At 46.9% G+C, this 144,179-nt stretch overlaps 2 protein-coding genes across 2 annotated transcripts; both read right to left on the bottom strand.

The window, feature by feature from the left end:
- Positions 1-24,350: 24,350 nt before the first annotated feature.
- Positions 24,351-95,890, bottom strand: PTPN9 (protein tyrosine phosphatase non-receptor type 9; the record flags this gene model as incomplete). The annotated part of the gene is made up of 13 exons (XM_084240355.1): positions 24,351-24,690; positions 25,402-25,609; positions 25,966-26,116; positions 27,455-27,533; positions 33,653-33,719; positions 37,380-37,473; positions 41,928-42,256; positions 44,472-44,582; positions 55,935-56,040; positions 59,816-59,940; positions 60,599-60,688; positions 62,864-63,007; positions 95,828-95,890. The coding sequence occupies 13 exons, from the start codon at positions 95,888-95,890 to the stop codon at positions 24,476-24,478; spliced, it is 1,782 nt and encodes a 593-aa protein (XP_084096481.1). The 3' UTR covers positions 24,351-24,475.
- Positions 95,891-107,829: 11,939 nt separating this feature from the next.
- Positions 107,830-129,013, bottom strand: SNUPN (snurportin 1; the record flags this gene model as incomplete). The annotated part of the gene is made up of 8 exons (XM_084240974.1): positions 128,758-129,013; positions 124,810-124,957; positions 118,724-118,828; positions 118,403-118,499; positions 116,011-116,108; positions 112,278-112,355; positions 109,762-109,842; positions 107,830-108,153 (listed from the first exon to the last, which is right to left on the bottom strand). Exons 1-8 carry the CDS (start codon positions 128,949-128,951, stop codon positions 107,830-107,832), a joined length of 1,125 nt encoding a protein of 374 aa, XP_084097100.1. The 5' UTR covers positions 128,952-129,013.
- Positions 129,014-144,179: the final 15,166 nt, after the last annotated feature.

Here is a 144,179-nt window from a genome sequence, read left to right as displayed (position 1 = left end):
TCACCAGGCCATGTGTTTTAATAAAAAGTGGGAAATAGATGCAAATCATGCCAAGGAATCTAATTCCCAAATAAAGCAAGCAGAACAGGACTACGCCAATACTGTAGGGCAGTCCTCTAGAGCAGGGTGAAACAACCCGGGAGCAAAAGTTACACATTTCTGACAAATGCCAGAAGGGCAAAAGCAAAGGCTAATTGCCCCCCCGCCCCGCCCCCTACAGAACAAGAAAAATAAAAACCAATTTCCTAGTTCCACAATCTAAAACATCTTTAATCACAAACTAGTGTTGGCACCCTAGAATTCCAGACACTTCGTGAAAACAAAAATCCAAATGGAAAATCCATCCTCAGAGAATCTTTTCTTCTCACTTAAATTCCACAAATTGGCTTAAATGGATACAAGAGAATTATTTCAGTCAACACAAACTCAAAATACCAGACAGTATGTATGCAACAAACTGCCAGACTGAGGCTAAGTAAATACTCGATATTTTCTATTTAAAAAGCACTTAACTTATGGCTGATCTTTAGTATCTTAACTTTCTATTGCTATAGTCATGAATAACATCAACTCTTCAGTTCCTCTATTTATATAATTTTTTTTTTAATTTTCTGAAATTATTCTATCTTACGGGTGGTCAGCATATTACACTGTGTGCTGGTCCATTTACTTCAGTGAACACCCTAAAAAATGGGAAGTTTCGGGCCTCCCTGGTGGCACAAGGGGTTAAGACACAACCTATGAAGCTATCAGCAGCCACTGCAGCATGAGTTTGAGCCCCGGCCAGGGAGTTACCCACATGGCTCAGCAGACCTCTCCTGACTCACCCGCTGCTCCCCTCAGCAGTGTATTTCAGTCAGTCTGCCTGTTCTGCTCCCCACTGTCTCTGGTGAATCCTCTCACCCCCCCCCCACACCTCTGGCCTGTACCCCAGTTCTTGAATGCATAAATAAATCTTTTTTTAAAAAAGGGAAGTTTCTCTTCAAAAGCAAGGAAGTTTTTATGAAAGCATTGAGTATAATTACTTCAACCTGGTATAACTGCCCATCAACTCTACTTCAAAAGCTGTACAAAAATCTACTTCTGGATTTAAATCTTCTAGAGAATGAAAACTATTCTAGGATAAATGAAAAGGGCAATCTGTTTGATTTCCCTTATTACTAAGAAATAGAGCTCAACAAAATTTAGTAACACATTCTCCCCTCTAAATACCACAAGCTCTAACAGCCAAGCCTCTCCTGAACTGTTTTACATTCATCTAATGAAGTGGTCCTCAACTAGGGGAGATTGTGCACCCTATCCCTTCCCATGGGAGCCCCCCCTCAATACTTTTGGCAATGTTGGTAGGCATTCTGGTTTGTCACAATTTGGGTAGAGGGGCACTACTGACACTTTATGGATAGAGGCAATGATGGTGCCAAACGTCCTATAATACACACGATGGTCCCCCACAACAAGCAATCATTTGGACCAAATTATTAACTGTGCCAAGGCTGAGAAACCGCTATCTGATGCAATGATAACCCTATTGTCACCTATCTTTTGTGAGCTCTGGTGAAATTATGTCATGCAGTGATTCAGCAATTGTTACCAAGGTGGGTCAGGACCACCACCTTGGTTGTACAGAAGTTATCACTACACTATGATAACCTTCAACATGCTAGAAAAACTTATTTAATATTTGGGTGAAAAAACACTCTATTAGAAATTTTAGTAAAAACTTAAACAGAGCAATGCAAACTTTTATTTCATATTTTCCTTTGTTTGAAAACATAAATCCCCAAGATAGGTGATATCCTTTAAAAGGCAAATGATTAGTCATGAGCCATCACGGTGAACTTGGAATACAGTCATTCTGTACCACTGATTACAGATTTCAGGCTCATCTTTAAAAAAGTTGTAGGGGCCTCCCTGGTGGTGTAAGGATTAAAGTCTCAGTGCTATCACCGCTACTGCCCGAGTTCCATCTCCAGCCAGGTAGCTGACCCACATGGCACAGCAGACCTCTCCTGTTTTGCCCACTATTCCCCGCAGCAGTGTATTTTGGTAGATCCACCTGTTCTGCTCCCCACTCCATCTCTGGTGAATCCTCTCACCCTCTGCAACTCTGGCCTGCACCCCAGTTCTTCTATGCAAAATAAAATAAATCTTTAAAAAAAAAATGAAAGAAAAAAGTTCTAGCCATTCTTCACACTTGAGTTCCCCCCCCCCCCTTGTATCATCAAACACAAAATTTTCAACACTTAGTTTTGATTTTTGGTGGAGAGGACGATCATCTTCTTTGCCCCTAACTGAAAGCATTCTCGGTTTTAGACTAATAATAACCACCATTCAATCCAAAATTTACCTTCAGTTCTATAAAATGTTTCCTTCCAATGACTTCTGTACACGCTTCTGCCTTCAGCATCTGTCTGCTTATAAGCTTAGTCAGGTGTAGTATACAAACACCCTAAAAGGTACAAGAATACCACTACTGTACATTCTTTAGTAAATTGGGATGATTTTGATTCTTGTCAAAAAACGCTGGATTCTGAAGTCCTTCCTGGGGAAAGACTTCAATGACATGGATCAGGGTCTTGTATTTCTTTTTTCTCCCCCCCCCAAAAAATATATTATATACTCAAATTATTCAGCTTTATAAAATTCACCTAGGATACTGTCATCTGAACACTCAGTCTGCAACTGGGCTTATACAGTCAATTCTATCAGCATCATTACAGCCTAAGGTGCTGCTATGCATTGCACTGCATTCATCTACCAGTTCTCTAACCTGTGAAATGTAGTCCTCTGGCAGTTCTCCCTTGCCGTTATATGAGGAAAATGCTAAATTATGGATTATCAGTTATGTTCAATGAAAGCTTCAAAAAGCTGTAAACATAAAGTATTGTCCTGTACCCTATATACAGATTACGCAAATGTTAACATCTTAAATAGTCTTTTAAGATGGTATCTCCCAACCTCTTTTATAGTAATACTTTCTAGAAAGAGGGGGAAAAAATGTAGGAAAAAGGGCCTCCCTGGTAGCGCAAGGGGCTAAGCAGCATTATCAAGCTATCCACAGCCACAGCAACACCAGTTCCATCCCCAGCCAGCGAGCTAACCCACATGGCGCAGCAGACCTCTCCTGACTTGCCCGCTGCTCCCCTCAGCAGTGGATTTCAGTCTCCCTGTTCTGTTCCTCTCTCTGTCTCTGGTGAATCCTCTCACTCCCCGCACCTCTGGCCTGCACCCCAGTTCTTGTATGCATAAATAAATGTTTAAAAAATAAAAAATTAAAAAAGTAGATTAAAAAAAAATGTAGGAAAAAACCTAAAGTGTAATATGATAGTTTATTTCACTACTAATATCATCCTAGGCAATTCCATCATTCTTCCATTTTCCCATTAGTCTTTTTTAGCACAGTTGGAAATAACTGATGATTGATGATGAAATAATTCCTAGAATGATGAAATACCTAAATGCTTCAAAATATAGGAAAACTACAATCAAGATCCCATAGTATAATTCAGATGTATAAATGGAAATTGCTAAATTGAATTTATCCCATTACAAATATTAAGCAAATTTTTCTTTGTTCTTTTGAAGACTTGTAATAAGGAATAAGTCATGAAATAGAAATCTTCAATAATTAGTACTGCTCAGAAATAAACTAAAAAATGAAAATTGAGTCCAACTGACATTAATGCTACCTACACACTTCCTATTGTTTTAAGTAGAAAATGAACAGGAAACTACTGAGTTCAATTTAAAACGTGTTAAGAATTGTATCAATATTTTCTTTCTTTTTTAAAAAAAACATTTATTCATTTATGCATACAAGAGCTGGGGTACAGGCCAGAGGTACAGTGGGGGGGGGGGGGTGAGAGGATTCACCAGAGACAGAGTGGGGAGCAGAACTGGCAGATCTTCTGAAATACACGGCTGAGGGGAGCAGCAGGCAAGACAGGAGAGGTCTGCTGCACCATGTGGGTCACCTCCCTGGCTGGGGATCAAACTCGTGCTGCAGTGGCTGCTGATAGCTTCATTATGCTGAGACTCAACTCCTTGCCACTATGGTTTTATAAGGTGCACTTGGAGTATTGGGGTGAAAGTTCTGTGACAATTCTTTGTATTATTTCTGCAACTTTTTTAACATCTAAAATTATTTCAGGGCCTCCCCTGGTGGCACAGGCAGTTGAGCGCCTGTGAAGCTGTCCGCAGCCTCTGCAGCACCGGTTCGATCCTGGCTGGCTGGCGAGGGTCCCACATGGCGTAGCAGACCTCTCCTGTCACGCCCGCTGCTCCCTTCAGCAGTGTATTTCGTCAGTCTGCCTGTTCTGTTCCCTGCTCTGTCTCTGGTGAATCCTCTCACCCTCCCGCGCATCTGGCCCATACCCCGATTCTTGTATAAATAAATCTAAAAAAAAAAAATAAAATTATTTCAAGGGGCCTCCCTGGTGGCACAAAGGGTTAAGACGCAACCTATGAAGCTATGTGCAGGCCAGGGAGCTACCCAAATGGCGCAGCAGACCTCTCCTGACTCACCTGCTGCTCCCCACAGCAGTGTATTTCAGTCAGTCTGCCTGTTCTGCTCCCTACTCTCTCTGGTGAATCCTCTCATCTCCCCACCTCTGACCTATACCCCAGTTCTTATATGCATAAGTAAATAAATCTTTAGTAAAAAAATAAAATAATTTCAAAGTGAGAAAGTTAAAAAACAAGTATTAATAATAGGGGAGTAGGTAGAGAAGGAAATGATAGTGTCTTCCTAGTCTCATGGAATTTAGTAAAGATGACAAGATTTCCATAAATTAACTGAGACTAGACTAAGTGTAACTGGAAATATGCTAGCTACAGCTATAAAGAAAGCACTACAAAGAAGGAATTGAGATGGTTCTCAAGGGGACAAGTCAGTACTGTCAATCACATCACACTGCCTTATCCTATTAGTTTTATTTCTGCCCCCCACAGACATGGGCACATATGATTTTACCACCTTTGTATCCTCCAGTATGCTTACCACATTGTCTTGTATGTGGTAGAAACCAAATCATTTATTCATGCATGCATGTATCCTCTTAATATTTACTGAGCACATACTATATATGCCAGGCATTGTCCTAGAAGCTGGGACTATATAGCAAAAAAAAACAAAAACAAAGTCTCTTCCCTCATGAAATTTACACCATAGTGGGAAAAATAGAGAATAAGCAAAATGCTCAGAATATTAGCCAGTGATGAGAGCTAAAAAGAAAGCGCAAAGAAGGGTTTTTGAAATTTAGATAAGAGCAACCAAAGACTACTCAAGGAAAAGGTAATTGTGAGAAAGGGAAAAAATTAGCCCTGTGGAAACCAATGGGGGAAGATTATGGGCAGAGGACACAGCAAATGCAAAAATCCTGAGGCCCATTATAAGCTTGGTGTTTTCTAAGAACAGAAAAAGGTTGGTGTAGCTGGAGTAGAAGAGGGGGAAGAGAGACTAGTAGGCAATGAAGTCAGAGAGGGTATGGAATAGGGATAGTAGGTGAGAAGCAAATCATGTTTGTTCTAATCATAAAACGATTCAGACCTCATACTGCCACTGAAATGGGAAGCCAATGACTGGGTTAGAAAGATATAAGCAGATGTGACATGGTCTGACTTAAGTTTTAAAAGAATCACTTGGGTTTGCTACATAACAAATGATTGGTGTCCTTTTCTGGACAATGACCTGGTTTGTGGCAACATGGCCAAATGCACCAAGATTAAACTGTTGGTAAATACAGGACCAGTTACGATGCCTCCCTCAGAAAGATGGTGAAGTAAAATGAAATCTACCAACACACCAAGTACACTTTCTTTTCCTGAGGCAAAACCGAGACAAAGAGATGAGCTATGACGATCTGGCACTGTGGTCCCTGCATGAAAATGGTAGCCTGGTGGTACCTGTACCTAATAGCATCACTGCTGCAGTCACACCATTAGAAAACAGAAGGGCCACCCTGATGGCGCTGGGGGTTGAGTGCAGCGCTGCGAAGCTGTCCGCGGCCTCTGCAGCCCGGGTTTGATTCCCGGCCAGCCAAGGAGATACCCACATGGCGAGGCAGACCTCTCCTGTCTCGCCCGCTGCTTCCCCTCAGCAGTGTTTTCGGTCTGTCTGTCTTGTTCTGCTCCCTGCTCTGTCTCTGGTGAATCCTCTCACCCCCCCACACCTCTGGCCTATACCCCAGCTCTTGTATAAAATAAATAAATCTCAAAAAAAAAAAAAAAAAAGAAGATGGAAGGAGCGGAAAGACCAGTAGATGCACCACCCTGTAAAATACTGCTAGGCTGTAATAAATGAATTAATTTATGCAACCAAGAAAAAAAATGACTGAAGAGGAGCAAAGAAAATAATTTGGGGCTGTTGAAATAATCCAAGCTAGAGAGATGTTAGTGGCGTGGACTGTTTTCAGGGAAAAGGGGGCCCTAAGAGGTCAAATTCCGGATCACATTTTGGATACACAACAAATGGGATTTGCTGATAGACCATATGTGAAAAAAGACAAATAGAGACGCTGAGGATGACCATGAGCTCTGCAAGAGTAAAGTTAGAGTGGGCCACTAGACATGATAGTCTAGAGCACAGGAGAGGGATCCCCAGTTAAGAGACATTTAAGTTAGCAGCAGTGTTTAGATTTTGGAAAGGTATATAGGGTAGCTCTCTGTAACCAAGCACATTCAATTCACATTTCTACACCAAGTGGGACTGCCCAACAAATTAGTTATGGAACTACACTTACCAAAAAAAGAATAAAAGCTCTTGCATTTCACGGCTGCAGATAGGGATTGAGGACTTGCCTATCCTGCAACAGCCTGTAAGGCAGCAAGTCTAGCCCTGAAGGATACCTGCAGGACCGAGGAAGCATCCACCATGAAGATTCTGGTAAATACAAATAACATGCAGACACACAAGACAGAAAGGGGACAGGAATGCAAAAGCAAAAGAAACAGGACAAAAGAATGGAGGAGCAAAAAAGAGGTATCAGTTAGAAACTGCCACTAATAAATGACTAACTTCAAAGCCAACTGCAACTAAACAGAGCTAGTCTCTAGCTAACAAACTTTAAAATGCCATTAGGGTTCAGCCTATAAATTATAACCTACAGTGTACCAGTATTTGGCACTGAAGCTATCAAGAAAGTTAAGGGGGCCTCCCTGATGGCCCAATGGGTTAAGTCTCAGCACTGAAGCAGCCACTGCAGCACAAGTTTGATCCTCAGCCAGGGAGCTGACCCACATGGTGCAGCAGACCTCTTCTGTCATGCCCACTGCTCCCTCAGCAGCGTATTTCAGTACAGCTGCCTGTTCTGCTCCCCACTCTGTCTCTGGTAAATCCACTCACACTACACACACACTACACACACACACACACACACACACACACACTTCTGGCCTGCACCCCAGTTCTTCTATGTATAAATAAATAAACCCTAAAAAAAAAAAAAAAAAAGAAAAAAGAAAGAAACGAGTAAGTTAAGTCCCAATCTAGATGTACTGTGAGTCACTGGTGTAGCAACTCCTCAGGAAAGCAAATATTAGGTAGCTGTCCTACAATAAATGTATGAGAACAAAACCTTTTATGTATTTGGTTGTAACTGACAAATTGCAGTTGGGTGTGTCTTTTTAAAAAAGACCACACCCCCACCCAAAAAGTTCATAACTAAAGGAAGTCAAGGTTCTTTTTAAATGTGTTGTTAAAATACTGTTAGATAATTGTAAAAAGACAATTCGAACTCATATCTGAAAAGAAAAATGCCTATTAGGAAAACAGAATTGCTTGAAATAACTTGGAGAGAATGTAATGGCAGAACCCTGATCCAAAGACTATCCCAGCAAGCTGCAGGATGGGTTTCATTCGTTGACATTAGCCTCAACAAAAACAAGTTGACAGAACTGTTTAAACTGTAACAAAGAAAAGGTGAAAAATAAAAATACTGCTATTACTTCTACCCTCACAAGATGAAACAGGAAGGCATGTGATGGATAAGAGGTATCAGGAAGTAAGAGCGGACCCTATTCACAATGTACCTTGAGACTGACAGGTAACCAGTAACACATACAAGCCCATCATTTCAACACTGCGATTCTTAAATACTTTCCAAAGCGGAAGGAAATCAAGTCTGCAAACTGAAGAGAACAGGATTCAAATTCTCCAGGAGAGATTGCAATTCACATGCCAATCACTAATGCTATCCCCTCTAACATTCCTCAGCATTCTTGGGGGGAGGGGGTCTCACTCAACGAACAATGATTCCTTCGCTCCCTCCTATTTCATCTGGTGCTCCTCACACCTGAGGTGGGCTCTCCCTCCCCTGAATCCTTAGGGCTCTGTGTACCTGAACTCTTTCAGCATTCAATCAATGCACTGGAGTGAAATCATGTGTATTGGCCTCTCCTTCCAAGACAGTAAACTCTTTGGGACAAAGACTTCCGTGTCAGCCTGAGAAATTTAAGGTGGTGGTTAGTAAATGGGTGCTGACTCAATTAACCTGTAGAATCCAAGTGCCAATCTATTCCTTTAAACCTGTTTTCAGAAACACATTGTTGGTTCCATAAAAAATTACCATCTGATCCAGCAATTCTACTCTGGGTATAAAACCAAAAATTCTAAGCAAATATCTACTTGAAGGGATATTTGTACACCCACGTTCATAGCAACAATATTCATCATGGCCAAAGGTGGAAACAACCTAAATATCCACTGACAGGTAAATAAAATGCCATAAGTAACAGATTAGTCTTAAATAATACGTTAATTCTGATACATGCTGCAAGAGGGATGAACCTTGCAGACATTATTCTAAGTGAAATAAGCCAGACACAAAGGATAATTTCTGTTTGATCCCAAATTCCGAGAAAGTGACATGGTGGTTGCCGGGGGAAGGCTCAGGGAGCAGTTCTTGCTCAAGGGGTACAGCGTTTCAGTCTGGGGAGATGAAGAAGTTGTGGAGAAGGGCAGCTGGTGAGAGCGGCGCGGCAACGCGCATGGAATGAACGGCGCTGGACGGTAAACCCGAGAAGGCTGAAGTACCCTGTGTTGTGCACAGAGACGCATCTCACCACAGTTAGACACACGATCGCTGCTGCTTCCCGGCTTTAGGTCGCGGGCAGCCTGGAGAGCGTGGACTCCTGACCCGGGTTCAGAGTCTGACCTCCCCGCCCGCGCCCCGCCGTCCGCCCAGCGCGGCCCTCCCCGCCCGCCGCGCGGAGCCGGGCGGCCCGACGGACCAGCGCGCGCCAGCGCTCCAGGACACGAGGGGAAGCGCGTGCCATCATTTTTATAACGTTTTACAAAAAAAAAAAATAAAGCTGAACAAACTTCGGCGGCGGAGCTGCTAGGAAGACCGAGGCGGCCTCTGAGAGCACCGGCTGCCGCGCCGGGCCACGGCCGGTGGACTCCACGGCAACTCCCGCGGCGGCCCCGCGCGCGGCCGCCGAGCACTGAGGCGAGCCCGCCGGCCCCGGCCCCAGGACACGCTGCTCCCTCGGGAGAGAAAACCCGCTCTCCGGGCGGACCGCGGGGAGAGCACGCCGCGGGGTAGGGGCGCCCGCGCGACCCCCGGGAGGAAGGGCGCGGCCGGCAGCTGTCCCGGCGGTCCGGCCCGGCTCCCCCTCGGGCCTTCGGGCCACCGGAGCCCCGGCCTGGCGCCGTGGGGAGCACACGCGCCCCGGGCGGGAGCCCCGCGGGGGTCGGCGCGCGGCTCGCGGGGCCGCGGGAAACCCGGGCTCCCAGCTCGCCCCGACGCCGCGCGCCGCCTCCGGGGACCCGGGACGCCCCGCGGCCTCGCTCAGCGGGAGGCGGGGGCGCCCCACAGCGGGCGGCCCGCCCGGGGGTCCCGGCCGCGCCGCCCGGCCGACCCGCGAGGAGCAGAGGCCGCGGGGCGAGGTCCACACCGTCACCCCACGGCCGGGCGGCGCCGCGCCCGAAGTTCCCCACTCCGCCGGCCCGGCCCCGAGCTCGGGCCGCCGCGTCCAAGCCCGCAGCGCTGCAGCCCCGCAGGCCCAGGGGAGCGGCCGAACCGGGCCCCGCCCCCGCCCCAGGAGGCCCGGCCCGGCCGCGGGACGGGGGCGCGGGGGGCTCCAGCCCCGGCCGGCGGGAGGCGGGAGGCGGCGGCCGCGCCACGGTGCGGGCTGCGCGGCGCCCACGGCCGGCCGGAGGAGTCCCGCCCCTCGCGGGCCAGGGCGAGGCCGAGCCGGCGCCGCGACTCCCGGCCAGACCGGACCGCGGGCTCGCCGGCCCCGCCTCGCCCGCCGCGGCGGCGGCAACCGGGCAGGGCGGCCGGGGGAGGGGCCGCCGGGCCTCACGCCCCCCGGCCGCGCCCGCCGCGCGCGGGCCCCTCCCCCACCCACGCGGCGGCTGGCCCCGCCCCCGCGGGCGCCCCGCCCCCGCCGCACGCGCGCCCCGCCCCCGGCGAGCGCCGCCCCTCCGCGCACCGGACGACGCGCCTCCCCCCGCGCCGCTCCGCCCCCCACCCCCCACAGCCACACACCTCCCGCCCGGCGCTCTACGGGAAGCCGCGGAGGTCAGCCCCCCTAAAAATACACACCCTCGGCCCGGCGCCGCCCGCCGCCCGGCCCCCCGCGCGGCCCGGCCGGCGTGCGCTCACCGCGAAGCCGCTCCGGCCGCTCCTCGCTGCGCGTCCCCTCGGCGGGAGCCTCGGGCTCGGCACCGAGGCCCCGAGAGCGGCGCGGGGCACAGGCCCGCCGGAGCGCACTGGCAGCCTCCTCCCCGCCGACGAAGGGGCCGCCGGCCCCGGTGTCCGGGCGAGGAAGGAGGGAGGGAGGGAGGGAGGGAAACTCCGAGGGGGGAAGGGGAGGGGGGAAGATGGAGAAACCGTCTCCGCCGCCTCTACCGCCGCGGCCGCTTCTCTGTTACCCGGGAAATCCCGCCCACTCCCCTGGCCCGCCCCGCAGAGGGAAGATTCGACTTCGCTCCGCCACAGGCCGCACTGCCCGCCCGTCAAAGGCTCAGCCAATCGCCGGCCCCTGCCTGCCAACTGCCCGCCCCTTCCCCCTCGGCCGGGAGGGGAGGGGGAGCCGCTCACCTTCTCCACGCCCCTATTGGCGGGGAGCGTCCCTCACCCAGCCCCGCCTATTGGAGACAAACTGCTGAATCCCACCCCCAGGGCGGGACGCTATTGGAGGAAGAGGAGACGCTCTTCACGTCCCATTGGACGGCGCCGCACGTCCCGCCCCGCCCGGGCTCAGCCACAGGCCCGGCCGAGTGGCTCCCGCCCTCGCGGCCGCCGCGTCGGAAGGCTCTCCCGGCTCCGCGGCCCAGGAAGGTAAGGAGCGCCGCGGGGAAGATGTCCGTAAGCGGCCAGGCCCCGCCCCACAGCGCCGGGCCGGCCCCGCCCCGCCCCGCGGATTGGCGGCCGCCGCGCCGGCGAAGGCTCCACTGGTGGCGCCGCGCGTCTGGGCGCGGACCCCGCCCCGCGCGGGGAGGCAGGACCCGCCGCCTTTTGTGGAATGTTTACACTGGAGACGCCGGGCCGGGCGGCGGGCGGCGGCGGGGGCGGCCGTGAGGGGCCCGGCCTCGCGCGCCCGCACTCCGCGCGCCGCAGGGGGCCCGGCGCCAGGTGCCGCGCGCGCCCCGAGCCCCGACCCCGCCGCGGCCGGCCCCGGAGGCGGAGCGCGCGGGGCGACCTCCAGGACGGGCGTCCTCGCGCGGGGGCTGCGGGGCCGGGGGAGGCCGAGCCGGGCGGGCCCCGCGACCCTCCCCGCGCGCCGCGCCGGGGGAGGCAGGGCCCGAGGCGGCGACGGGGGCCGCGGGGCGCGGAGCCGGTGACAGCCCCGGGGCCCGCGCGCGGGCGCGCCCGGACGGCGCTCGCAGACCGGGAAGCCCTCGCCGCTCAAGGAAGCCGCGGAGACGCGGTCCGGGCTTCGGGGGGCGCTCTCGGGGCGCGGGGACAGAAGGGGGCGGGACCGCGCTTTTCCCGCTCTCCGGCGGGCGGCTCCGCGGCGCGGTCCCTGCCCGTCCCTGCCCGGCGGCGCGGAGCCGCGGCAACAGGTGGGCCGGCCCGCGCGGGCTCCGCGAGCGCGGCCGGCGGGGGCCTCGCGAGGAGCGCCGGCCGCCGGAGCCCGGACGGCCGAGCCGCCCCCCAAAGGCGGCCCGGCCGGACCCGCGGGGCGCGGCGCTCCGCAGGCTGACGGGCGCCCGCGTGCCGGCGCCCCCTCCGGCTCCAGGCCCGGCCGGGCCGCCCGACACCCGGGCCCGCCCGCGGAGGCCCCCGGGCCGCTCGCGAAGCCCGGTGGAGCCGCCCAGCGCAGCGGCCGCCGGCCTCCCGCCGGGCGCCGCGTCCCCAGGGCGAGCTCCGGGCGGCGCGGGAGGGAAGGCGCCGGGGAGCAGCCGGCCTCGGCGGCGAGACTCGGGCCCGCGGGGGACGCGCCGCGCCGCGCCCCGCCCCGTCCCGCAGTTCAGCCCCGAGTCCACCGCGCCTCGCCGCCCCGAGCGGCACCGCCCAGGCGGCCCGGGCGCGAGCGCCGCGAGAATCTTTGTGCGCCGCCTCGGGCTCCCTCCCCCCGCGCGCGGACGCCCGGCCCGGGACTTCCGGGCGGGAGGGCAGCCGGGGCGGCGGGGCGGGGCGGCCTCCATGTGCGGGGCGCGCACTCCAGCCGGGGGGCGGGGACGGGGCCGCTTCCCCCGCGGCGCGCTCCGCCGGGGGCGGGGCCAGCCGCCCTCCAATCAGGGGGAGAGGCGGGACTTCGCGCCGCACGTAGCCGCGGGAGCCCTCCCTCCGCCCTTCACGGAAAAAAATCCTAGCAACTTGAAACTCCAGCCCGGCCTCGGATAGGCGGAGCTCGGGAGAATGTCAGCCAATCAGAGACCGAGAAGGGAAAAAGGGTCTCTCGGCCAGCCAGTGGAAGACAAGAGAAGGCGGGCCCCCGGGGCCCGAGGTGGGCGGAGGCGAGGTCGAGGCCCCGCCCCCGGGCCCGCGCGGGCGGGTGGCACGAGCGGCGCCGGAAGAGATAGTAAACAGGCCGGGCCGGGGCGGCCGGGGCCGCGGCCGGGAGCCCCGCGCCGCCCTCCCGGCGTCCCCCCGGCGCCGCGCCGCGCCCCGCCCCCGCCCGCGGCGCCCCCCCCGACTGACAGGCGCGCCCCTCGCGCCCCTCCCGCCGCTGATGCATTTCCTTTTCCCGGCGCGGGGACGGTCTCCCCAGTTTCCGACCTTCACGGCCCCTCCAGCCGCCCGCGCCCCCGGCGGGGAGGCGCCGCCGCTCCCGCTCGCCGGGGCCGCCGACCCCTGGGCTGTCCGCACCCGGCCGGGCTCGCGCGGGGCGCCGGCGGCCGCGACCCGGAGCTCGGGGAGCCGGCGCGGGTGGGGGCGCGGCTGGGGGCTCTGCCCGGCGCCCCCCGAGCGCGCCCCCGCCCCAGAGTCCGCGGCCGGCGCCGCCCCCCGAGCGCGCCCGCCGCCCTCCGGCAAGTTCGCGGCAGGAACAAAACCCCGGCGGCCGCCCGCGCGCGGGGCTGCGGGGAAGCCCGGGCCCGGCGAACTCGGCTCCGGGCAACTCCGGGCGCCGCGGGGCTCGCGCCGCCGCCCCCCGCAGAGCCGCGCCGCGGAGCGACACCCCCTCTCTCGCGGCCGTCTTCCCGGGGGAGCCGCCTCCGGCCCGACCCGCCGGGGCCGCCGCTCGGAGGATGAACTGGCGGCCCCGCCGCGGTCCCGCGGGCTCGCACGCGCCGCCCTGCCCGCCCTGCCCGGCCGCGCGCCCCGGGCCCGCCCCGCGCGCCCCGGGCCCGCGGCTCACGCCGTGGCGGACCGGCCAGCGCCGGCGGCCGCCGAGCTAGCCCCCCAAACGCCCGAGATTGGGGAGACCAAATTAAAAGCAGCTGTTTAACATACCTTCCGAGCCAGGCGAGGAGTCCTGAATGGGGGGGAACGCCCCCCGCGGGCCATTGGCTCCGGGGCGCTCGCGTCAGCGCCCGGCCCGCCCCCGCCGCGCCCGCCTCTTCCCCTCGGGCGGCGCCCCCCCCCCCGGAAAATAAAAAGAAACTCCCCGCGAGTGGGAGGCGCGTCCGTGGAGGAGGACCTGGTCCCCCGGCCCCGCCGCCCGGAGCTTCGGGGGCCCTAGGGCCGGGGAGCCCCCTGTCCCTCGGAGGCCGCGGCGCGGACCCGCGGAGGAGCTGGCGGCGCTCCGGGCCCCCACTTCCTTCGCTCGCGCACCCCCGTTCCGGGCTGGGCAGAGCCGCGGAGGGACGCCCTTGCCACGGCTAGAGCTGTCTCCGCTTCCCCGGCCGTGCAGCCCAGCCCTGCCCACCCCATTCTGCCGGCGACTGGAAACGGGAGGTGCCAGCGGGGGCCCCGCGTCCGGGCAACAGGCGCTCGCCCGAGCGGACACCGTGGTGCCGCACCTGCTGCTGGGTGCGCTTGCAGAGGACCGACGCGGTGCTCGCCCTGCGCCCTCCCAGGGCTGCAGAGGAGAGGAGATGCTCCAGAAAGAACTAAGGCAAAGCAGAAGCGTGTGATTACAGAGGTTCAGAAGAGGGAAGTTCTTTCTAGCTGCGGAAAACTGGGTAAGGCTTCATGGAGGAGGTTGCATTCAAGTTGTGTCTGATTTCGTCAACAGAATTAGCAGTCCAGTGCTTCTCTGCCAAGGGCACAAAGGGGTAGGTGGGAAACATTGTAGAAATCTCCAAGTGTGGCTGTAGTGATCAAAACCAGGGCTGGAAAGAGAGCCGAATAGCAGGCTTTAATACTTGGTTAAAATTCTTAAATTTGCACGGAATTTTGGGCATGCAGCATGGTTACAGGACAGGTCCTGAGGAATGGTTTAAAATGTGAAATCCTAGCAGCTGGCTGTTTTGAGGATGAGTTGAATGAGGGTCGCCTGTCGGCAGCAAAGGAACAGAGAGGCTGTGGTGATTCCGGAGGCCACAGAGGCACATCTTGGTGTGGGAAGGCTAGGGAGGGAGAGCCAAGAGGCCCCTTCTTTCTCCCAACCACCCAGTCCAGAAACTTATCTCTATCTTCAGCAGCCCTCAGGTCAAAGCTCTGCCTCAGACTCTTCCTGTATCACTTGCGGTATAACTTTCGTCCAAAAGGAGTGTCTGGGGGGGCAGAGGTTACACCCATGTGACTGTGCTCACCGGCCTGAGCCCGGGCCCAGGGCACATGAGTGAGAAAGATCTGTTGATTGAGGCATCCAGGAAAGGGGGTTGGTGTGGGTGCTGCGGGATGCTGAACGTAAAGGGTCTTAGAGTCCCCTGGGCAGAACGGGGCCTGCTGCCAGTTAGACTGTCCAACCGTTCAGGTGAGTTGTACTGAGGACCTGACTGGGGCCGTGGCATTAGGTAACCAAGAATGAAACGGAGAGATGTTTGAGAACGGCTCGACAGTGCAGGTAACAGAGGGACAGTCGTCAGTGTCCTGGGATGTGTAGAGAAGAGATTTGAGGCCAGTGGTTGGGTAATCTGGCTTCTAGGCCAGGGACAAGTTCCTTCTTCCCCAAGCCTGTCTCCCCACTGTGAAATGAGGATAGACACTGGAGCAGAAAGGCAGGTTCTAAGGACCCTTTACTCAGTCTGTGAGCGGGTGGGAGGGCAGGGCATGGGGAACCTGCCACTAGGCATACAGGTGGGAATGTTGATTTGGCAAGTGCAGCGGGACACCCAGGCTAGAACGGGGACTAGAATTTGGGTGGTAGTTCAGATGGGATCACCTCGGGAAAGAGTGTAGCAGAGAAGGCCAGGAGGTGAGGACGGCGTGGTCAGTGGGAAGCCAGCACCCGGGCGGGCCACGGAGGTCAAGGTTCATTATCAGATTGGAGGTTCCCTGGGTGAAAACCAAGGTTTTCTCTATCAAAACAGAGATCCCCTGAAGTCTGGATTCCCGTCTCAGATTCCTGCTGCATGTCCCAGGGGGCTCTGCCTCGATGAAGGCAGAAGATTCTGCGTGAATGTGAAATGAGCAGAGCGGCAGGGCAGCAAGAACATTAAGCCTGCAAGCTGAGTCCCACGGTTCCCATCCAGTCCCTTCCTGTCTGTGGCTCAGTCTCCTGTCTGGGACGAGAGGATAACATAGCAATCCTTGCCCTGCTATGAAGATCAAATGTAGTATTAAAATGTGCCTGAATAAACCTAGTGGGATTCTGAGCTTCCATGGCAGTCAGGTATTTAACTGTAAGCCTGGATAGCAAGTGGGATACTGTGGATGAAGTCACTTAGGTAGCACTGGTAACCAGAACAGTCACTCCCACTCACAGAACTAGACTTTGCTGACATTCCCTACCCTCCGATATTCCCTGGTGGGAATCCCCTGCTGAACACATCCTAGAATGAGGTCCTTTAGGCTAGTCACCCTAATTCACCTCTGAACCCCCAGTACCCAAGGCGGTCAGGACCAGGAAGGAATGCAGCGTTTTTTTCTGACTCGGTGCACTGATGTCCGCCTAGCCCAGCCATTCCCATGCTCTTTGGGCTAGGATTTGATTCGGGGACACTGCCCCTCCAGCTGCACTGAGGGTTGCCTCCACTCACCTCCTCTGACCCTGTCGGGGAGGACAGATTAGTGAATGGATCCGGGTGAGGGTCTTCCTTAGAAGGCCAGGTTCTGATACTAGGAGGGCGCTTTTGTGTAGTATGGAGTATCACCATCCTTTATAGCTGACCAGCCTGAGTTTTAGCACAGTGGAGTGACTAGCCCGTGTCAAGTAGCCAAGGCAAGTCTGTCTGGCCCACAGCCTGAACTGCCCCACCTCTCCCAGGCGGTCTCTCTACATAGGGCCCTGATCTAGAATGGGGCTGCTGGAGAGAGTCTCCACTCTTGCTCCACCCTTCTACCTCCCTAACACCAAGTGCAGTTTGCCTCTAGATAGTTGGACACATCTAACCCTTTCTAAAAATATCCTTGAAAAAACAAGATTTGTTTTTCAACCACATACATGCACACATCCTCAACTCACAACACGTACACTCTCACTTTCCTGACACCTGTCTCCCAGGCACCAGTCGCACCCTCACTCACAGAGGGCTCATTCTCAGTTCTTTAGTGTGCTTACGGTAGGTCACAATTGAGAGACAATTGGTGCCTGTTCTTCAGCGACTGCCAAAAAGATCAGTGCCAATGCCCTGCTAATAGAACCTCTGCCAGCTATAGAAGACAACCACACTCGCTCAGGAATATCCTTGAGAGGGGTACGGGAGACTTGTTCCCTGACCCAATCCAGAGTGCCCTTATAGGTTCAAGGTGTTAAGCTCAGGCTACTGGTTAGAATCCTAGTTGAGTCACTTCCTAGCTGTATATTTTTGGCAAATCATTTTTTTTGTTAAAGATTTTTTATTTATACAATAGCTGGAGTACCGGCCAGAGGCACGGGAAGGTGAAAGGATTCACCAGAGACAGATTGGGGAGCAGAACAGGCAGATGTACCGAAATACACAGCTGAGGGGCGAGACAGGAGAGGTCTGTCGGTAACCCATGTGGGCCACTTCCTGGCTGGGGATCGAACTCAAGCTGCAGTGGCTGGAGACAGCTTGATAGCACTGAGACAACCCCTGAGCCACCAGGGAGGCCCAAGTTTGAAATTCTTTACAGGGGTTCTAAAACTACCACTCACTGCCCTGAAATGTCTTGCCCTTGCTGAGCATTAATTTGTCCTCCTGGGCCATTTCCAATACAAATCTGAAAACTGGATAAAACAGCATGTTACCTGGTTTTGTCAGGCCTCATATTTTCTAAGTGTTTCATTTTGTCTTTCAGTTGCTTGGTAATTTTTTCTGCAAGCAGTTGTTTCCTTTATTCCAGTGAAATCCTACTCAGAGAACCAAAAGATGAAGGAAGGTAGGTCTTGCTTTGGTTGAAGGAGACACACTGGAGAACATTGCAGCTTCTTCCTTTACCTCCCATTCAGCCTTCTCCCTGACAGCGACTACCCCAAGCAGTGAACCTCCATTTCCAAACCCTAATGCTTCAGCCCAACCACTCCCCATATTTCCCGAGTCTCTGGGAACACAGGCTGGCCTTGTCCTAAGCTACACCTCTGCCTATTGATCAGAATCTTTCAGTCTTTTCTTCCTTTATCCTCCCCTAAATGTTGGTGGCCCCCACAAACCTCACCTCTCTTCTTGCCCTCCTGCTGCTTCTCTGCTTTTACCAACTTCCAAGGCCCCTAGCTTCTAACTAAACTAAATCCCAAATTGAAATCTCCAGGCCAGTGTCTGCCCTGAATATCAGACTCCAAACTTCCACTGCCTGCTGGCCACAGAATAAAGTATTCATTAAAGGTCAAAGAAATGAGACCCCCACGGAATGAAAAAGCTGGCCTCAGCTTAGGTGTGCATCTGGCTAGTCCTGGGGTTTAAGACAACTCCATGAGCTTAGAGAAGTAGCCTGGTAGGGGTGAGCCTGCAGTCAGGGAGAGGGCATTGTAATCCTTTTTGACTATCTTCTCTCTCCATCTCACTTTTTTTTTCTTTTTTAAGATTTATTGATTTCGGGGCTCCGTGGTGGCGTAGCAGTTGAGTGCTGGGCCACGAAGCTGCCCACGGCCTCTGCAGCACCGGTTCGATCCCCGGCCACCGGTGAGGGTCCCACATGGCACACAGATCTCTCCTGCCACCCGCTGCTCCCCTCAGCAGTGTATTTCGTCAGTCTGCCTGTTCTGCTCCCCGCTTTGGCTCTGGTGAATTCTCTCACCCTCCCGCGCTTCTGACTGTACCCAGTGCTTGTATAAATAAATAAATCTTTAATTAAAAAAAAAGATTTATTTATTTAATCATACAAGAACTGGGGTGTAAGCCAGATGTGTGTAGGGGGTGGGGGGTTGAGAGGATTCACCAGCATGGGGAGCAGAACAGGCAGATGTACTGAAATACACTGCTGAGGGGAGCAGGGGTTGAACAGGAGAGACCTGCTGTGCCACATGGGTAGCTCCCTGGCCGGGGTCGAACTCATGCTACAAAACTCGTGCTGCAGTGGCTGGCGATAGCTTAATAGCACTGTCTTTAACCCCTGCACCACCAGGGAGGCCCCATCCATCTCACTTTTTTTTTTTTTTAAAGATTTATTTATTTCATTTATACAAGCACTGGGTACAGTCAGAAGCGCGGGAGGGTGAGAGAATTCACCAGAGCCAGAGCGGGGAGCAGAGCAGGCAGAAGGACCGAAGGACACTGCTGAGGGGAGCAGCGGGCGGCAGGAGAGGTCTGCGCGCCATGTAGGACCCTCCTCCGGTGGCGGGGAGCAGCCGGGGATCGAACCGGCGCTGCAGAGGCTGCGGGCACCCTCACTTTTTTTTTTTTTTAATACAAGAAGCGGGATACAGGCCAGAGATGCGGGGGGTGAGCGGACTCACCAGAAACAGAGTGGGGAGCAGAACAGGCAGACTGACTGAAATACACTGCTGAGGGGAACAGCGGGTGAGACAGGAGAGGTCTGCTGTGCCATGTGGGTAGCTCCCTGACCTGGGTCGAACCCCTGCTGCAGTGGCTGCGGACAGTTTCATAGTTCTGAGCCTTAACCCCTTGCACCACCGGGGAGGCCCCTCCATCTCACTTTCTTGTCGTCTTCCTCATAGTCCTAATAACCATCATGAATACGTTACTCTCAAGTGTTGAAAAGGCATCACTGCTCCCAGCCGCCACTCAGTATCCCAACTCCCAGTTAAGGTCCTGGTATAGTTAGCAATATCTACTTTGGCCTTAGCCAGGAAAATTGGGTAATTAAGACCACAGTATGCCAGATTTAGCTGAAACGGAAGGATTTTATAAAAGCTGTGGTGAAGGATGTAGGGAGATTAGACACTGCAACAGATTTTTGAGAGTGCTAGAGATCTATAATTAGAGAAGACCCCTACCTTCTATGGTTAGCTAAGAGCTGCGCCACCCAAAATGCTTGATATCCTCAACTGCTGTATGATGGGCAGTACCACCCAAGAGAAAGGCTGGCTGCCAAGCTCGTGGGAGTTTTAGCCCCTGCCCTTGATGGGCCAATAATGGCCTTTTTAATTTATTTTTAATTTTTTTTAAGCATGGAAGAACTGGGGTGTAGGCCAGAGGTGTGGGGGCACGGAGGTGAAAGGATTCCACAGAGACAGAATGGGGAATAGAACACACACTGCTGAGGGGAGCAGTGGGCGAGACAGAAGAGGTCTGCGCCGTATGTGGGTCTGCTCCCTGGCCAAACCCTGGGGATAGAACCCAGGCCTTAGCGGTGATAGCACTGGGACTTAACCCGTAGGCCACCAGGGGGTTCCCTAATAGTGGTCTCGGAGGCAAGTCTAACAGCTCACCTAGGAACTCTAGGACCGTGGTCAGTCCCTGCCTTGGCGCGGAGTCACACTGTCTGCCCCTCTTGGAGCAGCACAGAAGCCTTGAAGGCCTGTGGACTGGTCTTGCAAATTATAAGACAAATGACCTACTTTACAAGTTGGGGGTCGAGTGGGAAAGAAACTGAGGAATCTAGGGAAGCGAGAGCAGGTTGAGAGAGACTGTGAGAGTAAGCCGAAACTAAGGACTGTATGAGGGAGCTCATCCAAGCTGAGAAGGCCCTGATGCGTCCTCTTAAGGGCGTCACACCGTCCTACAGAGAACCAGGCCCTGGCAACGGGAGCACCTCCAGCAGGGTCAGCTGCTATAGCCCCTTTTCCCAGAACCAGCTAGCTCTTGCCTTGGGTTGAAGAGAGACCCGAAAGAGCTCAGTCTCTCTAGAAAAGCTTTTCCACCTCCCCTCCTCCCTCTAGGTCTGGGGGTGTGTGTCTCTCTCCTCCTCCCCCCACCCCACCCCCCCGCCAAGGGATCATGGGCCTTTCAGGGCAAGACTTCCATCTGCCCAGTCCCCAAGGAGTCAGCCCCATTCTGTCATTACCTGCACTTTGTCACATGCACCCCGGCCTCAACGGGCCCCTTAGGCTGAAGATGCGGCGTCCCTTCATCTCAGGAGTCCTGTCGTAGGCGAAGGGATAGGCGGGATGAAGGGAGCAACAGAACGAGAGAGAGAGAGAGAGAGAGAGAGAGAGAGAGAGAGAGAGAGAGTGGGGTCACTTCCGTGCTGGAAGAATTAGCTATCATGGGAAAGCCAGCGGGAATAAGTGAAAAAATAGCCATCAAATCAGCAGCAGATAGGTGACTTAGCCCGTGTCCCCCACTGAGCATCTTTTCCCCTCATGTTCTCCACTGTACAATCTAGTATTTGATTTTAGGTTCTCGTTAGATCTTCTGGATGAGGTCCTTGGTATTCTGAACAAATTCTGGGTTCCTACTCCATGTCCTCCTCTACCTCCTTCAACCTCTGCCACAGGGCGGGTCACATGAAGTATCTGCTGTCTCCAACACTAGAGCTACCAGCCAACTATGGTGGGGCGGGAGGGTGACGGGCAGCCTTGAGCTCTCTCTTCCAGAGGTACTGAAGGCTTAGACATCAATGTGCTAACCTTCCAGAGTAAGGGACAGGAACTACATCAGTGATTCTCAAACCTGCCCATCCTACCACCCAGCCAACAGCCTTGCAGGAGGGACCGAAAATTCGCACTTCTATGGGGCGCTGCAGTCGATCACCTCACCCGTCCTCAGCTATGCAGTGGGGGACTCACACATACCTTCTAAACTGACAAGGCAGCTGGTTGCAGTAGCTTCAAATAAATGAGAGTTCAGGGCTACCTCCTCCATGTTTTTTTATCCTTAATCTTATTTTTTTACATATTTCACCAAACCCCTAATCTCTCTGATTGGCCAGATTTCAAGAATCTCTGTTCACCTTTAGGGTGGCTTGTCCCGAAAGAATGGCAGACTCTGTGCTGCACTTTGGCTCTTCGTTAAGGTAAGAAACTCAAGGAAAATGTGGTGGTAGATCAGGAGATGGGTTTCTAAGAGGGAGTCTCCTGTAAGAGTGAGGAACAGAACAAGTACTCCGCAGTCAGATGGTCCAGGTTCTTGGTGGTGGCAAATTGCTTTTCCTATGGTTCAATCTTCTGTCAACACCTACTTTAAAAGATTGTTTAAGGATGAATAACACCTAGAAAACACTTTGAACAGTACCTGGAACAGAGTTAAGTACCCAGTAAATCTTAGCTGCCATGACTTTCATTAATTACACCCAAATATTTGCATACTCTCCAGGTTAGAACTATACCAGCTGGAGAGACCGTCACAAGGCAACACAGAGTAGCTACCTGGTGTGGGGACTGACGCTGCAGGGACAAAGCTTCTGGTTCCATTCTAAGGGGGAGATGCAAATGACTCAAGTTCTTCCCGCAAAGACCAGTGTGCCCTCGTGTGTGGAATTCCCTGGGAGACGGACCCTTTGAATATGCTGTAGACCCAAGGCCCCTACTGAGGGGAACCAGTCACTGACCCTTTACTATATGTAACATGAGCTAAATACCAACAAACTGGAATTATGACTGTCTAGACTTTGAAAGGAGAGCTTTAAAAAAAAAAAAAAAAAAAAAAAAGATCCCCAAAGACAAAACACTGTCTTTAAGAGCCAACAGACCGGTGAAGAGACCAAGGCTTTATAAGCAGCCTGACCTGAGCTCCAGTTCTAGAGCGAAGCACTGTATCCCTCTGGGCTTTACCTTCCTGATCTATTCAGAAACAGAAGGAAGAATAATGCCTTACTGGGATTTTCCTGAGAATGGGCTGTGACGTGTGAATGAGATCATGGAGGGAAAGCTTCAAGCACGGAGACTGGCCCCCAGCAAGCATTCAACAGTGCTGGTTCCCTCTGTCTGCCCAGGGCTAGGACCATGACCTGTGGATGAGGTGGGTGGCTCTAGAAATGAAAGTCTCAGCTACTGAGGCCTTGAGTCCCCCCTGCCTCCCCAACCCTCCCAGATCAGCTCCTGGACCCCCTTCTTGGCTTCCCAACCCCAGACTGCCACTAAATTGATGAAGCTAAAAGGGTTTGATCATGTCGGTATATTTGTATGTAAATACAAAACTGTAGCACTGTAAGATATTGAATATGAATTATTTACAATTATTTTCTGAATCTGACTCAGTCCATTGACGTTAAATACAAAATGAAGAGATTGTAAAAATAAGAATATATACATTCAAAGAGCTTATTACAGTATAAAATTATCGAGGTTTGATCAGCTGCCAACCTCATCTGTGATGGGGGGAAGAAGGTTTAGGGTTCCTGGGATTTTCTTGGAATGTGAAGTATGGGGGACTGTTGATTCCACCCCTGGCACATGAGGCTGGGTCGGCCAGGAGCAGACGGGGACGGTTCAGATGAAGAGAGAACACACTGTGACTGCAGGGGGCCGCCTCCCCCCGGCCGTGTTTGAGTTTTTTAGTGACGCAGAACCTACCCAGGGCCTGGCAGACTGGAAGGCAGGGAGACACGGGTATCTGAGCGGACAGGGTGAAGGCGCATGAGGAAAGGAAGCTTCTGGCAACAACAGCAAAAGGCCAGGGGCCCGGGCCCCGCTCATTCTCCCAGGGAGGGTTCTCACAGCAGTTTCCCTTTTCACACACCCGGGTTCCCTCTCTCTCTTTCACCGTTGCTGCTGGCTCTGGCTGCCCTGTAAGTTCATCTCTTCCCTCAGACCCCCATCCCTGAGGGGCAGGGAGAGGAAGGGGGAGCTCTGGAATCACAGTGGAGGTCTGTTCCCCAAATCCACAAAGCAAGCAGAGAAAGAGGATCGGGTGAGGACAGTCCATCCTGAATTACACCAGTGTCGCCACAAAGCGGTGTCCTCGGCTCCGACAGGCAGCAGCCCGGCAGGAGAGAGACGGTCCCCCGGGATGGGACCCGGGGCGGGAACGCGGCCGGGACGGGGTGTGCCCTCTTCCACAGGCTGCGTTCCGACAGCGGGAGCCACGGTCCCCGCCCCGAGTGGTTTTGGATAAACAGTAGGGTCCGAGGAGCCGGGAGACCTAAACTGCAACACGGAACCCCAGGAAATTCTACAAAGGAGCGTCTCTGTGTATATGTCTTTATAGAATACGACCATAGCATCACGTACAGGATATATTATATACACACGTACACATGGACCCAGACACGTACGTGCACATACACGCGCGCACACACACAGTGACAGGAGACCGGGATACACGCCCTACGTATAACCGTGCTTGGCACTCGGGACGTTCCTCGAACTATGTAACTTGGTCAAGCTCTCCGGGAAGGAAGGTGGGTGCGCACCAAACCTCCCCGGCAAATCCTAAAAAGGGGAAGGAGTCGGAAAGAGACCCGAGAAAGAGAATGGCGTCGGGAAAGGGTGAGGGAGGATCCTTCCCCCCTTACCTCGGGCCCTGGCAAAAATGGATAGCCACAATTTGGTTTTAATAAGGCACAGTTCAATAGCAGGTGCTGGGAGTTCAGAACACATTGCTGCTGGCCCTTTCTAGTGGCAACGTCACCACATCTGTCTAGCCAAAGGGAAAGGCTGCCTTGCGTGCACACGTGCGCCGGGAGACACAATAAAGAGGTTGGTCCATGGCTTCAACATAACTGAGGGCGACCTACAGGCTCAGCGCTGTCCGCGGTGGAGAAGGCTGGCCAGCAGGTAGGAGGCCTGTGGACAGTTACTGACTCTCCATGGCCAGGAGGTCGTGGCTGGAGGGCACCATGCCCTCTCTCTCTGCGAACTCCAGGATTGCCTTGTAGCAAAAATAGTACTGCTCAGGGGTCTGGATGCTGAAGGCCCTCTGGGTCCTCATGCGAGACACCGTCTGGAACACGTTAAGGGTGCCAAGCTCCTCCAGCTGTGCCAGGCAGATGTCCAGGGAGCAGAAGGTACCTGAGGAGAGGAAGGGTGTGGTCACACTTGGCCCGTCTCTCCTCTCTCACCTTCACCAAGTAGCCCAGGCGTGACTGCACACAAGAACCCAAAGGCAGATGCCTACTGGCAGGACATCCGGTGACTTAAGGCCCGAGAGGATGCGAGGAGGCGGTCAGAGGGAGTGTCGGAGGCCAGAGAAATGCCAGCTGTATATAGATGGACAACAGACAGAGGAGGAGAGAAGTGCCTGTTGCGATCCCAGACGGACATGTCACAGGACTTCCACTTCCCAGACCTGATTTTCAGAGCCACCGCCACTTCTCCACAGAAACGTAACGCGAACATTCTTCCTGACTTTTCCCCAAAGGCACCCACCTCAGTTGAAAGGCCAGTAGTCCCTGCAGTGCATAGCCCCTTCGGACACAGACTGCTTGCGGGCTCCAGGATGGAAAACACAGCTGGGGGTGGGGGATGGGATGTGGCGGCAGCCTAGCTCAGCAACCTGGGCTACCCAGGTGAGAGTGAGCATGCAGATGGGACACACGAAAGGGCTTGGCTTGTCGGGCATATACTCTGGCCAGCACACCTAGCACTGGGGCCACTCAAAGAGGAAGTTTTCATGGCAGTTCACCATCAGTGGATCAAATTCTCAAAAAACGACACTAAGCTTCATATTCGTCTCCACCTTCAAGGCCTATCAATGTTGCGAGGTCACATCAGGTACATTACCTGTCCTGCCAATGCCGGCACTGCAGTGGACCACAATGGGGGGCTCAGGGCACTGCCCCCTGGAGCGTGAGCCCACGCTGCTGACGGCCAGCCTCTGCTGGCTCCTGACCACTCTCAAGAAGTCAATGAGGGAAGCTGCCGAGGTAGGGACACCATAATCTGGCCAGCTCAGGAACTGAAAGTGGGTCACCTGGCGTTTCTGCCGTTCCTTGAACGAATAAAGAAGCAAAAGTGAACGAGGTCATTTCTGCTTGCCCCTGACTAAGCTTTTTTCAGATTGGCAACCCCGGGATCCTCCCACCACCAAGATTCCAGCCTACCCCCCTTAACCCACTATGGACCCAAAGGAGAGGTTAAATGTCCAGAGAGGGCACAGAATTCCTATACTATGGGGTCCAGATTTCTTGGCAGTCTCATTCCTAAGCAATGTCACTGCTGCGCTGAGACCATCTGGCTACACTGGCTCTAGGATGACCATCCTGCCTGTTCCCTTCGGAGGTTTTCTTTCCGGTAAAGGTTCTCCCCCACATTCAAAAAAGTAAGAAAAGAGAATCCTGGATTTACCTCTATGTTGTGAATTTCTAGCGTTGTTTTCTTATAATGGTTCATGTTCTCCACGCCTAGATTGGTCACTGTGAGGAAGCCAAATCGGATCCGAGAGTCTTTTTCTAAAGGCCAGTACTGGCCACACTTTCTCCTGCCGCCCTCCTCAAAGCTGGAGACAACAGAGCAAGTAAGTCCTCTATCCTTCCTCTCCACAGCAGAGACCCTGCTCCCCCGAGCCAGCAATATCCTGTCTTACATTGCTCCTAGTGTAGACCTTAGCTTCCTGGTGAAAAAGCCAGGAAGCCTTTTGATTCTAAATGTGTAAAAACAGCTAAAGTTGGGCCTCCCTGGTGGCGCAAGGGATTAAGAAGCAACCTATGAAGCTATCCACAGCCACTGCAGCACAAGTTCGATCCCTGGCCAGGGAGTTACCCACATGGCACAACAGACCTCTCCCGACTCGCCCGCTGCTCCCCTCAGCAGTGTATTAGTCAGTCTGCCTCTTCTGTTCCCCACTCTGTCTCTGGTGAATCCTCTCACCCCTGCACCTCTGGCCTGTACCCCAGTTCTTGTATGCATAAATAAATAAATAAATCTTAAAAAAAAAAAAAAAAAACCAGCTACAGTTTCTGCATGTATTCATTTAGCAGACATTTCTTTTTATCATTTGAACTCCCAGCCCTTAATCTCAACACTGTTCATTCTCTCCCCCCAAGGGCCCGTGGGTGACAGGCAAGTGAGAAAGACACAACTCCCGTGGAGCCAGCAGATTTGTGTCAAGATCTAAAGTTCACCTCACCCCTTCAGGGGCTCCGAAGTCCTCCAAGCTGGTTCTCTCCCACTAGCTCTCCCAATCACAGGCGGTTTGAATAGTGCCCTCAGGAAGGGAACTGAGCAAATATTCTCATTAACTGGTTTTCTCCTCTTCTGAAGTAGGTTATAGCTATCATAAAGATGATGATGATGATGATACTAATGAAATGGGTTAATTCCTGAAGTTTGGGCAGATTTGATTTGTAAACCAACATTTAAAAATACTCCTTTCTTTTAAGAGCTTCCTGCCTCTCACCTTTCGCCTCTTTTTTACAGTTCTGCAGGTGGAAATAAGAAGGAGCAGAGCAGGAAAAATGGTCAAAAGTAGCAGGAAAAAGAGAGCAAAGGGAAAACAGAAGACAGCCACCCTTCAGAAGTGAGGGCCGGATCCAAAGCAAACTGCCCATGTTTCCCAATACTTCTTCAGGCTGAGGCCAGGACCTCAGAACAGACCATCACTGCACAGGGTCAGCAGAGTCATGAATTAAAGGTCTAACAGGTCAGGACTAGCAATCTCCACCAGACCCTGCCTGGGTTAACTTGAAGTCAGCTAAGACAAGGCTAAGACATCTCAACTTTTTTGCCATAGCTTTCCTAATCCTCATTTCTCCTAAGAGCTGAACTCCCCTCTGGAATCACCACCCTTGGGTCAGGATGGAAGGGGGTACAGTGCAAAGAGAAGGGATCAACTCACCGAGTGGTCATGACAATCACCAAGACTTTCTGCTCCCATACCATGAGCCAGAAGTCTCGATAGGTATTCTCCAAAGGGCCTGGAAAGAATGGAAAAGACAAGGACTGTGAACTTGGGGAGTACTTCTTCCCTTCTCAGGCTCGTGTGTTTTCCGAGCTATTAACCCCAAGGCATGGGTGCTGGCTCCCTGTTCTCCTTGCTATATCCCTGCTCTTCCGAGTGGTCCATCAGCGCCAGCATCAAGTGAAGAACGTTGTGATGTACAGTCTGCGCGTCATTGCTCCCCAGGCAAGCTGTAGTAGCAGCTGGAGAAGCGCTGCTGTCCACTCTCTGAGAGCCTTCTCATCCGGGCTCTGACTGCACATCCAGGCTGACAGGGTCAAGGTAGGTGTGTCTCTAGCTATTTACATCTCGCCTCTCTAGGAAACCATTCCCCTTCTGTGTCCCCTCATCTCAGACCCAACATGCTTGCGATCTAATAGCCTCCTTCAAAATTAACTTTATCTCTCTACTTTTCCATCGGTTATCAATTCTGGCATTCTTAAATCACTCCGTCTTAAAAAGTTGGTCCACTCTGAATTACTCATTTCCTTCATCGCCCAGAAGCAATCACCAAGTCCTAGAAATTTTTTGCCTTTGAAATTTTTTTTTAAATATTTATTTATGCATGTAAGAGCTGGGGTACAGGCCAGAGGTGCAGGGGGTGAGAGGGTTCACCAGATAGAGAGCAGGGAACAGAACAGGCAGACTGATGAAATCCACTGCTGAGGGGAGCAGCGAGCGCGGCAGGAGAGGTCTGCCGCGCCATGTGTGTAGTTCCCTGGCTGGCCTGGGATCGAACTCCTACTGTGCTGCAGAGGCTGCAGATCGCTTCATAGTGATGCAACTTAACCACTAGCACCACCAGGGAGGCTCTGAAATGTTTCTTTTTTTGTGCTTTTGTCCCCATTCTCTTCCCATCCTGGTTTTCCTAAGCAATTTTGCTGCTACAAGGCTTAGGACTTCTTTTGTCTGACTTACTTTAACAGCATCTTGGCTTACTTTTCCTTTTTTCTTTTTTTTTTTTTTAAGGATGGAAGCTCCAGGTTTATTTATTTATTTAAAGTTTTTTTTTTAAATACAAGCACTGGGTACAGTCGGAAGCATGGGAGGGTGAGAGAATTCACCAGAGCCAGAGCAGGGAGCAGAACAGGCAGAAGGACCGAAGTACACTGCTGAGGGGAGCAGCGGGCCGTAGGAGAGGTTTGCGCGCCATGTGGGACCCTCCTCTGGGAGCAGGGGAGCAGCCAGGGATCAAACTGGCACTGTAGAGGCTGCGGGCAGCTTCGCAACCCAGCACTCAACCGCTGCGCCACCAGGGAGGCCCTTGGCTTACTTTTCTAAAGAGATCTCTTCTGCAGTCTATTCTGGATACTCCTGCCAGTTTATTTTTATTTTTTTTTTAAAGATTATTTATGCATACAAGAGCTGGGGTACAGGCCAGAGGTGCCGGGGGTGAGAGGATTCACCAGAGACCGGGTGGGGAGCAGAACAGGCAGACTGACTGAAATACACTGCTGAGTGGAGAGGCGGGCGAGACAGGAGAGGTCTGCTGCGGCATGTGGGTAGCTCCCTGGCTGGCCGGGGATCAAACTCATGCTGCAGAGGCTGCAGACAGCTTCTCAGTGCTGTGCTTAACCCCATGCGCCACCAGGAGGCCCCTCCTGCCAGTTTAATCTTTCTGAAAAGCTGCTTCACCACAATAGACACACCATACTCACTTCTGCCTCTATTCCTTTGCTCAAGCTCTCACCACCAATGCCATTCACTTTCTACCCATTTTCAAATAATGTCTCTTCCTTGAGGGTTTCTCTAACCACCACTGCATATAGGGCTTCCTCTCCTCTCAGCTCTTGATGGCACAACTGGACAGAAAGAGTTTAACCATTTAAAGTATAGTAAAGTCATTTTACTCTGCAGAAATGAAGCAGGTCTCAGCAAACATGGTGCTGAAGACAAGCTCTCCTTTCAGAATTAGAATCTTCACAGGGCTGGGCACTCAGCAGGGTCTTTGAAGATACTCTTTTTCAGTCAAGGGAGTAACAACTCAGGATAATTCCTTGTACTTTCTGGGGCCTTTCCCGGTTTTCAGGGAAGTAGGGTAGGACTAATGGTTGGTTTTATCCCAGAAGTCACTGAAGTCTTAGCAAGTACTAATATTTTATGATACTGAAATTTACTCTTTGCAGAAGGACAATGGCAAAACCATGTGAAGTGTCTTGGAAACAAGCTAGATGACTTACAAAGAGATAATTAGTTAAATTGGGTCATACCTCTAATGTAAGCAGTCATTAAAGGTGATGTTGTAAGATCTTTTTGCTATGGAAAGGTATTCACAAAGTACTATAAAATAAAGAAAAGATAATGTATAGAAAGAGTTCCTGGGCCTCCCTGGTGGCGCAAGGGGTTAAGCACAGCACTGTGAAGCAATCTGCAGCCTCTGCAGCATGAGTTCCATCCCCAGCTGGCCAGGGAGCTACCCACATGGCACAGCAGAACTCTCCTGACTCACCGACTACTCCCCTCAGCAGTATTTCAGTCAGTCTGCCTGTTCTGCTCCCCACTCTGTCTCTGGTGAATTCTCTTACCCCCTGCACCTCTGGCCTGCACCCCAGTTCCTGTATGCATAAATAAATCTTTAAAAAAAAGAGTTCCTTTTGTTAAGTATTTTTTATATCAATATCTATTAGTATGCATAGAAAAAGAATAAGAACGAGAGTAAGATGTTAACATTATCTCTAGGTGTTAAGATTATGAGTGATTTTCATCTTCATTTTCTAAATTTCTACAATGGACGTGCATTACCATAGTACACACATCAGGAAGATAAGAGTACCCTTTCCTCATCTGACTCCCAGCCTGGTTCATTTCCCCCTACTCTGGCTCCGCAGCATTTCTCATATATTTTTCACATTCAAACCACTGGCAAAACTGGTATTGTTGATCAAAGCCTGATCACCCAGACACCACTAAGACTCAGGTTAGATCTGGCTGATCTGCCTGCAAGGACATACAGGCAAGTCCAAGTAAGCAGTGTCCTTGCCTTCTAAACCTAGAGACCAGAGCATTCTGAGGCTCTCGAGAACCATCCCTTATCCTCCAAAAACTCATCCATCCAAAGTCCACCCTCTTTTTTTTTTTTTTTAAGATTTTTTATTTATTTATACAAGAAGTGGGGTATAGGTCGGAGGCGCGGAGGGTGAGAGGATTCACCAGGGACAGAGTGGGGAGAACAGGCAGATGGACCAAAGACACTGCTGAGGGGAGCAGCAGGCGAGGCAGGAGAGGTCTGTCACACCATGTGGGTTTCTCCCTGGCTGGCTGGGAATCGAACCTGCGCTGCAGAGGCTGCGGACAGCTTCACAGCGCTGCGCTCAACCCACTGTGCCACCCGGGAGGCCCCAAAGTCCACCTTGTTTAACAAAGCCCCTACTTTAGCTCCAAAGCTATTATTTTGCAATGTTTACTTCTCTGTATTTTTCTTTTTTACTGAACCATTAAAAAAATTAATTCTTGGGCCTCCCCTGGTGGTGCAGGGGTTGAGTGCTGGGTTGTGAGGTTGCCCATAGCCTCTGTAGCGTCAGTTCAATCCCCGGCCACCGGCGAGGGTACCACAAAAAAAAAAAAAAAAAAAAAACCTTTAATTCTCAGACATTGTGACATTTCTCTCCTAAATACTTGAGCACATCTTTAGAAGAACAAGGACATTTCCTACAGAATACTGTATTTACCATTATCACACTAAAGCAACTGAACATTGATATAATCATATTATCTAATACACACTCTCTATTTGTCACAATTGTTTATCCTTATTTAAGTTCCAATTATGTATTTCCTATGGTTATCATGTTTCTTTAGTCTACTTTTTTTTAAAAAAAGATTTGTTTATTTATGCATACAAGAGCTGGGGTACAGGCCAGAGGTGCAGGGAGTGAGGATCCACCAGAGACAGAGTGGGAAGCAGAACAGGCAGACTGACTGAAGTACACTGCTGAGGGGAGCAGCAGGCAAGTCAGGAGAGTCTGCTGTGCCATGTGGGTAGCTCCCTGGCCAGGGATCAAACTCGTGCTGCAGAGGCTGTGGACAGCCTCACAGAGCTGTGCTTAATCCTTTGTGCCACCAGGGAGGCCCCCCCATGCCCTTTTTTTGTGTTTCATGTACTAACTCTGATGAGTCGAAGTCAGTTTTCTCATGGTATATAAAACAATCTAGATTTTTCTGGTTTGTTTCTTGTGATTAGCATCTGTTTAAAAACTAGCAAAAAGGCCTCTCTGGTGGCCTAGGGACGAGTCTCAGCACTACCACAGTGAAGGCCTGAGTTCGATCCCGTCTGGGAGCTACCCCACATGGTGCAGCAGACCTCTCCTGTCTCGCCCGCTGCTCCCCTCAGCAATATATTTCAATAATCTGCCTATTATGCTCCCTGCTCTGTTTCTGTTGAATCCACTCACCGCCGCCCCCCACAGACACCTCTGGCCCACACTCCAGTTCTTTTATGCAAAAAAAAATAAAATAAATTAAAAAAAAAAAAACTAGCAATATACAGCTCAGGTAATATGCATTTCTCACTATATCACAATATAATGTCTGCCCATTCTTGGAGATACTCAGTGGATAACTGAGGTATCACCAGATCTCTGACTTGCCATATTCTGCAATGGTCAAATGGCGTTAAGGCTACATGGTGGCCTGTTATGTCCTCCTGTGTTGTGAATTCTTCTCACCCTCTTTGAAAGCAAGCTGGTGTTATTCTCCCTGAAATGGCAGAGGCCTGATCAGAAGGTGTACTGGGGCCCACAGGAGCACTTAGAGAAACTCCATCTGAAATCCCTGTAAAGCCCAGTACACTTCACTGTCAGAGCTTGCATAGGCTATCAGTGTCAGAACACCACTGGTGTGCTCTGTCATCATAGAAGGGTGAGAAAAAGGGCCTCCCTGATGGCACAGATGTTAAAGAGACTGCGCTGTCAAGCTGTTGCCAGCCACTGCAGCACGAGTTCGATCCCTGGCCAGCCAGGGAGCAACCCACAGTTGCAGCAGACCTCTCCTGACTTGCCCGCTGCTCCCCTCAGCAGTGTATTTCAGTAGATCTGCCTGTTCTGCTCCCCACTCTTCTCTGGTGAATCCTCTCACCCCCTTGCACCACTGGTCTACACCCCAGTTCTTGTATGCATAAATAAAGTTTTTTTTTAAAAAAGGACCAGAAAAAGCCTCTGAGGACAGCAACTCTCATTCATAAATTGGACTTGATTTCTGCAAAGTCCCACTGCCATTCCTGATCTCCTACTGGACATAAAGATCATGGTACTGGCCACTGAGTTCTGATGCCCCATTCCCTTGAGTTGGCAATACTAAGAAACAATCTGAAAATCTTCTGCAGTATTGTGTGTTCACATCTCCAGTTTATTTCTATGTGGTAAGTTTCCAGGCACATCTGGTTCAGAAATGCTACTCCTTTTATCTGCCTTCCTCAATCACCCCCAACCTTTATGAAAGGCTAGGATCTAATAGTACTGATATCACCTCAAGTTATCATTTCCATTAATAAGTGCAACTTATGGGGCATTTCTGGTGGCCCAGGGGTTAAGGCTCAGCGTTATCACCACAATGGCCTGAGTTTGATCCCCCGCCAGGAAGCTGACCCACATGACGTGGCAGACCACTCCTGTCTCACCTCTCCTGTCTCGCCCACTGCTCCTCTCAGCAGTGTGTTTCAGTCAATCCGCCTGTTCTGCTCCCCACTCTGTCTCTGGTGAGTCCTCTCACTCCTCTCGCAATTATGGACTACACCCCAGTTCTTCTGTGTATAAAAAGTAAATAAATCTTAAGAGAAAAAAAAAAGGTGCAGGGCCTCCCCTGGTGGTGCAGTGGTTGAGCGCTGGGCTGTGAAGCTGCCCGTAGCCTCTGCAGCACCAGTTTGATCCCTGGCCACCTGGCGAGGGTCCCACATGGCATGCAGACCTCTCCTGCCGCGCCCGCTGCTCCCCTCAGCAGTGTATTCGTCAGTCTGCCTGTTTTGCTCCCCGCTCTGGCTCTGGTGAATTCTCTCACCCTCCCGCACTTCTGACTGTACCCAGTGCTTGTGTAAATTAATAAATAAATAAATCTAATAAAAAAAAAAAAAAGGTGCAACTTATGAGAGGCAAACCAACTTACCTTGTGTACCAATGTAGGCATTTTTCTGCTTGTAGCCATCCATGAAACTGGCATTGATGTAATCTGTCTAATGATAGAAAGGAAATATCATTGCAGCTGTGTGGAATACACCATGTGGGCAGAAAAATGAAATTTACTTACTACCCATGTGGGTAGTAAGTAAATGAAACCCAAGGTGAAGATAGTTTCTTCTTGTCAGGCAGAAAATCCGAGCAGATGGGGCAATTCAAAACCTCACTTCCACAAATGTTGCTAGGACAACTGATTATCCACATGCAGAAAGGTCAAGCTGAGTCCTTTTTCACACCATACACAAAAATCCAAAATTATACTTAATTGTAAGAATTCTACGAAGTTTTAAAAGAAAATATAGTATTAAGTCTTTGTGACCATAAGTAAGGCAAAGTCTTCTTAGATATTATACCAAAAAGACAAGGAACTATGGGAAAAACAAATAAACTGAACTATATTAAGTTTTCAAATTTATGCTTCAAAGGACAGCATCAACAAATTAAAAAGACAACCCATAGAATGCATGTATTTGATAAAGGACATGTATCTAAAATATACAAAGAACTCTCACACTTCAGTAGTAAAAAACAACAACAATGGGCAAAGGATCTGAACAGACATTTCTCCAAAGATACACTAATGGTCATCCTAATAAGCACGTGAAAAGAGTTTCACCATAACTAACCATCAGGGAAATGCAATTCAAAATCACAGTAAGATACCACTTCATACCTGCTAGGTTGGCTATAGGTAAAGGTAACAAGAAATGTTGTCAAAAATATGGACGAATCAAAACCCTCACACACTGCTAGTGGCAGTGTAAAATAGTTCAATAACTTTGGAAAACAGTCCGGCAGTTCCTTGAAAGGTTAAACATGGTTACCATGTGACCCAGCAATTCCACACCTAAAAAAATAAAATCATATAGCAATAGAAAAACTTAACCTACCAAAACATCTAGCAGCATTATTCATAAGAGCCAAAAATGGAACAATTCAAATGTTGGCTGAATGGATAAATAAAACGTGGTATATCCACACAGCCCACAGAAGGTTTCCGTAGTAATAAAGTGAAATGCTGACATGCTACAACGTGGCTGAGCCCTGGAAACATGCTGAGTACAAGCAGTCAGACACGAAAGGCCACATAGGACATGATTCCATTTATATGAAGTGTCCAGAATGGGCAAATAAACTAAGTAATTGGGGTGGGTTCTGGGGACACGAGGAGCGACTGCCAAGGGCTTGGGGTTTCCTTTTCAGGTGACACTACTAGTATATGAGTTGCATCTCAATAAAGCTGTTATTTACCAAAAAAAAAAAAAAAGGAATCTACTAGAATTTGCAGCACTGCAACTCCAGACCAAAGGAGGCAAGTCACACAACCTGAAGGGACATGCCCATGAGGGCCAAGTGACTAGAAAGGGAAGAAAGCTAGACTCCCCACCTAGCGCCATGCCGTCTGTTACTACCTGTCATGACGCAAAGCGACGGCTAACTTCAGAGGCATGTCCATGAAAAACTCCTGACTCACTCTCTTCTGCGGGTCTCCTCCCCTTTCCCAATGCCCTCAGTCTCCCTGCCCTGTCATTTTTCACTCTACCTTCTCGCAAGCTCTCTGCCAACATCCTCTAATTCAAGCTGATAAGAAAAACACAGAAGCAACTACAGCCCAAGTCAAATACCACTAGTTGAGAGGATCTAGCAGTGAGGACAGAGCAGTGTGTGTGGTGGGCTGCAGAAGAGCCAAAGAAAAGCCATACCCTACTCCACGCAAGAGAGGCCAGAATGACTCCCTAACCTTGTTGCCCTTTCTCCACTAGGTGCCATCACTTGGAGGAGAAGGAAAACTGTCAGAACCCCACAGCTACCCTCGGAAGGCATCTCCACCGCACAGTCAAACCTGTATTACCTAGCTATGAGTCCGCGAGCCAGAGAGTCTACCAGCTTATCTTCCCACTAATGATTTAGTCACGAGGTTCTGCTCTTCTCTCCTCTCACAGCAGGGGGCACTGACCTCACTCTCTTGCTTCGCACACCTTCACTGAACTAACGAGGCACCTGCAGCAGACACAGAAAGCTGAAAGTCACAATGACTCCCAGGCAGGGTTTGCAACCCAGGGCAGACCCATTGTGAGCCAAAGCCCATCCTCTGCTCAGCCTGCTGCGCTCGAGTGCATGCCCTGCGGGATCTAGACGAGAGAGAACAGAGCAGTACCAATGTGACCGTCAACACCAGCACAGAAGTTACATACAAGCTGTTACTTTTGGAGGTACCATCATACTTTGAAAAGAAATGTCACCTCTTTAAAGATAACTTATTTCCTTTGAACTAGGGATACCAGCTTTCAGAATCTTTGCCTCTGAGAACACTGAGAATTAAAATCACAATTTCAAAAGAATTATCAGACATTACAACTGAAAAGGACCACACAGATAAAGTAGAGACTTGAGGGCAAACTGAATCACAGAGAGAATGAAACCAAGAACACTGTATTATGGGGCTCATTCAATAAAAAAAATATGACTAATAACATTAGAATTTTAAGAGCAAACCTGGTTAACTATTTACTAATAAGCCCGAATTCTCCACTTACTGTGTAAATAATGTTTGCCAATGTTTGCAGTAATAAGAAGGATTATAACTTAAGTGATGATCTTCAATTAATGACAGTATGATTAGAATTAGCCTCCTGGTAAACTAGGGCTCACTCATTCATTCACAAATAATTAGGGAATGCTTGACACATGCCAGGCACTCTGCTAGGTACTGGAGACAATACTCAACAAGACAGATAAATACAGGGACCTCTTGACTCCAGAGCCCCAACTCAGTATTTATTCTCCACTCTTTCAGAACACAAACCATGACAATCTCAGTAATACTGATGAATTAGTCCTCAGGCAGACTCTCAGTTAAAGCTCCTGTAGGAAAACGCTCTGAAAGGATACCAGTCAGGACTACAAAATCAGTACGTGTGCTTGAAAGAGTAGGGTCAAAAGTGACTGAAACCATGATTCTCAGATCCTCACCCACACACTACATATGGCCAAATACAAGGCAATGATTTTTCCAAGTTACCCCTCAGAGAAAAGAAAGGAGCTATAACAAGTTCCTATAATGTATGTGAGGACAAAGACATTGATATAAAGGAACATGAAGAGTTTAAATAATACTTTCACTATCTATACTAATTTATATGATTTTTAATATGCAGATACTATAAAATTAATACATTAAATGATAGAGTCATTTGACCATTTCATCTCTATCACTAGATATTTACGTATATACTAGTTGTCCAAAATATTTGGGTAGATCTTCTAGATGCAAAAATCAAAGGCTACTTATAATCAGAGTTGCCATGTACTGATGCATATACACTGACCAATGCGATGGATGATGTGACCACGATTTTGCAACTAAAAAGTAAAAGCAGAAATAAGTGAACATGTATCAGGAGCCCACAATATACCAGACCTCCTGCTACAGGCGTCTGCATAAAGTATCTCATTTACTTGCCAATTAGTGCTGTGAGGTAGGCAGACAGAGCCTTGCCTATCATACTGACTAGTATGCGGCAAAGTTAACACTCAAACCTTTAGCTCTCTGGACTAGAGTCCATGTTTTTTCTAGCACAGTATTCATAAGCTTCACTTTGGAAGAGGCTTAAATTCCCCTCAGTGCTCCTGAGAGATGGCATCTCTCGCTCTACCTGAGTGTGGCCACTCCGCTTTGTCAGCTTCACTCTCGTCTGGTCCAGGCAGGGAACGTCCCCATAGCGGTTCTTCTCTAGGTTTCCTGGAGACCTGAGGAAATGAAATAGATGAGCTGAAGTAAAGAAAACGTGGGGATGCTGTGTATGTTTGTGCAGGAAGCTTGTTAGTGCACAGGTGCGTGTCGATGACTGCTGGGAGCAGAGACAGAGCTAGTCACAGTCAGGTCAGTATAATTCCATATTGTGTCACATGTTTAGTAAGTATGTATGGAAATAAAGATCTTTCCATTCAAAAGAAAAAAAGAGTGAGAAATAAGACTACAACATCAAATACAATTTAGCTGCAAATAAAATTTTCTACTACTCGTTTCTCAGAAGATATTCAAATTAAACTCTCAAATTCCAGTTCAACATGGTAGTTGTCAACACGTTTGATTTTACTTAATCCAGTAGCCTCACTAAAATGACAATAAGGGAACTAATTAGTATAAACCCCAAAAGTAAAGCAGAGACAAAGATTTCAGAAGGATGAAATAATGTTGGTTTGTAACAGTATGTTTCAAGGATACAGAATTAGACTTTCTCAGCTGTACACCTCATTATAATCACCACCAGAAAAGTCTTTTCCATCCACCACCATCTAACTGCTCCTCTGGATTCTTCTAGTCACCCCCAACCTTACTTCCTTTGGTAACTCTCAATCTGTTCTATGAATCCAAGTGTTAGTTTTTGTCTTGTTTTTTTCATTTATTTTGTTCTTTATCATCCGCACTAGTAAAATTATTTGTCTTCCTCCATCTCACTTATTTCATGTAGAACAGTCCCCTCAAAATTCACCCAGGTTACTGCAACTGGTAAGATGTCATCTTTTTTTTCTTATAACTTAGTATTACACATGTCTATATACCACATCTCCATCCATCCGTCTCCTTGCAAAGACAAACAACAAGTGGTGAAGACACAGAGAAAAGGGAACCCTAGTACACTGATGCTAGGAATATAAACTGGTGCAACCCCTGTGCAAAAGCAGATGGAAATTCTCAAAAAATTAAGACTAAAAATACAGCTACTCCACATCTAGGTATTTATGCAAAGAATATGAAAACAGTAATTTGATGTATGTACCCCTATATTCACTACAGCATTCTTTACAATAGCCAAGATCTGGAGATAACCTAAGTGTCAATGAACAGAGAATGGATAAGGATGTGGTAGCAACCATTTTTTAAAATTCAATTAGAAAATGGACAACAAGGAGGCAAAGGATATACAGATAGCAAATAAGCACAAGAGAAGGTGTTCAACATCATTAGCTAGCAAGGAAATGTAAATTAAAGCCACAGCAGATCTCATTACATACCCATAACTATTGCTAACATAAAAAATAGTGACAACATCAAACGCTGGTAAAGAAGCAAAGAACTGGATCCTTTACACACTGCTGAGCAGAAAGGAGGAAACAAGAAAGAGACAGTCAATCTGGAAAACAGCTGAGAAGTTTCTCATAAGCACTCTTGGGTATTAATACCAGAGGAATGGAAACATTTATACAAAACTTTTATTTTTATTTATTTATGCACAGAAGAACTGGGGTGTAGGCTAGAGATGCGGGGGTGTGTGTGTGTGTGTGTGTGTGTGTGTGTGTGAGAGAGAGAGAGAGAGAGAGAGAGAGAGAGAGAGAGAGAGAGAGAGAGGATTAACCAGACACAAATTAGAAAATAGAACAGGCAGATCCACTGAAATACACTGCTGAGGAGAGCAGTGGGAGAGGTCTGCTGCGCCATGTGGGTCAGCTCCCTGGCCAGGGATCAAACTCAGGCCGCAGTGGCATTTATACAAAACTTAAGACACAAACCTTCATGGCAGCTTTACTGGTAATAGATAAAAACTGGGGAAAAAAAAAAAAACAGATGTCCTTCAACAGGTAAGTAAACTGTGGTAAATTAATATCATAGAATACCCACGCAACACCAAAAATACTGATGCACATGGCAACTTGGATGAAATCTCCAGGGAATTATACTGAGTGAAAAAAGGCAATCCCAAAAGATTGCATATATTATGATTATATTTTTAGATAATTCTTTTTTTTTTTTTTTTAGATTTATTTATTTATTTATACAAGCACTGGGTACAGTCAGAAGCGTGGGTGGATGAGAGGATTCACCAGAGCCAGAGAGGAGAACAGAACAGGCAGACTGACGAAATACACTGCTGAGGAGAGCAGCGGGCGCGGCAGGAGAGGTCTGTCTTGCCATGTGGGACCCTCGCTGGCAGCCGGGGATCGAACCAGCGCTGCAGAGGCTGCGGGCAGCTTTGCAGCCCAGGTTCAACTGCTGCACCACCAGGGGAGGCCCAAAGATAATATTCTTAACACAATGATAGTACTGGCAAACAGATTAGTGAATGCAGGGGTGAGGTACGTGGGGATGGAATTCTGAATCTTGACTGTGGTAATGGATATCTGTATGTGTGATGAAAGAAATGCATAGAATGAAGTACACACATGGAAATCTGAGTAAGCTTGATGGATAGTATCCATGTCAATGGCCTGTTTGGGATTCTATACTATACTTTTGGAAAATGTTACCAGGGGAAACACGAGAAAAGGGTGCATATGACTTGTGTATTATTTCTTACAATAGCATGTGAATCTACAATTATCTCCCAATAAAAAGTTCAATTTTTAAAAAAGCCATTTTTGGGGGAAAAAAGATGTAGGTGGAAAAAACTACAACAACAAAGTCTCTTGGTCCATGAGGAATCTTGGGCAGATATCTACTTCATAATGTAGAATTACAAGGGAAACAGGGCCTCCCTGGTGGCGCAGCGGTTGAGCGCTGGGTTGTGAAGCTGCCCGCAGCCTCTGCAGCGCCGGTTCGATCCCCGGCTGCTCCCCGGCCACTGGCGGAGGGTCCCACATGGCGTGCAGACCTCTCCTGCCGCCCGCTGCTCCCCTCAGCAGTGTACTTCGGTCCTTCTGCCTGCTCTGTTCCCTGCTCTGGCTCTGGTGAATTCTCTTACCCTCTTACCCTCCCACGCTTCTGACTGTGCTTGTATAAATAAATCTTAAAAAAAGAAATTTAAAAAAAAAAAAAGAATTACAAGGGAAACAAAGTTTGTTCTGTGTAAGAAGTTGGCCTGGAACTTGGTGTGGGGCAGAGGGACGGAGCTGGTGATGAACCTGAGATGCCGCGGGGGCGAGAAGGGGCTCGTTCATTAGTGAAGAGGCAAGAGTAGGAAGTCCTTCCAAAGGACTGGGATATGCTCTCTGATTCTGTAACACGAGAGCTGGTTTGAGTGATGCCAGAGACAATCTAAACCCACTTTTTTAATGGGTGGAAAGGGGGCTGTGGTAGCAATGGCATCTCAAGGACTCGGAGCAGAAGCGCCCACAGCAAGGTTAGGAATCCCCATGACGGTCTATCCTTTCGCAGCCAGCTCTCCTCCTTCATACATCCCTGATTCAAAGCTAATAGAGGAGCACTGCTGGGAACAAGACTGGATGCATATGGGGTCTCAAACTGGCAGGGAGAAAAGCTACGTAGGAGAAAAGAATACCCTCCCCGCCTGATAAACACTTCGCTTTCTCTCTTTCTTCTCTTTCCTTTGCATTCTTGCTGTTACTGGCTCTTTTCTCGAATGCGTCTGCTCTAATTTCCCATCTCAGTTTCTGAACTCATTATTTTCCCTCTTTCCTTTTGCTACAAGGTTCTCCCTGCACATTCTTTACAGCACATTGACTAAGCTGGACAGGAATGACAAAGGGGGAAGAGGTACTCACAGAATTGTGGATTCCTACATTAAAGCTAAAAAAGGAAGTGGTAGCAGAGTCTAACAGTCACATATTTCAGGAAAAGTGAGATACAGAGAAGGTAAATAACTCATACCACAGAGATTTTAGCTATGGTGGCACATGAGCCCTAATGTCCAACTCACAGAACTCACTACTTGGAGAGAAATTGCTGCAGCCAATGAAAACATGAGAATTAAAAATAATCTATATTCTATTACCAACAACAGTTATCAACCTAATCATAAACTAGCCAGGAGGTTTTGTGATAGGACGTGGGTAGAAGAAAAATCCTATGAGGCCAAATTCCTAAGAAAATCCGATAAGGCCAATTCAAACTCTTTGCTCTTACTAATTATGGATCATTTTAAATGCAGAAGTATGCTTCCTCAGGAAGGCATGTACTAGAAATGCTCGCAGGAGAAATCACCCAGATGAACAGAATAGCGAGCATACTGAGGGCAGGAGAAAAGGGTAGCCCATTGGTAGAGAGCCTAAACTTGTGTAATTTTCCTCCTAAAAACACTTGCATGTCAGGAAAATACCCACAACTCTGTCCATTATTACAGTGCTCCCCTTAGAGCACAGGATGTTGTTGCTGAGTACAGTAACACTCGGTTAGTTAATTTATGTAAGAGTGATGCTCCTAACACAAGTCTGCACTAGGGAAGAGAGATGCTGAAGGAGCCATTGCTAGCATGTGCCAGAAGCCATCCTAGCCACTGATGGTCAGCCCAGCCTTTCCCACTTACATGGAACAGTGGAAAGTGCCAACAGGGTTCTCGCGACGGATGTCTTCATACTCCTCATATATGCCTCGCTTCTGCCTGGTGCTGACATAGTCCATCAACTCTTGAATAGTCATGGCATGGGGGCCTGGAACATGCACTGAGTCCCAGTCTAAGGCAGGAGGGAGGGAGAACAGGATGATCTCATCGAAGGGATCCGGGTGGCCATTCATCTGGGGTAGGAACTGGAAATTCCAAGTGGCGAGGTCAATTCTGACATCCCCACCCAGGTTTTCTGGAAGGCACTCCCTGGGTAGGTGCTGAGTGACCTCAGATGTCTTTAATATCTGAATCTGGAAAAGCAGAGAACCATATGAATATGGAGGGGTAGGGAGGGGGGAAAGACAGAGACAGTGGAGATAAAAAACAAATGCGCTTATAAAATGACTTCTGGAGAATGGGATCAGATTTGCTTGAAATGTTAGGCGTACTGGGCCTCCCCGGTGGCGCAGTGGTTGAGCGCTGGGTTGCGAAGCTGCCCGCAGCCTCTGTAGCGCTGGTTCAATCCCCGGCTGCTCCCCGGCAACTGGAGGAGGGTCCCACATGGCGCGCAGACCTCCCCTGCCGCCCGCTGCTCCCCTCAGCAGTGTACTTCGGTCTTTCTGCCTGCTCTGCTCCCTGCTCTGGCTCTGGTGAATTCTCTCAACCTCCCGCTCTTCTGACTGTACCCAGTGCTTGTATAAATAAATAAGTAAATAAATAAATAAATAAACAAAAAAACAAAAGAGTTCTCCTTTAAAAAAAAAAGAAAAGAAAAGAAATGTTAGGCGTACTTGTAAAGGAAGTAGACTGCATTTCATCTACCTGGGCTTGGATTCTTATGAATTTCCCAAAGGTTCAACTTCCCATAATGTGTACCAATTTGTTTCCTAGAATTAGGAGCCCTGTTATAATATCTTCTGAGCAAAGGCTTTCTACTACTAAGGCTTTCCAGTATCATTTCATGCTGGTACCTGCCTTTCTGACCATTCAGAATGCATAGGTAGTGGTTATTCTTGCCAACTGCATACTGAGGCAACCTATTCCAAGTCTATTAGCTTGTTTTACTCACAGCTCAGTATGGATGTTTCAAAGATAGATTTCTATGAAGACTAGACAAGACTATTCACTCAGGGTAGCACAGGAAAATGCTAGGAAAGCAAGAATACCTAATTCTTCTCTTCAACACAGTCATACTAGACCAAATTAGCCTTGGAATCTGTGTTGAATGGGAAGGCTGTTCTCCTAAAGGCTAGTCTCTCCCGCTGCTGCTTCTTCCTGGAATGTCCTCTCCTCTAATTCCCAGGGCCTAGAGCTGGACTATAAAGATGTTCAATATATTTTGAGTTCATAAACACATAATTGTATATAAGTTAAGAACTTGGCTAAGGAGTCATCTCAAAAAGTTATCTTAGGGGGCCTCCCCAGTGGCGCAGCGGTTGAGCGCTGGGTTGCGAAGCTGCCCGCGGCCTCTGTGGCGCCGGTTCGATCCCTGGCTGCTCCCCGGCCACCGGAGGAGGGTCCCGCATGGCACGCAGACCTCTCCTGCCGTCCACTGCTCCCCTCAGCAGTGTACTTCGGTCCTTCTGCCTGTTCTGCTCCCCACTTTGGCTCTGGTGAATTCTCTCACCCTCCCGCAATTCTGACTGTACCCAGTGCATGTATAAACAAACAAACAAACAAACAAACAAATAAATAAATAAAACATGCCTCTATTAAAAAAAAAAGTTATCTTAGGAAAGATCTCTCTGACTCTGAGTTAGAAGTTATCTAAATGTCTTCAGTTTCCCCTCTCCAACCCACATCGCCTTAGATATAAATATTTACATTGTTATTATCCATAGAATTCCATAATCCTTACAACAAAAATCTGATATTATTTCACAGCTAATAGCCTGCCACCGGAGAAGTCTTAACAATAACATAAACAGTCCATTCACACTCATTTTATATATGTATTCTATACAGTTGTTTTACAATAAAGCTCAAGAAAAGAAAATGTTACCGTGTTAAGAAAATCTTAAGAGAAAATACATTCACAGGACTGTCCCATATCAATACCATAAATTTACATCATCTATCTACAAGCAAGTCCTTGTATAAATGGATCTTTGCAGTTCAAACCCATATTGTTCAAGGGTCAGCTGCTTAATAAAAGTTGTTAAATATTAAAGGCCTGTACGATACTAGACGTAATTTCGAAAGTATTAGCTATCCCGAAGTTACCTATAAGACACATTCCTTCAGTATGATCTTTAAGCAATATGCTATGGAGTGGTGTGCCAGACAAACTACGTCCAGCTCCTAATGTCAAGGAACCTGTAGTACAGCAGGAGAGGCAGCCTGTACTGAGTTGAATACTCTAAAAAGCAGAGAATGTAAGTGAATACACTAACAGAAGCACAAAGCATTCCAAGAGACAAGCCAGGAGGAATTTCTTGAAGTTTGAAAATTAATTGGCAAGATTTCAATAGCAAGGATGGGAATGTATTAATCCACCTTCAAATAAAACGAAGCCAGCTTGCTTACCCTCTCCCGGACTTTGTCCTTCAAGAGGAGGCTGATGATGGAATAGGGCACTCGGAACCATATGGGCGCTCCCACAATCAGCACTTTCTTCAACCGTGCAGGGAAGGCACCCTGTGGAGAATACACAGGAATTTCAAGATACCAGTAGGGTACTACAACCAGTGCCCTGTGGGGGCCTGTGACTGACTACTCAAGCCCAAACTTCCGGTTTTCTACTCTTAGCCCCAGTCTTACCCCTATTCTTACCCAGCAGGGGGAGTCTTCAGTTTAAGTCAGGTTTCACATCAAAAATGTGAGAACAAGTTGTTAACAGAAAAGAAATTAAAAGCTGATGGACCTTTAAAAACAATTTTATGTTCTTGTCAAATTAACCGTATGGATCAAAAAGTAGTCTAACATTCCTTATCAGCAGGTAGCCTACAAAGCGCACATATATGCATCCTTAAAATGTTTTAAAACTTTATGGTAAAATCATGAATAAATGGAACATGAATATTTCTTTCTTGATATTTGTATGTTTATAATCATTTAATTTTTATCCATTTCTTCATCTCCTAATATATTTATTTATTCGGTCAATATGATCTAGCCTGCCCAAAGAAAAGAGACATCCTGATCTGTACACAGCATAAGAATGAAAAATGATTCACTCCTAATCAGAGTCTTTGGGTTCATTTAGGCTCTCAATTATTTCAGACTTTGTAGGTAGGGATACCTGGTAATACTGGCATTTTAACGGGGAAGAATTTATTTCCTAGGAAATTTTTTAAAAAAAGAAAGAGGAAATTGTAGCTAAATATCATCTACCTTTCTTTTTCAAAAGTCTGGTTCTTGATTTGACTTGTCATTCTCTGGTTACTCCTCAGTTTGACTAACTTAGGGTCCACAAATACTCCTTAGAGAGAATACTTAGCAGCCAGTAAACAATTCTCCTAAGGACCCTTCACTCAAGTCTAAGCAACTACCTTTCATCTCTCCCCTGAAAGATGTAATACTTTATGTCAGGGCCCAAGGCTAGATCAAAATCCAGAAATGCTGAAATTTCCATAAAGCAATAAATAGAAAGTGAAAGTCATGACCGTTTCCTCAAAACAGAGCTACAGACTCATGTCTAATCCATTCCTAAGACTGTACGGCATCCAAACATTCTGTTGGTGAGCCAGTTAATTTAGTAACACCTCTAGAAGGCATCTATCTGAAGTACACATCCTAAGAATGCACATATCCACTGGTCAAGTAATTCCATTTCTGAGACTATACTAAGAATATTTCTGGTTAGAAACAACAATTTAAAAACAAAATGGTAATTGCACCTTTACTTCTAACAGTTAAAAACAATACTTTAAACTGTAAAGTATATATGCCTGGAAATGGGTAGGGGTTAACAAAAAAGGTATATCTTATATCACATAATAAGAAATTATATACCCTTTAATATGAAGATTTCAAAGATTTTTCACAACATTGGAAAATGCTCTTAATATAATAGCATTTTAACTACACAGGATGAAAATCTTAATGTGGTTTTAAAATTATATACACATACATACTTTCATAGAGAAAGACTGTAAAGAATCATATCCAAGGATAACTAAAGTCCATCTCTGTTAAGAGGTACTATGAATCATCTTAATTTTATTTTTTCTATTTTCTATAATACTTTGTACTATTTTCATTTCTTATAATCTTATTTTAAAATATTTATATCTTTTGTTCCAATAATTTTACTTCTAGAAATCTACTTTAAGGAAACTATTTGGTGTGAAAACAAAGATTTGGATATAAAAATGTTCACTGAGAAAACCGTTTATAAAAATATGGAAAAAAGGGCCTCCCTGGTGGCACAGGGGTTGGAAAAAGCGCTATCAAGCTATCGCCAGCTAGCCACTGCAGCAAGAGTCCGATTCCCAGCAGGCCAAGGAGCTATCCACATGGCACAGCAGACCTCTCCTGTCTCACCAGCTGCTCCCCTCAGCAGTGTATTACCATTGATCTGCCTGTTGTGCTCCCCACTGTGTCTCTGGTGAATCCTCTCATCCACCCCCCACATACCTGTGGTCTACACTCTAGCTCTTGTATGCATAAATAAATAAATCTTTTTAAAAAATGGGAAAAAAGGTTCAACAACATAGAAATGATTAAATAATGATAAATACAGGAGTTATTATTAATCTATTACAAATGTTCATAAAAATAGTTTTTGGACAGATGCTGGTGAGGATGTGGAGAAAAAGGAACCCTCTTACAGTGCTAGTGGGACTGCAAACTGGTCCAACCACTATGAAAAGTTTCATGGAGGGTCCTCAGATTACTAAAAATGGAGCTACCATGTGACCCAGCAGTTCCACTCCTAGGAATCTACCCAAAGATGACAAGAACATTAATTCAAAAGGAAACTTGCATGCCTGTGTTTACTGTGCATTAATTATAATAGCTAATACATGGAAACAACCTAAATGCCCCAACAGAAAAACGGATCAAGAAGATGTGGTATATACACACAACGTAGTATTATTCAGCAATCAAAAAAGATAAATTCATGCCATTCACAGCAACGCGGGTGGAACTAGAAGGGATTGTGCTCAGTGAAATCAGTCAGGAGGAAAAAGAAAAATATCAGATTGTATGGCATTTATAGGAGGGATACAGGGAAACTGAAAGAAGGATCAAAAAAAAGAGAAAGACAAAACTTGCAGGTAAACTATAGATTTGAGCCATATGGCAGGGGAGGTGGCGGGGGGAAATGAGTTCAAATAGGGGAGGGAAAAGCCCAAGGGACTAGTGTGACAGTTCCTGGGTAACATGGTGGTAGGAGATTTATGGGTACTACATGAGAGTGGAGAAATCAACTACTGTACAAAAATAAACAATAGGGCCTCCCTGGTGGCGCCGGGGTTAAAGACCGCTATCGAGCTATCACCAGCCACTGCAGCACAATTTCAATCCCCGGCCAGCCAGGGAGCAACCCACATGGCAAGCAGACCTCTCCTGTCTCGCTTGCTGCTCCCCTCAGCAGTGGATTTCAGACAGTCTGCCTGTTCTACTCCCCACCCTCTCCGGTGAATCCTCTCAGCCCCACCCCACACCTCTGGCCTACACCCCAGTTCTTGTATGCACAAATAAATAAATCTTTAAAAAAAAAAACAACAATGTAAGAAAAATAAATAAATGCCATACAAAAGATTTGGAATTATCCTGCAGTCCATGCAGAATTATACAGGTGTGCTTAAAAAACAGTAATGAAAGGAATTTGTGGTACTCTATGATCAAGAGGATTTTTAGAAGCAAATCTCTCTACAGCAATAATTTGCTAAATGACACCACATTCCTTTTCATATAGTCATTCTTTTATTAAGGTTGAGAATTATTTTCTTCTATTAATTACCGAGCCTCTGGTCTGTACCCCAATTCTTGTATACATAAATAAATCTTTAAATATATATAACAGTATTTTAAAATATGAAAAAATTAACCACCTTATAAATAGTAATCACCACAAAAGCATAATGGTGTAAACCTCTTTTTTTTTTTTTAGAGAGATTTATTTATTTATTTTATACAAGAACCAGGGCACAGGCCAGAGGTGCGGGAGAGTGAGAGGACCCACCAGACACAGAGCAGGGTACACAGCGGGCAGACTGATGAAATACATTGCTGAGGGGAGCAGTGGGCGAGACAGGAGAGGTCTGCCGCGCCATGTGGGACCCTCGCAGGCTGGCCGGGATTGAACCAGTACTGCAGAGGCTGCAGACAGCTTCACAGCACTGCGCTCAACTGCCTGCGCCACCAGGGGAGGCCCTAAACCTCTGATTTATAACAGCTCTTGTACACACACACCCCACTGATAAATGTCTCTCCCTACAAGTCACAAGGTACTGATACTACCAATAGATGCTTTGTCCTTATTGTCTGTTGTGTTTTTATGTACCACACATTTTTTTTCAGTCTTGAAATAAACTTCAAAAGAAACAGACAAGACTTTATTGAAAGATGTAACAAAAGATTTTAATTTCTCAAAATTTGACTAAATGACTAAAGTTCATTTAATCAAAAAATGAGGATTTTTTTTTTAACATCCTCATCAAATTTGTAATATTGAAAAAGTGGTGTTACCACTGTGGAATGGCAATAGGATAACTCAGGGAAGGAGTCGGAAACTTGTTGATGTGCAAGGAATTGCAGTTAAAAACTGCTTTCCTAAAAAAAAAAAAAAAAAATTTAAAAATTTAAAAAAAAATAAAAACTGCTTTCCTAATTAAAAAAAATATTAAAAAGTTCATTTTTAATATGCATGTTATAAGTCAGTAAAAATTTAAGTAAAAACACACAAAAGTGCACGTAAAAGGATAAAAGTGCAAAAGATAGTCAAAACTTTTAGAAATGAAAGTTGTTTCAAAATAAAACTACAGGGAAGTTTGTCCTATAGGATATTAAATTTTACTATACGGCTACAAAAAACAAATATGGTTACATCAACAGAACAGAACAGGGACATACCTACCATATATGAATTTAGGATAAAAGATAAGGATGTTATGCCAAATGAGTAGAAAAGAAATATATTGGTTTGCATTACTAATATATTAATAAATGACACCAGGACAGCAATTTGAAAAAAAAATTACATATATTATGCATCATAATATAATATATATAACAGAATGTACTATATTTGATATAGTACATAAAATTACAATGAAAAATAAAAATACAGTATGACAAAAGACACCATAAAGTTGAACAAATTACAAACTGCAAAATGTGCTGGTAATATAGACTTTGACAATAAACATGATAAGAAAAACACCAAATAAAATTGTGAATGGGGCCTCCCTGGTGGCACAGGCGGTTGAGCGCAGTGCTGTGAAGCTGTCCGCAGCCTCTGCACCACAGGTTTGATCCCCATTGGCCAGGGAGATACCCACATGGCTTGGCAGACCTCTCCTGTCTCACCCGCTGCTCCCCTCAGCAGTATATTTCATCAGTCTGCCTGTTCTGCTCCCCGCTCTGTCTCTGGTGAATCCTCTCACCCTCCTGCACATCAGGCCTGTACCCCAGTTCTTGTATGCATGCATAAATAAATCATTAAAAAAATAAAATTGTGAATATATAAAAATCACAAATAAAAAATCAACGTTGATAAGGCACTGGCAAAAGAGGCTATTGATAGTATACATTTGAACTAAGTTTTTAGAGGGTTCTTCGGCGATATTTATCTAACTCTTTTTTTTAATAAGATTTATTTATTTATATAAGCACTGGGTACAGTCAGAAGTGCGGGAGGGTAAGAGAATTCACCAGAGTCAGAGCAGGGAGCAGAACAGGCAGACTGATGAAGTACACTGCTGAGGGGAGCAGCAGGCAGTGGGAGAGGTCTGCACGCCATGTGGGACCCTCGCCCAGTGGCCGGGGATCGAACCGGCGCAGCAGAGGCTGCGGACAGCCTCACAACCCAGTGCCCAACCGCTGTGCCACCAGGAAGGCCTGATATTTATCTAACTTTTTAATGTGTGGAGTCTCTAACTCTACAAATATGCTACAGTAATTTATCCTAAGGAAATGAGTGGTCAAATATAAAAAATATATATAAAATAATGCTCACTGAAGTCATTATAACAACACAAAAACTGGCATGAACTTTATTTATTCTACTTAGTATATCCATTAAAATCAGAAGCAGAAAAAATGAGTTAAGAGCTGTATGTGTTGACACAGAAAGATGATGAAAAAAATACTTTTAATTAAAAATATTGCAAGTTACAACCACTGGATATAGCATAATGCCCACATTTATCAAGAAGAAAATTATAAATTATTCCCTTTCTGTGTGTGTGCATACATACATAAACATTTTAAAGGGTGGACATATATACCCTAAGCTCTTTATACTGATAGTCTCCAAGGGATAGGATTTTCTTACATTTTCTAGTCCTATGTTTCTAGAACTGGGAATAGTAATAGTAATAGCCATGCATCTCACAGAAATGATGTCAGGATTAAATGAGTTTTAAAAGCATGAAAACAGCTTAGAACAGTATATAAAGCATTCAGTAAGTGTTAGTAATTATTACTTTACAAGTGTTTGCATTAATGAGTTTTTTTAACCAAGGTATTTTAGCCATGTATCTCATAATTAGGCAGGGGAAAAGATTTATCAGGCAATAGGGAGGGGAGTGTATGTGGAGAATTCCACATTGTCTAGTAAAGATAAATTCCATTTTGTTTAGAGTAAATCTAATAATAATTGAAGAATCCAAATGATAGTGGCTAAAACAGGTTATGACATCTTAAAAATTATTTTTACATACATTTTTACTTAAGGTAATTGGGGTAATGGGTTTACAACATTGTATGTTTTAGGGATATAAGTTCACCTCTTCAAATGTATGTTATCACATCATGGCCACCACCAAAGTTCTAATAATCCTCTGCCAGAGTCCACTGGACACCCTCCCCATTTTTGCTCCCACCCTTCTGGCCTCCACTTCCGATACACTCTTACTTCTACAATCAAATTTCAAGGGTTTGTTTTACTTTTGTCTGTTTCTTTGCTTTGTGGTTGCTTTTTTAAAAAGATTTATTTATTTTTTTTATTTATGCATACAAGAGCTGGGGTATAAGAGGTAGTGGGGGAGGCGGTTGAGAGGATTCACCAGAGACAGAGTCGGGAGCAGAACAGGCAGATCAACTAAAATACACTGCTGAGGGGAGCAGCAGGTGAGACAGGAGAGTTGTGCTGCGCGATGTGGGTTAGCTACCTGGGCAGGGGTCGAACTCGTACTGCAGTGGCTGACAACAGCTGAGACTCTATGCCTGCACCACCAGGGATGCGCTGTTCCTTTGCTTTGTTTTTTATATTCCACATATAAATTAAATCATCCAGGGTATTTATCCTTCTTTTGCTGACATGTTCCATTTTGCATAACCACCTCCAGTTCCACCCATGTTGTCACAAATGGCAAGAAAGATTTTTTTACAGCTGAATAGTATTCCATTGTGCATGTATGCCACATCTTCCTAATCCACTCATCTCTCTTTGGGCACTTAAATTGTCTCCATATCTTGGCTATTGTAAATAGTGCTGAAATAAATATAGGGGTGCATAGATCCCTTTGAATTAGTGTTTTTAAATTCTTCAGGTACCTCAGGGAGGGATTGCTGGATCATATGGTAGATCTATTTGTAATGTTTTGAGATACCGCCACATGTTTTCCCTACAGGCTGAAGACATACAAAAATCTAAAACCAGAATTAATAAAAAGAAATTTACCAAGGTAGGAGAAATCTATTCAGAGTAACTTTTAAGAAGTCAAAGGTGGGGGGGCCTCCCTGGTGGCACAGGGGGTTGAGCGCAGCACTGTGAAGCTGTCCGCAGCCTCTGCAGTGCCGGTTCAATCCCCACCAGCGTCGGAGCATCCCACATGGCGAGCAGATCTCTCCTGTCTCGCCCGCTGCTCCCCTCAGCAGTGTATTTCAGTCAGTCTGCCTGTTCTGCTCCCCACTCTGTCTCTGGTGAATCCTCTCACCCTCCCGCACATCTGGTCTGTACCCCAGTTCTTGTATAAATAAATAAATCTTTTATAAATAAATAAATAAATAAGAAGTCAAAGGCGGGGCCTCCCTGGTGGTGCAGTCGGTTGAGCACAGCGCTGTGAAGCTGTCCGCAGCCTCTGCAGTGCTGGTTCGATCCCCACCAGCCTCGGAGCAACCCACATGGCGAGCAGACCTTTCCTATCTCACCCACTGCTCCCCTCAGCAGTGTATTTCGTCAGTCTGCCTGTTCTGTTCCCCGCTCTGTCTCTGGTGAATCCTCTCACCCTCCTGCGCATCTGGCCTGTACCCTGGCTCTTGTATAAATAAAATAAAATCTTTAAAAAAAAAAAAAGAAGTCAAATGTGACTAACGTTTTTATTCCAACGTCGTATTTGGAACCAAATTCTCTTCACAGTAACTGCTGGAAATTAATTCATACTAAATAGAAGTCTGGAGTGTAGAGCTGCTTTAAAAATTAAATTCTATTTACAACTTTTACAATAATGAGGACTGTATTTATATTTGTATCTGTTTCCAATGACAACAACTAAATCACTAATAAGAACATGATATGGATCCTAAAGCAACAGGACTTGATTTCAGCTTTCTGAATTTATATAACAAAAACAACAAAACATCGATAGTATTTCATTATTTTAAACTTAACACAGGAGGACACACAAGCAACATAACAATATTTGAGAAAAAGATACAACTTTGTTAATACATAAAGGATTTAAACAAGCAAAATTTCTGAATTCAAAAAAAGAAAAATTATAGAGTATACAGTGCTGGGATGCTTTAAGGAAGTGGATACTTAATGGTGACAATGTCAACTTTTTCCCACTTTTATAGAGGGTTACCTAGTGGTATATAAGAGAGATATAAACATATTCATAATCTTTAGCCAAGTAATCTAAGTCTTAGAAATAATATAATTTAAAGAAAAAACTAAAATGATCATAACAACATTATTTTATCCTGGAAACAACCTGAATAATTCATATACCTAAATGGTTAAATTGTCTATATCATACTAACTTACCAGGATTCATAACTGTTAAAAATGACAAATGGAAAGTCTTAGTTATGGGGAAAGGGACTATTAAAATGCAAAACTGGAAAAAATAGCTATCATAGGAAAAACAGATCCCTATATCTTATTACTACCCAAAAACCATTTAAGGTCCAGATGAATTAAGGTTGTAAGTGACAAAATCAAAGAAACCTTTAAAATAATTCTTCAAAAAGCTAAACGTTGAACTGCTATACAATTTAGCAAATCCATTTCTAGGTATAAACCTAAAAGAATTAAAAGCAGGAACTCAAACAGATACTTGTACACCCATGTTCACTGCAATATTATTCTTAAAAGCGAATAGTTGTAGACCACCTAAGTGTTCATCAACTGATGAGGGATAAACAAAATGTGACCTACACATATGACAGAATATTATTCAGTCTTAAAAGGTAATAAATTTCTGATAGATGCTACAATAGGAATGGACCTTGGAATATTATGCAAAGTGAAATAAAACTGACACAAAAGGACAAATACTGCATGATTCCACTACATGAGGTCCTAGAATATATTCAGAGAGACAAATTCATGGGGTGGGGAGATGCTGTTTAATAGGGGCAGTGCTTCTGTGTGGGATCACCAAACAGTTGTGAAAATGGACAGAGGAAAACTGCGAAGATACCTAATTTTATTGAATTGTACACATAAAAATGGTTAAAATGGTAAACTATGTTATGCATATTTTACTACAATACAAAAATCAACTACAAATTAAAGCACATGGTAGAATCAGTGTAGAGCAGTGAGGGGGAAAAAAAAAAGAAAATAGTTAATATAATCTTTCTGACTTTGAAACAGAGAAGAATTTAAGACATTAGAAAACATAGTTCCATTTAATCATGTTGGTGAAAAAGTCTTCATAAAAAGTGAACAAATAAGCTATAAACAGAGATATCATATGAATGTATGTATGTACAGATTTATATACATGAACAATTTAGTATCAATAAATTAAAAGCTACATAAATGCAAAACCTTGTACCTGGTGGTACAAGGGGTTAAGCTCCACACTATAAAGCAATGTGCAGTCTCTGCAGCACGAGTTCGATACCCGGCCGGCCAGAGAGCAGACAACAATGGCATAGCAGACCTCTCTTGTCTCGCCCGCTGCTCCCCTCAGCAGTATATTTCAGTCAGTCTGCCTATTCTTTTCCCTACACTGTCTCTGGTGAATCCTCTCACCCCCCGCATCTCTAGCCTGTACCCTAGCTCTGTATGCATAAATAAATAAATCTTTTTAAAAAATGGATTAAAGTGGCGCAGCGTTTGAGCGCTGGGTTGCGAAGCTGCCCACAGCCTCTACAGCGCTGGTTCAATCCCCGGCTGCTCCCCGGCCACCGGAGGAGGGTCCCATATGGCGCGCAGACCTCTCCTGCTGCCCGCTGCTCCCCTCAGCAGTGTATTTCGTCAGTCTGCCTGCTCTACTCTCCTCTCTGACTCTGGTGAATTCTCTCACCCTCCCACGCTTCTGACTGTACCCAATGCTTGTATAAAATAAAAATAAATAAATCTTTTAAATTTTTTTTAAAAAATGGATTAAAGCCATCAACAGGCATTTTGCAGAAGAAAACATATATGGCCACAATACATGGCTAATAAATGTATGAAGAAATACTTAAAATCATTAAAAAGAAAAATACAAGTTATACCACAAGATACCATTTTACACCCACTTGACTGGGAAAAAATTCAGTAGTCTGACATTACTAAGTACAGAGAGGATGTAGATCAACAGAAAGTTTACAGCTGGCAGTTTGGTACAACCACTTTGGAAAACAATTTGACCCTATCTTACAAAGTTGAATCTTCTCAGACCTTATAACCCTATTTATAAGCCTATAATTCTACCCCTATATGCTATTCTAGATGTATATTTTCAAGCGTGTATTTCAATACATTAGAAGAGGGAGAAATAAGCCAAAAAAAAATTATATAAAACACAGATATACATTCAGTAAATAAAAATATGTGCAGCATGCCTGTGGTATTAAAATTTCAATTGAAGAAAAATGGGGGAAAATGTCCAAAAAACCTTCGAAGTGGGGGACAAAGTTTAAAATATTAAAATACTTCTGGACATAAGAGTCCGGGATAAGAGATTAGGGCCTATTTCTGTATATAACTCTACTTGTATGTATATAGTTAGTGTACATACACATTTGTGTATTAAGTCCCAATGTGAAATGCATTTCTTTTTTTCTTTTTTTCTAAAGATTTATTTATTTATTTATACAAGCACTGGGTACAGTCAGAAGCGTGGGAGGGTGAGAGAATTCACCAGAGCCAGAGCGGGGAGCAGAGCAGGCAGAAGGACCGAAGTACACTGCTGAGGGGAGCAGCGGGTGGCAGGAGAGGTCTGCGCACCATGTGGGACCCTCCTCGGGTGGCCGGGGAGCAGCCAGGGATCGAACCGGCGCCGCAGAGGCGTGGGCAGCTTCGCAACCCAGCGCTCAACCGCTGCGCCACTGGGAGGCCCCGTGAAATGCATTTCTGACTAGATCAAGGCTAAAAAGTGTGAAAGGCATGACAGGCTAGATGACATCTGACACAGACAGTGATTATACATAGGCCTTCATTAATTCTGATTCTACAAAAATCTAGGAAAGGGACTTCCCACCTTCATGACTCAAAATGTTTCTGTGCATTTTTTATTTTAACTCCTGTTTTAAGACCATTTTTTTTCCTGAGGAAGCAGATGCTACTCATTATTTACAGTTACCCTTTAAGCTCAACATAATGTCTAAAGGTTGTATCATTCCTAAATCTCCCAAAGAATAGAAAATAATAGAAATAGAAAACAACATCCCAGCCACTGAAGGAGAGTTAAGAAGGCCTTCTCATATCCTTACCTTTAGCAGGTTCAGGACTTTCTTGCCAAGATCCAGCTCAAAGTTGGCATAATTAGAACCGCACATGTCATAAATAAACACCAGTCCATTCCTCTGAGTTTCAAAACTGTAAACCAACCATTGAACAAAAAAATTTATAAGTAATAAGATGGAAGAGGTAGGTTGAAAATCTGGGGCAAAAACAAAGACACAGAGTATGGGACACAACTGGTACCAAAATAACTGCATCCCTGAACACTGGTCTTATAGTGAGAGGGTTTATCTTTGGTATCTGCTATGCTTATTGCAATCCGAGGGTTTACAATACTATTTATATATTTGATGTTCACCCAAGTTCTTAACAAGAGCTCCTAAAACCATTAGAATTTCCAAAGAGAACATAAAGATGTCTTATGTGAATGTGGTTACTTTTAGGACTCTTGTAAGTCCCCTAAGGGTGAGGGCTGCTTGGTGGGTGAACCACTTAGTGATTAAAGGATTGAACTTTCAGTCTCACTACCACCCTTACTTCCAGGCAGGGGAAAGAAGTTGGAGGTAAGTTCAATCAACAATAGTCAATGATCTAATCAACCATATTTACGAAATAAAGCATCCATAAAAACTCAGAAAGATGGGGTTTGGAGAGCACCCATGTTGACTATATGGAGGTCCTGGGAGGTGGTCTAGAAGCACCTGTTTTTCCATTCCTTGCTTGCCCTATTGCATCTCTTCCCTCTGTAGAAATGAACCCTTAACCTGTGGGACCTGAAACAATCAATTGATAGTGTCAGATTTGAGTTGAACTGCAGAACACTGAGCTTATACCAGAGAATTGCTTGGTGATGTGCAGGGAAAAACCCACATGTTAAACTTGGAATTATACTTATTGATACATCTTTTATTAAGTGCCAAATTCCTAGGTTGAGAATGTTCCAGAGCATCTAGTTTATTCAGAATTAACTTGGAATTCTATTAACATTCCATGTTCAAGTCAAAAAGTTTCCTCTTCCATGAAAGTCCCTGATAACTAATCAAATGTACTAACATCCTTCACCTCTTTGGAGCCTTTAATAATCTCCCTATGGATTTTTCTTGTGGCTCTTATTCCAACTTTGTATAGCCATCTGATTCTCTTAGAGGGTGAAAACATATTCTATTCACCTCATTACCCCCAAAGCACCTAACACAGTCTTTGCAAGCAGGTACATAAAACTTTCAGATCTCTTTACAATTGAGAAATTTGGAATGCACAAAACAACAACTAAAATCAGGAGTCCCAATGCTATTTCATACCCTAGATTTTCTGTATAATCTCCTGAAAATCCCATTATCTTTATATTTTCAACAAAATTCAAGGCAGAAGAACCCATTCATGATTAGCATTTCAAAATCTCAAATATCTAATTCCGAGGTAGACCCAAGCTTTTCCAGCATTTTTGTTTCAAATGACTCTTGCGTATTACAGTTAGTGCTAAACCTTGACCCCACTTTTCAGGACCCCAGAGACTATGATTCACCAAGATCAAAGATGCTGGGCCTCCCCTGGTGGCGCAGGGGTTGAGCGCTGGGTTGCAAGGCTGCCCGCAGCCTCTGCAGCACCAGTTTGATCCCCGGCCACCGGCGAGGATCCCACCAGAAAAAAATAAAATAAAATAAAAAAAGATGAAAGATTCTGTTAAATAAGTGGCACAATTACTAAGCAGACTCTCCAGGTCTAGAGAATGCCCATTTCTTCACAAGCTAATAAGCTCATCAAGGGTGAAATTCAAAGAATTACAGGGTTTCCCCTCCACACCTCTAGCCTGTGGCAGGGAACTGAAACAAAAAGCAATGCCAAGGGAAAGAGAATTTAATAAGTGATGGCACATACTGATGCAGGACCTATTCTTTCTAGACAGGAAATTGGTCATCCTGTGAAGGGCACATGAAATAAACACAAATGTGATTGGATTTTCAATGTTCTGGGTATAGAACACGAGGCTTACGGCAGCTCATTTCCTATGAAGAACAACTGTTTCCCTACTAAATTTGACTCCTAACTTAGGGGTTCCCAGGGACACCAAGAAGTTGAAAACTGTCTCTGACATTTACTTCAAAATCGCCGAGCATGGGGGATGCACACGGGGCTGGCAAAGAACAGGCCTGGGCCAGGCGGCAGGGAAGATGAGTGGCGGTTGCACGGAATGTCACAGCCCCGCCTGCCAACGCAGAAATGTCCCCACGCGCACAGGTTCCCTGCCCTCGTGCAGCTCGCAGTCTAGCAGATGGAAGAAACCAGCAACGGCGTGACTGATGACATCAGAGCCATGTATCACTGACTACAAGTGGACTGGTCACGGTGACACCTGCTATTGGAATAAAGTGGGTCTTATCTGTGACAGGGTGGAACGGCGAGGCAGCTGGTCACAGGAATTAGGTCTGAAAGGAAGGGCAAGATTTCATAAAGTTCAAGGCAAAAAGGCCAAGAGAGCATTTCTACCCACATTGAGAATATCTTCTTGGAGAGAAGAGCTCACTATTCTTTATCTTCTATGTGGCATCTGAATAATGAGGGTTTTTAAGAAAGGGACATCATGAAAGTAACATTTTAATTCTGTTGAACTGCGTGGCCCTCCTGTAGAAATCAATATTCCTACTAGAAATGCAAGCTTCTGGCACTGCCATGCCTGTGAGGGTGCTGATTTTCCTCACACCCGAGGAGGAAGGTAAAAACTGAATTTTCTGGAAAGTCTTTCACTTATTTCCCTGAGCAAAAGCAGTATTTCAAAGGAAACTATATTCCGAAAAGTATGCCTGCACACCAAACAGGGAAGAAGAACTGAGCAATTTCATACTTTTGCTTGCCACTGAGAACACTAGTCCTCTCTCTCCTTAGTAACTTCTCCTTTTCAGAATAATGCTGTGTGGGTACTTTGGCTGTATCTCCACTAGGCATTAACAACAAAAACTAAGTACTGTGAAAGTAACATTAACGAGGCAGTAAGAAGAGAAGGAGACAGACAGCTCACTTCAGACAATCCCTTGACTGTTGCCATCTTGTAAGTCCTCAGTGTGGCTGAAGCTGTGCACAGCTGTCTCCCACTATGTCAGCCTTCCACTTCCAATCCAAGAGCCAGCCAATGACACTGACAGCAATAACAAACTGTCTATGGCAATCACCAGGGGAAGAAGGAAGCATGGCAAAAAGAAAACACAGTAAGGCACAAGCAGCTCTGGGCAAGAGTGAAAAAACTGAGATCGTAGGCCAGGTTGGACCAGTAAGTGATAAATGTAAAAAAGTCATTCAACTTCTTGCAACTTCAGATCTTTCTCTGTAGAACACCATTTTCCTTGCGGGGGAGGGAGAGATGACCTGAGTTCTAAGTAAAGCATTCTTTCTAGAACGCACCTATTTGTAAAGATGGTTTTGCTTATTTTATACCTTTGGATTCTTCTCTCCTGAATGTCAGTTCTCAAAATTCTAAGTTAAATGACTTTATTCCTGTTTTACAAATTAAGAAACTGAGGCCCCCAAAGTCTTAAAAATCAACATCTTGGTTGAGACAAGATGTTGGCCAAAAAAAGAGAATGAGCCAAAAGAACCAGCCTAGTAAAAGAACATTTTACTCTCTTTTAATAAGTAATTCTTAGTACACTGAAGATTATTAGCTAATTAGCTTTCTAAATTTCTGTTATTTTGAAAGAAAGTCAACCAGGTACAGACACAGAAAACCCACTATCTGATAGTGCCTGGAAATATGCCAGGCTCCTGAAGGACATGGACTATTTTCTTTTTCAAAGTGCTGCACTGCCCAGGGCACATCCTAAAAGCCTGGCAAAGGCACTGCTGAGTTTAATCAAATCAAGAACTGTCACCATCCAATCTGGTTCTAGACCACCTAAAGGATAATCTCTATGCTCACCTATCCACAGCTCGGTCTAGCAAGTAAAAGAGAGCCTGAAGTACCACATGTTGGACTGACTTATGGGGATGATGCAATCTGGCAGTGAAGAGGGCGATGGAGGCCCCTGTTGGGTCACGAACATTCTAGAGAAAATAAAAAAAGAAATGTTTAGAAATCCAATAGAAAGTCACAACAATCACCAAGGCTTCTTAAATCCTGGACAAAAACTTTTGATTGAAGAATAATTGATGGCAATACTTCTCGGTGACTTACATAACCGCTCTAGCCAGAGAAGAAAACTTGTATCAGCCCAAGCCTGATTCTCTCAGTACCCTCTGGTACTATGGTAGGGAAAAAAATGCATTCTCGTAATTTTTCAACTGCAGAGATCAAGGATGGTTCTCCACCTCATTAATCTCCACTAGTTAATATCAGAGGAAAACCACAGACTGTAACAACCGTGATTTTCATTTTCATATACTACCTTAAAAGCATCACTGTATACTTAACTGAGAGGCTGCGGTCTCTAATTGGAGAGAACTTACATGCACCATATATCCACCCCAAACACCCTGATTACCCTTAGTGGCCCAAAGAAGAAACTTTTCTAAATCCATGGTTTAGAGTCTAATTGATTCTCTAAGATTTCAACTACTACGAGAATAATTTCTACAAACTGCATCTACCCCATGTTGATACTATCTCAACTCAAGATAAGGTATTTAGAAACAAAATCTAAAGAAGACACTTGTGACAAAAGGAAATAATGAGACACTGGAAGATAGGGCCATAAAGACTCACTAAGACAGTAAATTTTCCACTAAGGATCTCAGAACGGAGAGGTTCCTCATGAGGTTTCAGCTTCACAATGCCTTCCTTTCTTCGTGTTTCCTAAAAATAAAGTATAGCAAGATAAATTAAAATGAAAATACTATATACCCAGGACAGCTCTACATAACCACCAAATCTGAGATAAGGAACTTTAGAAATCAACTAGGTCATGAATTCCTTTTGTAACCCCCATCCAGGTCAATTCTCAGTGTTTTCAGAATTGTTGTTCAATGCCACCTTACCAACCCCACAGGTTCATTCCTTGGCACCAGTGGCACTCCAATCCTAAAGACTAACCATTATGTATCACTGGAGTGCAGAGTAGAGTTCTTAAACATGCAGGAGCACTGCTATTGCACCAGGGTATTAAAACATGGACCCCAAACCATCTGGAAGTAGATGTCTTCACACATCCCCCAAGCTTGCGCTTCTCCCAGGCTAAATAGGAGCCATTCCTCCCAGGGATAACTTCTCCAACAACAAATAACATGACATGTTCTTCTCCTCTCCAAAACCAGATTCTCTCCCTCAGAGTCCACAGCAATCTCCTTTCCTCCCAATCTAACCGCACCACGGAGAGCTCCCCATACAGGATGATGACATTCCTGGCACAGAACCCAGGGGCCATTTTTCAATTCTCCTTTTACAAGAGACCACTCATATTCCCTTTCTCCCAGGACTTTACTTCTATCTTTGATAGTTTTCTCTCAGCTTTTCTATTTCTTCAACCACTCCTAAGTTTCTTTAGCGGCCCTTTGTTTATTCAGTTCTCACTCAATTCACCAACTTAATTCACTCACTGACCTATTCATTCATTATCAATATATTTGTAGAGCAACTTTTATGAATTAAGTGTGAGGAATACACTGGTAAATAAAACTAACTAGGTCTTCAGTTTATTCTTCCCAATCTATCCCTAGAACTAAATTCAAATATCTTCAGAAGCATGGCAGCAAGTGCAGATGGCATTAGTGCTGGGCTCTCTAGAAAGTAATGCCCTACCTAACACTTAAAAATTCAACTTTTAAAATGATAAAAAAAAATCTGAGGCGAAGTTGTGCCCTGCACATCTTCCTATTCCTCACGCTGTCCTAGGATTTCAACCATGCTCATGGCTCCAATATTGAGCCCTACCTAGGTCACCCCAACTTCCAGTCCAGACTTTTTTTTTTTTAAGATTTATTTATTTATGGGCCTCCCTGGTAGCACAAGGGATTAAGCACCGCACTTTGAAGCAATCCACAGCCTCTGCAGCATGAGTTCGATCCCCGGCTGGCCAGGGAGCAACCCACATGGTACAACATACCTCGCCTGCCTCGCCCCCTCAGCAGTGTATTTCAGTAGATCTGCCTGTTCTGCTCCCCACTCTGTCTGGTGAATCCACTCACCCCCTGCATCTCTGGCCTGTACACCTCAGCTCTTGTATGCATAAATAATCTTTTTTTTTTAAGATTTATTTATTTATGCATATAAGAACTGGGTGTAAGTTAGAGTTGTGAGGGGATGAGAGAATTCACCAGAGAGATTGGGGAGCAGAACAGGCAGATCTACTAAAATACACTGCTGAGGGGAGCAGCAGCTGACGCTGGAGAGCTCTGCTGCACCATGCGGGTTCGCTCCCGGGCCGGTGGGGATCAAACTCAGCTACAGTGGCTGGTGATAGCTTGATAGCGCTGTGTTTAATCCCTGCACCACCGGCGAGGCCCTCCACTCCAGATTTCTTTACTGAACCGTAGATACATATTCCAGCTGCTTAGAGGATATGTCTATTAATACATCCCATGGTACTTCAAATTGCTGAATAATTGAACAGATATCAAACAAAATGATCCACAAGACAGGTGTCAGTGAGTTTTGGTTTTAAACTAATCCTAATACTTCTTATCCTTCTCCTTTTTGTTGTTTAATTTAGGGAGATTTTGTATCTCTTCATAAGAATTTTCTAACTCCAAGGCTCTTGAGTATATTGATTGACTTTTTTTTTTTTTGGTTTTATGACAAATATTCCACATCCATGACTGCCCATCAGAAGTTCTTAGAACACGATGCCATCCACCTAGGCCAGTTAGAGAACACAGTCACTGGACATGCCCATCCTGTGAATCCACTTTCTTTTTGTTTTTTTATAGAATTGGGGAGAACACTCAGAGAACCACTGAGCGTGTAGAGTGGCACAAAGAACAGCAATACATAAAACCCAACTACCATAGGCCTGGCCCACCCGGAGCTACGCACTCTGTAGGAATGGAACAACTCTACTGCACGGAGCACATCAAACTTCCGGGCCATGAGGAACTTGACAGCAACATTCCAAGAGAGAGGGGAAACGTTGTACTGATCTGTCCACTTGTTGATCTCTTCGAGAAACTGCTTGGTGGCCTATTTGACAAAGAAAGTAAAGAATAATTAGTAACTAGAAAACAAATTTACACAAACAAAAACAAGCAGAAAAAAATATCCTTTCCCGAAACAAGTCTGAACCCACGGTTTACTGAATGAACAGGGAAAGACAGAAGTTGGAAACTGATCTGAAACCAGAAATAGTTAAAATCTGTACAACTAAATGAGGTCAGAGCCAAGTTCAGAGAGCAGAGCTTAGTGCAGGGATGCATGAAGAAATAATGAGGGGAAGACCAAGGTTCCCAAATGAGATGCAAATTACTAGCCCAAAGCAAAAAACAGTTTTGTTGTTGCTTTTCAAGAGGAAAAAAGTGAGCTGGGCCCTCTGACGAGCTGTTGCAGAATACACAGTGCAGCACAGCAGTCTCAGCTGCTGCTTTGGTTCCACAAGCCAACTGGACACAGCAAAACAATCAGAAATTGGTTTCGGTTTTGGAATTAGCAGTATTTTTCTGTGAGCAGCACTATAGGAAGAATTTAGCAACGCAAAAGGTCAAAAGTTCTTTGCACTGCCCCACAGAACCTCTCTGCACTTCGCATGGCAGTCCCTAAACAGGGCACCATGCTCAGCTTCATTAACAGCCCAGCTGGCTAGTGGTTTGTAGGGGAGGGCAGGAGAGCCTGTTGCTGTGGTGGTGAGGGATGGGGGAGGGAGGGAAGTGGGAAATTTTCATTTGTCTGATCTCCAATGAGAAGCCTGTTCTTAGAATTTTTCTAATCTCTTGATGTGCTCTTTAACCTTGCTCATCCTATTTCTCCATGTTACAACCAGTTTCCACTCTAAGCAAACCACCCTTCTACTTCTTCATTTTAGAATAAGATTTACATCAGGATTTTTTGCACACAGATGTGAAATTACTAAACACTTTCTGTATGACTAGTTATTCCCTTCCATTCAAAAATTTTTCTCACGTGCAGGTCCAAAATGTAATCAACTTGATGAGAATTCTGAACTTTAATGGATCGAACACCAATCCACAGTTAAGATATTATCAATATCTGTGCTACAAAGTATAAAGAATAAAAAAATGTGGTTTTGTTTCAAAGATACAAGACCAAATTATATGACCACAGATGAGATAATTCTCCACCTTTAATTTTTTTCCATTGGAAAACAAGGGGAGGAAGGGTGACAGCAATGGCCCACTACAGTCCTGGCAACAAGTCCGAAATGGAAAATGCAATCCAAATCACTACATACATGTTCAAACCGCTAACAAATAAGAGCCCCAAGAGAGCCAGCAATACCTCACAACAGAGCACCTGACTCATTTCCCGAATTCTAAGAAAGAAGAAAGGTACTTCATAAACCAGAGTAAAATCTAAGACACCTGAGGCTGCCCCTGAGCTTTTGAACCTCCCAAAATACAATTTACAAACTGGAAAAGGAGAGAAGCAGAAGGCAAAGTACATAAGTAAAGGGGTTAAAAAATAAAGGTCGTGAAGAAAAGCTTTCTGAAAATTATGTTGGCCCAGAAACAACTGAACCAAGACAAGAGAAATGAATCAAAAAAAAAAAAAAAAAAGATAGCAGGACAAACTTAGAATGCGCTACCAGAAAACAGTTTGAGTTGTCTCTGCAGGGTGAGTGGCCAGCATCAGAATGAGGAAAGATGCCAAGAGAAAAGAAATAAGCACAGAAACGTCCCAGAACAAAACTTAAACCGGTTTGGAAGGTCCTGTGGAGATTTTGTAAAGGGTGTTTTTTTCAAAAAATTTATTTATTCATACAAGAGCTGGGGTACAGGCCAGAGATGCTGGGGGGGCGGGGGTGAGGGGTAGTGAGAAGGTTCACCAGAGACAGAGCGGGGAACAGAACAGGCAGACTGAAGAAACACACTGCTGAGGGGAGCAGCGGGCGAGCCAAAAGAGGTCTGCTGCACTGTGTGGGTAGCTCTCTGGCCAGGGATCTAACTCGTGCTGCAGAGGCTGCGGACAGCTTCACAGGTTGTGTCTTAACCCCTTGCGCCACCAGGGAGGCCCCAAGTGTGTTTGCTTTTTCATTTAACATATCTTTTAAATCCAGCTCTCTCCTGGGCTTCTGGGACAGTGTTTATAGAACAAAACACCAGAAAAGAACATACTTTTCCTTTTTCTAATAAAAACAGTAAACAGACAAATCAGTATACAAGCAGGAGGGGGAAATCTAGTTAAATGATCAAGAGAAAATACTAATTCATCACATATCCAACTCTTAAGATTTTTTCCTGTTTCATAAATAAGCCATGCCCCCGTAGGAGACACACAGGTTTCACACACTCCTTCACAGTCCTTACTGGCTCCCTGCCTATTCAACTCGGTTCTTCCAAAGTTCTTAATGTCCTGTAGCTCCCAAGAGCTGCTGCCTTGAGCTGACCTCTGTCCCCCGCTGGCCAGGATGTTATTCTTGGCTTTAAGTATGGGAACAATTCCTCCTGCTTTGGTCTGACGGGGATGTGGTATTTACAGCTGGAGCTTTCCCTCCCGTTCTCTCTCTCTCTCTCTCTCTCTCTCTCTCACACACACACACACACACACACACACACAATACCTGCTTTATTCAGCCTCAGATTCGCCCTCCTGCATCCCTATTCCTTTGGAGGAGAGGAAACTCTGACGGAAGTCAGAAAGGCTGGTCATCTTCAAAAGCCTTTCCCTAGACAGTTAATCAGATCTCCCCCTCGCTCACGCCTGAAGTTAGCACTACCGCCTCGTATAAACCAATGTGTGGTCCTGCTGATTACCAGAAAAAATGAGAGCCAGTAATTTCATTTGTAACACACTCTTTAGAAGGGAAAATTGAAATGCCTAAAATTAATATTCAGTGTATTTCCTGGTGAAAGAAAAAGCCAAAAGATGAGTCATGCAACAAAAAATATTTTAACTCAAGGTCAGTGGCTCGACTCTGTCTAGGCGGATGAGTAACTACAAGCTGCTGACACCTGGCAGCGAGGGCGTGGTCACAGGCCATACAGCTCTGGTCTTCCTTTGGGAAATGGTCTAAACTGACTAAAGTACAGGAAAGGTAGCATCGCCCCTGACAGCCCTCCTCAACCAGCTTTTCAGGTAGGAATAAGATTTGTTTCAACACAGTCAAAAGCTTACCATAATTACATCCTTGTCCCGCCGTCATGTTTACGTAGACAAAAACAAGTTTCCTGACTATGGCCATAAGGTTTGAGACATTAGAGGAGCAGCCATGACCTGGCAGAGAAATCTGTTCATGAATTCTGCCCAGGTTACACCCTGGGCACCACCCACTATGCTAAAATGTGGTACAGGAGAGAATAAAACCAACAGGCCCCAAGTGACAGCTAACACCCAAAAGCACCTATACTATTTTTTTTTTAAGATTTATTTTTTATTTATTTATACAAGCGGTGGGTATAGTCAGAAGCACAGGAGGGTGAGAGAATTCACCAGAGCCAGAGAGGGTAACAGAACAGGCAGACTGACGAACTACACTGCTGAGGGGAGCAGCGGGCAGCAGGAGAGGTCTGCGCGCCATGTGGGACCCTCGCCGGTGGCCGGGGAGCAGCCGGGGATTGAACCGGTGCTGCAGAAGCTGCGGGCAGCTTCGCAACCCAGCAATCAACTGCTGCGCCACCGGGGAGGCCCAGCACCTATACTTTTGAGAAGAGCTCTAGGCAAGGGGCTAGCTACCCAATAGGTGAAGAAACATGTGCTGGCCCACTCAGCTCCACAGTCAACCCCTTAAACTGTGTTAAGACAATGCGGGAGAGAGCAAAGAGCTAGACCAGTAAGAAACCTCTCTCGAAATAAACAGAAAACTTCTGTCTGCTGGGATACCCGCCACCTGGCCAGATACCAAGGGAAGAGTCTAGTAATCTAACAGATTTGAAAGTCAAAAAGAACCCATTCTCCTCACTGCTGTGACTGACACTTAGGCAAATCATTTAACCTCACTGAGCCTCAACATCCTCATCTGAAAAGATAAGGCTTAAAAAATGAGAAAATGGGTGGAAAAGCATCCCCCACAGTACCTGGTGGTCTTTTTCTTACTCCAGCCATTTCATACTAACACATTTTTCTACATAGCTAAAGTTCCTCAGAATCAAGTGACTTCTGTTGTTTCAATTTAACCCGTAGTAATTGCACTTCTCTGGAACATTTTCTCTGAAAGCATAAATTTAAGCTAGAAACCTCCAAAATGTGTCTGCAAGACAAGTCTTTAAAAAAAGTTTCTCAGGCCTCCCTGTTGGCCAGGGGTTAAGCACCGCACTATGAAGCAATCCGCAGCCTCTGCAGCACGGGTTCGATACCCGGCCTGCCAGGGAGCAACCCACATGGTGCAGCAGACCTCTCCTGACTTGCCTGCTGCTCCCCTCAGCAGTGTATTTCAGTGGATCTGCCTGTTCTGTTCCCCACTGTCTCCAGTGAACCACCTGCCCCCCCCACCCCCGCATCTCTGGCCTGGACCCCAGCTCTTGTATGCATAAATAAATAAATCTGGAAAAAAAAAAGTTTTTCTTCATAAAAGGCTCTGCAGCAATATAGAAGCGTTTGACTCTAAAAGTATTTATGCTCCTCGAGTTTGTGAAGAAAAAGGAACTCTCCTGCACTGCTGGTGGGAGTGCAAACTGGTCCAACCACTATGGAGAGCTGTGTGGAGATTTCTTGACCTACTAAACATAGAACTCCCATATGATCCAGCAACTCCACTCCTAGGTATTTACCCAAAGGACACAGAAACATCAATTCCAAAGAGCACCTGCACCCCTATGTTTATAGCAGCACTGTTTACAATAGCTAAGCTTTGGAAACAACCCAAATGCCCAAAAATAGATGACTGGATCAAGAAGATGTGGTACATATACACAATGGAATATTACTCAGCAATCAGAAAAGATAAACTCATGCCATTTGCAGCAACATGGATGGCGCTGGAAGGGATCATGCTCAGCGAAATAAGCCAGAAAGAAAAAGAAAAACACCGGATGGTCTCACTCATAGCAGGAATTTAGAAAACCTAAATAAGGGACCAGGAAAAAGACTAATACAAAGTAAAAATCAAAATCAACAAGGAACTATAAACCAGAGACACACTGGGGTGAGGGGGTGGGGAGAGGAAGGAGTAGGGTCAAAATAAGTGGGGGGTGCAATTGTACGGGGAATATAACCAAAATGAAAATGCATACATTGTGCAAAAATGAAAAATGAGGGCCTCCCCAGTGGCGCAGCGGTTGAGCACTGGGTTGCGAAGCTGCCCGCAGCCTCTGCGGCTCCGGTTCGATCCCTGGCTGCTCCCCGGCCACCGGAGGCGGGTCCCACAGGGCGCGCAGACCTCTCCTGCCGCCCGCTGCTCCCCTCAGCAGTGTACTTTGGTCCTTCTGCCTGCTCTGCTCCCCGCTCTGGCTCTGGTGAGTTCTCTCACCCTCCCGTGCTTCTGACTGTACCCAGTGCTTGAATAAATAAATAAATAAATCTTTAAAAAAAAAAAAAGATGTAAGAATTATATAAAATAAAATATTTTTAAAAAAAAGTATTTATGCCCCTGCTGCCATTGCTAAATCTTTTGTCCCTACTTGCAGACTACACTGGCTGCCCTGGGTATCAACACAGCCGTCCTAAACACAGATCCTTTTTAACCGTTCTTTCAAGCTGATTAGAGACTATTTCTCATATAACAAAGCAACAACATTGTGCAGGGCAAACACCATGCAAAAAGATGTAGTCAGTGACCCGCAGTGCAAAATTGAATGAGGAGGGCCTCCCCGGTGGCGCAGCGGTTGAGCGCTGGGTTGCGAAGCTGCCCGCGGCCTCTGCGGTGCCGGTTTGATCCCCGGCTGCTCCCCGGCCACCCGAGGAGGGTCCCGCATGGCGCGCAGACCTCTCCTGCCGCCCGCTGCTCCCCTCAGCAGTGTACTTCGGTCCTTCTGCCTGCTCTGCTCCCCACTCTGGCTCTGGTGAATTCTCTCACCCTCCCGCGCTTCTGACTGTACCCAGTGCATGTATAAACCAAACAAACAAACAAACAAACAATAAATAAGACATGCCTCTAGAAAATTAAAAAAAAAAAAACCTACATGAAAAAAAAAAATTGAATGAGGAAATGAATTCTGTGTAGGACTCAGCGTCTTTCAGCAAATACACCATTTTCCCACAACTGTTGTCACATATGCACTAAAATATACCAGTTTGCTCTAACCCAGCAACATGAGGGTTGTTGAACTTCCAAACTAAAAACTACAACCCTTCCATTAACCCTTTGTCATTGTGCTAAACAGATTTATCTCAAATATTTTCATCTTACCAGAAAAAATTTGCTTTTTCTTCAACTGTGATTTTGAAAGAGCCAGTACTTTCTTAAATAGGGTTTTAATGCATCTGGGAAAGAAAAGGTCTAAAAAAAGTTCTTATTTTATGAAACAAAAGCTACAATTTTGAGATGGGCTAGGCAAGGGGCTGGCTATCCAGCATCACTCATAGTCCCATCATCCTACACAGCTGTTTTCATGTTTTAAATAATCCTAAAACTAAAGTTAACAGAAAAATACTGAAATATATACATGTCCCCACAACTAGCACAAAAAGAAACCATCCCCGGGGGAAGGAAGGAGAGGATTATTCAAGTATACAATGTTTTAGTTCAGAGAATCATTCCTCTCTGCCCCTCTCCCATGCCTAGCAGCAGCAGTACCCCCTTCAAGGAAGCAGAAAAGCGGAGTCTCTTTCAGGCATCAGTCATGTAGTCAGTGAAGCACTCACAGTAAGAACTTGCTGAGGGCCTACTCTGTGCTAAGCAGTATAGTGTCCTTGAGAAGACCATTTAAAAACTAAAGTTCCTACTCTGAGCAGTTTTCAGTCATTTAAATAAGGAGATCATCATCACATAATTCGGTAAGTTCTAGGACAGAGATATGAGTTGAGTGCTATGGAATTCTAATAAGAACTGGGGTGTAGGTCAGAGGTGCGGGGGTGAGAGGATTCCCCAGAGAGAGTAGGGAGCAGAACAGGCAGACTGACTGAAACACTGCTGAGGGGAGCAGCGGGCGAGACAGGAGAGGTCTGCTGTGCCATGTGGGTTGCTCCCTGGCAGGCCGGGGATCGAACTCGTGCTGCAGAGGCTGCGGATTGCTTCATAGTGCAGTGCCTAACCCCTTATGCCACCACAAGGGGTTAGGCCTTACTTGCATTTCTTTTCTAATAAATGATGTTGAACAAATTTTTATATGTCCGTAGGCTATCTGAATGTCTTTAGAAAAGTACCTATTTAGGTCCTTTACCCATTTTTCAATTGGGTTGTTTCTTTGTTGTTAGATTATATAAAAATTTTGTAAATTTTAAAGATTAGCTGTCTGTCAGATGTGTGATATGTAAATATGTCTTCCCATTCTGTAAGTTGTCTTTTTGTTTTTGTGGTGGTTTCGCTTGAGGTACAAAATCTTTTTAGTTTAATGTAGTCTCATTTATTTTTGGTTCTGTTTCCCTTGGCATTGGGGTTGAGGCCCCAAATAAATCTTTGTGGTAGATATCCTGTGGTAGAGGCTCTTGGTGTCCCCTATGTTTTCTTTCAAGTACTTTATGGTTTCAGTTCTTATATCTAGATCTTTAATCCACTTTGAATTAAGTTTTATATTGGTATCGGTGTTGTTTTATTTTTTTGCAAGTGGTTACCATGTTTCCCAACACCGTTGTATGGCCATAGCTGCTTTGTCAAAGATTAACTGTCCATATTTGTATGGGTTTATATCTGGGCTTTCAATTCTATTCCACTGGTTTGAGTTTTTGTTCCAGTACCTTACTGTTATGCTTACTGTTGCTATATAGTATAGTTTGAAGTCAGGAAGTGTGATACTGCCTTTTTTTCTTTCTCTCAGGATTATTTTAGCTTTTGTAGGGCCTTTTGTAGGTCCATATAAATTTGATAATTGTTTGTTCTATTTCTTGAAGAAAGTAATTGGGGCCTCCCTGGTAGCCTAGGGGTTAAGTCTCAGTGCTATCACCATTACTTCTGAGTTTGATCCCTGGCCAGGGAGCTAACCTACACATGGCCTAGCAGACCTCTCCTGTCTCGCCCACTACTCCTCTTAGCAGTATATTTTAATGGATCCAAATTAATGCCATGTTGAGGGTGTTTTAGTGTTTATAACAGAAAACACTTTGATGACTGCATAGTAGTCTGTTGTATAGACATTCCATAATCTGCTCCCTACTCTGTCTCTGGTGAATCCTCTCTCACACATCCTCCCCCTCCCAGCACCTCTGGCCTACACCCTAGCTCTTCTACACAAAAATAAAACAAAATCGTAAAAAAAAAAAAAAAAAGAAAAAAAAGTCATTGGTATTTTGATAGGTATTGAATCTGTAAATTGCTTTTGGTAATGGGGCCATTTTAATGATGCTAATTCTCCCAACCTATGAACATGGGATATCTTTTCAGTTCTTTTACTACCTTTCACAAAATTTTATAATTTTCAATATTCAGGTCCTTTAGTTATTCCCAGGTACTTCATGCTTTTGGCATGATTGTAAATGGATTCTATTCCCTATTTCCCTTTCTTCTGATACACGGTTTGCATACAACAAATGCAACTGATTTTGCGTATTGATTTTGGTGTTTTGTTTTTTTTTTAACATATTAAAGGGACAGGTTTATTAGGAAAAGGCATAGTCACAGGCAGACTGGAGAGCTGCCTTGTGTACTTATTCTGTATCCTTTTACTTTCTGTATTATTATTTCTAGACCTTTTTTTTTTGGTAGAGTCTCTTGGTTTCTCTAAGTATATTAATATGTCATCTGCAAATAGTGAGTTTCACTTCTTTCTTTTCCAATTTGGATTCCTTGGTAGTTATTTTAAGCACAGTTCTAAATGTGCAAACACCACCATTTCTAGGTATCTAGTATACAAAAAAAAAATCACAATACAGAGATATACATTTTCTAATATTTCTAATGTTTTATATTTCTTTTTTTTTAAAGATTTATTTTTATTTATTTATACAAGCACTGGGTACAGTCAGAAGCGTGGGAGGGTGAGAGAATTCACCAGAGCCAGAGCGGAGAGCAGAGCAGGCAGAAGGACCGAAGCACACTGCTGAGGGGAGCAGCGGGCGGCAGGAGAGGTCTGCACACCATGTGGGACCCTCCTCCGGTGGCCGGGGAGCAGCCGGGGATCGAACCAGCGCTGCAGAGGCTGCGGGCAGCTTCGCAACCCAGCGCTCAACCGCTGTGACACCGGGGAGGCCCTAATGTTTTATATTTCTAAACATTTTCTAATGTTTCTAATATTTTACCAGTAGGAACAATGCTGCATTGATAACAGATATATGGAAATTCACTGCAGAGAGCACTGGTGCTTATAGCAAAATATTAGAAATAACCTAAATTGGCAGTTCTTGTTCTTTAAGATTGCCCGCCTGTGTCTATGCACGCATCTCTCTTCCCTTGTTCTCCTTTCCTCAATAAACTTGCCAAGTGCTGAAGAAAAAGGAAAAAAAAAGAACCAAAATGACCAGCAATAAGCTAATTAACAAATTATGGAATGTCTATACAACAGATTACTATGCAGTCAAAGTGTTTTCTGTTATAAACACTAAAACACCCTCAACATGACATTAATTTGTAAAACCGGGACCTCCCCAGTGGCACAGCGGGTTGAGCGCAGTGCTGTGAAGCTGTCCGCAGCCTCCGCAGCAACAGTTCGATTCCCGTCCGGCCAGGGAGAATCCCACATGGTGAGGCAGACCTCTCCTGTCATGCCCGCTGCTCCCGTGAGCAGTGTATTTCGTCAGTCTGCCTGTTCTGTTCCCCGCTCTGTCTCTGGTGAATTCACTCACCCTCCCGCAACTCTGGCCTGTACCCTAGCTGTTGTATAAATAAAAAATAAATCTATTAAAAAAACAAACACATGTGCATCCAGCAAGAAGCTTGCACTGTAGGCATTCAAAACTTTTTATATCTTTTTTTTAAGATAGATTTATTTATCTATTTATTTGTTTGTTTGTTTGTTTGTTTATAGAAGAGTTGGGGTATAGGCCAGATGCACTGTAGGGTGAGAGGATTCACCAGAGATAGAGTAGGGAACAGAACAGGCAGACTGACTGAAAAACACTGCTGAGGCGAGCAGCGAGGAGACCGGAAAGGTCTGCTGTGCCATTTGAGTAGCTCCCTGGCTGGCTGGGGATCTAACCCATGCTGTAGAGGCTGCCAATTGCTTGACAGCACTGTCTTTAACCCCTGTGCCACCAGGGAGGCCCCAAAATTAAATATTATTAACCACAAAGCACACAGCCTTACTTGTTTAAAGTAACCCATGGTTACTCAACTAATAAATGTCAGAGCTGAGGTTTTAAGGTTTGAATGCAACTCTTTTCAAATCCTAGCCTTTCTACTCCACTAAGTGGCCTTAAGAAACACAGACACATATCATTCATCTTATCAGATAAAATATGTCATACATTTGTCTATGCACAAATTTATTCTGGAAGGAGATACAAGGTGGTAACATTGGTTGTCTCAGAGGAAAAATAGATGGGACTGAAAGACATGTGTGAGGGAGAATATTTACCATAACTTTTTTGTAACTTAAGTTTAAATCATGTGACAACATTATCTATTCAAAAAATATATTAATTATATAGTTTTTAATATACGTGTATATACAGTGCTAGGGGTTTCTGAATGGAATACTTTGAAAATAATTTTTAAACTATGCCACCAAATGATCAAGTTTGTTGATAATCTACATAGTGCCAAAGAGAACACATCACGGCACTCTGCAAAGGGGCAGATTATAGCTGCTCTTGTGAATCCCTAGCACTGAATGCGGATGCACCAAGGCAATGGTGGAATTGTGCCAACTGGGCCTCCTGCTGAAGGCATTTACCAGTATCATGTTTACTAAAATCAAGCTTGTATCTCTCCTCTCAGGCTTAACCATGCTCCAGACAAAGGTTATCAAAGAGGATCACTAACTTCTAGAGTCCATAAAGGAAGTAATTCAATAATGAAGGAAAACAAAGAAATAAACATTTTTAACTTCTCCAGGAGAGGTTGAGGGGCAAGAGAATGCAACACAGAAGAAAAACAGAAATCTGGATAATCTACAGAAAGCTCCTCAGTCTCCAGCAAGAGCAGTCACCCAGGTTCCCAGAGGGAGACCACGGCTGGGGTGGTCTTCTCCATGAGGGAGACGATGAAGGCTGACAGCAACTGCTACCCACTCCAGCTGGTTACCAAGGGATTGACCCACACAACCAAAAGAAATCTGGAAAGTCTTTCTAAGAACTTGGAGGAGGAGGAGGAGGTATGGGAAGTCTTTAATAACAATTTTTGTTTCTTCTTCCAATTAATGGTGAGACTTTAAAAAAGAAAGAAGGAATGTGAATAGCTCTCAAATTGGAGTTGACTGCAGATCATGCAGGAACATTCTTCCCTTCCCCTATTACCAAACCTGGCTTACTCCTATCCACCGCTTAGATGTCAGTCTAAAGATTTATTTTATTTTTATTTATTCATATAAGAACTGAGGTATAGGCCAGAGGTGTGGTGGTGAGAGGATTCAGCAGAGACAGAGTGGGGAACAGAACAGGCAGTCTGAAATACACTGCTGAGGGGAGCAGCGAGCGAGGCAGGAGAGGTCTGCTGCGCCATGTGGGTCAGCCCCCTGGTCGAGGATCAAACCCACGTCACAGTGGCTGGCGGTAGCTTGAGAGCACTGAGACCTTAACGCCTGTGCCACCAGAGAGGCCCTAGATGTCAGTCTAAATCCTACATCTTCATCTTAGAACATTTTACTGTCTTCCAGCCAAGCACACTATTTTAAAAACTTATTGTCCATCTGCTCCCATTAGACTGTAAGCTTAAGGAAGTGCAGGGGCCAAGTTTTTCATGCTCACAATTGCATACTTAACTGAACACTTGCCAATCTGATTATGAGAGCTGAAAACTGAGGAAAAGAAAAAAAATTCTGGGTAAAACTGGGAAAGATTATCAGGGATGACAAGAGAACAGTAATGATAATAAATAATAACAATTACAATAATGTCTATTAAGTGACAAAATATTTGAGCCCTGCACTGCAGCAGCTGTGGCTCTGCACTACCCCAGTGTCGTCAGTCTCAACAAAGATGACAAGGTGACCAAGAACGTGAGCAAGCCAGGGCAAAGCCTCACCAACCACACCATGTCCCTGCCGGAAATGATCTGGGAGGTGCGTGGCTTTGCCCCCTATGAGCAGGGTGCCATGGAGCTGCTCAAGCTCTCCAAGGTTGAGCGTCAGCACTATGAAGCTATCCGCAACTACTGCAGCACGAGTTCGATCCCTGGGGCCAGGAAGGTGACCCACATGGCACAGCAGACCTCTCCTGTCACGCCCGCTGCTCCCCTCAGCAGTGTCTGCCTCTGCCTGCACCCCAGTTCTTGTATGCATAAATAAATAAATCTTAAAAAACAATGGTGGGGACACACATCTGCCCAAGAGAAAGAGAGATAAGCAATGGGTCCTGCCTGTGAAGAGAAAAGACTGAGCAATCTGTTCCCACCATGAAAAAATTTTCAGATAAAAAAAATCTGAGAATTAAGTTGCCAAATTTTGACTTCAGACATCTGTAAGACATATCCAAAATAAACATAAAGTTCATTAATTTTAGGGCCTCCCTGGTGGCACAATGGGTTAAGCACCGCACTATGAAGCAATCAGCAGCCTCTGCAGCACGAGTCCAATCCCCAGCCCACTAGGCAGCGACCCACATGGCACAGCAGACCTCTCCTGTCTCGCCCGCTGTTCCCCTCAGCAGTGTACTTTGGTCAGTCTGCCTATTCTGCTCCCCACTGTCTCTGGTGAATCCTCTCACCCCCCACATCTCTGGCCTGTACCCAGCTCTTGTATGTATAAATAAATACATCTTTTAAAAAAAAAAAGTTTTATGAATTTTATAAAGTAAATAAGATACAGAGACAAGGCCCTTGTCCATGAAAATCTGAGCTTAGTGGACTTGTAAAGGTAGTAGGCCAATGGGCAGACAAATCTCATTCAAGTCTTAAAAGGGGATGTGGGGTGGCAGTGTGTCTCACAACGATACTCCCCAATTGAAATCCACAAACCACTCAAAAGAGTATCTGAATGAGGCTGAGAATGAGAGAATAATGGATGTGATACGCTGCTGGAACACCCTTCAGTCTGCTCAATAACGGAGACTATGAATTGTTTTCCTGACCCAGATGCCAAAAGTGGCATGGCGATAATGAAGTCAGAGATAGAGAACTTCAAGCACCTTTATTGCTGGGTATCACATGTACCTTAAATTAGTATGGCATAGAAAATCTGATAAATATTTATCCCAGTTTATTTTTTAATTTTTAAAAAGATTTATTTTATTTATTTATGCATACAAGAACTGAGGTGCAGGCCAGAGGAGCGGGTGGTGAGAGAATTCACCAGAGACAGAGTGGGGACCAGAACAGGCGGATCTACTGAAATACACTGCTGAAGGGAGCAGAGGCAAGACAGGAGAAGTCTACTGAGCCATGTGGGTTAGCTTCCCATGTGGCCAGGGATTGAACTCATGCTGCAGTGGCTGCCGATAGTTTAATCATACTGAGACTTAACCCCTTGTGCCACCAGGGAGGCCTTTATTCCCAGTTTTATTCTACAAGGATGGATGAACTTAATCCAGACCAAGACAGAACAGTTGAAAATTGAATGTATGAAAACTGAGAAAGTAACCACGTAATTTTTGAAAGTGTGAGAGTCAAAGGCTAAGTGTTGTCAGAAGAGGTGGTCAGAGAGCAAATCCTAGACCTGCCCCAGCCCTAGACTGGCCCCAGTAATCCAGGATTAAAGACAGTTCTGCAAATACCTGCAGGCCAGTCTAAATTCTGCATGCCTAAGTTTTCTGATCCAAAAAAAGAGAATACCTGCCTACCTTACAGGATCTAATACTGGGCAATCTGTGCGGCATTATGTACGCCTTGCTACACTCAGTTAAACCTTTAACACCAGACCTTTAAAACTAAAAAGCTATTAATAATAACTAATATTTGTTATGGGTGTTGAGTTCTAATCCCAAGTTGGACACAGAGTCTTACAAGAATTATCAGTTTCTCTCAATGGCCCTAGAATAGGTCAAAGTCTCAGCCCCGTATTACAGACTAAGAAACTAAGATTTCCAACTGTTAACTAACCTGCCCAAGTTCTCCAAAAAACAAAAGTAGTGGCACCTGAATCAGAAGTCAGGTTTTCACTCTGGAGAGCCAACATTTTTATCCACTGTTACAAGGTTTTAAAAATGTAGATTTCAGGGCCTCCCTAGTGGCGCAACGGTTAAACACTGGGTTGCGAAGCTGCCCGCTGCCTCTGCAGAGCCAGTTCGATCCCCAGTCACCGGGCGAGGGTCCCACATGGCGCGCAGACCTCTCCTGCCGCCCGCTGCTCCCCTCAGCAGTGTACTTCGGTCCTTCTGCCTGCTCTGCTCCCCGCTCTGGCTCTGGTGAATTCTCTCACCCTCCCGCGCTTCTGACTGTACCCAGTGCTTGTATAAATAAAAATAAATAAATCTTTAAAAAAAAAATAGATTTCACTCTTCGGGGGACGGTGTCCAGAGGCATTCAGAATGGTCCAGCCTTTGGCAGACCGTCCCAGACTACCCCACAACACAGCCTCTAAGACCACCTGGCTGTCCAAACCCCTGGTAAGAGGACTGTGGACTTTCATACCAAGAAGGCTGGGAGAGCACCACCCTCCGCAAGCAGTGCCGGCCAGGCCAACTTCGAGGAGCTCATACTGTGAGACCCAACGTTCCTAAGAGGCGTCTAAAATGAAAAACCTGGGGGGAGAGGGAGGGGTGGGGAGAGGAAGGACTAGTGTCAAAATAAGTGGGGGGGTACAATTGTATGGGAAATATAACCAAAATGAAAATGCATACATTGTGCAAAGATGAAAAAAGATGTAAGAATTATATAAAATAAAATATTTAAATAAAATAAAATAAAATAAAATGAAATGAAATGAAAAACCTGCCAGTGGGGCCGACAGTGGCTCTGTGTGAGCCAAGTGTGCCCATGGCAGGCTCAAGCGGGATTTCCACACAGAGCAGCTGAAAATCACTGCGAAAGTGTTGAAAACACAGCCCAGAGTCAGAAAACACTAAATTAAAAATGAAGCTTTTTTAACTAAAAAAAAAAATCAAAAGGCAATAACAAAAGTAACTGTCACAAAATTAAAATCTTGTAAAGTAAAACTCTGAATACATACAGGCATTTTTAAAATTTTTAAATCCTCAAAATGAGAGTCTAAGGATCAATTATGCAATTAATGAGAACAATACCAATTGAAAAATTAAAGGGGAATGGGCCTCCCCGGTGGCGCAGCTGTTGAGCACTGGGTTGCAAAGCTGCCCGCAGCCTCTGCAGCGCTGGTTCGATCCCCGGCTGCTCCCCGGCCACAGGAGGAGGGTCCCACATGGCGCGCAGACCTCTCCTGCCACCTGCTGCTCCCCTCAGCAGTGTACTTCGGTCCTTCTGCCTGCTCTACTCCCCGCTCTGCCTCTGGTGAATTCTCTCACCCTCCCACGCTTCTGACTGTACCCAGTCCTTGTATAAATAAATAAATAAATCTTTAAAAAAAAAAAATTTAAAGGGGAAAATCTGCAGAGACTAGTGTGCCCATTCTCCACTGACTATACAGTTTAAAAGAACACTCAGAAACATACATGTACAGAGGAAGAGAGGGCCTTCCTGGAGGCGCAGGAGGTTGAGCGTAGCGCTGTGAAGCTGTCCGCAGCCTCTGCAGTGCAAGTTTGATCCTGGCAGGCCACAGAGCTACCCACATGGCGCAGCAGACCTCTCCTGTCTTGCCCGCTGCTCCCCACAGCAGTGTATTTCAGTCAGTCTGCCTGTTCTGCTCCCAGCTCTGTCTCTGGTGAATCCTCTCACCCTCCCGCACATCTGGCCTGTACCCTGGTTCTTGTATGCATAAATAAATAAATCTTTAAAAAAAAAAAAAGAACATTTAAAAAAGACAAAGGAAGGGCCTCCCTGGTGGCACAGGTAGTTGAGCATAGCACTGTGAAGCTGTCCGCGGCCTCTACAGTGCCGGTTCAATCCCTGCCGGCCTCGGAGCAACCCACATGGCGAGCACACTTCTCCTGTCTTGCCACTGTATTTCGTCAGTCTGCCTGTTCTGTTCCCCGCTCTGTGTCTGGTGAATCCTCTCACTCCCCCATTCCCACCTCTGGCCTACACCCCAGCTCTTCCATGCATAAAATAAATAATAAATAAGTACTTAAGAGGTGGGTTTTGAGGTTGTAGAAAGAGGAGTAATGATAACCAGAAGTGATTTACTGAAAACAAGTCTATCAGGAAAGATTACCACCTGGACTAAAAAGTAAAGGAATATAAATACACCCCCTCAAAGTGGGGTCTGCAGCCCAGCAGCCCAGGCATCAGCTAGAGTATCAGCAATGGGCACTATCTGGTTGTTGCTGAATCAGAATCTGCATTTTCACAAGGTGCCAGGCAATTCTGCACATAGAACAGATCGACACTTCAAAGCATCTGATGAGCAGCTCATGATATCTTTGCAGACAGAAGATTTCATTCTATTAATTTGTTATACAGATTTGCAGGGTAAATGTTCAGCAGTTGACACTGTTTCATTCACTTCTCATAATAATCCTACAAAGTATGCGTATTGTGTGTCACAAATAATAGTAGCAAAGATTAACAACACTAGCCACCAGACACTGAAGGATTTCATATATATTAATGTATTTAATCCTCTTAACAACTCCTTTTTTCCCCTAAAGATTTATTTCATTTATTTATGCATACAAGAGCTGGGGAATAGGCCAGAGATGGGGGGGGGGGTGAGAGGTGTCACCAGAGACAGAGTGGGGAACAGAACAGGCAGATCCACTGAAATACACCACTGAGGGGAGCAGTGGGCGAGACAGGAGAGGTCTGCTGCATGTGGGCCAGCTCCCTGGTTAGGGATAGAACTCATGCCACAGTGGTTGGCAACAGCTTGACAGCACTAGACTCCAATCCCTGTGCAACCAGGGAGGCCCCACAACTCTTTATGGTAGGTATTATTATTATTCACACTGTATATATTATGAAACTGAAGCAGAAAGCGACTCACTCATAATTACCTAAAGCATATGTCCAGTGCCTAACCACTCCTTCTAAGGCTAAGTGTGCTGCCACAGTGGGCCACAAGACAGTCCTGCAGGAAACAATAAACAACCAGATCATAAATTTAAAAAAAAAAGGGAATGGGGGAGTTAACATAAGTAAAGATTTTAACGGAATTCCCCGAAAGGAGGGAGACAAGAAACATAGGTTTATTGATCACCTCTAGTCACGGGCCATGAGTACTCTGCATCCATGTTTTATTCAACCTTTCCAACAAACCCATTTGTAGGCACTAAGACATTTTATATATGAGGTAATGGCAGCACAAACAAGTTAAAGACCTTGCCAAGTCATACTACTTGTGAGAATTCAAACAAGATTCTAAAATCAAGGCTGACTCTAAAGCCTGTGCTTTCCTTTTATTTGTTCTGCATCCATCCCTGATCCAGTCCCATCACTACAAATAACAGATAAGGACACAGTCATGCTAACTATATTAAGATGAGGCCCCTTAGCTAAGAGAACAAATACATTATAGAACAGAACTGTGAACCTAAAAAGATCAAAGCAGGATGCAACAATGGGCTAGAACGGAGTTCAAAAAAAGGAGGCTCTGGGCCTCCCTGGTGGCACAAGGGGTTAAGCACCACACTATGAAGCAATCCGCAGCCTCTGCAGCACGAGTTCGATCCCCGGCTGGCCAGGGAGCAACCCACATGGCGCAGCAGACCTCTCCTGTCTCCCCTGCTGCTCCCCTCAGCAGTGAATTTCAGTGGATCCACTGTGGTGAAGCTCCTGACTCTATCTGTGGTCAATCCTTTCACCCCTCACACCTCAATATATACCCCAGTTCTTCTACAATATATATATATATTTAAAAAAAAAAAAAACATGGATCTGATAGGAGTAACCTTATGAGTTTTAGTAAAACTCCAGGATTGGCTAATTGGCTAGTCAGGCCTGCTACTAATCTGACCCTGGCCTGTAGATTAGACCTGCTGTGCTAATCTATACTAAATTTAACTGGCCCCCTGCTTTCTTTGTGAGACCAAATCCCACACATATGCCCCAGGTAACTTAATTCTGACATTTTGTTAAAACTCAAGAAACCTGAACTCTTCTGGAAAGTATCCATGATCCACAGCTCAATTATTTCCCTCAAATGGGTACAGCAAGTCAGGACGTGCAATGAGGCCAGTGAGTCATCCCAGACCTCAACTATTTCAAACTCTGAATCAATACTTACAAATTCAAGAAGACTCTTTCTCAGATAAACTCAAGGACAAACCTATTCATGTTCATAAAACAGTACAGGTAAATCCGTTCATTGAACCTAGGAGGCCATTTGCAAACCTACAAAGAATGAAGGCAGGAAAAGCTGCCTGCAGTCCAGTCACTCTCACCACAATCCCTGTGTTTTCAATTCCAGTTAGAACTGGCAAGACCCTAACAGTGAAATCTGGTAACCCCGAGGTCTAGATTCTCAGGACAACCTACATTGAAGTAACACGAGCTTCCCTATGGAATAGTCTTGTCAAAGTGGGCAGGTTTTCCTGGCTGGATCAGAACAGCCTGTGTCTCCTCTCATTCAGTTCTCCCTTGGAAGCCAAGCATCTCTCTAGGGAATGCCATCTGCAGTGGACATCGGGTGTCTGAAAGCCTTGTTTTCACCATACAGACATCCTGGTCCACTTCTAGTTCTCAATTTCTCTGCTCTTTCTTACACAGAAAGAAACCTTGGTAAATGGCAGTCTTTGAGAACTTTTCCCTACAGTTCCTCTCCCATGAAACAGTACAGTTCTAGTCCAGAATCAGATGATTCCTAGAGCTTTATTCAGTTCAGGCTGGCTTTATACCTAGAATTCCAGAGCCACTTTGTAAACCCATGTCTTTCTTTCCTGAAGAAGCCTCAATGCCTAAACCCACCCTCAAGGGTTCCCAGACCAACACATCAGCACCCTATTCTTTTCTGGGCCATCAGTTCTCAAATTTCAGCAGTCACCTGGAGAGTCATTAAAATAGGTATTACTGAACTCACTCCTTGGACCTCTGATTCAGCAGGTCTAGGTAGGACTTGAATATCTGCATTTGTAGCAAACTCCCAGAGAATGATCATGTTGCTCATCCGGAGACTACACTTTGACAATTACTGCTCTGTGTCAACAATATTTCAATTCATTCCCAGGACTAAACTGGGAATCAGCGAGGTATGTAAGGAGGAAGATGCTATACAGAAGGGTTCATTACAATACATAATATCCGGTGCTTTGTCCTACATAGAAAATTCCTTTTTCTTCTAGAGTAGACTACAATTGGATCTCACAGGTGAAATATTTAGTTTAAAATAGTTGACAGTTGAGCGCCACGCTGTGAAGCTGTTTGCAGCCTCTGCAGCGCGGGTTTGATCCCAGCCGGCCGGCCGGCGAGAATCCCACATGGCGCACCAGTCCTCTGTTGCACCCACAGGCGAGACAGGAGAGGTCTGCTGCGCCATGTGGGATTCTTGCCGGCCGGCCGGGATCGAACCCACACTACAGAGGCTGCGGACAGCTTCACAGCGTGGCGCTCAACCGCCTGCGCCACCAGGGAGGTCCCTCTTTTCTTCTTTTTATAAACTATATCAATGTACAGTTGATAACTCAGGATTTCTAGCTGATAACCACACATTTAACACCACCTTACAAATTGAAGAGAAAAGGACAGAAAACTTTTTTTTTTTTTTTTTGGTGGGACCCTCGCCGGAGGCCGGGGAACAAACAGGCGCTGCGGAGGCTGCAGCCTCGCAGCCCAGTGCTCAACCGCTGTGCCACCAGGGGAGGCCTGACAGAAAACATCTGTCAGATGCCTTGTCATACTAACAGCAAAGTGCACATACAACTCGCATCTTTAAATTTTAGAAACACTGGTCAATGTGTACAACTTTGATACAATTTCAGGATGCCCAGGACAACCATGGTCGCTTCATGCAAATCACTGACAGTTCCTAAATCACTTTGAGATTTGATGATCCAATTGTGTAAACTTACTGAGGGCAAGAGGCACAACTCAGATGAGAGGTGTGTTTATTAGCTCCCCCACTCTAAGGTCATTCATAAGGAACATTTTATTCTTCCTCTTCATTGTCTTTGTCTTCTAACTTTTTCCTGATTTCAAAGGGATCCTTTGTGTCATTAAACTTTCAACTTTGTACCTTCCAAACTTTCAATCTTTGTGCCTTCCAACTTACAGTAGACAATTTCACATCCTCCAGCTTTGCGATCTTATTGTCATAAGGCTATTCCAATCACATAAGCTCTTCCATGTATCACCCAGCTCCTTTACCACATCTCCAACATAGAGGCCTGAGTCCAGGGATTCCAGACAGAGACCTTTTGGGTCATTAGGTCATTTTTGCCCCCCTTCAGTGAATCTCTAACCCCTTCACTGCCCAATCATAGCATACTTTTATCACCATCGCCATCGCATCAAATTTAGACTTCTCTTTCTCAGATACTATTTTCTACCTCTCAGAGCTCTTCTGGCAAACTCTGCAAAACTGACTAAGACCTCTGGGTTTTACTGCCTATGTTCCTCTCTACCCAAAGAAGGTATAAGCAGACATTTAGCCTTTGGCTTCATGGGTCACCTTAGCCATCCTGACTAATCTCTAAAGAGAGATTTTTATAAAGGTGAAGGGCAGACAGACCTAGGACCTTCTGAGGTACAGTTAGAGACCTATATAAACCCTCAAATTCACTAATCCCATTAAAATATATCATTTATTTCATAAACACAGTACAGTAAGCAGCTAGGAACAATGCAGCCACATCTCTTTAGAGAAACATGGATGGCTTAAAATAGGAATTTCAACCCATAAATGCCAAGAACAAGCTATTTCTGGTATGTCTGTATATAGAAAGAAACACATAGAAACAAGTGGTTGGAAATGTGGTTAAGACAGAGGAAGGTTGCTGGAGAGAGCACTGCATTTACTCAGAAGAGTCTGAGTCCAGTGCTGCCTCCTCGGTAAATTACTGGAAGCCTCTGAACATCATCCCTACATCCTAATCCTCCTAAGCAGAACAATACCCACTTTATGGGCTGTGCAAGGAATAATTACAATACAGTTTCACTTATTCTTCAGCAAACATTCTGAGCTCTCATAATGTGCACTAAGAATGCAGAGAAGAGTCCCTGCCCTCGCAGTGCATAAAAGGTCCTCCTCCTTGGAGGGTACCCAACAATTTACAAACTACTTAGAACTAGAGGGCGATTCTTCAAGGACAGAGAGCCCCCAATCCATGCTGAATAAGAACCTGGTACACAGGGCCTCCCTGGTGGTGCAAGGGGTTAAAACGCAACCTATGAAGCTGCTTGCAGCCTCTGCAGATGAGTGTGATCCCCAGCCAGGGAGTTCCCCACATGGTGTGGCAGACCTCTCCTGTCTCGCCTTCTCCTGTCTCGCCCGCTGCTCCCCTCAGCAGTGTGTTTCAGTCAGTCTGCCTGTTCTATTCCCCGCTCTGTCTCTGGTGAATCCTCTCACCCCCTGCATCTCTGGCCTGTACCCCAGCTCTTGTGTGCATAAATAATCTTTATAAAAAAAAAAAAAAAAACAACCTACCAGTGAGAATGGCACATATTAAAAAAACTAGCAACAACAAATATTGGCGAGGGTGTGGAGAAAAAGGAAAAAATGTTCAACATCACTTGTAATCAGGGAAATGCAAATCAAAACTACCATGAGATACCATCTTACACCAGTGAGAATGGCACATATTAAAAAAAAAAAAAAACACCTGGGTAGTCAGCAATAGACAAGATGACTGTTGAATGAATGAAAAAAACTATTTCTATTTCTGATCTGTAAACTTTCCTCTCCACGTAAAAAAAGGGATTGATCTATAATAATCACCTCACTCACTGAGGAAAGAAACATCAACACTCAGAAACATATGGAAGGGAAAGCAAAAATGACACTTCCCACTATTTGTCATCCCATGACAGGGCTCAGCAGAGTTCTTCTTGTCATATTAAATCTCCCAATATCTGGGCCTCCCTGGTAGCACAAGGGGTTAAGCACAGTGCTGTGAAGCTCTCTGGACCTCTCCTGACTCGCCCGCTGCTCCCCTCAGCAGTGTATTTCAGTCAGTCTGCCTGTTTTGTTCCCCACTCTGTCTCTGGTGAGTCCTCTCACCCCAGCACCTCTGGCCTGTACCCCAGTTTTTGTATGCATAAATTAATCTTTTTTTGGTAAAGTACCTACTAGCTTGCAGTAGCAGTTCAGCAGAACTCTTTAAAAAAAAAAAAATCAGTCTCCCCAGATCTGAAAATGCCTGCAAAGGCTGTAGGAAATGGCTCACATTGCCCTCTGTGACCATTAAGCTGCAAGATAACTAAGTTACTGGAGTTTTTTAACTTTGTTATTTTCTTACATTATTGTTCATTTTTTTTTACAATTTTTGATTTCTCCTCTCAGGTGCAGTCCCCATAAATCACCCACCACCACCTCATGCATGAGCTGTCACCACAGTCCCTTGCGCTCTTCCGTCCCTCCCATGCTGTGTGCCTCAGACCTATACTTGCTGCAAATTTTGTCTTTTGTTTTTATATTGACCCTTTACTCGGTTTCCCTACATTCCTCCTATACATGAAGCCATCTGATATTTTTCTTTTTCCTTCTGACTTATTTCACTGAGCATAATCCCTTCTAGTTCCACCCATTGCTGCGAATGGCATGAGTTTATCTGTTTTGATGGTATTCCATTCTGTATATGTACCACATCTTGTTGATCCATTCTTCTGTTTTGGACATTTAGGTTGTTTCCTTATCTTAGCTATTGTAGACAGTGCTGCAGGAAACACAGGAGTGCAGGTTTCTCTTCCAATTAAATTTCTTGTCTCCTTTGGGTAGATTCCTAGAAGTGGAACTACTGGGTCATATGGTAACTCCATTTTTAGTAATCTGAGGAACCTCCACACAGCTTTCCATAGTGGTTGGACCAGTTTCCCACCAGCAGTGTAAAAGGGTTCCTTTTTTCTCCATATCCTCACCAGCATCTGTTGTTGCTAGATTTTTTTTTAAAGATTTATTTTATTTATTTGTGCATACTAGAGCTGGGATACAGGCCACAAGTGGGGGAGGGGTGAGAGGATCCACCAGAGACAGAACAGGCAGACTGAGAAATACACTGCTGAGGGGAGCAGTGGGCGGGACAGGAGAGGTCTGTGGCGTCATATGGGATTCTCACCGGCAAAGGATTGAACTCATTCTACAGTGGCTGCAGATAGCTTCATCCAGCTGAGACAACCCCTTGAGCCACCAGGGAGGCCCTTGCCAGTTTTTTTTAATATGGGCCATTCTCACCAGTCTAAGTTTTAGACTAGAGTCTAAGTTTTGCACTAGAATTTTTCATTATGTGACATCAAGAGTACGTATTTGAATAAATAATAAATGTGCTAACAGAAGACCGATCTTTAACCTAAATGTAGGAAATTGCAACTCTGTTCCTAATTCTTCAGACATAAACCAGCCTTTCTCAGCCATGGCATTACTGACATTTGGGTTCAGATAATTCTTGAATGGGGTAGCTGTCCACTATATTACAGAATGTTTAGCAGAGTCAGGATGGCCGAGCTAGACAGTCTAAGGTGCTGTGGTCAGAATATTTAGCAGAATTCCTGACCTCTACCCACTGGATGACACACAGGCTATTTAAATAAGAAATACATAAGATAATATAAAATATCATTGTTTGTACTCTAAATACAAGACATTTTCAGATCATCAGATAAGAAAGTACCAATGCACCTAAAGGTAATCTATAATTTAGAAATAAACCAATGAGTTAATGAATGGTACAAAAAGTACTGACAGCATAAAATGTGACCAAGCAGCCTACCTGCCATTTTTTAGACACATTACTTATGCAAGGTAACTCTTAGAAGTCCTTCGCATCTTGAAATCTCCCATTTAATTGCTCCAGTCAGATTCTTAATTTTTTTCTTCCTATTCTTTTCTGAGAGGAAAAAAAAAAAAGTTTCCTACAGCACAGAAGGCAAGAGAGCTATTATCACCACTATTTATTGAGCATTTTCTAACTAAGGGACTTAGTTATTTAAATTAAGCAAGTCTCATTGGAAGTTTCTTAAGGAAAGGAGACAAGAGGATGATCAAAAATTTTTAAATAAAACCCTGGAGCCACAAAGGAAACTGGGGATTCCTGACGTTTACCTAAGACTTACACCATCACTTCCCAGCTTTTCCGTGTAGATACTTCTCTTTAGAAAAAGATCACGTTTACATTATTCTTTAAACACTGGGATTTCAGCACTTAATAACATAATCCTAAACCTGCATATAGCATGTAGCACTTTTTATAAAGTATTGTTGGTGTTAATTATAAAAGAAATTTATGGTCATTGTACAGAATCTAAAAAGCCCACTTGAGGCCTCCCTGGTGGTGCAGGGGTTAAAAACCATGCTATCAACTATTGCCAGCCACTGCAGCACAAGTTGCTGGCCGGCCAGGGATCTACCCATATGGTACAGCAGACTTCCCCGGTCTCCCCGCTGCTCCCCTCAGTAGTGTATTTCAGTAGATCTGCCTGTTCTGCTCCCCACTCTGTCTCTGGTGAATCCTCTCACCCCCACACCTCTGGCCTGCACCCCAGCTCTTGTATGCATAAATAAATAAATCTTTAAAAAATAAATAAAAGCCAACTTTATTCGGTCCCCACACAGGCCACCAAAATAAAAAATAAAATGCCTATTTTTTAAAATATTGATTTTTGTGCTCGCTTCGGCAGCACATATACTAAAATATTGATTTTAATGATGATATATACATACTATATAACAATATATTATCCTGTAATGATGATATAAACAGAAACAAATGCAAAGGTAAAGATTAGCCAGCTGTTCAGCAATCAACTACTATTAATGGATTAAGGTGGCCAAGTACTTCAGTGTTAAGTCACAGATGGGTCTCTTTAGAAAATGCCCATCAATTCTGAGAAAAAATTCTGACTTCATAATAATTCCATAAGCCTAATTAAAACTGTGGCACCAGTGCTGTATAAGACAGGAACTGGGCTGGGCCTCTGTGTGTTGGAAGAGTTTGGCATTTCGGAGGAAAGCAGTCCATATAACAGAAGCTGTTTTCCAGAGTGAAGTGGAATGCTTTCCCACAGAAGCAAAAACTAAAGGAAAACTCATCTCTACTCTGTTTTGGTATCATCATTTATAGTCTGCACCTAACAGACAGCCAACCCTTAATAAACAAGGGACTCTTTCTATGGACCCCAGGGCTTCTCAGCTCTGCCCACCACCCCCCACCCTCTCCAGGCCCCAAGCCGTCTGAGACGGCCTTGTCACCCTCAGATGACAAGTGCTCGTTCCAGGAGGTAGGTACAGGCCCTCCATCAAGAGAGCGTAGGCTAAACTACCTGTTCAAGGAACATCTTTCCCCATTCCAGAGTTAGAAATAAAATAACAGTGACATTCCAGGGGCCAGAAAGGGGAACCATGGTGGTCTTGCATGGAGAAGCCTGCAGGGGGCATGTGGTGGCGATGGATTTGGAGAAAGGGCCCAACCGTCTGACAAGTGTAAAATAACTGAAATGCCTAAAACTGGAAGATTTAGTATCTGAACAAATTAGTCAGAGTTAATATTGACACGGCAGTGGGCTAGTCATCCTGCTGTAAAATGAGGCTCAATGTTTAGAAAACAAAATTAAAGAATTCCAATATTACTATGCCTTTTCCAAGACAAAGAAGGTAAGAAAATGGGACTCAAGTGGACAGACCTATGATCAGTTTTAACTTTTACCTCCATAAAATAGCTCCTTTCTAAAGGAGGATATGTCTTACGGTTTAATTCATTAATAATTATTAGTGGTTGGTTCCTTGGAGAACACCTCCAGATCCCTTAACAATCACAAAACTGAAGTGCAAGACACTTTATAGGCTCAAAAATCTTAACAGAATAAAGACCTCGCATTCAAATTAGATTTTACTGAATAGCTAATTATAATACCATTCGTGGCTGGCAATAACACAAATAAGGAGAATTCTTGTCTTTCTCTCTCTGGAAGGCCTCAATTTAACACCATGAATCATGTGGTCCTTGACATATGGTAACTTCCGGGGTGGGGGCTGGGGGGAGGCAGATGACATTTAGCACAGGACATGTGAGGCTGTGGGAAAAGGGAAGTTCTTAGCCACAAGAACCAGGACAAAACCCCTGCCCTTGGGAAAAATGCCAAAATCTCTGAAGTCCACTGCAAAGCAGTTAAATTCTTAGCATCAGAAGATTCTGTTAGATGAACACAAATCACAGCAGAGAATCAGAATAAGTTTTTGAAAACTACACTATAAAGTTGAAAACTATTTTTCGGCATAAGAATCCATGCTAAGGAATAGTCCCCAGGGTGAATAGGATAACCCCTCCCCCACTGGTTTAAGCTAATTTGCCTTGAATTTTTTTCATCATTCAAGAACAGAGAATATCACAATGACTAACTTCACTGAGTGCTTATTACTATGTAAGCTTATTACTCTGTAAGACTAAATGCTCTATACGCGGGCCTCCCCCGTGGCGCAGCGGTTGAGCGCTGAGTTGCGAAGCTGCCCGCAGCCTCTGCAGCGCCGGTTCGATCCCCGGCTGCTCCCCGGCCACCAGAGGAGGGTTCCACATGGCGGCAGACCTCTCCTGCCGCCCGCTGCTCCCCTCAGCAGTGTACTTCGGTCCTTCTGCCTGCTCTGCTCCCCGCTCTGGCTCTGGTGAATTCTCTCACCCTCCCGTGCTTCTGACTGTACCCAGTGCTTGTATAAATAAATAAATAAATCTTCAAAAAATAAATAAATAAATAAATAAATAAATAAATGCTCTATACGCATTAGCTTATTAAGCCTTACAACAATGCTATAAATTCTAAACAATGTTAACTCTAAAATAGGAATTTTCTTTAAAGGCTTTGATAATAAACACAGCAATTTTTAAGAAACTTGATTTGTAATATGATAGAAGCACTACATAAGTTATTAAAACCATCTTTGGCTTAAAAATATGAATTAAGCATAAATACATTAGAAAACCACTCTGGGCCTTCCTGGTGGCACAGGCAGTTGAGCGCAGCACTGTGAAGCTGTCCGCAGCCTCTGCAGCATGGGTTTCGATCCCGGCTGGGGGAGCAACCCACATGGTATAGCAGACCTCTCCTGTCTCGCCCGCTGCTACCCTTAGCAGTGTATTTCAGTCTGCCTGTTCTATATCCTGCTCTGTCTCTGGTGAATCCTCTCACCCTCCCGTGCATCTGGCCTGTACCACAGTTCTTGTATAAATAAATCTTTTAAAAAAAAAAAGAAAAGAGGGGCCTCCCTGTTGGCACACACAGTTGAGCGCTGCACTGTGAAGCTGTCCGCAGCCTCTGCAGCGCGGGTTCGATCCCGGCTGGCCTGCAAGGGTCCCACATGGCGAAGCAGACCTCTCCTGTCTCGCCCACTGCTCCCCTCAGCAGTGTATTTCATCAGTCTGCCTGTTGTGTTCCCCGCTCTGTCTCTGGTGAATCCTCACCCTCCTGCGCATCTGGCCTATACCCCGGTTCTTGTATACATAAATAAATAAATCTTTAAAATATATATATTTTTAAAAAAAAGAAAAGAAAAGAAAAAGAAAAAGAAAACTACTCTTTATTCTGCCCTAGCAATCTCTACTGGGAAATCTATGCAAAACCTAAAGACCCTAAAAGGCTTTATTTGCTGAATTCAAATAGCTTTAGAATTCTAGTTAGAAGTCTTTATTTTAGGGCCTCCCTGGTGGCACAAGGGGTTAAGACGCAGCACCATGAAGCTATCCGAAGCCACTGTTGAACTGCAGGAGTTCAATCCCCGGCCAGGGAGCTACCCAAAAGGCGTCTCCTGACTCGCCCACCGCTCCCCTCAGTAGTGTATTTCAGTCGATCTGCCTGTTCTGTTTCCCACTCTGTCTCTGGTGGGTCCTCTCTCACACCCCCCCCCATCTCTGGCCTGTACCCCAGTTCTTGTATGCATAAATAAATAAATCTTTAAAAAAAAAAGTAAAATGAAAATAACAATAAGGGGCCTCCCTGGTGGTACAGGGGTTTTAAAGTCTTTGCACTACCAAGCTACCGCCAGCCACTGCAGCATTAGTTCAATCCCCAGCCAGGGAGAAAACCCACATGGCTCAGCAGACCTCTCCTGTCTTGCCTGCTGCTCCCCTCAGCAGTGTATTTCAGTAGAATCGTCTATTTGGCTCCCCACTCTGTCTCAGGTGAATCCTCCCTCTGGCCTTGACCCCATAAAAAAAAATAAAGAAAATAACAATACAAATGAGTATTAGTACTGAGAGGTAGAAATTACCCTTCTCGAACATGCTCAGCGAAATAAGCCAGAAAGAAAAAGAAAAATACTGAATGGTCTCACTCATAGCAGGAATCTAGAAAACTTAAATAAGGGACCAGGAAAATGAATAACTATAAGAAAGTGAAAATCAAAATCAACAAAAAACTATGAACCAGAGACACTTTTTAGGGGGGTGGGGGGCGGGAGGGGAGGGATTGGGGTCTAATGGGGGGGTTGCAATTGTATGGGGAATATAAAAATAAAATTTTAATAAAAAGAAAAAAAATTACCCTTCCCACTGCTAAATTTACAACTTTGCCAGCCCATTAAGAGAAAGGCATTTATATTTATACATAAATATATTAAAGTGGGAACTGTATTAATGATATACAAACATCTTGGATTTTACTTGGGAGAGATAATACTCTTTATATTTGGTTCCAACAGTTCTTTCTCTTGTTCAAAAGAAAAAGATATAAAAAAATTTTTTTTATGGAGACTATACCTCAAAATGGAGAGCTGCCAACTGGATCTTAAAGGAGCAAACTTTTTCCAAGAGTAGTTTCAACACAATCTCTTGTACAGACTGTACATGTTTCTGCTGGCATCACATTGGCATGAGTAAAGGTTTTCCTTTTTTCCCTCTCTGCGTTTTTCAAACCATATTTTGGAAGTATCATCAAAACCAAACACATATCAATACCAAAAGCCACAAAATTTGCTATTATATACCCACCCAGACATCTTACTATGTTGGCTAACTATTTCATGAGAATGCTTCAGAGGGCACATTTGCAGTGGAGGCAGAATAACCTAGATCCGCTCCATCACTTGCTAGCTATGTGACCTTGGACAATTTTCTTGCCGTAGCCTGACTTTTCTCCTTTGCAAAATGAGATGACAATTCCAACCTTATAAGGATTACCTGTTTGTGAAATGTCCAGCATAGAACAGACTCAAAGCAGTAAACAGTCAGTTATTACTGTTGCTATTCATGTAAGCTCCTTAAAAGCAAGGCATACTTTTTCTTGTAACTCAATTGCAGACTCTAATTATTGAGAAGTGAAATAAAAGCAAGAAACATCAAAGTTACAAATGAGGATTTAGTTTAATGTCAGTTTCACACTTGAATGAAATGGATCAGATACTAAACAAAAGTTCTGTCAAAATGACACAGCTTGGGGGCCTCCCTGGGGGCACAAGGGTTAAAGTAAAGGAAGCACTATTATCAAGCTATCAAGCTCTGGTCAACCACTGCAGCATGAGCTCAATCCCAGGCATGGAGCAGCAGACCTCTCCTGACTCGCCCCCTGCTCCCCTCAGCAGTGTATTTCAGTAGATCTGCCTGTTCTGCTCCCCACTCTCTGAATCCTCTCCCTCTCACACACACACACCCCCTCCACATCTGGCTTACAACCCAGCTCTTGTATGTATAAATAAATAAATCTGAAAAAAAAAAAAAAAAAGATGACAGAGCTTGGACTAGCTTCATTTTTGGTGATGGAAGTTGATGGAACCAAGAGATAGTGAGGAAAACCTGATGACGCAGGTATGCAGGAGCTGAGGGAGAACATGTCCAAGAAAACTGGGCTTCTGATTGACATGACTGTACAGGAGACAGCATTTATGAGGGACCTGCTGCAGAGACATATTTAGGGCAGTTTTACACACCCCAAAAAGAGGCTAACAGCATCTCACTTTTCCCTGGAACTATGTTAATCTATATTTATTCCCTACTTTCCTTATGTAATAGGGTTCTGAGATTTTTTTTTTTTTTTTTTTTTGCTATTTCCAGGAATCAAATTAAATCTCAAAAGTACAAGATTTTTTTATTTTTGGGCCTCCGTGGGGGCACAAGGGGTTAAGTGTCAGCACTATGAAGCTATCCAAAGCCACCGCAGCATGAGTTCAATCCCCAGCCAGGGACCTGACCCACATGGCGAAGCAGACCTCTCCTGCCTCACCCACTGCTCCCCTCAGCAGTGTATTTCAGTCAATCCTCCTGTTCTATTCCCCACTGTCACTAGTGAATCCTCTCTCCCACACCCTCCCCCGCACCTCTGGCCTGCACCCCAGCTCTGGAATACATAAATAAATCTTTTTAAAAAAAAGTACAAGATTTTTCCCAAACTGAAAATATTTCAAAAGTTCTGCCACAACACAGGGGGTTAAGATGCAACCTATAAAGCAACTGGCAGCATCTGCAGCACAGAGTTCAATTCCCCGGCCGGCCAGGGAGCAACCCACATGGCGCAGCAGACCTCTCCTGACTCGCCCGCTGCTCCCCTCAGCAGTGAACTTTGGTCAATCTGCCTGTTCTGCTCCCCACTCTGTCTCTGGTGGGTCCTGTATCGGGGTTGCTCTACAACACTTTCACTCCCCACACCTCTGTCCTGTACCCCAGCTCTTGTATGCATAAATAAATAAATCTTAAAAAAAAAAAAAAAGTTCTGCCACAAGTTTTAAAACCAATTCCAACTGAGTTCTAAAATTGGTGTGAGCCATGGGCCAGCATTATGGAATGAATGTCATTTCCCATGATGACCACTTTGATAAGACTAACACACACTTGCTGCTGTTTAAACATTTTAAGGAAATCTTAAGAGAGCTCTGTGATAGTAAATTAAAAATATGAGAATATCAGGCATGAGCATAATTGGAACTATGCTGCTTTTATGTCTGCGTCAACATTTTGAAATGGGTATAAAATGGTGACATTTTGTAGTAAAAGGTATGATTAAAGACAACACAACTTCTTGATCTTAATATAGGTTTTACTATTTGCATGCAATCCTTGTCAATGCCTATAACTACTACTATCAATATTTTAATTTACTTTCCCTGGTTTTAATTTTTTAACTTGCAACCTAATGGCTTCTTCATAATGAAATACTGATTCTTTTTTTTTTTTTTTTTTTTGTGGGACCCTTGCTGGTGGCCGGGGAACGAATGGGCCCAGGGCTCAACCGCTGCTCCACCAGGGGAGGCCCGGAATACTGATGCCTTTTAAGTCTTAGAAACATAGAAACTTCAAATCTGACTAATCCAAGGAAAAAGAAGCAAAAGAACCTCCCACATCACACCTTAGTACTAAGTATTTCCCTAATCCTGACAATGGGTTCCTTGGCCACCTGCTCGCATTAGGCCCTGACTAAAATTTTATGAACACCCACTGCAGTTACCAGGATGTTGCCATCACTTGTATAAAGCAGCTGGATTTTTTTCCCCATGCTGATTTATCGCAAAACGTCACAAGACAGGACTGTGGTCTGAGGCCAAACATGAAAAAAGGCATCTTCACAAAAGAGAAGCAAAGTCCAGGGCTTTTAAAAAAGCAGGTCTTACGCCCAGTAGCCAATATTCGCTTTTAAAACCAGGCGGTCTCCACGGTCCAGCCACGGAGCTGCTAAATGTAGTCTTGGGAACAAGAACCGGAGAGCTTGAAAGGGATCACCCGCAGAGCTCATCTTTCTTCGGGTTTTTTGCTTTTTTGGTTTTGTTTAAAGGTGGATCAGCCTCTAAGAGCCTGCTGGTGCAGCCAGGGCCCGGCATGGGCAGTGCCCAGGAAAAGGCAGGGGAAGGCTGCAGGGTGCCCGGGCTGGGCTGGCTGCTCGCCCCCTGCCCCCCGCCCCCCGCGGCGGCCCGCGTCCGGGGCAGGAATGTGCAAGAGGAAAGTTCCCCGGGCCCGGGCTTTTCCCGGACTCAAGCCCCTCAAATGACACCGCCAAGCACTTCCTTATGGGAACTGAAGGTCACGGGGCGCCCAGGGACAATGGAGCCCAACTGCAGGCCTCAGAAAGATGGAGCCAGCGAGATGCAGTGCGGGCAGGGCAGCAGGGGCGCGGGGATGCCCCGCCGGGCGAGCTGAACCGGGGGGTCAAGCCCGGGGACTTGGGGGGCAGAGGCTGGTCGTCCAGCCTGGCCCGCAGGCCCGCCCAGCACGCTGAGAAGCCAGAGGGGGCTCGTCCGACAATCTAGGGCATCTGCGGACCCCAAAGCCTTTCACACTGTGCCGGGGCGCGGAGCTAACGCCCGCGGGGTCCTCCCCGCTGACACCCCACACACCCTTCCGGGAAGGAGCGACACCTCCATGGGTGGGGGCGGGGGCGGGCGGGGGTCCGCCAGCGTCGGGGAGGAGAGGGGGGGTCTCGGCTCTCGGGGCTTCCAGCAGCAGACAGGGGAGGGGGCCCCGCGAGGCCCGGGAGCCCGGCCGGGGTGCAGGGGGAAGCGGGGCACCCGCGGCGCGCGGGGGTTTCGGGGCTGCCGACCCGGGGCGCGGTCGCCGGGAGCGGGGCCCCGCGGGCCGGGGCGGCGAGGGCGCGGCCTCCGGCCTCCGGCCTCGGGCCCGGGCCTGCCCGCGCGGCGCCGGCCGGCTTACCTGCTCCTCCTCCGGGGTCAGCTCGGGGGCCATGTCGGGCCCGGGCGCGGCCGCGGGCTCCATCGCGCCTCGGCGCCGCGGCCAGGAGCGGCCGACGCGTCCCCGCGCCTCAGCGGCCCCCGGCCGGCCGGCTCATGGTGGGGCCGGCGGGGCCCGGGCCGCGGGGCCGCCGCCGCCTCGGCCGCCTCAGAAGCCGCCCGGGAGCGCCGCGCGCCTGCGGGCGGAAACCCTCCCGGCCCGGCCCGGCCCGCGCGCCTCCGCCCGGGAGGAAAGCGCCGCGGCGCGGGCGGCGCGGGGGGAGAGGGAAGAGGAAGCCCAGAACTTTCTCGGCCCGAGCGGCCGGCCGCGGCTGAAGCCTCCGAGCCCGCCCGCCCGCTCCCTCGCGGCGCCCCGGTGCGGGCCCGACCGGCGCGGCGGCCTCTCAGCCCGGGCGCGGCGGCCGCGGGGCCTGAGGGCGGGAGCGAGGGAGGCGCCCCCCTCGCGGCTCAGCGCCCGCGCCGCCGCCGCCCCGCCGCCCGGGCCCCCCGCGGCTCCATTGAGAAACTGAGCGGCTCATTCACGGGCGCGGCGCGCGGGGCCGCCGGGGCGCCCGGGAGGGGGAGACAGAGAGAGCGGGGGAGGGGCGCCGCGGCCGGGGGAGGGCGGAGGCCGCGCGCGGGCCCGGGAGGGCGGGGGGCGCGCGGGGGGCGCGCGGGCGTGACTCGACCCCCTCAGGCCGCGGGCCGCGGCCCTCACGCCGCGGGACCCCACGGCCCCCGCCGGCCGCTCGCGCGGGACGCCGCGGGGGGCTGCGGGCCGGGACGCCCGGGCTCCCCGCCTCGCGCGGCCTGTGCGCCTCACGGAGGAGCTCGTTTTCGTGCCTCGCAGAAACGGCTTCCGACCCGGCGCCCCCGCCCGCGGGACGTGCGCTCCGGCCGGCGCGGCGGAGACGGGGCGCGGGGCCCGGCCGGGCCTGGGGCGGGGTGCGGCCCGCGGGGAAGGGAAAGCCCACGCGGGCTCGGCTTTGCCGCAGTCCGGGCCGAAAATAAAGATTCCGAACGAGGCGAACTGCTCAGGGGGGAGCAGCACGGCTAGTGCCCAGGCCGGAGCCCACCGTCCCAAACGCCAGGGCGGAGAGAGGGAGGAGGCTTTCCCAAGTGGATGGTGATCTGGCTTCCAAAGCCCCCTCCAGGACTTTTTTTTTTTTTTGAAGATTTATTTATTTATGCACACAAGAGCTGGGGTGCAGGGGGGTGAGAGGAGCCACCAGAGACAGAGTGGGGAGCAGAACAGGCAGACTGACCAAAGTCCACTGCTGAGGGGAGCAGCGGGCGAGTAGGGAGAGGTCTGCTGTGCCATGTGGGTAGCTCCCGCCAGGAGTGACTGGATTGCTTCATAGTGTGGTGCTTAACGCCTTAGCCCCCAGGGAGGCCCCCTCCTAGGATTTTTAAAGCAACCTCTGACCTCACCTTATTTCTGCATTATGGAAATAGGAACTTCTGGCTGCAGAAATTCCTGGTCTCAGACCTGTCCATCTCAGGTAGCAGGCTGACTCTGGGTTGAGCTCATCACTTCTTACAGGAGTTACAGTTTCAGTGTTGCGACCAGAGGCTCCTCTGGAAGACAGTCTATTTATTTAACAAGTGTTATTTATATGCCAGGCACGGAACTATGTGCAGGGTTACAATGGACAACACAGTGGTCTCTTGGGCTCCTAAGGACATCGGATGATCCCTCAACTACATGATGAAGTGAACAAGCAAGACCCACATAGTGTGTGTAATGTGGTTTGTAGAATGAAAAAACTGAACATGTGTTTGCAAATGCATACATAGAAAAAAACCTGAACAGATACACAAGAAAGCTCACTGGTTGTCTCTCAGAAGGGGAACCAACCAGGAGTCTGGAAACGGAGAGGGAGTCTTTTCCCCTCTGTGGTCTTTGGTGCATTCTGAGTTTTTTGTAACTTTTTTTATTGAAGTGTAATATGCACACAGCATGATGAATTTTCATAACCAGAGCACAGATTATGAAATATTTAGAATATCCCCAACTTGCCAAACCCCCCTTATGTCTCCTCCTAGTCATTATTCTCCTCAGAAGCAACCACAGACTTGGGTTCTAACAATATGGTGCACATATTTAAATTGTGCAGGTGGATGTATAACCTTTTCAAAGTTTTTTAAATAATAAATAGGCACATGGCTCTAGTACTAAGCTGGAGTGAGATAACAGCAGAGGCTGGGTAGAATAAACAACAGAGTGGCCACAGGAGAGGATAGGGTCTCAGCCCACTCTTGACAGGTTGACACTTGTTTAGCCCAGTGATCCACAGGACATCAGGGGTCAGAGATTTATCCCACCTCACACAGCTTTGTATTAAGTATTGAGTGAGAGCTTGTCCAGGCATTCTAACTCCTAGTGCAGGGATGAATGTAGAGAATTAATTAAAGGGAGCGGTTTAGCAGAATGAGCTAGGAGAAAGAACCCAGCAGTGTTTTCAAAGACACAGCTGTGTGCGGAGGCTTATGGGTGTGTAAGGGATCAGTTATCCAAAACTGTTACCCATCACAGATCTAACAGGACAATGTGTGGAAGTTTATGAGTGGGGACATGGGTAACAAACCCAAATGCAAGGCAGTTGGCTGCATTTGCTCGCGAGGTTAGATCTTAGGAGAATCAGAGTTCAAAGGATTGCCTTGAACAGTAGGTTGGAACCAATAAAATCAACTATGGTGTTGTTTTTCTACTCAAGCAAATCGTAGAGACTGCAAAAGGGTTTGTCATAGCAAGTGACTGGAAACAAAATAATGGCCCAACAATAGGAAACACTGTAAATACAGTACCCGCACACTGAAATAATGAGGTCACATTTATTGTGTCCTTACCACATGCCTGACGCTGTTCTAAATGACTTCCATTCATCCATTTTCTTTTTTTTTTTAATAATTTTTTTTAATAGAGGCATGTTTTATTTATTTGTTTGTTTGTTTTGTTTATACATGCACTGGGTACAGTCAGAAGCGCGGGAGGGTGAGAGAATTCACCAGAGCCAGAGTGGGGAGCAGAGCAGGCAGAAGGACCGAGGTACACTGCTGAGGGGAGCAGCGGGCGCCGGGAGAGGTCTGCGCGCCATGTGGGACCCTCCTCGGGTGGCCGGGGAGCAGCCAGGGATCGAACCAGCGCTGCAGAGGCCGCGGGCAGCTTCGCAACCCAGCGCTCAACTGCTGCGCCACCGGGGAGGCCCCCATTCATCCATTTTCATCATTAAAGTGTGAGATGATGAGAGCATACATAGGCACCTCATACAACCCGCACAACCAGGCTGAGTCAGAGATAAGCTGACAACAGTAAATAACTCCAGCAGACCCCCTCTGGCAGAAGAGACCCCCACCACTCACTCACACAGACCAAAAAATTCCAGAAGTAGCCTGACCCTATAAAGACCGCCTCTCCCAATTTCGGGTTGCGATCCTCCCTCTGCTGCTTCCAAGAGTCACCCCTCACAGACCAAATAAAATCTGCTACAGATTGATACTCTTGGCCTCCTTTCTTTTCTAAATTTTTTTTGAAGATTTATTTATTTATGCATACAAGAGCAGGGGTACAGGCCAGAGATGGGCGGGGGGAGAGGAGTCAACAGAGACAGAGTGGGGAGCACAACAGGCAGATCTACTGAAATACACTGCTGAGGCGAGTAGCCAGTGAGACAGGAGAAGTCTGCTGCGCCATGTGGGTAGTTCCCTGACCAGGGATTGAACTTGTGCTGCAGAGACTGCAGCTAGCTTCATAGTGCTGTGTCTTAACCCCTGCATCACCAGGGAGGCCCCACCTTCCTTTTCTAATATGAGATAGTTGAAATTACGATCCTCATTTTATAAAAATGATATATATAAGGTTAGATCTGTAGGTACTGATGTAGCTTCCTTGCATTTTTGCCTGCTTGGTTGTAGGGCCTCAGGGTTGGGGGAGTGTAAATGACAGATAAAAATCTCATTTTTATTAAATTATCATGTACCGAAATCTGAAAGTGGAAAATAAATTACATAGATTCTTAGGGGGAGGGGTGTTATTGGTACTTTTGTCTTTTGTTTTTAAGGCATAGGTTTCAGGTCTCCGTCTAGAAAACCTGTCTTCACCTACCTCTGACCTCCTTCACTAGGGAAATCCAACACAGCCTTAAGAGCTCAGCTTAAAACCCACCTCCTCAGGACCTCCCTGGTGGTGCAAGATGTTAAGACACAACTTTATGAAGCTGTTCGCAGCCACTGCAGCACAAGTTCAATCCCTGGTCAGGGAGCTACCTACATGTGCAGCAGACCTCTCCAGATGTGCCCACTGTTCCCCTCAGCAGTGTATATCAGTAGCTCTGACTGTTCTTGCTCCCCACTCTGTCTCTAGTAAATACTCTCATTGCCCCCCTCCAGTTCTGGCCTGCAACTCAGTTTTTCTATAAATAAATAATAAACATTTTATTTTTATTTTTTAAAAAGATTGTTCTTTTGTTTTTTTAAAGATTTATTTATGCATACAAGAACTGGGGTACAGGCCAGAGGTGGGGGGGGGAGAGAATTCACCAGAGTGGGGAACAGAACAGGCAGACCAACTGAAATACACTGCTGAGGGGAGCAGCGGGCAAGACAGGAGAGGTCTGCTGCGTCACGTGGGTCAGCTCCCTGGCCAGCCAGGGATCAAACTCATGCTGTACAGGCTGCGGATTGCTTCACAGTGCTGGGCTTAACCCAGGGAGGCCCCAGTAAATAAACATTTTTTTTAAAAAAAGATTTTAAAAAGTCTCCATAAATAAATACATTAAAATATATATGTGTGTGGGCCTCCCAGGTGGCGCAGCGGTTGAGCGCTGGCTTGCGAAGCTGCCCGCGGCCTCTGCGGCGCCGGTTCTATCGATCCCCGGCTGCTCCCCGGCCACCAGAGGAGGGTCCCACATGGCGCGCAGACCTCTCCTGCCGCCCGCTCCTCCCCTCAGCAGTGTACTTCGGTCCTTCTGCCTGCTCTGCTCCCCACTCCGGCTCTGGTGAATTCTCTCACCCTCCCGCGCTTCTGACTGTACCCAGTGCATGTATAAACAAACAAACAAACAAAATAAATAAATAAATGAAAAACATGCCTCTATTAAAAAAAAAATTAAAAAATAAAATAAAATAAAATAAAATATATATGTGTGTGTGTGTGTGTGTGTATTTGTTCAGGTCTAAGAATAGAGATGCTTCCAAAGCTGTTATTGAAATTTTATAATCTTTTCTAAAAACATCTTTCCTAAAAAAGTTCTAATATCCGAAGTTAGGCCTCCCTGGTGGCACAAGGGGTTGAGCACAGGCTGTGAAGCTGTCCGCAGCCTCAGCTGTGTGAGTTTGATCCCTGGCTGGGGAGCTACCCACATGGCGCAGCAGACCTCTCCTGACACTCGTTGCTCCCCTCAGCAGTGTACTTTGGTTTATCGGCCTGTTCTGTTCCTTATTCTGTCTCTGGTGAATCCTCTGACCTCCCACACCTCTGACCTGTACCCCAGTTCTTGCATGCATAATAAATAAATCTTTAAAAAATAAAATAAAATCCAAGTCCCTCTCAAACATTGCTCCAAATTATCTATTACCTGTGAAAGAGACATGCCTTAGAGATAAAAGATAACATAAAAAGGCAACATCTTATTGTCTTTTTTTTTTTCCCCAAAAGACAGGCAGGAATAATAGGGTCATACAGCTAACCAATGTCTAGGGTGACAATTTTTGTTTTTCACTCATAGAACAAATCTATAATTCTAGGATGACTGAAGGTGAACTCTTTAAGGAAAATGAAAAATCTCATCCCGTGTACATTACATTTCCCCCATTATCCACTCCTGTAGGAACTGATTCTTATTACCATCCTTTTTTCTTTTCAAGGTAATATAAGCGCCTCCCTGGTGGCGCAGGGGTTAAAGACAGTGCTATCAAGCTATCTGCAGCCACTGCAGAATGAGTTCAATCCTGGCCAGGGAGCTACCCACATGGCGAGCAGACCTCTCCTGTCTCGCCGGCTGCTCCCCTTGTTGTAGAGTAACCCCGATACAAAACGGGGTGCCTGACTGTGGGTCCTTACCCGCGCGCTTAAAAGGACTTATCAATGCTCTACTGCAGGCACACGTGAAAGGTTAATAAAAGGTTTAAGGGCTGTACGCACAGGGAAAAAAAAAAACAGACTTTTCAGGACTAGAGACAAATATTATACTGCTAGTCCTGCAGAACTAGTGCGCTTATGGTGACCAACGCAAGGAATGTTACTTTGGGCTGGTCAACCGCGGGTGTAACTTGGAAACCACGCTGGGCGCCAAACTGTTGTAGAGTAACCCCGATACAAAACGGGGTGCCTGACTGTGGGTCCTTACCCGCGCGCTTAAAAGGACTTATCAATGCTCTACTGCAGGCACACGTGAAAGGTTAATAAAAGGTTTATTTATAAGGGAAGGGGAAATGAGGAAATATACAGCTCTGGGAGAAAAGCGGGAGACAAAGTTTTAAATGAGTCCTACCCGATCCGCCGATCTGGAACCCCAAAATGGCGCTCTGAGAGCTGGCCGCCAGCCAGGAGCGGTGAAGCCGGGAGGCGAGCGATCGCGAGCCAGAGAGCCCTAGGCCCACGTGTTTGGTTTTTTATATCCAACCTGGCTGCCCAACTCCACCCTCAGGTCCCAGCCACCCTCCCCTTGGTGGTGATGGGATTTGTCTTTCCCAATGTCCTGATGGTTTTAGTCTGGAGTGGGGGTGGAGTCCACAAAGCCTGTATGGGATTAACTCAGGACATCACTTCCCCCTAACACCCTCAGCAGTGTATTTCAGTGGATCCACCCCGCCAACCCCACCTCAGCCCCACACCTCTGGTCTACACCCCAGTGCTTCCATGCAAAAATAAATAAAGTCTTTAAGAACTAAAGTTGCTAGTGAAAAGCAGCACTGACAGATTTGAGTTCCATTTTTCCTTTCCCCACTCTGACTGTAGAGCAAAAGCAAAGGAAGAGCCGGAAGGCTTACCGACTGCCAGCCTGCAGAGAGGCAGGAAGGGAGGAATTTTTCTACAAATGCTAATTGTCTGTGCATTGTCCTAGCCAGAAGAACTCTCAGGGTTTTAAGTATTAACTCTTCCAACCCCACACTGTCCCCCAAGATGGGAAGAATGCAGCAGGGCTGGGTCCAATAGTGAGGCTCATCTCCCAGTTTTCCAAACTGCCTCAGGCTGCTTCTCTGCCTCTAAACAAACACAAAAATCAACTTTTCAAAACAACCCCCATCACTTGGAATGGATGTGAGAGATGAAGGCACAAGTCCTAGAGGCCCTGATCCCTCCAGCAGCTATTTGCTGCCTGAGACCACTCCACATCTGCAACAGGGTGGTCCCCAGGAAAGGGGGAGGTTCCCTGCCCCACCCAAGGGAGGGTGGAGCTGAGCAGGAAGAGGAGAAGCTGCAGAAGAGACTGAGGAAGGAAGCAGGATGGAGCCAGAAGGAGACCTGGAGGAGGCGCATGGAGCCTAGAGACACGTGAAGAAACTGTGCTTGTCTTTTGGTCGTGGACTGGGTGACACAGATGTGGGGGAGACCCGTGGGGAGGTGACCATGGCAGCTTTTATCTTGATGTTGATTTTGCTCTTTTCCTTCCGGGCTTGTCCGGTTGTTTGTGACCCTTTTCTGTGGGTCCCCACTGGAAGATGCTTTAGACTTGTGGCAGGCTTTGGGGCCTTGCTCTGGGCCAATCCCATTTGGATGGAGTTTTACCCACGAGGGGACGGGTAACTTTGGGTGCTTCATTCAGAAACTAGACTCTTTGCCTTACCTGTATTGTTTCCTAGTTTTATTAAAGTTGCTTCCCATTAAAGTCTCCTATGTTTTGTGTTGATGCGGCGGATGGCAGAACCCATTTAGAATAGGCAGGTTTGCGGGGTTTGGGCTGCCCCTCTCCCTGTCCTATAACACATCCACCATCACTACTCCACTTTGCCCAGGCCCCTCACTTCCACCTTGTCCCTGGATGATGGGTTCTCCGAGGGGCTGGGGGCAGGATGTGAGTCACAACCAAACCAATACCCAAGACCAAACCTTGAAGCACTTGGTGAGCAAACAAGATGGAAAACTTAATCTGGTTCCTCTTTGATGTAAAGATTGGCTAGAATCAGAATTCTCAGACAAGATGCAACTCAAAACGCAGCCTGTCTTACCAGAGCAAGAAGTCATTCTCAGGCTAAAACCTCAAGGTTTTTGTCTACTTTTCCTGTCCTACATATCAGAAGATATGAAACAAAAGACTGTTATAGGACAGGGAGAGGGGCAGCCCAAGCCCCGCAAACCTGCCTATTCTACATGGGTTCTGCCATCCGCCGCATCAACACAAAACATAGGAGACTTTAATGGGAAGGAACTTTAATAAAACTAGGAAACAATACAGGTAAGACAAAGAGTCTAGTTTCTAAATGAAGCACCCAAAGTTACCCGTCCCCTCGTGGGTAAAAGTCCATCCATATGGGATCGGCCCAGAACAAGGCCCCAAAGCCTGCTACAAGTCTAAAGCATCTTCCAGTGGGGACCCACAGCAAAGGGTCACAAACAACCGGACAAGCCCGGAAGGAAAAGAGCAAAATCAACATCAAGATAAAAGCTGCCATGGTCACCTCCCCACGGGTCTCCCCCACATCTGTGTCACCCAGTCCACGACCAAAAGACAAGCACAGTTTCTTCACGCGTCTCTAGGCTCCATGCGCCTCTTCCAGGTCTCCTAGCTCCATCCTGCTTCCTTCCTTCCTCAGTCTCTTCTGCAGCTTCTCCTCTTCCTGCTCAGCTCCACCCTCCCTTGGGTGGGGCAGGGAACCTCCCCTTTTCCTGGGGACCACCCTGTTACAAGACCACACTTGCTTAAAAATATATACTGTGGGGTTTTCATTCATTTCCTTATTAGAAAGGAAGTCTCTCGCTGGGAACACCTTTTCCCTTCTCTAGTATATGTAGGGGGAAGACTTTAGGCTAACCTTTCATCCTGTTCACAGAACTAAATATAGTTCTCATTCTTAGAAGTCTGCAGCCTCTCCAACCACCTATTAGAGGACAGCCACACCTCCATGCCACCTCCTCTTCAGGGTCACTTCCCTGCAGCAGAGAGGGGGGTTCTCCTCCAGACTGTACTCTTATTGCAGCTCCTTGCTTCACTCACTTAACCAACGTTTTTCAATACAAGTTCTAGACTTGGGGCTCTAAAGGTAAATAGGACCAGATTCTTCACCTCCAAGAGCTTGCAATCTAATAGAGGAACTGTGTAGTAAAGATTCAAGACGGTGGGGTGGGGGGGTTCCTGGTGGTGCAAGGGGTTAAGACGCAGCACTATGAAGGTATCCACAGCCACTGCAGCAAGAGTTCCATCCCCAACAAGGGAGCTACCCACGTGGTGCAGCAGACCTCTCCTGTCTCGCCCGCTGCTCCCCTCAGCAGTGTATTTCTGTAGATCTGCCTGTTCTGCTGCCCACTCTCTGGTGAATCCTCTCACCCCCTGCACCTCTGGCTTATACCCCAGTTCTTGTGTGCATACATAAATAAATCCTTTTTTAAAAAATAGCCTGGTCTTTTCTTGGTGCCTGGGTTACAATGGCACTTGAGTTAAAAGTGATTTCAACTAGTAGTTCTTTGCTAACTTATGCCAAACTGGCCCTCCAGCCAAGGCAAGCATGCCGCACGGAGCAGCAGTATTACTTAGGAGTCTGGTTCTGAGTCCAGAAATCAGCTTTGGCTACTTTAAGCATGCTGAAATAGATTGGGTGCTCACAGATTTCATGATAGGGCAAAGAAACACCCTCACATGCAAAATAAATAAATTCCAATTGATTCACTCTTTTGTTCCTCTACTCTAGACACTAATTCTGGTGAAGAATATGTAATTGGCACATCTTGAGTCATAAACCCGACACTTGGCTAAGGGAGGTTGTTCCCCCTAGATTATAGTCCCAACAGATCATATTGCATGGAGAAGAGGTAATTCCACACAAAAAGAAACTGGGAGCTATTCAGAAGGGTGGTGAGAGAACTAGCAACCAGTCATAGCAACCTACAACACACCATCTTGGAAACAGGTGACAGGAGGTGATTTTATAATTCAAGAAATATGACTAGGAGACAATCTGTTGGGTGATCCAGAATACTGGCTTCTGGCTTAAAATTACCAGGGGCCTTCCTCTGAGACACATCCTTCCAGCTACATTTAACTGCACCAAGTTACACGGTGATAATTCTGGCTAATATGTTCTTTGACGCATGCATCTTTGGGGAAGTAGTCCTAGACCTGATAATTTCTGGGCAGAGCCTCGTCAGTTCTCTCCTGTTACTAGCATGCAGAGCTGCTGAAATGCTCGTTGACTGATGAGAACATAGACTAGAGCATTCAAAACATCATCAAATAAAACTAACCTTCTAGGCAGCCTACTACATGCTTCATGGCAAAGAACCCATGATGTTCCTATTGCAGAATTGACCTAAATTCAGGAGCGAGCTTACTGAGGTGTGCGTCTTAAATCTGCAGCCAGCAGGGTCAGCGTGGGGCGTGGGGGCGGGAGGTTTCTTCCTTCTCTGATTTTACAGAGTCAGCTTGAACAGCTCTCTGAGAGTCCAGCACTGAGGCGAGTCCCACTGGTGTGCTGAATTTGTATAATCAGGCTCCCCTTAACCACAACTTCTGCCCGGATCTGTTCCCAGAACGAATCAACACAAAGGAACAATTGCATGTCAGACAAGATCTGACTTGGAGCCCTTGCAGTTTTGTCGACAGGACACTAGTACTGCAGCAGTGAAATCGTGAAGTCCTTTTGTCTAACAAGACAAGACTTGGGAAAGTGGAAGGCGGTGTGGAGAACAGGGTGAGGCCAGAGGAAATGGACACATGCCTGAACACAGAGCAGAAAGGAACTGATCCGTTTTAGGCACCATCTCCTAGTCTCACAGGTGCCAAAGACTGGCTCCCTTTCACCCATGGCATAAAATCTAAAACCTCTGCTTAACACACAGCCGCACCATACCCCCCACCCCCATTATCAGGCCCACCTCCAGCTTCCTTTCCCATAGCTCTCCAATCTTAGTTGGCACTTGAGCCAGGCTAATCCTGCCCTGCTCTGGAGGGGGGAGCACTGCATACTCTCCACCTGCATACTCCCCACTCCTGGTCCATACAGCATGCTCCTGCCCCCTCTGCTAGCAGCAACTAGACTCTGATGTCTGTGGAACCTCCTTCTGCCCTTCCCTGGCCGCCAGGGCTCTGGGCACTGCCTGCTCTAAAGCCATCATCTCACCATCTTGAGGTACTCTTATGCCATGGGGTTTATTTTCTCACTAGATGGTGAGCAGGCAAGGATTGAGTCCTGTCCACCTGCATAACCCAGTCTACATCACAGCAGCCATTACAGATATAACCATACCCCCCCGGAAGGCACTCAAAGGTTTGTGCAAATAGTGAATGAGCCCCATTTGCATTTTATCTCTGGCAGTGTCTAAACCAGAGAAAATCACACTTGTCTTCTCAGAAGAGGGAACATATTCAAATACCAAGAATTGCAGTTCCTGGTAAGACCTTTTAGAAAATGACGTTACCAACAGCAGCAACTGGAAACTCAGAATGCTTAAGTGCTAAAAACCGTGAAATGGGCCAAGACCTAACAGTCCTGGTTTGGGTGGCCATAGGGCGGGGGTGCAGGGAGATTCAAGACTCTGAGGTTTAAGAATCACAAACAACTTGTCTCTTGGTAAGAATTACATGTATTTACATGGCGGGTCTGGGATACACTTTTCACAGCAGTTGCTGCCCAAATCTGAATCCCACCCAATCTGGGCACCTCCCCCAACCGTTCGAGCCAGCCTTTCACATAGGAGGTAAGCTACCTCCAGCTGCAGTGGCTTCGGGAAGTCCACTCTAAAATGCAGTCATCTGCTCTTAGCACTGTCCTCCTCCCCAGCCTTCCTACTGGGGTCGAGCACCGCCCTGCAGCTCCAGAAGGAGGCAGCCCTCAGTTCTCCATGAGGCTTCCAGGGTGGTCGGGGTTCTGGGAAGGGCTCTTCAGTTTGGGGGTGGACAGGTGCTCCAACTCGTAGTGTCCATTCTCAGAGGCCTTGTGTGTGAGTTTCTCTCTTGTGCCCTCCTTCTGGCTCCTCTTGTGCTCAATAATCTGCTGCAGCTGGTGCCCAGCGTATTCTGGCTTGGTGGTCAGTGGGCCAGTAGGCACAGCCACACCGAGAACATCTGACACCATGTAGGGGCGCAGCCAGCCCACCAGAGGAGTGCTCCCTGGGCTGTAGTGGGTCTGCTTGTGGTAGAAGAGCAGGCCATCCACCTGCAGGAGGAATGAGAAAGTCAATGACTCTGGGGCCCCCAGTTTCCAGAGACTATATGCACAGGGCAGCTCTGGGATCCAACTCCTCTTTCTGGGTCACTGCCAAAAGATAAGGAGTCCTTGTTTTGCACATGTGCAACTTCTCTAAATGAAGTAGTGGCCTAGAAAAAGAAATTTCAGAAAACAAAAACGTAAACTCATTTTCCTGTCTACTGGATGTTTTTCTATCCATTGTCTCACCCTCTTACCCACCATGAAGCTGTTTGAGACCTCGGGCTCAGGGAGTTCTAGAGCTGTCTCTAAAAACAGAGTAAGGGGCCTCCCTGGTGGCACAGGGGGTTGAGCACCACACTATGAAGCAATCCACAGCCTGCTGCACAAGTCTGATCCCCGGCCGGCCAGAGAGCAACCCACATGGCGAAGCAGACCTCTCCTGTCTGGCCCGCTGCTCCCCTCAGCAGTGTGTTTCAGCCAGTCTGCCTGTTCTGTTCCCCACTCTGTCTCTGGTGAATCCTCTCACCCCCCACACATCTCTGGCCTGTGCCCCAGCTCTTATGTGTATAAATTAAAAAATCTTAAAAAAGAAAATAAAAACAGAGTAAGCATGAAGCTGAAATGAACATGAACCAGCTTCTGTCCCCATGCACTTGCCCCCACCCCGAGGCCTCTGCAGTGAGGATGTGCTCCACTGGGGGAACAAAGCCAGGGAAGTGGACAGGCCCGCCCGCAGGCTGGGCTGCTGAGCACAGGGGAAAAACAGGCTGTCAGGAAGTCCTGCTCCCCAAGCCACTGCTGGCTGCCTAAACCTATATTGGTCCCAAGCTATGTTCTGGGAAACTCAGTTTTTCTCAACGGGAAGGCCTCCTGCAGTCCCACATTTTCTTCTCCGTGACTCATCTCTAAAAAGCCTTTATTGTCACTGGGGCATAGGGTTATAAATAAAGATGGTGTTCTTACCACCTTCCTAATTGACTCCCAGAAATGAAGGCAACTCGGCCTTTGCCATTTCCTCTTTTGGGAAGTGGTGATCCTTTTAGCAAAATTATACTCAGCTCAAGCAGATACTTGGGGAGTGTCTAGGCAGTAAAGGGATTATGCTGGCCAAGGCAAGTTTGCTGTGCTTGGTGGAGGGGCCCAGGGGTGCTGAGACTTCCTATGCTAAACTCAACACAGAGCTGGTTGCCCTACTCCACCCGCCCCCAGGGACCAGTGCTCTTGGAGGAAGGAAGGATTAGGAGTTCACACCCCTGAGGGTGTCAGTCTTAGAAGCCCCTTTGCAGCAGTGACCATCAAACACCTGGCCTATGTCTCAGGCTTGTAGCAGAAACAGGCACCTAGGACAGAGAGAGGAAGGACAGGACTCTATGGGCCTCAGTTTCTCCATCTGTAAAATGAGAGTGTGAGATGAGCTGCCCTTCCAGCTTGCGGGCTCTGACTCAGTCAACAAATGGAGCTGAGGGCAGTGAGCACAACCTCTCCTAGGAGTCAGCTGTCAGCCCTTTGCTAACTCTTGCACACAGCAAAGCCAAGGTGATCTTAAAAGTCTTGTACTGAAGATTCCCTGCGTCCTGCAAGACATGTGAGCAATCAAGACAACGTTTTTATTACCTCAAAAGGGAAATCCATAGATAGCACCTTACACAGGCTCTCAGGGGTACAAGGGAAATTCTTCAGGCCAACAAATTTAAACTAAAATGTAAATGAGAACAGAATTAGCATATTGCAAATAACATAGGTTCCAGCAATGGCAAGGCAACATCAAAGGAGAAAAGCTTTCAGTCTCACCCATTCCTCTGTCTCCTTCCACTTGCCCTTTGATTTATGAGGTGAGTGGTTCTCAGCCTAGCTTTATGCACGAGGATCATCTAGAGAACTCTCAAAATTTGCTGATGCCCAGGTCCCACCCCAAGATTCTGACTGAATTGGTCTAGAGCAGGGCCTAGGCATTTTCTGAAATTCTCCAGTTGATTTTCTTTTCTTTTGTTATTAGACTTATTTATTTATTTATACAAGACCCGGGGTACAGACCAGATGCACGGGAGGGTGAGAGGACCCACCAGAGACAGAGCGGGGAACAGAACAGGCAGATGGACTGAAAAACACTGCCGAGGGGAGCAGCGGGCGAGACAGGAGAGATCTGCTGCGCCATGTGGGGCCCTCACCGGCGGCCGGGATCGAACCGGCACTGCAGAGGCTGCGGGCAGCTTCACAGCGTGGCGCTCAACCACCTGCGCCACCAGGGGAGGCACTCTAGTTGATTTTCAGTGCAGTCAGGACTAAGTATCATTGTCCCCTGGCAGGTTTAGGTATGTCACGGTTACCCCTAATGACAAGGTCAGAACTACAAACTCTACAGTTAGATCGCCTGGGTCTGAACCCCCGCTCTGCCAATCATTTAATCTCTATGTCTCAGCTCTCCCATCTGTAAAAGAGGATAATAAGATTATCTACCCACAGGGTGGCTATGGGGACTCAGTAAGACAATATGCCGAACACAGGAACGGCATCTGAGAGAGAGCAGCTCCCCTGTCCCTTTCCTCAGCGCACGCGCTTGTTGACATCACCGGAAGCACTGACCCCATTTATTGTTCTGGAACTGGTTACCCATTGCATTTTAAAAAATGGGTAAGCCAACCCAAGCACACACTGGTCTATAGGGTTAATAACATGTTCTGAAAATAGTTGTCACATAATTAAATCATTGAGCAGACTGCCAAGATACTTGGGCTGCTGTGCTGGACTATGAGATCTTGGGAAGGCAGCCCCTCTGAGCCCATCTGTAAAATGTAAGATGAGGTCATGCTCAGCTCAGATACAGAGCAGCACAGGTTCTCAAGCTGTCAGGGGACCTCCTTAGAAATGCACATTCTGGGGCCTCCCTGGTGGCACAGGGGTTAAAGTCTCAGCCCTGTCAAGCTATCGCCAGTCACAGTGGCATGAGTTCGAATCCTGCCCAGGGAGCTAACCCACATGGTGCAGCAGACCTCTCCTGTCTCACTGCTGTTCAGCAATGTATTTCAGTAGATCCGCCTGTTCTGCTCCCCACTGTCTCTGGTGAATCCTCTGAACCCCCACCTCACACCTCTGGCCTACACCCCATTTCTTGTATGCATAAATAAAAATAAATCTTATGCATACAAGAACTGGGGTGCAGGCCAGTGGTGTGTGTGTGGGGGTGATAGCAGCAGGCAAGACAGGAGAGGTCTGCTCCGCCACGTGGGTCAGCTCCTTGGCTGGGGATCGAACCCATGTTTCAGTGGCCGGCGACAGCCTGACAGTGCTTAGACTTAACCCCTTGCGCCATCAGGGAGGCCATAAATAAAAATAAATCTTAAGGGCCTCCCTGGTAGTGCAAGGGGTTAAGATGCAACCTGTGAGGTTGTCCGCAACCACTGCAGCACATGTTCAATCCCTGGACAGCCAGAGAGCTACCCACATGGCACAGCAGACCTCTTCTGACTCGCCTGCTGCTTCCCTCAGCAGTGTATTTCAGTAGATCTGCCTGTTCTGCTCCCCACTCTGTCTCTGGTGAATCCTCTCAACCCCCACACCTCTGGCCTGTACCACAGTTCTTATACGCATAAATAAATAGATCTTTAAAAAAAGAATCTTAAAAAAAAAAAAGAAGTGCAAATTCTCAGGCTTCATCCTACACCAATGAGTCAGAAACTCTGGGGAAGGGTTCAGGAGTCTCTTTACCAAGCCTCCAGGGGCTATGTATGCATGCTACAGCTTGAGAACTGCTGTACTAGAATTCTAAATAGCCACTAATAAAAGCAGTTACTAGCATTTTGTATCAACCACTATTTATTGAGTGCCTGCCTTAAGTATTATGCTAGGAGAACTTGCTATTTATGTCTTCTAGTTCTAGGAACAACGCTGTAAAGTGGGTGTTATTAGTCCTATTATTCAGCTGAAGGAACGAAGGCCACATGAGGGGATTAACCTGGTGATTGTTAAAGCCTAAACTAGAATTCAGAGCCGATGACTGGCAAGCCCATTCTTTTCCCATCACATCATAGGGCCTCGATAAGAGAATGCCATTCGTGGTGATGACATGTAGATAACAGACCAATCCAAATAACCCGCAGAAACAAGCCTGTGACCCCAACAACAGGCCTTACCGGATTGAGCTTGGTTTTCTCTCCCAGTCCTTCTTCTTCTGGCAACTTTGAATGCATCCAGTAGAATCGGAAATCAGTCTGCCCCAGAGATAAGAGAAAGATGAAATACTGCTCCTCTCAAGCTACAACACGAATAAAGCACCCCTTCTAAACAGACATCTGAGTCATAAAGACCTAAGTCCTTCCAGCAGTCTCCTCACTTTCCTTAAAACACTGTTTACAAAATCTTGAATATTTTCCCTTAAAATCTAATAGGACTACTAATACCAGCAGAGCCAACACTTATCATGGAAGGCGTGCCAGGCACCATGCTAACACTTCCACACACACCATTTCACTAACGCTCAAGCACCTTCTAGAGCTGGGGTATCATTATCTCCATTTTTAGATGAGGACTCTGAGGCTCACAGTGCTTATGTCACTTGCCCAAGTTTATACAGAAAATACTGTGGGGGCCTCCTTGGTGGCGCAAGGGGTTAAGCACCGCACTGTTAAGCAACCCGCAGCCTCTGCAGCAGGAGTTCGATCTCTGGCCAGCCAGGGAGCAACCCACATGGTGCAGCAGACCTCTCCTGACTTGCCCGCTGCTCTCCTCAGCAGTGTATTTCAGTCAGTCTGCCTGCCTGTTCTGCCACCCCACTCTGGTGAATCCTCTCACCCCCACACTTCTGGCCTGTACCCCAGCTCTTGTACGCATAAATAAATCTTTTAAAAAATGAAAATACTGTGGGACCCAAGACTCTCCAACTCTGAAGCACATTATATTAATTTTTGTTTTATTTTAATCCAGAGCTCAGACACTAGTATATTGTCATAATTTTTCATTAACTACATTAGTCTCTGAACTACTGTCATGTACCCAGTACATGGAGGACCCTTTCTTCTTAATTATTTTGCATTTGGAAATAAAAAATAACCAAAACAAAAAGTCTTTTCTTTGAATTATAAAAATGTAAGTGGCTTTAGTCACCAAAACTATAGGTTGTGAGTACATGTTATGAACTCCTTCAACGAATTAAAGGAAAATATGTCTGGACTGAATTTACAAGTTCTAGTTCAGGCTTGGCTTCACACATGGGCAAGGTACTTAACATGAGTGGCCCTCTTCCTCCCTGTCCATGTGACCAGGAAGATTAGCAGTGACTGCCTTACAGAATTGTTGTCAGGAATTCAATGAGACATGCTCACAAACTGCTTGCAATGCCAATCTTGTCTATTATTGTTGTTATCAGATGTTGCATCAAACACCACCACACTGATAAAAAAACGGGAGTCGTGGAGCAGGCTACATAATTACAGGATGCTGCTGAAAAGCAAGATCCTGGCGCTTTTATTGACACACTGTATTGGTTGTAAGAGGGAGGAACAAAAGGAGATTAAGGGGAAGGAGATTAAAGAAAGGGGAAGGGTATAAAAGATTAGGGATTGTGAGTCTGCCCTCCAGGCACTTCTCATCTACTTGATGACACACCCTAATCCCCAACCATGGTTCTAATCTTATCAACAAGGCCGCTCCACTGATCAGCTTCTGGGGTCCCTTGTCAGACATCCGTCCTTGGCCCCCTGGGCGTTCCTGGTCATACTTGTGATGTATAAATTGGGAGTAAGTGTTATGCATCGGTCCTCAGCCCCCTGGGGCGTTCCAGACACACCTCCTGATGCATAACCTTCCCAGTGTGATCCAGCTTTGTGCTCTTGTTTGATTTGAAGGGCTAAAGAGTTGAATTCCTATACCTAACTGGCCGGGCCATTTTGACCTTGTTTAGTTGACAAAATGGTGGCCGAATAGACTGCCTAGGAGTAGCAGACCCACAATCAGATGCGTGTTAGAATCCTGAAGTATTCTAACCTAGCATGACCTGGAAAGCTACCTGGGCTAATGGCGATGGAAAGCAGCAGCCTGCAGTGACAGCCTTTGATTCGCATACTCGGGCCTGCATGAAGATTGGAGGCTTGTTAAAACCTAAGTCCCATCCCCGTAGTTTCAGATTCAGTAGGTCCGAGTATTTTGACAGACCACCGAGAATGGCAGGGCTTTGACAACTTTCTGAGGCCACACACTGAGAACCACCATGATAAATGCATTGACAGGAAGCACAAAAAATGCAACTCTATAAAACTGACAATGATGGGGAGGCATTAGAAACAGGGACTGAGCCTGTGGGGCTACCAAGTCTAGCTCTGATGACTGCTACTGCACTAAAATTGTTAGGGGGAAAGGATGTCCTGAGCTAATTCCATACAGGCTTTGTGGACCCCACCCCGGCTCCAGACCAAAGCCATCAGGACATTGGGAGAGACAAATCCCATCACCACCAGAGGGAAGGTGGATGGGACCTGAGGATGGAGTTAAGCAGACAGGTTTGGCATAAAAACCAGACACATGGGCCTTGGGGGTTCTCTCGCCTCCTGGCGTCACGGCTCCTGGCTCGTGGCCAGCTCTCAGAGTGCCATTTGGGATTCCAGATCAGCGGATCGGGTAGGATGCATTTAAGACTTTATCTCCCACTTTTCTCCCTGAGTTGTACATTTCCTCATTTCCCCTTCCCTTGTGAATAAACCTTTTATTAACCTTTCGTGTGTGCCTGCAGTGGAGTATTAATAAGTCCTTTTATGCCCGCGGGTGAGGACCCACAGTCAGGCACCCCATTTTGTATTGGGGCCCAACGTTGGTGTCCAACGTGGTTTCCAAGTTACACCCGCGGTTGACCAACATTGAGGGGGATAGTGAAGCCTCCCCTTACTGGGAGAAGCTCCTTTCAGAGCCGGTACCTCAGAAATAGGAGGCTGCAGGTTGTACCAATGCAGCCCTGCCATTCTCAGAGTCAGGATGTGGTTGGGGACCGAGTGGTGGTGACAGGAATCTATTTTTGGGGGTGCTTGCATGCCCCCTTCTCTTCCTTGTGCCACCTGCAAAGTGGTCCTGGCCCACAACCTTCCATACCAGCAATCGTCCCACACTCTGGAGAGAGGGGAAGGGACCAGTATAGCTTCAACACAGTCCCAGCCTACCCCTCTGCTCTGTTTCTCTCTCTCTTTTTTATAAAGGTTGCCTTGATGCCTTGAGCATCAAGGGTTCAAGCTGCTTTTTCTTTTTTACTTTTATTTTTTTGTGGAACCCTCGCAAGCGGCCGGGGAACAGAACCGGCGCTGCAGAGGCTGCGGGCAGCCTCGCAGCCCAGCACTCAACCACTGCACCATCAGGGGAGGCCCTTTTTTTTTTTTTTTTAAGATTTATTTATTTTTATGCATGCAAGGGCTGGGGTACAGGCCAGAGGTGTGGGGGGTATGGGTGAGGCAGGGCAAGAGGATTCAACAGAGACAGAGTGAGGAACAGAACAGGCAGACTGATTGAAATACACTGCTGAGGGGAGCAGCGGGTGAGTCAGGGGAGGTCTGCTGCGCCATGTGGGTTGCTCCCTAGCCGGGGATCGAACTCGTGCTGCAGAGACTGCAGATTGCTTCATAGTGTGGTGCTTCACCAGCAAGGCCCTGCTCTGTTTCTCTTTCCTCCCCTGCAAGCCTTCCCTTAATTTCCTCCTACTTCTTTCTTAAAAGGAAGCTAATTTAAACACACTCAAAGATGCAAGGAACATTAGATAATTTTCTTGATATACCACATCCTGTGCATACCAAGAAGTGGTGACGTACCAAACCCACATGCTGAGCCACCTTCCCGGGAGGAGAAGTGAAAAGTCGAGAAGACGAGATGTGAGGGAGTATTGATCCTTACCTGGCAGTCATAAAAAGGGTGTCCCCGCCAGCACATCACATCCAGAACATAGTAAGTCTGGTTTACCTCACTATAGATACAGTCCAGAATGGTGTAGTCTGGGGGCACAACACAGAAAGTCAGCACAGGATTGCCCTCAATCAGGGGCTCCTCTACCACAATCTAGGCAACCCTCTCTTACGGGTTTGGGAACGGAATCCAACAATCCTCATGCTCAGCAAGCATCAGCACTAAGGAATAGGGATTAATTAAGGGAAAGGTTCTTCACAGCCCTTTTGGGTTACCTGGTGCAGCTGAGGGCAACCTGAGGTAGACCAGCACAAGATGGATCCAGGCAACCCTAAGCCAAGTGGGAGTTCTGAAATTCAAGTTGGAAAACCTTCCATTTTCATTTACAACTACAGGAAATCAGTCTCACTTAATATTGTCAATAGGTTCTTGCAAATGGAGACTTTAAACAAAGGACACAATGAAATCAGGTCCTTGAATAGTATCATTTCATTCAACATTGGCTGGGATTTTTCTTTTAAAGATTTATTTAGGGGCCTCCCTGATGGTGCAAGAGGTTAAACATCAGCACTCACTCAGCACCGTGAAACAATCCGCAGTTACACTACTGCAGCACAAGTTAGATCCTGGATCAGGGAGCTGACCCACATGGCGTAGCAGACCTCTCCTGTCTCATCCACTGCTCCCCTCAGCAGTGTATTTCAGTCAGTCTGCCTGTTCTGCTCCCCGCTCTGTCTCTGGTGAGTCCCCACTCCCATCCCTGCACCTCTGGCCTGTACCCCAGTTCTTGCATGCATAAGCACATAAATCTTAAAAAAAAAAAGATTTATTTATTTTTGCATACAAGAGCTGAGGTAGAGGCAGGAGGTGTCGGGTGGTGAGAGGATTCACCAGACAGAGTGGGGAACAGAACAGTTAGATTGACTGAAATACACTGCTGAGGGGAGAAGCGGGCAAGACAGGAGAGGTCTGCTGCGCCACATGGGTCAGCTCCCTGACTTAGGATTGAACTTGTGCTGCAGCGGCTGCTGATCGCTTCACAGTGCTTAGACTTAACCCCCTGTGCCACCAGTGAGGCCCCTGGCTGGGATTATTTCTTTCTTCAAAAATGTTATAATGAAATGAACTTGAAGAGTGTGACTCGAGGACCTTTTCCGAGTTCCTATCATAGGTACTGTGCTCTGTAGAGAATACTTATTATAAGAAGTCCCTGCCTTTAAGGAAGTTACAGTCCAGTTAGGGAGATAAGATTATCACAGAGGACAGAACCAACAGCTCATTCAACCAACAGAATGAGACAGCACAAACTAAGAGAAAATGGAGACTGGAGCAGCAGGAAAAGCTTCATGGAAGAGATGGGATATGAACAGTCTTCTGGGATCAGAGGATTCAAACCACAGGGCAGCGGGGAGGTAGGAGGGCATCTCAGGTCAGTGCTTTATGTGGCATACACAAAGGCCCAAAGGGAGAATGAACTGACAGCTGTCAGAAGCAAGGAGGCAAGCCAGTTGAGCAAACTGAAGTTCAGGCATGGTCATAGGAAAAAGACAAGTGGATGAGTGGGCCAAAGCCCACCTGTGAAGGGTCTTAGAGCCAAGAGAAAAATCCGGGTGCAGTGCGAGGACCCGAGGAGCTACCAGGGGAGGCTGGGCAGCAGGGAAGAGTGTGCTATAGGGTTTGGGCATCTTCCTCATTAAAGGACCATGGCAGGTTACTTAACCTCCAGGATATCCATCTTCTCAGGCTGGGCCCGGGTGGCTCAGGAGTGGCAAGGACGCTAAGTCAAAAGGAATTAGGGAATTTGGGAGGGAAGCCCCTGCAACAGCATATTACACTCACACTTGGCTCTGTGAGGGACTAATCCCAAGAGTTGCACCTGTCACCTGGTAATGTTGACCTTAATTTACGGTTTTATTACCCAGTAGGCCCCATGGGGTGCCATCTATTCTACAAGTAAGGAGGCCTCACTTTAAAGAAGAGGGCCTGAGTCCAGTGGGCAGGACTACGTCTGTGCAGATTCAAAGATATGCATTCTGGGGTTTCTCTGGTGGCCTAGGGGTTATGTCTGAGCGCTATCAACCCAACAGCCTGAGTTCACCCCTGGCCAGGAAGCTAACCCATATATGGCACAGCAGACCTCTCCTGTCCCGCCCACTGCTCCCCTTAGCAGTGTATTTCAGTTAATCCTGTTGTGCTCCCTGCTCTGTCTCTGGTGAATCCTCCCATCCCCCCTCCCCCTCCACATACCCCTGTTCTTCTATGCATAAATAAATTTAAACAAACTAAGATATGTGGTCAAGGTGGAACTTTCAAACAACTAACCAAGCAATTTACACTGTTGTTTTTTGATTAAAAGACTCAAGAGACAATTATGTGTAAGTACCTTTTGCTGTAGTTGAGTTTCGCCTGTTGCCTCCAGGCAGGAGGGAAGAGAACCTATTGACACAGTAGCCACTCTTGGTGTAGGCACTGGTAGAACCCTGCAGGGAAAGATAGTAGCAATTCTCATTAGGCAGCAAGGCCTCCAGTCCTCTCGTTTCTACCATCTGTAAAAGCGTCATCAGCCCAGAGATGGCTCTTCACCAACCCCTCTTGAAGAAATGCTGCTCATTTCCCAGCTGGATACAGCTGAGTGGTGGGTAAGGACGATGGCATGCAAGGGGACCCTCCCGCTACAGCGCAGGGACAGCAGGCAGTTACTCACCCTGGAGGCCACAATCAGGGCTCTTTTCCCAACAGGGCACACGACCACAATCCATTCCTGCCCCAAATCTGAAGGCACATCAATTAGCCACTCAGAGAGCATCAACTGGAAGCATAAGAACCGGTGTTAAAATCCACAGGGGGCTGTGCTCTGCTGTTCACGATGACAGAATTCACATCCTACACCTTGATGAAGAACCATGGTAGAAAAACCATGGCAAGCCTGACAGTAAGACACCACCCCCTTGCTCTGTCTCCTGCTCACCTGATGGGATGGACGCCCACTCGCTGAATTTTTTTTTTTTTAAGATTTATTTATTTTTATACAAGAGCTGGGGTACAGGTCAGAGGTGCGGGGGGTGAGAGGATTCACCAGAGACAGAGCAGGGAACAGAACAGGCAGACTGACTGAAATACACTGCTGAGGGGAGCAGCGGGCGAGTCAGGAGAGGTCTGCTGCGCCATGTGGGTTTCTCCCTGGCCGGGCTGGGAATCGAAACAGCGCTGCAGAGGCTGCCGACAGCTTCACAGCGCTGTGCTCAACCTGCTGCGCCACCGGGGAGGCCCCCACTCCCTGAATTTCACCTCCTTTCCTCACCTTTAGTGTTACCTGCATGCATACCCATTCTTACTACTTCACCTCCTGATCTGGGTGATGAGACTCTCTTCCTCTCTTTACTATGTCCACCACCTACCATTCTAGGAGTTCTAGCTCAAAGATAAAGAAATAAGGCCCTTGACCTTGAGAGGCTTTTAGACTAGATCACCATTTCCCACACTGGTAACCCAAATGCTGTACTAAAGGATATGAGGAAATGTTCTTCAAGAAAAAACAGTGGGGGTTGTGGTAAAATAAATTTGAAAAGGTCAGCTCATCTGTTCATAGTTCCTCCTGTCAAAACTGTGGCCTAGCTCATCTCTCCTTCCCCTTAGCTAAAGAAACACCCAACACATTATCTTCAGCATGAAAAAATGTACCCCTCCATGGGCCTCCCTGGTGGGGCAGGAGTTAGGTCTCAGCACTCTCTCCGCTGTGGCCTGAGTTTGATCCCCTGCCAGGGAGCTACCCACATGGCTCAGCAGACCTCTCCTGTCTCACCCGCTGCTCCCCTCAGCAGTGTATTTCAGTAAATATGCCTGGTCTGTCCACAATCTGTCTCTGGTGAATCCTCTCGCCCCACCCCCACCTCTGGCTTACACCCCAGTTCGTCTACACATAAATCTTTAAAAAAGATATATCTAAACACACACACACACACACACACACACCTCCTCACTCTGCATTTCTGTTAAGCTATGCTACCTCACATTTCTCTATTTAAATGTACGTCACATTTCTCTATTTAATGATTTATTTATTTATGCATACAAGAACTGGGGTATAGGCCAGAGATGTGGGGGTGAGAGGATTCACCAGAGACAAAGTGGGGAACAGAACAGGCAGACTGACAGAAACACACTGCTGAGGGGAGCAGTGGATGAGACAGGAGAGGTCTGCTGCGCCATGTGGGTAGCTCCCTGGTGGGGAAAACTCATGCTTCAGTGGCTGCAGATTGCTTCACAGTGCGGTGCTTAACCCCTTGAGCCACCAGGGAGGCCCTGTACTTCACATTTCTTTCTTTCTTTTTTTTTTTTTTTTTAATATAGAGGCATGTTTTCTTTCTTTCTTTCTTTGTTTTTTTTTGTTTATACATGCACTGGGTATAGTCAGAATCGTGGGAGGGTAAGAGAATTCACCAGAGCCAGAGCGGGGAGCAGAGCAGGCAGAAGGACCGAAGTACACTGCTGAGGGGAGCAGAGGGCGGCAGGAGAGGTCTGCGAGCCATGTGGGACCCTCCTCTGGTGGCCGGGGAGCAGCCGGGGATCGAACCGGCACTGCAGAGGCCGCGGGCAGCTTCGCAACCCAGCGCTCAACCGCTGCGCCATCGGGGAGGCCCTACTTCACATTTCTTAATGCCACCTTCCCGCTCCTACTGCAGGCTCACACCAGAATACCACCCCACAGTCCTGCTAAAGGCCATCAGAGCTTCTCACTACCAAGTCTTTCTCTTCCCTTGGCCTCCCTTATGCTCCCCACTCCATTCCCCAGAGATGCTGCCAGTCACAGCCTGCTCCTTGAGGCACGTTCCTGTGGTCCCATGACATAGTATTATTCCGTTTCTGCCTCCAAACCTTCCTCCACACACTGCCCCAAAACTTGTAGGTAAAATTCCAGGAGATGATTTAGGTCCCCTCTGGTGGTCTCTCTCATCCCCCTCTGCAACTTCATATGTCACTTCTGAGAGGATGCCTCTTTATTTTTCATCTTCTTTGCTCTATACCCACATTCCAGTTATCTACCTGGTATGTCCTGTCCTTTCTGTACCTTAAACTCAGCATATCTGCAGTAAAACTCATTGCCTCTGCTGCCTAAGTTCATTGCATCCCTGAAACTCCCACCATTTGCCTTCTGTATTCTGTATCATGAATAACGGAAATACTGTTTTCTCTGTTACTGAATCTTTTTTTTTTTTTTTTTTAAGATTTATTTATTTATTTATACAAGCACAGTCAGAAACCCAGGAGTGTGAGAAAATTCACCAGAGCCAGAGCGGAGAGCAGAACAGGCAGACTGACGAAGTACACTGCTGAGGGGAGCAGCGGATGGCAGGAGAGGTCTGTGCGCCATGTGGGACCCTTACCTGGCGGCCAGGGATAGAACCGGCGCTGCATTTGCTGCGGGCAGCTTTGCAGCCCAGTGCTCAACCGGGGAGGCCCTGTTACTGAATCTTAAACCCAAGGCTTAACAACCAACCTCTTTTAAAGAACATTAGTGATATTCATCGTAAAAAGCACAAGTGACCAAAAAATAACTGATACATTATACTATATCGATATTGAAAATGTCTGCTGCAACGATATCATCAAGAAAGACAACTCCATAAAATGGGGGAAAATACTTGCAAATCATGTATCTGACAAGAGACTTGTATCTAGAATATATAAAGAACTCTTATAACTCAATAATAAAAGACAACCAATTAAAAAAATGGACTATTTTGGCCTCCCTGGTGGTGCAAGGGGCTAAGTTGCAGCACTATGATGCTATCCAGCAGCCGCTGCAGCACGAGCGATCCCTGGCCAAAGGAGGTGACCCTCATGGTGCAGCAGACCTCACCTGCCGCGTCTGCTGCTCCCCTCAGCAGTGTATTTCAATAGATCTGCCTGTTCTGCTCCCCACTCTCTCTCTGGTGAATCCTTTCATCCCCTCACCTCGGGCCTGTACTCCAGTTCTTCTACGTAAAAATAAACTCTTTTTAAAAAAATGGACCAAAGACTTGAATAGACATTTCTCCAAAGATAGACAAACGACTAATGAGCACATGAAAAAAAGGTCCATGTCAATCATCATTAGGGAAATGCAAATCTAAACCAGGAGATGCCACACCACACCCTCTAGGATGGCTGTACTGGAGGATGGCTGTACTGGAAAGAAAGGACGTAACAAGTACTGCAAAGATGTGGAGAAACTGAAAGCATCATGTTACTGGTGGGAAAATAAAATGGTAGAATTGCTTTGGAAAACTTCCTGGAAGTTCTCAAAAGATTAAGCATAGACTTAGCATATCACCTAGTAATTCCACTCCTAGGTAGACACCCAGGCGGAATGCAAATGTCATATCCACATAGAAAACTGTAAATGGATGCTGATAGCTGCATTGTTCATATTAGCTCCCCCCACATGGAAACAACTCAAAAGGCCATCTACTGATGACTGGATTAACAAAACGTGCTATGCATATAAAAATGTTTGGCAGTAGAAAGGATGAAGTTCCTACACATGCTACAAATGAAACATTAAAGCTTTATCCAAAGTGAAAGAAGCAAATACAAAAGGACACATCTTGTATAATTCCATTATAGGACGTGTCCCGAATAGGCAAATCCAGAACAAAAGCAGATTAGCATTGGTTAGGGGTTGGGGACGGGGAGTGACAACTGCTAATGGGTATGAGGTTTCCTCTTAGGATGATGAAAATGTTCTGGAATTAGATACTGAGGATGGTTGCACAGCTCTGTGACTATACTAAGGAAACCCATTAAATTGTATGCTGTAAATGGATAAGTCGTAGGGCCCATGAATTATATCTCAATATGGCTGCTTAAAAAAAACAGTAGTAGCAACTGATATTACAGGACATTTATTATATGTTCCGGGCTATGTATTTCAGGCACACTATCTTTTAATTGTTTAACAATCCTATGAGATAAGCACTATACTAGGTCTCATTTTACAGATAAGAAACCAGAGACTTAAGAGGGGCTAAGGAAGGTGCTCATGATCAACACAGATCCTCTTAACCACTTATACTCCTCTCCTCTCCTCTCCAAGTCACTGCTAAATTCTGTCCATTCGACCTGGCAACATTTCTCACACACACTGTTTGGCTGCTCACCGTCACTGTCTTGGCACCTATCATCAGGGAGCAAACCTCAGCTGCATACTGTAGTCTTTCTTCCTGGCCCTTATACACACCAGTATGGGAGTCACCACACAAAGTCCCAACTCTGTTCCTGACTCAAAAATTGCTGGTGGTTCCCTGCAACCCAATCAGTCTAAAGCTCTGCAAGCATTTCTGCCGTACAGCTTTGCCCAGGCCAGTGCTGTCCATCATCACTGGCTTGCCTCCTCTTCTGAACACACCACATACTCCTCCGGGGATTCTGGGCTCCTACCAGCCTGCTCCTGCACTGTGGAATGCCCGCACCTCTGCCCTGCTCATGCATCAAAGCTGTCTTTTTCTGATCTCACAACCCCACTTTCCCCGCACTGGAAGTTAATCTCACGTTCTTATAACAAAAACCATAATCTACACTTATTCCAGGAATGCAAAGGCTATTTCTGGACCAAGCATAGCCTAGCTTAACACAGAACAGATCCTTCAGTAATGCTTGCTGGGCAGAAATGACTTGTACTTTGTCACAGAGGATGCTATCTGTGCTGGATTTAGGGCCAGAGAAAGGGGATAGAGTGCGTGAATCTGGGAACCACATCTGAAAAGGAGATGCTTCTGAGGTAATAAGACACATGGGTAGAGGTCTCCCTGGTGGTGCAGGGGTTAAATACACAGCACTATCAAGCTATTGCCAGCCACTGTGCTATCCCTGGCCAGGGAGCTAGCCACATGGTGCAGCAGACCTTTCCTGTCTCATCCACTGCTCCCCTCAGCAGTGTGTTTCAGTGGATCCATCAGTTCTGCTCCCCACTCTGTCTCTGGTGAATCCTCTTACCTACCATACCTCTGGTCTATACCCCAGTTCTTGCATGCATAAGTAAGTAAGTTAAAAAACAAACAAAAAACACTTGGGTAGAGAGAAATCCGTAATAGTAGGGTAGATGCCCACTTCTCCCTGTCCTGGGCCCAGACCCTGCCTTTGGGAATGCCTGGACTGACTGGAGGCCAAGCTGGTCTCCGTCTCCATGTCTGCCTCCCCTAAAAAGCCACAAGTCACACCCTTTTCCTCTCTTGAATCAACAGGGCATTTAGTCAAGTCTGTTACAATGATGTGCTATTTTACGACCTCGGCCTTACTTAGGCTAGCTGTCTGGCTTGGGGTGGATAGCAGGTTCCCTATAATCCAACTGTAATCTCCCTGCCTCCCACCATGTGAGTGTGAAGATCTGAGACTGGAATCTTCGTTCACTGCTTGGAAAAGACCAACCTGGGAGGGGGTGGGACCATGCAGCCCAATCCAAAACGACTGTACAATGACTATTAAAGAAATGACACGGGCAGGTGTCTGTTAGTATTACAATAGCTCGGGAGCTTCCTGCAGCAGGTTGGCAGCGTTTGGCAACAGCATGGGGTAATGGTCCCCAAATCCACTTCTCACAGACTCCATCAGTGATGCCCAGTCAGCACATGGCACTGTAAGTTACCCCTTTTTTCCCTATAAACTTTACATGCACCCACATTTCCTTTGCAGCTCCTGTTCTTTCTTCCACTCCCCTCCTCCTCCATGACAAGTAAAGAGCTTTGGCTGTACTTTAACCACTCAGTGAAGGGAGAGGGACTAGCTGGGCCTAATCTTCTCTGGACTACTCACTTGATTAGCATAACGTTTTGGTAATTTCTTGCCAGCGTCAATGTCCATTTCTTCATCATCCTTTTTATCTTCTTCTTCCTCACTCTCCATCCCTGTCCAGTCATCTTCAGCCAGTCTTCTGGCATGGTTCACATAATCTAGCCGTTTGCTGGAGAAAGAAAAGGCGTAAGAACAGGTTTTTTCACTTTATAGGAAGGTACCCTACAATTTGACAATTCAATTTAATTCAAAGGCTCCAAATTCAGGAGCAATCTGGGGATTCTGGTGGGAGTAAAAGATGATAGAATTTCCTTTGTTAAAAAAAATAGATATTGGGGCCTCCCTGGTGGCGCAAGGGGTTGAGCACCACACTATGAAGCAAGCCTCAGCCTCTGCAGCATGAGTTCAACCCCCTGGCCAGGCCAGGGAGCAACCCACATGGTGCAGCAGGCCTCTCCTGACTTGCCCGCTGCTCTCCTCAGCAGTGCATTTCGTCAGTCTGCCTGTTCCCCACTCTGTCTCTGGTGAATCCTCTCCCACCTCCCCACATCTCTGGCCTGTACCCCAGCTCTTGTATGCATAAATAAATAAATCTTTTTTTTATTTTTAAGATTAATTTTTATTTATTTATTTATTTATACAAGCACTGGGTACAGTCAGAAGCGTGGGAGGGTGAGAGAATTCACCAGAGGCAGAGCGGGGAGCAGAGCAGGCAGAAGGACTGAAGTACACTGCTGAGGGGAGCAGCGGGCGGCAGGAGAGGTCTGCGCACCATGTGGGACCCTCCTCCGGTGGCCGGGGAGCAGCCGGGGATCGAACCGGCGCCGCAGAGGCCGCGGGCAGCTTCGCAACCCAGCGCTCAACCGCTGTGCCAGCGGGGAGGCCCTAAATAAATCTTTTTTTAAAAAAAGTTATTTCCTTGGTCAGACTAAGCTAATGACTGCTTTGTTACAGATCCCAAATGAGAAGCCCCCTCTGAACACAATCAGCCTTCTCAGAATTTCCTAGGAATAGGCAAAGTAAAACATTTAAAGGAATTTCCAAGGTTTCCTGGCCAGAAAAGCTGACCCCAGGCCCCCTCTAGTTCATCCCACTCCCCCAGGTGAGAGTCAACACTTCCCTGCCTAGAAGACATCTAGTCCAAAGACCCTTGGGGATTAAGGAGAGGAAACAGATACACGCAAGCAATTAAAACAAGGACAACTTCTGGGACTTTCCACTTTCTACAGCTTTCTGAGGAGTAGTCAGGCCTTCCTCCAATTCCCGTCAAATTTTCCCCAAAAGCCACTTAGTTAATGATTTAATATCCTTTTTAAAAAAATGACATTCTAGAAAATTTGAGAAATTGAAAAGGAAGAAAAGGAATATTCTGGAAACTGATTGTTTGCAAAGGGATTCTTAGATACCATTTAAGCTCCAACAGTTGATTTCCTCAGTGCTAAGGCAAGAGAACCACCACCAAGGACACCAACGTGGATGGTACTTTTCAGGGCACACAAGTTCATACACCTTCACACTAAGATGTGCACCAAGAGCGTGTATGCAAGCACATCTTTTGTTTCATGAGAAAGGCGAACTGGTCCACTTGTACACGTGTGAAAGGATGCATGTCCAGGGTTATTTCCCAAGCACTGTTAGTAACCTCAAAAGGAAGAAACTACCCAGATGCCCATCAACAGGGGACTGGTTAGATTACCTCATGACTTGGGCCTCCCTGGTGGCGCAGTGGTTGAGTGCTAGGTTGCCAAGCTGCCTGCAGCCTCTGCAGCACTGGTTCGATACCCGGCTGCTCCCCGGCCACCAGAGGAGGGTCCCACATGGCGCGCAGACCTCTCCTGCCGCCCGCTGCTCCCCTCAGCAGTGTACTTCGGTCCTTCTGCCTGCTTTGCTCCCCGCTCTGGCTCTGGTGAATTCTCCCACCCTCCCGCGCTTCTGACTGTACCCAGTGCTTGTATAAATAAATAAAAATAAATCTTTAAAAATAAAAAAAAATAAAAAAAATAAAGTCTTTAAAAAAAAAAAAAGATTACCTCATGAACTATCTACGTCATGGACTGCCTGGCACCATTAAAAAAAAAGAATGAGGCAGCACTACATGAATTGACAGAAAATTGCTCTAAAAAGTACTGTCAAACAATAGGTAGCACACATAGTTCACTGCTACTGTGTTAAAAAAAAAAGCATGTACACATATAACACACACTTGCTCAAATCTGCACAGATCTTTGGAAGGATACATAAGAAACTAATAATATGAGAGAGGAACTGGATGGCTAGAGGGGAGAATAGGGAGATTTCACCATATACTCATATATTTTGAATTCTGAACCACATGAATGTATTACCTGTTCCAAAGTAATTGAAATTTTATTTATTTTAAAATAGGTTTTATTTATTTATTTTTGTGTAGATTCAGGGGGTGAGAGGATCCAACAGAGACAGACTGGGGAGCAGAACAGGCAGATCTACTGACATACACTGCGGAGGGGAGCAGTGGGCGCGACAGGAGAGGTCTGCTGCGCTGTATGTGGGTCATTTCCCTGGGCAGGGATCAAACTCAGGCTGTAGCAGTGACAGCGCTGAGACTAAACCTGTAGGTCACCATGGAGGCCTTAATTATAATTTTTAAAAACTGTGGTGGGGGGTGGGTTAGAGGGGAGTGAACTGAGAATGTAACCTGCAAGCAATCCAAGCACCTCAGGGAAACCTGCCTAGCACTGGGCAAAATACAGACTATGTGGAAAACGTGCAGCTGTTAATAGTGTCACCTAATCCCTAATTCCTTAATTTATTACCCAAAAGAGAGCCATATTTCACAGACAGTAAAAGGATGGGCCCTGCCTTCCAACAGCTCAGCTTTCAAACACTCCTGCTGCTTTTCCCCATTTGCTCATCTTGACATTTAGAGTGAAGTATATGGAAGACATTTCCATATAGATTCTCTGTGGAATTATCTGTCTTAAACTCCCAAGGGCTGCACAGAAACATCTGGGCTGAAGGCAGACAGGAAGACCACACCAAGGCCAGGATTTAGAGTTCAGAAGCCACACAGGGAATATGGGGAGTGGAAATCTGGGCGTAGCTTTCACAAGTCCCTAAGTTGCAAAGCTCAGTACCTCTGCCAGGAAAAAAGGAAAAACTTAACCAAATAACTGAGCTTTTGCTTTCAAACTTCAGTCTCCCTACTTTCTCATCTTTTCGTAAGCTCTGAGTATAAAGAATGTCTACTGCCGTGAGTTACCCCTCTCCAAGATTAACCTTGGGCCTCCCTGGTGGCGCAGGCAGTTGAGTGCTGAGCTGTGAAGCTGTCCACAGCCTCTGCAGCGCGGGTTCGATCCCCGCCAGCAGGCGAGAATCCCACATGGCGCAGCAGACCTCTCCTGTCTCGCCCGCTGCTCCCCTCAGTCTGCCTGTTCTGCCTGTTCGTCAGTCTGCCTGTTCTGTTCCCCACCCCCACTCTGTCTCTGGTGAATCCTCTCACCTTCCCGCACATCTGGCCTGTACCCTGGTTCCTGTATAAATAAATAAATCTTTTTTTTTTTTTAAAAAGATTAACTTTAAAAGACCCTACTTTGGGGCCTCCCCGGTGGCGCAGCGGTTCAGCGCTGGGTTGCGAAGCTGCCCGCAGCCTCTGCGGCGCAGGTTAGATCCCCGGCTGCTCCCCGGCCACCAGAGGAGGGTCCCACATGGCGCGCAGACCTCTCCTGCCGCCCGCTGCTCCCCTCAGCAGTGTACTTCGGTCCTTCTGCCTGCTCTGCTCCCCGCTCTGGCTCTGGTGAATTCTCTCACCCCCCTGCGCTTCTGACTGTACCCAGTGCTTGTATAAATAAATAAATAAATAAATTAAAAAAAAAAAAAAAAAAAAGACCCTACTTTGAAGGGTTTCCATAAAGACAAGCCAAAATCTTCCTGAATGGTTCACAGCTCCCAGCCTGGAGAAAGAAACCAAGGAGTTAAAGATTCCCTTACGATTTCTGCAGTTCCAGTAAACGGCGGCGCCGTTCACTCTGCTCCAAGGAGCTGTACTTGGACTTGTACTGGGACAGGCGGGGGTGTGGGGCAGCTGTGCTGTTCAGATCTTGAGACACAGAAAAGCTACTAGCCAGGGCTTGACTCAGCTCTTCCATTTTTCCTACAAATGAAAACATAAGAAAATGGTTCATTCATTTCATATAACCTCCTGTGTATAGGCAGTTATGATTTAACATGATGGCTACATTCCCCAAAAAACCTCACTTTATCCAAAATCACATCTGCTTCCATGGGGAAAAAGGAAGTTAAAGAGTAAATGAATTATGGGCCTCCCCAGTGGCGCAGCGGTTGAGCGCTGGGTTGCGAACCTGCCCGCAGCCTCTGCGGCACCGGTTCGATCCCCGGCTGCTCCCCGGCCACCGGAGGAGGGTCCCACATGGCGCGCAAACCTCTCCTGCGGCCCGCTGCTCCCCTCAGCAGTGTACTTCGGTCCTTCTGCCTGCTCTGCTCCCTGCTCTGGCTCTGGTGAATTCTCTCACCCTCCCGTGCTTCTGACTGTACCCAGTGCATGTATAAACAAAACAAAAACAAACAAATAAATAAATATAAATAATAAAACATGCCTCTATAAAATTAAAAAAAAAGAGTAAATGAATTATATATGAGCAATATTCCTCTTGCAAATATTTCAATAATGATCATTTTGATATAGACATAAAACTAACCATTAATCACTAAGAAAGTTCACCTTATAATTGAACCTAACTTTGTTCTGTTATCCAGCAGCAGAAGCCACCAATTGTTCCTTCTTACCATCATCTACATCCAGTGATGGGAATGTAACCAGAGGCTGAAGCCAAAGACTTACAGGTGGCACCCCCTGGAGGTGGGTGCTGGTGAGGATGGCTAGCCCCAGGGGAAATACCAACTAAACATGGATGGGACTAAACATAGAGCTTCCATATGATCCAGCAATTCCACTCCTAGATATTTACCCAAAGGACACAGAAACATCCATTCCAAAGTGCACCTGCACCCCTATGTTTATAGCAGCACTATTTACAATAGCTAAGCTTTGGAAACAACCCAAATGCCCAAAAATAGATGACTGGATCAAGAAGATGTGGTACATATACACCATGGAATATTACTCAGCATTCAAAAAAGATAAACACATGCAATTTGCAGCAACATGGATGGAGCTGGAAGGGATCATGCTCAGCTAAATAAGCCAGAAAGAAAAAGAAAAATACCAGATGGTCTCACTCATAGCAGGAATGTAGAAAACTTAAGTATGAAGCAGACAGCCTATGAAGCTTTTTGCAGCCACTGCAGCACGAGTTTGATCCTCGGGCCGGCCAGGCAACAACCCACATGGTGCAGCTGCTCCTGTCTCACCCACTGCTCCCCTCAGCAGTGTACTTCAGTCAGTCTGCCTGTTCTGTTCCCCACTCTGTCTCTGGTGAATCCTCTCACCCCCCACACCTCTGGCCTGTACCCCAGCTCTTGTATGCATAAATAAATAAATCTTAAAAAAAAAAAAAAAAAAGAAATATAAAGGACTGCAGAAGCAGCCCCAGGGGATTCAGCTTTCGGGATTTCAGCACTTTTGGATTTTTAGTGATTCTGGGGTTAGTCCCCACCATGCTGATCTTCCTGAAGGCTGTTGCTGGCCTCTGAAGGACATGGAGAGGCTTCCAGCAGCCAACCTCAGAGAAGAGTTCAGAGGCTTTACAGGTAGCCAAGCAACGGAAACTGTTCCCAGATTTCCTGCTGTTACAGCCTGCATGAGAAGGCAAAGACCCAGAGCCGGGCACCTCTCTGAGCTGCGTGAGTGTGGGCTTTTCTCAGGTCGTTCAGCTGCTGCAGCTGCTGTTTTGAGTGTCACCTGTCTGGTGCTGCGCAAGGGCATCTCAGCAGCTCCGGTGAGCATCTCCTGTTGTGTCTTCTGGTGTCTTTGTGAGTTGGATCCCGGCCTAGAGTCTGGCTGCCACATGCTTCAGGCCCGCAGTGGAGGGAAGATGTCATCTTGGGAGCCTTTGTGTTTAGGACTTTGCTTGGGGTGAGGTAAATGGCCATATGTGGCCTCAGTGACTCTTTGCTTACTCTAGTTTTTAAAATAAATCCATTATTGTTGTTCTTTGAACTTGAGTGGTCTTGCAATTTTGCACTTGGGTGAAGAACTCAGACAGTGACTGGTAAACTATTTGGACAGTGTCCTTGGCCAGTTTTAGTGCCCCTTGCTGCCCTGTATCATGCTCAAGCATCTGATTTTTTCCTGAATAGTGCTAAATAGCCAATACTCAATAACAAATATATCTTTTTGATGCGAGTTTAATCTAATTGGTTGTTGAATCCTGTAGGGTAAACGATTATCAGGCTTTTCTGCCCTCCCACCATCAGGATGGATGCTGGATCCCTGCTGTCCTGAGTGCATGCCTGATGGCAGGCACCTGGATTGGGGTGTGGGCATGCACAGGCAGGTACACTGGGCTGAGACTGGGCCATAGGGCTCCAGAAGAAAGAGAAGATAAGAGCAGAAGAGGACCAGAAGAACCAGCGAGAGTGCGGAATGGAATCAGCAGAAGAAAGAGAAATAGAGACCATGAGAGGATGCCACAGAACTCAGAAAGAGTGAAGACTCGCCAGGGGCTGGGAGGCCTGCCAGCCTCCTGGGCCCCCAGCACCCCTGCTTGCCTTGTACCTGGTAAAATGACAATAAAAGCCTGAAAAAGCCACCGAAGGCTCCAGGACTCTCCTTCACCCGCCTGCATAGTCACAAGAGATCCTGCCCTATGCCCTTCCTGCCGCTACAAATCCCCTAATAACATGTTTTGAAAATGCTGGCTCTGGGGGCTCCTGGAGGAAGACAAGAGGAGCCAAAAACCCAAAATTGGCAGTTACTTTCTCATCTTATATAGTTGGCGTGCTTTGTTGTGGGCCGAAGTAAGGTTCCAGGGTTACCTACTCAACTTGGAAAGGAACTAAAATGTGGAAGGCTGCCCAGCAGTTACCACCAGCTTCTCCAGGAGTGTGAAGGATTGACACCTGGGACATTTAGGAAACAGGAAGTAGGTGTCATAAAGGAAATAACTACCTAGCTGGGCCCTAAAGAATGGACATGGAGAAGTGGAGGAGATGACTTCACTCTTCACTTGCCCTCTTATGAATGAAGGTAGGAGGTGGTAGAGGAGCTCACCCAAGATTTAAAGGGGCAGGGGCCTCCCTGGTGGCGCAGGGTTTAAAGACAGTGCTATCAGCTATTGGTAGCCACTGCAGCATGAGTTTGACCCCCTGGCCAGGGAGCTACCCACATGGCACAGCAGACCTCTCCTGTCTCTCCCGCTGCTCCCCTCAGCAGTGTATTTCAGTCCTTCTGCCTGTCTGCTCCCTGCTCTGTCTCTAGTGAATCCTCACACCCTCACACCTCTGGCCTGTACCCCAGTTCTTGTATGCATAAATAAATCTTAAAAAAAAAAAAAAAAAAAAAAAAGGTAAAGGTGTGCCCCAGACTGTGTTACAACAGGAATATTTGGGGGAAATATGACACAGCGGGGCTGACCAAACTCTTCAGTTCCAGTATAGAGCAGAGGACACCACTGGTCCAGGCCTGGGCCCAGTGCTCTAAGCACCACAATCAACCGGTTCATTTCAAAGCTTCCACAGTTAAAAACAGAATTCCTTAGGCCTCTACTTGGTGATGAGTTACTTCATCCAATACCTGGAGTCAGATTTTTATCTTAATTTGCAGCACTTTTTTTTTTCTAAATAAATTTTTTAAATTGTGGTTAAAAGCTCATGACATAAAATTTACCATCTTAATCATTTTGAAGTGTACAATTCAGTACTGCTCAGTACATTCATATTGTCATGCAACCAATCTCCAGAATTCTTCATCTGGCAAAATGGAACTGCTATATCCACTAAACATGAAAGCAACTATTTTTGTTTTTAAAGATTTTTTATGCATACAAGAGCTAGGGTACAGGCCAGATATGGGGGGTGAGAGGACTCAACAGAGATAGAGTGGGGAGCAGTACAGGCAGACTGAGCAAAATACACTGCTGAAGGGAGCAGCAGGCAAGACAGGAGGGGTCTTTGCACCATGTGGGTAGCTCCCTGGCCAGCTGGGGATGGAACTTGTGCTGCAGAGGCTGCTTCATAGTGCAGTGCTTAGCTTTGCGCAGTGGCAGTATCGTAGCCAATGAGGTTTATCCGAGGCGCGATTATTGCTAATTGAAAACTTTTCCCATAGTGCAGTGCTTAACCCCTTGTGTCACCAAGGAGGCCAGGCAACTATTTTTTTTTTTTACATAAGCTCAACCAACGTATTATCAGTGGGAACTTGAGGTGTGCCTTAAAATACTTGTAATGTGGGCCTCCCCGGTGGCGCAGCGGTTGAGCGCTGGGTTGCGAAGCTGCCCGCGGCCTCTGCGGCGCCAGTTCGATCCCCGGCTGCTCCTGGCCACCGGAGGAGGGTCCCACATGGCGCGCAGACCTCTCCTGCCACCTACTGCTCCCCTCAGCAGTGTACCTTGGTCCTTCTGCCTGCTCTGCTCCCCACTCTGGCTCTGGTGAATTCTCTCACCCTCCCGAGCTTCTGACTGTACCCAGTGCATGTACAAACAAACAAATAAATAAAAACATGCCTCTATTAAAAAAAAAATTAAAAAAAAAAATACTTGTAATGCGACCAGGGTGCTCATTCTGGTTGAAGCTGGGCGATGAGTACTTGGGATCCATAACGCTAAGCTACTTTCTGTATTTTTCTGCACTCTTGGGTACGTTTGAATACTTAACAATACATTTTTTTAATTGATTACGTCTTCGTTTATCAAAGTAATGACCAAACCCAGAGGACATTTATTAGGCCTTAACTTGCTTTATCTTCGCGTGCATCACAAAATCCTTTAAACTGATGTCCTGGGCACGGAGGCAGATCCCTCTGGCCTTCCTTTATGGCCGGCTCCCGGCCTCGGGCCGCTCCTCGGAGGGCACCACCTCCCCGGGGTGTCACCTCCGGGGGTCCCCACCCGCCACCAACTCCCCGTTCCCGAGCCGCCCAGCCCCTCGCCGCCGCCCCGGCCCGCGCCCTGGCCTCCTCCTCCCGGACTCCGCCTCACGCCCCCCGGCCCCGGGTCGCGGCCTCGTGGGCCCCTGCCTGCGCCCCCCACGCCGTTCAGGGGTTCTACCTGCGCCCCCAGGCGGGGTCCCGGTAGTCTCCGCACCGCCTCTCCCGGGGTGGCGTCAGTTACACGCGCGCGACCCGCCCTCCCCTTCCCCGGCCCGCGGGCTCCTGGCCTGCAGCCCCAGGGGTCCCCTCCCCCAGGCTCGGGGTCCCCTCGCCCAGCCCCGCGGGGTCCTGGCCTGCAGCCCCAGGGGTCCCCTCCCCCAGGCTCGGGGTCCCCTCGCCCAGCCCCGAGGGGTCCCGGCCTGCAGCCCCGAGGGGTCCCCTCCCCCGGCCCCGAGGGGTCCCCTCGCCCAGCCCCGAGGGGTCCCCGCCCGCAGCACCGAGGGGTCCCCTGCCCCAGCCCCGAGGGGTCCCCTCGCCCAGCCCTGAGGGGTCCCCGCCTGCAGCCCCGAGGTGTCCCCTCGCCCGGCCCCGAGGGGTCCCCGCCTGCAGCCCCGCCCTGAGGAGAGGACGCGCGCGCCGGGGAGCCCTGGGCCAGGCTCGGCCCGTCCGCTGGCGCCTCGAGAAGCGGGGGTGCAGGGCCGGCGGAGGGAAGGCCAGCGGCGCCGCAGCCTCACGCGCGAGCCAGCCGGGCCCAGGCGCGAACCCCGGACTCACCGCCCAAGCCACAGGTCCACGCGCAGCACGGCCGGGCGCGAGGGGCCGACCAATCAGCTGCCCTGGGAAGCCGGCCCCGCCCCGCCCCCGCGCCGCCCCGCCCCCTCGCGCCGCCGGGCCGACAGGCCGCGCGCCCGGCGTTCCCGGCTCCCCCCGCGCGCCCGCTGCTCCCAGCCACCCCCGCGCGCCCGGCAGGGCCCCCTCCCTCCGCGGGGCGCGCGCTGCCCGGGACCCGCGCCTCCGCGGTGCTGTGGCGGGCCGAGGACTCGGCGCTCCTGGGCGCGCGTTCCTTGGGGCTCAGGCCCCGGAGAGGCGGGATCCCGACCCGCGCGTGGCCGGCAGTCGGGGCCCTCCTTGGCCCCAGGTCCCCTCGCCGCCCCCAGACCCGCGCGGTGGTTGGGGTGCGCTGTCTGGCCCCCCACTCCATCCCCACCCCGTGCGCCCCCAGCCCCCCTGTAATGAGCTGTCCCTCCCCGCGCGCGCCTGGGACACCACGGGCTGGCCTGGACTGCAGCCGGCGGCGCCGCTCGGGAGCGCTTCCCCTCGCCGCTGAGGGCCCCGGCGCGCCGGCCACCGTCTGCGTCCTGCTCCGCCGCCAGCACCCCCATGGGCGGGCGCCCCGGGAAGAGGCCTGAATGGTGGAAAGGGCGGCAAAGTAGCCAACTTTAGGAGACCCGGTCAAAGAGAGGACGCCCTCCGGGAGGCAGCGCCGATGAGATGCAAATAAAAACAGGAGCAGTCATTTGTTGAATGCTCGCTCTGAGCTAGACACTGCTTCATGCGCATTGCCTCATATTTTTTTTAAGATTTATTCGTGCATACAAGAACTGGGGCACAGGCCAGAGGTGTGGGGGGCGAGAGGATTCACCAGAGACAGAGTGGGGAGCAGAACAGGCAGACTGACAAAGTACACTGCTGAGGGGAGCAGCGGGGGAGTCAGGAGAGGTCTGCTGCGCCATGTGGGTAGCTCCGTGGCTGGGGATCCAATTGGTGCTGCAGTGGCTGCACACAGCCCCATAGGTTAGGTCTTTACCCCTTGCGCCCCTAGGGAGGCCCGCATCACCTCATTTAATCCACAAGTGACACAAGAAAATGGAGAGACAAGCGCAGAGAGAGTAATTTGGTCAGAGCCTCACAGCTTTTGAGCTCATATTTGAGTTTGCTGGATGTTTCACTTACGGAGAAGTAAACGGGACAGAGACAAAATACATAAAAATGGCATATTTTTAGTTAAAGGAATGTCGATGTGGATTTGTCCCATTTTGCGAGGTACACCAATCCATTTGGACTGAAAAGAATAGAGATGTTGACTGAAACAAAAGTCTGAATTAGAGTCTTTAGTCAAAGTGAGGATTTAAAGCTGGGAAACAGTCCAATAGAATTTACTCTGTGAGAACTGTTCCAACCATCAACATTTTGAGTTTATTTTATATAGATAGGAACAGTGAATCAATGATGTAAAAATTGTTAATTCTTTTGGGGAGGACAGGTTTCTGGTTTTCTGTAAGCTTAGAGCTTTCAGTTTCCTAAGTCTTGACATAAAGATATATTGAAGCCAAATGATACTTAAGCAATGCCAAAAGGTGTGGGACAGGTCACTGGGTTCTCACCCATGTACTGATAATTGCAAGGCCACTCAGGCTCGGGTGCAGCTACAACGGGGTTTATTTAACAAACAGGAGATTAGGAAACGAGTTTCTATGGCCACACGTGGCCAGCTGTCTCCCCCCAGATAGTGTCCACAGTGTCCAGTGGTCCCGAATAAAAGCTGCTTGTGCAAGATGGCATTGTCTAGTCAATGAGGTCTTGGAGCTAGTGGCACACTGGTAAGCAGTAGTCCAGGATTCAACTCAAGGTGACTGCTGGAGGTGCTCATAGGTGGGGCTGCTGCAGTGACACATCAAGTTGGGCCAGGCTGAACAGCACCAGACACTGCATTGCACAGTGCTGGACCCAACGGCATGAGGAGGAGGTGCCAGGCAATCAGGTGTTGGGCAGCTCTCAAAAGTGACCAGACACATGCTTGTCACTGGTCAGCATTGTTGAACTGTACTGGTCAGTAGAGCTGGTTAGCACCAGTCACCAGGAGGTGGCGTCAGAGAAATCAATGTTCCGGGTCTTAGTGAGCTGCTGGCATATGTCAACAGCCAATAGCACTTTGAGACTCTGGGCCCAGGTCAGTGGTGTTCTTTTCAGGTGGCATTAGAGGCAGGGCCCCAGGCAGGTACAGTGGCTGGGTCTCTGCAAAGGTCTATGGAGGTCTGTGAAGTCTGCAGAGGTCTAACAATCTGCAGAGGTATGCAGAATCCCATGGAATTTGTCTGCTCAATGCCTTTTCTTCAGAGGCCATCTGCTGAATGAATCAAGCTGACTCCTGCTAGGCCTTATATCCTCTTTCAGGGTCCCCACCCTAAAACCTGATTGTACCGTTGTTCAAGCCTAACTGTTTGATTGGTGCCAGTTAAGCACCAACTTGCTCCCATTTTCTTTTTAAAGATTTATTTTTATTTCTTTATGCATACAAGAACTGGGGTGTAGGGGGCCTCCCTGGTGGTGCAAGGAGTTAAATGTCAGCACTATGAAGCTATCCACAGCCACTGCAGCACAAATTCCTTCCCCGGACAGGGAGCTTACCCACATGGCACAGCAGACCTCTCCTGTCTGGCCTGCTGCTCCCCTCAGCAGTGTATTTCAGTCAGTCTGCCTGTTCTGTTCCCTGCTCTGTCTCTGGTGAATCCTCTTACCCCCCACATCTCTGGCCTGTACCCCAGTTCTTGTATGTATAAATAAATAAATATTCAAAAATAAAAACCTGAGGGGCCTCCCCGGTGGCGCAGCGGTTGAGCGCTGGGTTGTGAAGCTGCCCGCAGCCTCTGCAGCACTGGTTCCATCCCCAGCCGCCGGGCGAGGGTCCCGCATGGCGCACAGACCTCTCCTGCCACCCACTACTCCCCTTAGCAGTGTACTTCGGTCCTTCTGCCTGCTCTGTTCCCCGCTCTGGTTCTGGTGAATTCTCTCACCCTCCCGTGCTTCTGACTGTACCCAGTGCATGTATAAACAAAACAAACAAACAAAGAAACAAATAAATAAATAAAAAACACGCCTCTATAAAATAAATAAATAAAAACCTGAGCTATAGGCCAGAGGTGTGGAGGGTGAGGATTCACCAGAGACAGAGTGGGGAACAGAACAGGTGGAGTGACTGAAATACACTGCTGAGGGCAGCAGCAGGTGAGGCAGGAGAGGTCAGCTGGGCCATGTGGCGTCACCTCCCTGGCCAGGATTGAACTTGTGCTGCAGTGGCTGTGGATAGCTTCATAGTGCTGCGTCTTAACCCCTTGTGCCACCAGGGAGGCCCCTAATCACTTCATTTCTAAAGAAAGCACTGTGAGAGGGTGGGAGGGGCAGGGAAGATTCTCTGCAACATTTATGATATGTTCACAGAGAGCACACTGACATGGATGGTGAAAGGTGTTTGGGGGGGCCTCCCTGATGGCACAAGGGGTAAAGACGCAGCACTATGAAGCAATCTGCAGCTATTGCAGCACAAGTTCGATCCCCAGCCAGGGAGGTGACCCACATGATGCGCAGACCTCTCCTGTCTCGCCCGCTGCTCCCCTCAGCAGTGTATTTCAGTCAATCCACCTGTTCTCTTCCCCACTCTGTCTCTGGTGAATCCCCTTACTCCCCACCCCTGTACCTCTGCCTACATCCCAGCTCTTGTATGCATAAATAAATAAATCTCTCTCTAAAAAAAAAAGAAAGAAAGGTGTTTGGGGCCTTCAAAGACCAATTTTTGGGGCCTGAGAATTTACATTACAAGCTTTTTCAATGGTCAGGCTAAGCAACGCTGGGCACTAGGTTTTTTTATTTGCTGCATTCATTCTTGTTGGGCTTCCCTGGTGGCACAAGCGGTTAAGCACTTTGAAGCTATCTGCAGTCACTGCAGCATGAGTTCGTCCTCTCACCCCCCCTCACCTCTGGCCTATACCCCAGTTCTTGCATGCTTAAATAAATAAATCTTTTTTAAAAATTCAAAGTTATTTAAGGTGGAATCAGTGCACATATATTATCTGGTGATTGCGATGGATGTTATGGAGAAGAATTGGGTGTAGGCTGAAGTTGCGGGGGTGAGAAAACTTAGCAGAGACAGAACAGAGAACAGAAAAATCAGACTTGTTGAAATACACTGCTAAGAGAAGAGCAGGTGAGATGGCAGAGATGTGCTCTGCAGACTGAGGGGCCCAAGGCTCTATTTACACTCCAAGCATCATGGACTGGTTAGGGTGACTAGTCTTGGGTGTGTCCTGACTGCCCATCTGAATTAGCGTAATGGATCATCAGCTTAATAGCCTGGTTCCAATGCCAGTCCCATCTATGGCCCATATCCATTCAAGCCTCCCAAACTTGCTTGCTGGGCAAGGGGTGGGGCTTAGTTTTTAAATTTATTAATGATACCATGACAATAGGGGGCTAGGGAGGAAGGAAAGGGTTGCACACCTAGTATAGGAATCTGCACACACACCCCTAGCACAGGTTGCACGTACACACTCTATGACTAATGACCTGTTTTCTTTAAAATAAAACTCTTGCTTTAAACTTAGATTCCTCAGACATACAGACCAATGGAATCGAATAGAAAATCCAGAAATGAACCCACAGATTTATGGTCAACTAATCTTTGACAAAGGAGCAAAGACTATGCATTGGAGCAAAGAAAGTTTGTTCAATAAATGGTGCTGGGAAAACTGGGTCGCTACATGCAAAAGAATGAAGCTTGACCACTACCTCACACCATACACAAAAATCAACTCAAAATGGATTAAAGAACTAGACATAAGACCTGAAACCATAAAATACATAGAAGGAAATATAGGCGAAACACTACGTGATATGCACATCAAAGACATCTTTACAGACACATCACCCAAAGCAGTGATAGTGAAGGCAAAGATCAACAGCTGGGACTACATCAAATTAAAGAGCTTCTGCACAGCAAAAGAGACAATAACAAAAACAAAGAGAAACCCCACCAACTGGGAGAACATTTTTGCACCCAACACTAATGATAAAGGACTGATCACAAAAATCTGCAAAGAGCTGATGAGACTCAGCAACAACAAAGAAAATAATCCAGTCAAAAAATGGGCAGAAGAGCTAAAAAGAAACTTCTCTGAAGAGGAAATGCAAATGGCCAACAGGCATATGAAAAAATGTTCAACATCACTTGTAATCAGGGAAATGCAAATCAAAACTACCATAAGATACCATCTTACACCAATGAGAATGGCACATATTAAAAAAACTAGCAACAACAAATGTTGGCGAGGGTGTGGAGAAAAAGGAACTCTTCTGCACTGCTGGTGGGAGTGCAAACTGGTCCAACCACTACGGAGAGCTGTGTGGAGATTTCTGGACCTACTAAACATAGAGCTTCCATATGATCCAGCAATTCCACTCCTAGGTATTTACCCAAAGGACACAGAAACATCAATTCCAAAGAACACCTGCACCCCTATATTTATAGCAGCACTGTTTACAATAGCTAAGCTTTGGAAACAGCCCAAATGCCCAAAACTAGATGACTGGATCAAGAAGATGTGGTACATATACACCATGGAATACTACGCAGCATTCAAAAAAGATAAACACATGCAATTTGCAGCAACATGGATGGCGCTGGAAGGGATCATGCTCAGCGAAATAAGCCAAAAAGAAAAAGAAAAATACCAGATGGTCTCACTCATAGCAGGAATCTAGAAAACTTAAATAAGGGACCAGGAAAATGAATATAAGAAAGTGAAAATCAAAATCAACAAAAAACTATGAACCAGAGACACTTTTTGGGGGGTGGGGGGCGGGAAGGGAGGGATTGGGGTCAGAATGGGGCGTTTGCAATTGTATGGGGGAATATAAAAATAAAATTTATTATTTATTAAAAAAATAAATAAATAAACTTAGATTCCTGCTCTGATGAGGCCCAAAGGAGTGCTGGACATGGACCCCATCAGATGGACCAGGGTCAAGATAACTGAGAGGCTGAGAACAAGTTCTAGAGGCTGCACATGATGAACACCAGGACTATCAACAGTGATGGGCTGTTCCAATGGGCTGTTTGCTTATGATTCTTTGTCTACCCCACTATAAAAAGGCCAGCTTGAGATGAGAGCGTAGAACAGTCTCCTCAGAGTGCTATCCCACTGTTCTGTCAGCTCAATGGCTGTGACAGCGATTTCTTCAAGGTGTTATGCCCGCTGTTCTCTTGGGTCAATGGCCAGTGATCTGAAATAAAAGTGCTTATAGATTCAGTTACTGTCTCTGCTTATTGGCTTTTTGGTAGTGACAGACAGCAGAACCCAAGCCTTTTCCACTAACAAGTACCCACATGGTAATCCCTGTCTAAAACAAGAGGTTAAGAGCAGAAAGGTGTCCATCTTTTCCAAAATAGGAAGCCCTCCCCATCAATTAGCAAATTTGTTTAATGACTACTGTGAACATTTAAAAATGTTCTGCCCTTTCCGCAAGCAGGCAAGAACACAAAACCACCTGCATTGAGTTAAGTCAGAAAAGGCTCCATCCTGTAGCCTATGCAGGAATCTGCTGCCTAAAGGTAAGCCAGCATTTCAACCCACACCAATGACCAAGAGGTGGGATAAAGAAAATTTAACAGTGAGTACCCAACCTTTGCATCTCTGCAGTGGATTCTTTACTTTTTAAAAAAGATTTATTTATGTATGCGCACAAAAGCTGGGGTATAGGCCAGAGTTGTGGGTGGGGATTCACCAGAGACAGAGTGGGGTGCAGAACAGGCAGACTGACTGAAATACACTGCTGAGGGAAGCAGCAGGCCAGACAGGAGAGGTCTGCTGTGCCATATGGGTCAGCTCCCTGCCTGAGGATAAAACTCGTGCTGCAGTGGCTGGTAATAGCTTCATAGTGCTGAGACTTAACACCTTGTGCCACCAGGGAGGACCCTGCAGTTGCATTCTTTAAAAGGAAGAGTTTAATCCTGCATTGTCTTTCTTTTGCATCAGCATGTCTTTAGGTCAGGGCAATTTACAACTAGAAACAACCCCCCTCTCCACAGCCCAGCCAACAATAATTTTATATATATATATAAAGATTTATTCCTATTTATGCATGCACGGTACAGGCCAGAGGTGTGGGGGGTGAGAGGATTCACCAGAACAGAGTGGGGAACAGAACAGGCAGACTGACTGAAACACACTGCTGAGGGGACCAGATGAGGCAGGAGAGGTCTGCTGTGCCATATGGGTAGCTCCCTGGCCTGGGACGAACTCGCGCTGCAGTGGCTGTGGATAGTTTCATAGGTTGCGTCTTAACCCCTTGCGCCACCAGGGAGGCCCAATAATTATATTTTTAATGTCAATGACTTACTGTTCCTACCTATATAAACTAAATTTAAGCTCTCGTTTGTTGCAACAATTCTCAGAGTAAAATCTGTTGAACTGCTTACCCAGCTTGAATCCTCAGTTTAATTATCTAATAAACTTTCTGCTATAAGTGAGATTTTATTTCTAGTTAATAACACTGTTGGTCAGGCACTGTTTCAGGGCCAAGGCACGCCAAAATGACTAAGATTGACCTCGTTCTACCCTTCAGGAGCTCACAGTCCAGCCATGGTAGGGAAAGACAATAGATATGCCATGACTGAGTGCAGACCAATAGTTTTAAAGATGGGGCCTCCCTGGTGGCGCAAGGGGTCAAGCACAGCACTGTGAAGCTAACCACAGCCTCTGTAGCAAGAGTTTGAGCCCTCATACACCAGAGAGCTACCCCCATGGCACAGCAGCCCTCTCCTGACTTGCCCACTGCTCCCCTCAGCAGTGTATTTCAGCAGATCTGCCTGTTCTGCTCCCCACTCTGTCTCTGGTGACTCCTCTCACCCCTTGTACCTCTGGCCTGTACCCCAGTTCTTGTATGCATAAATAAGTCTTAAAAAAAATAGTGTTAAAGAAACTCTCCTTGAAAGGTGGAGGAACATCGAATAGGTGCCATTTTCCCTGCTCTACCTATACACAGCTTCATAGTGCTGAGACTTAGCCCCTTGTGCCTCCAGGGAAGCCCAGTAATTTCTAATAAAATACCCATAGTGTTTTATTAGACCTCTTCTGTCTTGCCCGCTGCTCCCCTCAGCAGTGTTATTTCAGTAGCTCTGCCTGTTCTGCTCTCCACTCTGTCTCTGGTGAATCCTCTCACCCCCCACACCTCTGGCCTGTACCCCAGTTCTTATATGCATGAATAAATAAAAATGAATCTTTAAAAATATATAAAGGGCCTCCCCAGTGGCGCAGCGGTTGAGCGCTGGGTTGCGAAGCTGCCCACAGCCTCTACAGCGCCAGTTCGAACCCCGGCTGCTCCCCGGCCACCAGAGGAGGGTCCCACATGGCGCGCAGACCTCTCCTGCCGCCCGCTGCTCCCCTCAGCAGTGTACTTCGGTCCTTCTGCCTGCTCTGCTTCCCGCTCGGGCTCTGGTGAATTCTTTCACCCTCCCTCACTTCTGACTGTACCCAGTGCTTGTATAAATAAATAAATAAATCTTTAAAAAATAAAAAAATAAAAAATAAATAAATAATGTCAGGAAAAATGCCTATTTAAAAAAAAATTAATAAAAATAAAAATATATAAAAATAAAACACCCAAATTTACTCATTCCCCATGGGTAAATGACCAGCCAAACAGGGTTGGCCCAAAGCAGAGATAGAGGCCCAAATCCTTGCCACAAGTCTAAGGCACTTTCTCAGGGTTGGGTGGGGGAACCAGTGGAAAGAGGCACAAGGGGCCAGGCAAGTCTGAAAGGAAAGGAGCAAAATAAAAGTATAAATCAAGGTAAAGCTGCCATTGTCAGTCTCCCCATGACTCTCTCACCTACATCTCTTCCAAGTGTCTCCTTCCATGTCCACCTGAGTCCCTAGTGCAAGTCCAAGGCCAAGAAGCAAGCATGGCATCTTCACATGTCTCTCTGCTCTACATGCCTCCTCCAAGTCTTTTCTCTAAATTTTTTCCTTTCAAGGCCTTTTTAGCTTCCCCTCATGACTCAGCTCTATCCTTCACTACGTGTGGCAAGGAACATGGAACTTTGCCTTTTTAGATTACAGTTACAGGGGTGGAAATGATGAACAGTCTTTAAACCAGCTGTAGAAAATCCTTAGACATGGAGTGAGGTATGGAGCTTGTCAATCATTACAAAGAAACACCAGTCATTACAGAATTACTCAGACCCTAGAAGTGATACATTTCACAATAGATAAAATTCCCCAAAGGAATGAAATCCCCCAAAGAATGCTACATAAGAAAACTTCTTTGGCAAAATAGAACTCTTATCCCAGACTGCCCGCCTGTGTCTATGAGGTTTCTCTTTTCCCTAATAAATCTGCCTTTTTATTTTAAAGAGTTATTTATTTATGCATACAAGAACTGGGGTACAGGCCAGAGGTGTGGGGGTGGCTTGAGAGGACCCAAAGACAGATTGGGGAGCAGAACAGGCAGACTAACTGAAATATACTCTGAGGGGAGCAGCAGGCGAGACGGGAGAGGCAGGCAGGAGAGGTCTGCTGTGGATAGCTCCTTGGCTGGTGGGGATTGAACTCGTGCTGCAGAGCTGCGGATG

The sequence above is a fragment of the Talpa europaea genome, assembly GCF_964194135.1.
Source record: "Talpa europaea genome assembly, chromosome: 8".
Taxonomy (NCBI): domain Eukaryota; kingdom Metazoa; phylum Chordata; class Mammalia; order Eulipotyphla; family Talpidae; genus Talpa; species Talpa europaea.
This window is presented reverse-complemented; position numbering and strand designations above follow the sequence as displayed.